Raw genomic sequence first — 144,179 nt, 5'->3', positions numbered from 1 at the left:
GAAATTAGACATTCTGGCAAACTTGGACCAGACATCCATAGAAAAGTCATCCCAAGTGGACTTCAGACAAGGACAGAGGAAAGGCAAGTGAAAGTACAGGGTCCTTTCAGTTCCCAGTCACAGTATGGACAGAAAAGCCCAGGTTCCCCCAATGAGCTAGGGTCACAGTAGGCAGAAATAGGAGACAAGCTCTCTTCGCTTCTGGCCTTGCAGTCGACAGAGACACACCCAGAAGATGACCTTTTAAAGGCGCAGGGGGACCTCAAGGATAACTTCTAGTTCCTAAAGACAACAGGGAAAAGCAACCCCAAAAGGATTCTTATTTCAGAAATACGGAGGCTGGGAACAATGGAAGGCAGTGAGACCCATTTGCTAGAATGTTTCAGTTCAGCTGATCTGGTATTTATTACATACCTAATAGGTGTCAATTTTTCTTTGGGTTCTGCTAAAGTAGAGATAAAACACCATCTTGTCCTGAGAAATTCCTAGTCTAACACAAAAGAAGAATTATAGACAGATAATTACATGCAGTAAGAAACAAAAATAATTTTTTTTTTTAAAAAAAGGCCTTAAGAGGATGTCCTAAGAACACAGAAGTATGGAAGACAGAGAAAATAATATGGCAAATGTGCCAAAATATTGCCACTTGGAGAATACAGGTGAAAGGGACTCTGTGCTCCTTGGGCTATTCTTGCATCTTTTCTGTACGGGCAAATATTTTCCAAAATAAGAAGTTCAAGAAGAGGGAACAAGGGTTTTGTTAGCTGCAGAGCTTACATAAGAAAAAGCTATGCAGAATACTGGCCAATTCTTCACCATGTGGGGCAGCCCCATACTTCCCAGAACATCTAGTACTTTCTGAGCTTCTACCAACTCTGTGCTTACTCACTGGGAGGTCCAAAAGTGCCCATACAATTTCTATAGAGACAGACAGACAGACAGACAGACACAGCAAGTTGTGTTTGGTATCTCCCCCACTCCATCGAGAACCATCACTGGAGGGGACCCCAGGTAGTGATGTGCACCGAGTCAGGGGTCGAAAGCATGTGTTGGCTTTTAGAGCTAAACAGAGCATCTCACTTCTCGAAGTATGGTTCATTGACCAAACATAGCAGCTCACCCTGGGGGACTGACCCAAATACCGATAATCAGCTCCCACCCACCCAACCCTCCACACTCTCCACGCCCCACCCTCCCCCCTCCGGAACTTGTGAATCAGAATCCGTTTTAACAAGATCCAGGTGATGCTAATGCACATGAAAATGTGAGAAGCACTGCCTTATTATTATTTTTTTAAAGATTTTATTTATTTATTTGACAGAGAGATCACAAGTAGGCAGAGAGAAGGCGGGCGTGGGGAGGAAGCAGGCTCCCTGCTGAGCAGATAGCCCGATGCGGGACTCGATCCCAGGACCCAGAGATCATGACCTGAGCCAAAAGGCAGAGGCTTAATCCATTGAGCCACCCAGGTGCCCCAAGAAGCACTGCTTTAAACTGTGGCATTTAAGCTGTGCTCTCTGAAGAGGTCCCTCAGGTCGGACAGGCCTTCAGCTTGGGGCTGAACAAAGAGGTAGACAGCTACAAACAGCTGGGAAGCCCTCTCCGGTTCTCAGTCTCCCAGGGAAGAAACAGAGGTCATGGAGGTGACGTGACTTGCCACACACGCAGGATATGTGGAAGGCGGTCAGAACTCAAATCCACACTCCCGACCCTGAGCACAGTGCTCCCCGCCAGGCACTTCGAGCCTGTTTTCCTCAGCGACCAGTCTGAGGCTGGACGAGCTGGTTGCCGCTGTCCCCGAGCCGACAGACCCCAGCCAGCCCCCGGTCCCCGCTGGGAGCCAGGCAGCAGACCCCTGCTGCTGAACCTACCCCCAGCCAAACCTACTTTGCTTTCTGCAGTGCTCGTCACGGACTCTGGCCACCTGTGCGTGCCTGGTATGTTGGCCTTGACCACTACGGATTTTGTTGGATTTTGTCGGAAGCATGACACTGTCCCCACAGCCCAAACTCCGCGTGGGTCAAAGGGAACAGTCCCTCTAATCTAATCTGGAGTCAGCTCTGAGATCAGAGATTGACTTTTTTCTATTTCTCCCAGTAATAAGGACTTGGTCCCTTTTTGCCAACAGCCCAGTTTTCTCCCCCCAGGGCAGGATGTGAGCAATGATATTGAGACAGTGACTTCAGCACTGAGGTGCTTAGCCAGTACTAACACAGCCCCCTCCCCCGCCCCCAATTTACTGGCTGGGCTTATTGACTAAGTCACTTCACCAGTGTAAAGCTTCCATCTCCTCAGCGGGAGAACGGGGTTAGAACACACGACCTCAGTCTTGTTGAGCAGCGGAGGAAGAGTGGGTGCCGAGCATCTCTGGTCCCCACCTTCCTTTCGGTCCTCTCCCTGGCCCACCTTCCCTAATTCACCAGGTTACAAGGCCCTTTGCATACCATTATGAAGATGCAGGTGGAAGGGGGTGGAGGGCCGGAGTGGAGGAGTGATAAGAAAAGGGGCAGGGAGGCTCTGACTCAGCCTCCTGATGGGTGTGTCCCATTTGTCCCCCTCCTGACATTTCTGCCACACCCTCTGTCTGGCTTTCAAAAGCCCTGTGGTCGCTCCTTACAGGGTCCTCCAAATGGGCCTGGAAGAAGTAGGTCAGGTGTGGTCTGGGTCCTCCCAGAAACTCTGGTCCAGCCACTCCCCCAACTCCCCAAGCTTCCGTGCATGCCCCTCCCCAAAGAAAGGCCTGACTATGGGGATTCAAGAGAGATGTGTCCCAGGGCTAATGCTGTCCAGAACAGAAAGAACAGATCTTGAATGGCCTCCATCCAGGACTTGTGAGGGCCTTGAGTGAGCTCACTCCATAGCACTACCGGCAGATTTTTTTTTTTTTTTTTAAGTGAAGTAGATTTTTTTTTTTAAGATTTTATTTATTTATTTGACAGAGAGAGATTACAAGTAGACAGAGAGAGGGAAGCAGGCTCCCCGCTGAGCAGAGAGCCCGATGCAGGACTCGATCCCAGGACCCTGAGATCATGACCTGAGCCGAAGGCAGCAGCTTAACCCACTGAGCCACCCAGGCGCCCTACCGGCAGATTTTATCAGTCTCTGACTTCTTTAAGAAAATCCTCTATAGCCCTTACCATGTGCCAGGCATGTGCTATGCATTTTATAAATATTACCTCATTAAACCTTATAACAAGCAGATGAGTGACAGGGCGCAGAAAGGTTAAGAGTTTGTGAGGAGCACAAATCAACCTCAGGCAGTGAGCGGCAGTAAGAAAGGGATGGCATCTGGGCTCCCCCCCCCCATCAGAACAGGATTTTTTTTTCCTTTGGTGCCAAATGCAGGTGCATTCAGGGAAAGGGGCAGATTTAATGATTGAACCTGGTCTCCTCTGGGTTGGCCGCAGGCTCTCCGCAGCCTTGCTGACCCAGCCACCTGTCTCAGAGAGGGGCCTCTTGGACCAGGGCTGGACGCCTGGGAGGGGGGCAGGATGCACAGAATGGATGCTCCGGGGCAGGGGGGATGGGGGGGTGGGGAGGAGTCAGCGAGATGGAGCCTGGAGATGGCCCCCCTCTCCCACTGGAAGGACAGCCACTGACCTCTTTGCCATAACCGACTTCCTAGCCTGACAGACTCCTACCTGTTTTATTTCCCATGATGCTCATTTGCAGACTTCTGGGACATCAGTGAACATTTGGTATGTTAGCCCAGATCGTGAAGGTTTTTGTTGGAACTCTTCCCCACCATCTCCCCAACATCACCACGAACTAGCCCCTCCACCCCCGGCATCCCTGCCCAAAGTCTCTGCAGGTCAAAAGAAATAGTCTTCTTTATCAACAAACTGAAATTAGCTCTGGGATCTGAGATTGATTTGTTAAATTTCTTACAGTAATACGCGGGGGCTGTCATGGTGAATGTTATTCGCAATTGTTTTATCTCCTAAGGGCTGTCTGAAACATTTTGCCTGCACAGGACTTTACAAACTCTCATCTGCCTTTTAGGCAAGCCATCTTCATTAACTCATGATCTGAGACATTATTAATTTATTACTCGACTTGGTGTAGTGGCTTGCCTTAAGAAGGCCAGTAATTAATCACGTCTCCCTGCTCAAATAGTCTCGATTGAACTTCCTTTTATGTTTTTACACTTATGCATGAGTTTGAAACAGTGGAACGACCCTAAAGTACATATGAAACCCCAAATCAGTCTTTTACATGTTCAAAAATTACAGCAAAACCAATTTAAGAGGAAATGTTTTCATCTAATTAGAAAAGATGATGGCCCAAGCCTTATTTATTTGCAGGACTGGCCATGGGCCCCAGAGTAAGGCATGCTAACCTGCCTTTCCACTCACACTAACTCAGTAAATTGGCGGATCCAGCTTTCCAGTTCCAGCCGACTGATAAACACAAACTAAACAAAGTCAAAAAAGCTAAAGAACAAATTGGAAAGTGAATATCCTCTTGCTTTTGTTCTTCCAGTATTGTTGGTTAACTTGGGGAAGAGAAACCATTGAAAAGCTCCCCTCATGTTTCTATCTTTTTTTAAAAAGATTTTATGTATTTATCTGAGAGAGATATTTATTTATATTTATGTATATATATCTGCATAGATATAAATATTTATTTATCTGAGAGAGAGAGAATAAGAGAGAGAGACAGCATGAGAGGGAGAAGGTCAAAGGGAGAAGCAGATGCCCTGCTGAGCAGGGAGCCTGATGTGGACTCAATCCCCCGACTCCAGGATCATGACCCAAGCTGAAGACAGTTGCTCAACCAACTGAGCCACCCAGGCACACTCATGTTTCTATCTTACGTAATATTTTACCCAATATATTCTTTGAGCTGGCTCTAGATAGATCAACGATCAATGCTGAGATCATTCAAAGTGGCTACATGAAGAAGCATGTAGATTGACCGCTACTGCCTTGAGCTTGGTCCCAGTAATCTTGCCACACTGTGGCCCACCACATACTCTTCAAAGCCCTTTGTCTCAGAGGCATGCAGTGAGGCCAGAAGTCAAGGGACTCCAGTGTACTGGCTTCTTCTCTTATTGATATCTTGGTTGCCCAGTGTGATGGGCTGAATTATGTTCCCCCCCAAATTAATATGTTGCAGTCCTAACCCCTAGTACCCCAAAATGTGACTGTATTTCAAGAGAGGGTCTCTAAAGAGGTAATTAATTAAAATAAAGTCATTAGAATGATCCCTAATCCAACATGATTAGTGTTAAAAGAAGAGGAATTTCGGACACAGACACATACAGAGGGACGGCCATGTAAAGACCCAAGGAGAAAGTGGCCAAATTTGCGCCATTGCCCAAATATTTTAAAAATGTTATTCATCTGTAAAATCTAGCAACACTGGGCTCATGGTCTTTAGAGACCTTCCTTTTGAAGCCGAGGATAGAGGCCTCAGGAGAAACCAACCCTACGACACCTTGATCTTGGACTTCCAGCCTCCACAACTGTGAGAAAACAAATTTTTGTTAAGTCACCCAGTCTGTGGTACTTTGTTATAACAGGTATAGGAAACTCATATCCCAGTTTTCATTCAGGTTTTAAACTTATTATTTAAGCTAAAAATAATAATAATAATACATGTGACCATGGAAAATTATATATGCTTATAGTGAGTAGAAATATTCTGAGCAAAGAAGTTGGAAATCCCGGCAGGCCACAGAGCAAACTCACAGCCTTCAGGTAAGCAGATTCTCCCAGTGACTTGAAACTGGATGGTTGGAAGTCATATCTCCAAATGAGCTTCTCCTCCTTGGAGTCAGGAGAAAAATTATTCATGAGCTAGAAAGGCGTCCCTGAATTTCCTACAAAAAGGAACTGAGGTAGCTCCATGAACATGGTCTCCCAGTAGAAGTAAGGAGGTTTGATGATTTGAATGAAAGTGCATTTGTATCTCAGTAACTAGCTGTGTTCTGCTAATTAACATAAGCTACCACACAGACAATCCTTAAAACCTCAGGGCATTTGTAGGAAAAAGTTTGATGTGTCTTTACAAGAAAATTTGATGTGGCTCAGCAGAAGTTCTCCTCCAGGAGACACAGGATCCAGGATCCCTCTGTCCTGTGACACTACCATCTCAACATAGAATGTTCACGATCACTATGGTGGGGGGAGACACAGAGAGGATGCACATCAGCTTTTCACGACCTCAACCCAATAGGACACAAATGTTCAAGGTCCATTTGTTCCAACTAATAAGTGAGGAAAGTTGGGAGATATAGGGGAGCAGATAGAGTATTTGGTGAGCTCAGATGGTCTCTATCACATTTTTCTGAACTTTTATCATGCATGAGCCATAGTGCTAGGAGCTCTACATATAGTGTTTTGCTGCATTCCTTTTTTTATCCAAGTGGAAACTGAGACTTATAGAGGTTAAGTTGTCCAAGTGTGGCAGAACCCACATGGGGATTCAGGAATGTCTATCACCAGAAGTCCATAGCCACTAGGCTATACTAATGGAATATTTTTTACTAAAAATCTCAAAGCCCTATCTTTCTTTTTATTTGTCTTCTCAATCACTGTGAAAACTGAGAGGGAAATGAAAGGTCAAAATCCAGAAATATTTGAATAACTGTCTATACCATTTGAACTATATGAGTGACTTGAGGGTGTGGAGACTTGGTTTAAGACTGATGATATTCTCACTGATCTTATGAGTATTGGGTACAGTATTTTATTTTTAACATTAATTAACTCACTGAGTAGTCTTTCCTCACAGTGAGCTTTACTTTATTTAAAAAAGAAGATGTTAAGATGTTTCACACACTTTTGACAGATTGTCCCTGAAGTGTCAAAGAAGGGAATAGAAAGATGATGGCGCTCAGCTTACATGGTTGGATTTTCATACAGACCCCCAGGAAAAGGAGACGTTGCCCTCAAGATGACCTGGGACTCATAAACTAAGAACTGTGATTGTTGAATGGTCAAAAAAAAGTCTGAAAAAATGCCAGAGCAGGACAAGGTCACTGGCCCCAAACAAATCAGACCCACCCAAACACTGATTAGAGCCTTGCCTTCCTTAAGTTGCAGTGAATTCTTTGTCCATTTGTACAATGATGGATTATCATTTTAAAATCATTCATCATCTTTCAAATAATGGTCTTTGGTTGGAACCCATGGCTCACTCACCTATTTGGTTTGAAAACCAAATAACTTCAGTAACACAGTGATTTCAAAGAATTATTTAAAGACACATTTATATGGCTCCAAACAGGATACTTTGACCTGTGAGTCTTACCCTTAATTTGACCTTGTCTCTAAGAACCTTACTGGAGACAATAAGGAAACCTCAAATATTCAGACTAATTGTGTGGTGGAAAAGGATAGAAGCCAGATAAAGTTAGTGGGAAGTCTGAGTTCCAAAAGATTGTAAGAAACACCATCCTATTTTTTATCCAAGCTAGATTCAAATTTAATGTGTTGTTAATAAAGTGCTAGTATCTAGATAGCTACTCGCAGTATCTGTTCTCACACTGGTGCCAGTCAGCTGGGTGGGGGTCCCTGTTCTCACTGATTTGGAACAAAATGGAATAAGCGAGAACCATGCAGTGATTTGTTCGTGGGATTAAATTTACTTAGCCTCTAAATTCTGAGATTAGTTAATTCTTAATTTTTTTGATTTTTATATTATTCTTTCTCTAATGAAACAATGAAAGAGGCTTTAAAAAAAGAAATCACTTATATAGCAAAGCAAATATTTGACATCCCTTTGTCAAATGCCCAAATATTTTGAAAATGTTATTCAATTGTAAAATCTAGCAACACTGGGCTTATGGTCTTTAGAGACCTGCCTTTCTTAATGAAGAAGTAAGAGGTTCGTAAATATTTGGATATCAGGAGGGAATAGAGAGAAGTGTTTAAGAGCATGGGCTTTGTGATGAGCAGACCTCAATTTCAACCTTGGCTGTACCACTGACAGTGGTGAGATCTGGAGCAAGTCCCATAACATCTCCAGACCTCTGTTTCCTCATCTGTAAAATGGGGATAATAGTGCCGTATCTCTTTCTCAGAATTAATGTGAGAAGTAAATGAGAAAATAAACGTGAAGCATTTAGCACATAGTAAATGCTCTATGAATGTTACCTGTTGTTATTATTAGTAACAGTAGTAGCAGATAAATGACTGCTTGAAACATGTGCTCTTAGAAGTAGCTTGAATGGCACTCTTTATTTTATGAATTTGCCAAGCAAATCCTGTCTAGCGGGATGTTTCCAAAATGAGTTGATTCGATCCCCGTGAAATGAGCCCAGCTTTCAGACTGTAGTGTACAAAGTGTTGAGACTTTTCTGTCTGATTCTCCTCCCTCCAAGAACAGAGCGAAGGAAACCCTCTCTGCTCTCCCTTTCCCTCGTCGTGGACTCCGGGGGCCTAACTGCCTTTGCTGCCATGTTGCCTTCCAGATTCCTCCCATGTCACTCACGTTCCACAGAGACTCCAAGAAAGTGGAAGACAGACAGAGGAGGCATCCCTCTGGGCTCCTGCCATCGCCACACAGACTCTCCAGAGAGATTAGAGACAGTGTTTGGCCTTATCATTTTCTCTATGACGCAACTAAAGTTAATGTTATTAAAGTGCCTCAGCAATCAAGTTAGAGAGAAGAGAGTCAAGGCTGATTGCATGCTTGGTCATTATTTCTTTTCCTCTGAATGACAGCACACTGTATGACGATAATAACTTCCTCACAGAGCTAGAGCTGTTTGCACACGTATGTACTTGTCCATCACCAAATGTCAAGGGGGCATTAACTTGGAGATCACGCTGAATATTGCCACGCTGAGCCCCTTCCCTGCCTCTTTTGGCGTCTCTTCCCCCTCCCCTCCAAACACACAGTGCCCTCAGATCATTCTAGTCCAGCCTTATGTTATCTGTTCTCATAGTATTTTGTCCTCTCTCCCAGATCTCATCACAGTTCAAATTTTGCTTTGCCCCTTCTAGACTCCACTCTCAGAACAGCTTGGTCTATTTCTGCTCCAGCTCAACATTGTATTCCAGCTTTTGGCGTGATGTGTAGACTATCACAGTCCTTCAAAAAATATCTGTTAAAGATGGATGTTAAAGAAAAATGGATGGGAGTTTGGGTGGTTGGATGGATGGAAGGATGGTTGGATAGGACCCCCAGACTACTCTCATCCCATAGAATTCTAGGATTAGGTTCTCTTACTACTTCTCGCTTTGTCAAAATGTGCTGTCCTGCCTTCCCTCTCTCTGCTGAGTCTTTTTAACTTATTAAACACAACTGAATGTTCTGCATAGCAACACACATGCATTTTAACAGGAACCTTTGGGAAAACAAAATGCCTAAGAAACAACTATAATGGTCAGACAACAGGCCTCGTGGACCTAGGAGAAAATAAGAGACGGAGACTGTAAGTCCCTATGGCACCTCTCAGTTCAGCAGTTTCTAGGCCACCCAAGTCAATCAGGGAGCCAGAGTAGTGAATGGTTCAGAGCAACGCTTCTGGAATCAGACTTCACGGAGCTGGACTCCAACTCTCCCCTCAGCAGCTCTGTAATATTGGCCACATTACTTTGCATCTGCGTACCTCAGTTTCCTGCTCTATAAAACTGAGATGAACTCTCCAAACCATGAGTTTATTGTGACAATTAAATAAGGTATGGGGGGGCGCCTGGGTGGCTCAGTGGGTTAAAGCCTCTGCCTTCAGCTCAGGTCGTGATCCCAGGGTCCTGGGATCGAGCCCTGCATCGGGCTCTCTGCTCAGCCGGGAGCCTGCTTCCTCCTCTCTCTCTGCCTGCCTCTCTGCCTGCTTGTGACTTCTGTCTGTCAAATAAAAAAATAAATAAATAAATAAGGTATGGTAGGGGCACCTGGGTGGCTCAGTGGGTTAAATCCTCTGCCTTCAGCTCAGGTCATGATCTCAGGGTCCTGGGATCGAGCCCCACATCGAGCTCTCTGTTCAACAGGGAGCCCGCTTCCCCCCCACCCCGCCTTCCTCTTTGCCTACTTGTGATCTCTGTCTGTCAAATAAATAAATAAAATCTTAAAAAAAAAAAAAAAGAGTCAGCTGTACAAAGGAGGTGGGCTTTGCTTAGCTGAGAGTACAGGTAGGGAATCCAGATGTAGCTCATGAGGTCACACAGACCCCATGTTCTTCCTAGGTTTGGGGAGCGGAGGTCTGTTCCTAAGGCAACGGGCAACACACCTCTGTCAGTTGGCCCCGAGATTCTGTACCTCCCTGCACCGGTACACCTCTCTCAGGGCCCTCCTTGTAATGTTTCCGTTTCAGAGTTTGTTTATTTTACAACAAACGCACATCTCATTATTAATGGAGGCTCGGAGGGGATGAGCAGCCGCTGTTTCTCATACTTCTTTGCAGACTTCAGAAGCTTCCATTAAACCCCTTGGACTCAAGTGTCCAAGGGGCCACACGGCTCACACACCGCCCACCCCCACCCCCCTGAAGGCCTTGTTTATGTGAAGAGTAGAGGGAAATGGAGAACATCCCCCAAAAAGGTGAAATTCAAGGAACCAGACACCGTTGCTTTGATTAGAAGCCATAAGAAACAGAGTGGCACCTTCTGGCATTTTACTGAGGCCTGGGTGCATTAAAATCTAGAAGAAGAGAAGCCGGCACAAATTAGGGGCATGGGACATGTTTAAAAAGGAGGGGGGGGGAGGCAAATCCCAAATTTCTAGGGACAACGATTTTAGATCTTTAAAAAAAAAAAAAAAAAAAAAAGCTGTGTGAGGAATAAGCCAGTCACAAAAAGACAACTATGTGATTATCTCTGTGTGAAGAACTTAGAGTAGTCAAAATCCTAGAGCTCACGAGGAGAATGCCTGTGGCCAGGGTTGCGAGAGGGGAACCGGGAGTGAGTGTTTTTGGCGGGCACAGAGTCTCAGTTCTACACGATGGAAAGAGTTCTGGAGCTAGAAGGTGGTGATGCTAGTACAGCGTAATGAATGTGCTTAACACCACCAAACTGTACATTTAAAAGTGATTAAGATGGTAAATTTATGTCACATGTATTTTGCCGTAATTAAATATATGTACGTCCTGCTCCTCGGGGAGTGACTTGCATTAATTCCAAGCCATGGGCACGACGTGTGGAAATGGCCTCTCTCCCCACCTGTTTAGAAACTCGTGCCCAACTTACCTTCCGTGGGGACTGCCTTGAAGACTAGAGTGCTTTCTGGCAGACTCTGGGTTGGCCACCCTGAGAAAAGGTCCAGAAAATAATGTGTGGAATTAGCCTGTTGCAAAAACGCCAAGAAGGTGAGGTTGGTCTTACCCTCATCTGCCATTTCTAATTTTTCCCCTAATTTTATCTGGCTTCCGTGCCCTCTTCTGAATTCCTTCCCTCACAAAGTAGGATTCCCCACCTCCTTGAACATAGAACTGAAGTTTGGTCCTTGCATGCAGTAAATGTTTGGTAAAAAGCAGTTGAATGAAGGAACTCCCTTCCCATACTAGTGCTGATTATTTGTCAAGTCCACGGACTCGTTCCAAGCCTCTTTTTTGTCGCTATCAGCTCATCTGATCCTCACCACACTCATCTCGGGCTTGGCACCACTGGGAACTTGGCATGGCGGGCACGAGTGCTGCCCTTTGTCAGGTGAGGAAATCAAATCACTCTTAGTCAATGCCCCTCACATGGCGTTCGGAGAAGCAGCCTCAGTGTCAGGACTCCGGGCTGGTTTCTCAGTGCTCTTCGCACAAAACCAGGATTCCGCCCTCTCGGGATAACAGCTGACATTTACTGCGCACATCCTATGTGCCAGGCACCATGTGAAGAGCCCTCTGAGTGTTATCTTCTTTAATCCCACGACAAACTTCCCGGGTTGGTATTACCATTATCCCCATTTACATGGGGTGCACGGGGTAATGAAGTACAGAAAGAGAGAAGTCCAGTAAACAGAGATAAAGGCACACAGCTTCTGAATGGTAAAGCCAAACCAGAGAAAGACAGAATGCTTAATCCAAAAGTTTGACTCTCCAGAGGTGTACTGTCAGGTATTAGGGAGCCAAAGAAAACATATGGGGGTGAACAGAACTCTATGGGAACTTCCCTGCCCCAGAGCCCTTAGTCTTTAAAATCTATTTGATAGGATAGATTTTATAAGAAAACACTCAAATGCATTCTGATTTAAAGGGAAATTCTAGAATGCTGACCACGTTTTTACCAATCCTGCTTAATGTTTTGGGTTGCCCAAGGGAGCCATCTTTAATAAGGGGTGTATTTTTATCCTCAGACCTAGTGGATTTCACTAGTCATGTGCAAGTTACCTCTCTGTTCTTCTGGTTCTGTTTTGATTACAATAGGGACTATAACGCTGATTTTTTTTAATTCCTACTTTCCTCTCTACTGACACCATATTCCACAGTACGGCTTATTTAAAAATACATAGAACAGAGATAGCTGGGTGGCTCGGTCAGTTAAACGTCTGCCTATGGCTCATGGTCATGATCTCAGGGTTCTGGGATGGAGTCTCCTATCAGGCTACTTGCTCAGCAGGGAACCTGCTTCTCCCTCTCCCTCTGCCTACTACTCCCTCTGCTTGTACTCTTTATCTCTCTCTCTCTCTGACAAATAAATAAATAAATAAAATCTTTAAAAAATACATAGAATAATATTCTCACTATGAGTATATAATCACAATTATTTTCACTCATAAGTATGATGCATACTATTATTAAAAGTAAATTTTAGTGGATATAATTTTATCATTTTAAGAAAAAGGAAAAGGACTATTTCATGTATGTGCCAGTATTTTTTTTTTAATTTTATGTATTTATTTTTGTGGAAGAGGGATCCCGCATTCTCCCGTGCTTGTGAGTTGGGGGGAGGGGCAGAAGGTGAAGAAGATTCCTGTATATGTCAGTATTTGTAAGCTGACAAATGCAAAAAACTTGAATAAAACCACCCTACATAATAGAGGAAATTTATTTGTTCACATAACTAGGAAAGGCAGAAGTCAAGAGGGCCTGAAAACCTAAGACTCAGATGATGTCATTTGCCCCCGCTTTCTTCCTCTGTCCTTTTCTGTCCCCATGGCCAATCTCTGCTTTTGCTGTATTTGGGCCTCAGTTCCTCTCATTATGGTTGAACCTCCACCTTGGGCAGGGATGGTGTGAAGAGAAACATGGCCTTGCACAGCTTCAAGCATAACCACTTCTCGTGAAAATTTCCAGAGGAAAGCAGAGATTTGTTCTCTAAGCATATAAACATACAATCCCCAGGAAGGACCCTCAGTAGTTCTTGTTCAGTGAGATGTTTAATGCTGGACCCACTGTCACTGTAGCCCCTGGAGAGGTTTCAGACTGGCCAGGCATAGAACACATGCTCACTTCTGTGGTCAAAGCGTGAGCGCTGTGATTAGCAACCCTCCTAGAACCACCAGGAGTGGGAGTAGGCACGTTCCCCAAAGGGAGTTGGAAACTATCAGTGGAAACTGGCTACAGTGTCCTATGTGTCATTCTCTGTCTCCAGCAGGACATAAATCTAGAGCAGAGTTAAAACCTATCCAGCCTTAATCATTTGAGCTAAAAAGGAGAGTCAGGTTAGAAATAGAATAACTTTATTATATTGCCAGAACCTACTGTCCCAATGACATCTACAAAAACTCACGGATACACACACACACACACTTCATTGAGTGCCTATAACACACTAGAAAGATGCACAATGTTGTATTCAATAAAACACAGTGCCCCTTATCAATTGTGTAACTTTGGACACATTTCTCTTGCTCTTCTTACTTCAGTTTCCTTATCTTTAGTGGACATAGCAATATTCAATAGCTCCTAAGGTCATTGGGAGGATAAATATGATAATATATGTAAAACAACCAGTCGTCCCTGGCTCATAATAAATGCTATACAGGCACTTGTTGGGTTTAGTAATAACATTCACATTGCTATTAGAATTACGTGACGCAGCTTGCTTCACATATCTGTGCTTTAGGATACCCTTCTATCAAGTGGAAACGATACACCTATTTCAAAGTGTGAGGTTTAGGTAAAAATGTCATGTATAAAGCATTGATTTTTGCTCATTTACGTATATATGTATTGCAATTGACACATTGTTTGCAACAATGTATTACAAACAAATACATTGTTTGCAATGTATAAACCATTGCAAACAAACAAACCTGGCCATCATCAGATGGAAAATGGACTTGCTTTACAACCCATGACCCCTCTCGTGCACCCTCACCATGGAAAGAGAAAACCATCACGGGGTGGTAGAGCCAAGCACTGCTGTTGATCACCCTCCCAGTGAGTATTAGCCAGTGTCACTCTTGAAAAGTCACTCTGAGTGCCTTGCTGGTCTGTGCCCCCTTGGTCTGCTCCCTGTCTACAAACAAGGTTTGTTTGTTTGTTTTTCCTCTGCTGAAGAACAGTTTTAACATTTGATCCAAGTAAATGAGCAAAATCAATGTACTTTTGACAGTGAAAGAGAAAAGGCAATTTCTCACCATTTAGATGACAGTTGATTCTTTTCTTTTCCTGCCTCATGCTTCCTGTTCTGATCCACAGAGCCTTGCTTGAAACATTAGCCTTAAAAATGACCAATAAATACTGCCGAAATCACAGTCGACGAGAAGGGTGAGAAGTTAGCCATATGATAACAATTAAGATCACCTTAGCTACGGCTAGAAATGTTAAAGGTTGTTTAAGAGTGGATTCCCAGCTGTCTCCTGTATCCAGCTTTGTCCTAAATAATTTCTGGTAGAACTTCACCGCTTTTTCTTCCTTCCGATGGCATCTTACCCTTCAAACTCTTTCCAGAAATAGAATCTTGGTTTTGGTTTTGGTTTTTTTTTTTTTTTTTTTTTCCTCCTAGGTTCTGAAAGCAGGCAAGATAGTTGGATGAAGTGAGGCACTGGGCCACTTTAAAGGGTTTTGCCTGTGCTCACCTTATTTCCTCGTGGAGTTTGTTCTTAACAGACACCTCTTTACCAGTAACTGTGCAAGGCAATGTAGCAGACTCGGCCCCAGAAATGGGGAATGTTGGATGCATAATTGACACATGATGAACTACACACATTTGAACTGTGAACTTTGATGGGGTGTTTGGTAACTCAGGTCGTGAAGCATCGGACTCTAGATTTCAGTTCAGATCATGACCTCAGGGTTTAAGATCGAGCCCCACGTCAGGCTCCATGCCGAGCAGGGAGCCTGCTTAAGAGTCTCTCTCAAAAAAAAAAAAAAAAAAAAAAAATCTCTCCCTCTGTCCTCCACCCCTTGCACACACCCTTTCTCTCTTTCTCTAAAAATAAAATTTTTTTTAAAAAAGGGTCAGCTTTGATAAATACATATACATATACATATACATATATATATGTTTGGGAAGCCATCACCACAATCAAGAAAAATACCATCAGAGATCACCCCCAGAGATTCCCTATGGAGTTTGGATGTCTCTTCCTTACTTCTAAAGTGTGTCCCTGTTTTTCCCAAGGTAAAGAAAAACATTTACTTACCATTAGAAGCAAAGATTTTAATGCATGTGGGAACTTAGAAGCTGGAGTTGGGACAACTCCATTACAAACTGACTTTTAGAGCCAGGAAAGGAACAGGTTACCCCATTATGTGGAGTATCTGCTTCCTAGCTATAGGTCTGCTAACTATGAAAAGACTTTGGGGGAGAATGGGTTATCCTTGGGGGATTTCTAAGCACTCCATGAACTAGGCTTATCCAGCCTGATGGGGCTTTCTGAGGTCTTATTATAAACAGATGGGAAAGAAAGTACATTGCCTCCCCCTGGCCTTTTTGGAGTCACTGAAAAAGTCACCAGTGAGGTGGATGGCCATGAAGATGTCGTCCCCCGAGTTCTGAAGCAGGACTCAACCCACAAGACCCAACAGTCCCAGGTAGAACTCAAGACATGTACTAAGAAACTTAAAAAAAAAAAAAAAAAAAGATAAGACGAGAGGAAACATTCATCCTCTCTGAGTCACTGCAGCTTTGGAGCTAGATCCTCTTGGGAAAGACTGAAGAATTATGAAACATTTTGGCTCAGCAGGAGGAAGGAGTGTTCACCAGATTGTCCTGCAAAGTGCACGCAGGAAATTATCCATCAGGTGGGAGAGAACACTGCAATTCCATCCAGATGAGACGGGATCAGAACAATGAGGGGTCTACGCTGAAAAATGAAACAAAACCAAATGAAATCAAATGAGATGAGATGGCGTGGGGGAGGAGCCGGGAAGAGCATCAACATTTGAAAATACTGCACGCCGATTCATTACACTTCTGGACCTTAGAAATTCTTTTCCTACCATTCCATCCCAGAGCTCTGATTCTCTTCTCTTACATTCCTTGGAAGTCCAGGAGTGGGCCTAAGAGGAGGGGGAAAGAGAGCATCCATTGTTCAGGGTCAGGGGGTGGTAATATGTAATTGTTGAAATGGATTCAATATGGCTGGATCTAAATAAACATAGAGCTTTATCAGCCAGAGATGAAAGGGTCTGACCAGCTCTGAGCCTCTTTCCCTGAAAAGCATAGAGATACCAAAGGGGAATCTTATCAAGGGGTTTTAGAATCCAGAAGGAGATAGGAAGCAGCAGACTTAAAATATACACAAGATAGGATCTGGAGACAAGTTGAACCAACTGAATTCCCTTTGTCTCTCCTTCCATTTTTCTTCTTTGGGAAAAGCTGATAGATATGTGTGTGCAAAGGCAGTGGGGAATTCAAGAGACATTATATTTCCAAAATAAAAGAAAAAGTCACCCGAGTATATGTGAAAAGGCCCCTCTCCTTCACATTGGCATGGTGAACAAGTCTTAGCTAAGCCTTGGACTTGCTTGTCTAGGCGTAAAGTTCAAAAGCCTTCTGTGTTGGCCAGACTTGTTTATTACTGATCTAGGGGCTCCCTCAAGTCCAGGGGGACCCAGGCATGAATATCCCACCATGAACACCCAAATCAGAAGCCTCTCTGGGCAGAGTAAATAGGCATTTTCTTCTATCTTCCTAAGGGATTTGTAGGGCCACCCCAGGAAGGAAGCAGAAGTTTCTGTGCCTCTCCCAGCAGCGAGGAGGGTGCCTAAGGAAAGGTCCCTATTTTTTTAAAAAAGATTTTATTTATTTATTTGACAGACAGAGATCACAAGTAGGCAGAGAGGCCGACAGAGAGAGAGAGGAGGAAGCAGGCTCCCTGCTGAGCAGAGAGCCCGATGTGGGACTCGATCCCAGGACCCTGAGATCATGACCTGAGCCGAAGGCAGCGGCTTAACCCACTGAGCCACCCAGGCGCCCCATGGTCCCTATTAAACAAGCAGTTTAGAGAAAGAAATAATAATTTGAAATGTAATATAAACAGAAATCAGTTGCATTTCTCTACACCAACAGCAAGACAGAAGAAAGAGATATTAAGGAGTCAATCCCATTTACAATTGCATCCCAAACCATAAGATACCTAGGAATAAACCTAACCAAAGAGACACAGAATCTATACTCAGAAATTAGAATTTTCATTTGTGTTCATTTAAGACTAAAGTACAGATGAGCAAAAAAGAAAACTGCTGTTAACATTTTCTCAAGTATTCTTCAGAACCTTGATGGAACCAAGGGAAAGATTACACTACCTCGCTTTTTATAACTTGCTCACTCCTCCCACTTAGCAATACCTACAATTATTGTGTCCTCATACGTTTACTGAATTCCCCAGTATTCCACAGCTTGGTTGTTTCCAGTATTTTGTTATTATAAATGACCTGAAGCTAAATCTTTGTGCAGATTCCTGATTTATTTCCTTAGGATAAATTCCTAGACATGTCAATTCAATGCTGTGTCTGTTCTGTGCCTTCTAAGAATAGTTGTTGTCAAATTGCAACCTTCCCAGAACCTACCCTGTGCCACGTTTTATCAATCTTCTTGCCCATCTGTTACACCTGTGGCTACCTCTGAGTAGTGTCAATATTCAGCTACTCTGGTAATGTAAAAAAGATGGTACTCTTGTTTTATGTTTTCAGTAGACTTGAAATGATGGTTTATTGAAGGCATCTACCCTCTGTTGCCTCCTATGAGCTTCTGGGCTTGGCCGGCCTCAGGTTCAGAGAGACACTAACCTCTAGGACCAGGGCAACTGTGTCCAGCTGTTTCGTCTCTTTCATTAATAGTAAGATGAATTATTTTTCATTTAGGTATTTTCCATTTGTTTTTCTTTTACGAACTTGCTATTCATCCCCTTAGCCCATTTTTCTATTGTGATATTCATCTTGTTATCATAAGAACCTTTTATATGTAAAAAATATTCTTTTTTTAAAGATTTTATTTATTTATTTGACAGAGAGAGATCACAAGTAGGCAGAGAGGTAGGCAGAGAGAGAGGAGGAGGCAGACTCCCCACTGAGTAGAGAGCCCAATGCGGGGCTCAATCCCAGGACCCTGGGATCATGACCTGAGCTGAAGGCAGAGGCTTCAGCCACTGAGCCACCCAGGTACCCCTGTAAAAGATATTCTTTATCACATTTTAATACAAGTTATATATTTCCTCAAAGTTTGTCATTTGCACTTTAACTTTTTAATAGTGTTTTCCATATACCCAAAGAAGGTTTTGTTCAGATTTAAAAAGAAAAAAAAGATTTCTGCCTGGGGATCATGCTGACAAAGTTCTCCATTGATCTCTGCTCTCTGAGGAAAGATGGTGCCTTTTAGATGAGTTTCATCAAACCCCAAGGCTATGCTTTATGCATTTTTTATGAAAAAGAACAGAGGCAGTGAATAGATTGATAAGATTTATATATTAGTGGAATAAAATCTTATATATTTTTGTTTACTGGCATTGGCTTGGTTTTGCTCATTTATCATAGAGGATGAAAAGTCCATTGAAGCCCTCAATACACAAGGATACCCAAAGGCATGCTGCTTCTTTGTTTGAGTTCTCAGGTTCATTTGGAATCCTGTTTCTTTGGGGGGAGTTCTGAGCAGATACATTCACCTTACCTCAAGCTCCTTCCTCACCCCTGAGCGTCTTACTTGTTAAATACTCAGTTTGCTCAACTAGTTGGAACAATTGCCTCTTATGCAGAGCCAAGAAGAGATCCTCCTTGTTAAGAGAGTGTTTCCCAGAGAATGGCCCAGAAAGAAAAGTTATCAGTCCCTCGGGGTGGGACGCGATGGGGTGGCATGGTCCTGTACTCAGAGTGACCTTAAATATTCTTCAAAACCCTTATAAAACCACAGACTCAAAGCCGGCGAAGTAATTGGCTTCTCTGAATTTCATGGTGGTCACATGTACTTTTGCACATGAGAAATTCATTTTACGGTGAGGGGTAATATCCAACAGGCCGGCAGGAAAATCTAACCCATATTATCTAGAAATCCACTCTGTTGTTTGACCTAGTCCCAGTGTCTAGAGTATAGCCCAGTTTTGTGCCTACCCAGCCGTACCCGTTTTCTCCTTTTCGGTTGATGGAACTTTGTTTTTCCTTTGAGGAATCTCACTGCTTTCACTCTCCAAATATGTAATTGGACAGTGGGAGAGCTGAGTCCATTCCCTGATGATATGTGGGCATCGGAGTCAGACCTAGCCAATCATAGTGTCCCATTTCCTTCGGTTGCGATGTTTGGTTCAAGGACAGGCACATGACTCAAGCTGACCAGTAAAATTCAATGCCTAGACTGCTTTGATATTAATGAGAAAGAGCTGCGTTCTTTCTACTCGTGATGCTGAGCAGACGTGAGCCTGAACCTTGGTCGCCACCTTGTCCTATCACGGGAGAAGCCTGTCTGAATGAAACCTTGCCTGCTCAGAGGAAAGCAGACCCAAGAAACAGAAGGGGACTGAGTCCTAACTACTGCAGTGAGTCCCTAGACGGACCCTGAAGGCCTGAAGTTGGAATCCCCCCTAAATTGTTTCCTGAACCAACGAACCCCCCTTTTCTGCTTACGTCTGTGTGAAATGACATTTTTGTCACCTGAGCACTTTTCTCAATAATCAAAAACAAAACAAAACCAAAAACCAAAAACCACGGCATCTTCTTAATTAGCTCTACACCCCGTGGCAATGAAGTCCAGTGTGAAAGGATTATTGGTCTGGGAGTCTGGGTTGTAGCCCTACCTCCTCTAAAGACTTTCACATCCTTGGGCTAGTTCTTTTGTTTGTGTGGGCTCGCTTTTCTCATCTGTGAAAGAGGTTGTTGGAAGAGAGAAGCTCTGAATGTATCTTCTGAGGCTGTAAGGCTTAGCTCTGTGGTAACATTATGTCAACACTTCAAGTTACTCTGAGTTTCTGTCTCTAAATGCCACCTCCACACCCAATGACAGAGGACACTGATTTATTTAGAAGTTGAAAACCAAATCAGAAGGACCACGTATTCTCTAAGGGACTAGGAAGTAGAGCAAGACTATCTCTAAACCATTGCTAGGATCTAGATTCCTCTGGAAGTGTGTTAATGAGGTGAGTAATATGTTAATACATTAACTATTGTAACTATTGTATAGATTAGCAATAAATATTTTGCTTTAAAAAGGTTTTACTGCTCCAGTGTTGCTGAGCTAAAGTAAACGAAAATCCTAGTATGTCAACAGATGACACAAGTGTTCAGAAGTGATGCTGTCTGCTCCAAGCAGAGGCACAGAGAAGACGGGACAAGAAGCTGGTCCCAAGCAGCCTGGGTCAAATCTCCATTATTTACGTTGGTGAATTAGCAATGCTCAGAACTTCAGACAGAGTCATAGAATGATCTTTGAGAAATACAAGGCAAGTTATATAATTTCTCTGCTTCCAGTCTCTCATTGTTTCCCCAGTGCTTTCAGAAGTAAGTCGAAAACTCTGGGAGTGGCATAAATACTCTTTGGGAGGTAAGCCTTGCTTGAAATTCCATCTTGCAGCCCCATGTCCTGCCATTCCTCTTTCTGTCCCTGATCTACTTCAACAGGGCAATGCATGTAGAACATCAGCACACTGTCCAGCATCTCACAAATGCTTATAAATGTTGGCGGTCATTACTGCCCATGAGTGATACTCGCAGTTACCCGAAAAGGCATTACTGGTCCGGAATCCAGCCTCGTCCCTTCCCTGCTCTGTTTTTACCCATCCTGAGTGACCCTTGCAGGCTGCGGCCTTGTTTCAGAGGCCCAGCTCATTGGGTTGAGTCCCTGAGAGGCACTGGTAAAATCATGGAGGCTAGGAAGAGGGGAGAAGGCCGGGTGTTTCCTTCCTTGCTGCCTTGGTGGCTTGCTTCTAAAGCAGGAAGCATGTGTCTTCTGCAGAAGTTCTAGCTCTCAGGGTTCCAACCCTTCTTTATCCCTCTAGCAGTGGCGACACTGGCTTTCTGTTGACGGCACTTTCTGCATTGCCTCATCAGCCCATGTTCGACTCTCAGCATCTCTCTCTGTCATAGAGCCATCCCCTGCTTTCGATTCCTTCTGTCGTATAAACCCAAAGACGTGTCTGTTTTCTGGGGAAGACACAGACTGATTCACAGCACCTGCTCGCCTGCCGCAGGCCTTGGCTTCTGCTGTCCCTCTCCCTGCCCGTCCCCAAGGTCAACTCTTCATCATCCTTTAAGCCTTTGCCCTACCATCACCCTCTCTTTGAAGCTGTCCCAATGCTTCCTCCCACTTCTTCCTGAATAGTGAATTAGGTATCCCTCTCCCACACATCTCTCTCATAAAAAGTGGTTTATTTCTGGAAACTGGCACAGACTTTTCTTAAAAGCAAGTACACTGTTGTATTCAACAGGGCGTCTCAAATCTACCATAAAGAAGATGTGTTTATTGAATGAATGACTAAATGCATAACTAAAGAAACACTTCTCAAATCCAGATAAAAATCACTAGAGATTGTCAGGTCTTCTCTTTTTTTCTTGCTAACAAAATCCTAGTTCTATTTGGAATGGCAATGTGTCCAGCCCTAGGAAGGACTTGCTTTTCCAGCCTCTCTTGCCCTTCGAGGGGTCGGTCTGTTGAAACAAGTGGAAGGCTGCTGAGGAAGTTTCTGGAAAAGTTCTGCTTTTGTAACAAAGGGGAAAGCCACAGCCCATACCACCCCTCCTCCCCTCTGCCCCACTTTTCCTGTGCCCTGAATGCTTGTGTGCTATCTGAGCTAACGTGAAACAATGCACATGAGGGGGAAGATTCCAACACATTTAAGGTAGCAAAACAAAGGTCAGAAAGAATATGTGTTCCTTATGGCACCGCTGGGTTTCTGGATATGACAGAAAAATAAACTCTTCTTCTGAGCTATTATCTGTCCAATTTTGCATCGCTTACAGCCAAAGGCATCCAATGGATAGAATCTGCCATTTGGGGATAATATCTATTCTTGTCCCTTTTCTCAGCCCACATAACAACAGACGACACGGTCCCAATTGGATTATCCCGTACCTGTGGCTAATCTGGTGAGTCCAAAGAGAAAAGTAGGACGGCTAATTTTACGTGTCAGTGTGGCTAGGCTACTGTACTCAGCCCTTTGGTCAAACGCCAGTCTATATATATGCTGCTGTGAAGATATTTTTAGAAGAGATTAACATTTAAATCAGTGAAAAGTAAAGTAAAACGGATCACCCTCCATCGTGCCTGTAGGCCTCATCCCGATGGCTAACATGGAGCACTGGGTGTGGTGAAAAAATAATGAATACTGTTTTTCTGAAAATAAATAAATTAGTTAAAAAAAAAAAAGAAAAAGAAAGACTGAAGTTTCCCAAGGAAGGGGGAATTCTGCCTGCAGACTGTCTGTGGACTTGAACTACAAATTGAACACTTCCCTGGGTTTCTAGCCTGCGTGCTACCTTACAGATTTTGGATTTGCCAGCCCCTACAATTCTGTGTGCCAATTCCTTAAAATAAATCTATTTCTCTCCCTCTCTCTCTCTCTCTCTCTCTCTCTCTCTCACACACACACACACACACACACACACACACACACACACCATATTCTCTTGGCTCTCTTGCTCTGGAGAAACGTGACAAATACATTGGGAATACATTGGGAATAAAGAAACCCAGGGAACGAGGGAATACTGATTGGGAAACAAAGACTCCTTTGAAATATACACCTGAGTGGGAACCATTAAGAATTATCATTCCAGGGGTGCCTGGGTGGCCCATTGGGTTAAGCCTCTGCCTTTAGCTCAGATCATGACCTCAGGGTCCTGGGACTGAGCCCCGAGTCAGGCTCTCTGCTCAGTGAGGAGTCTGCTTCCCCCCCACACACACTCTCTGCCTGCCTCTCTGCCTGCTTGTGATCTCTGCCTGTCAAATAAATACATAAAATCTTTTTAAAAACTATCATTCCAAATTCTGTGGACCGTGTTTATAATTTTTTTTCTTTTCAAAATTTTGGATAAAGAAAATTTGATCTAGCACCATTTCTCTTGATCAGAGAATAGCTTACACTCCTTCCAGGCTCAATTTCATCAATGTCTAGCATTCTTCTTTTCTGTGAACCTGTATCTGTTCAAACCTGTCTCAGTAGCCAGTACCTTCACCAGCCCGTTTTCTACCAAATGCAGATGGAAGTCTGCTGTCCCTGGGGTTCACGTTTATGAGCTCATTTTATCATCCAGACAGTTTCTTTGTTGCTGTCAGAGTCCAAAGTATAGGCCCGTCTTCTGCTGCTTGGAATGAAAACTTCCGAGATGAGGAGAACATATCAACAGGAGTGAATTATTAATGAAATTGGGCTTTAAGCATTTTAACTTCTGAGTGTCTTCCTGGGTTGGCCTTCTGAAAAATGACAGCATTTCTGAGGAATGGGATGAAAGCCATATTGAAGCACAGATGTTAGTCTGGTTCTCACCTGTTCGTCACTGATGGCCGAATAGTCAGAAACAGTCTGGCGCTGGGCAGGATCAGGCAGTGTAGACGTGACCCCATCCTCCTGTCTGCATTACGTCCATCAGCCAGCTAGTCTCTGGGATGGGTCCCTTCCCTCTGTGGCCACCATTGTCCTCTCCTCCTCTCCTGACACACACACACAGAGAGGGCAATGGGCCCCTTTCCCTATTTGATACCTCCCAAAGCCCCATTTATGCAGATCGGCGATCTAACCAGACGAACTCCAGGTTTCTTTATGCCATCATCTGACAGCAGTTGGCAAACCCTGGTCCTGGGCCAAATCCTGCCTCCAGAGTCCTCTCAAGTTAAAAAATTTTTAAAAGACGGATACAGGACAGAGACCACGTGTCACCTATGATATTTACTCTCTGGTTCTCACCAGGTAGATTTCTGACCCCTCTGGATTCTGGAGGAGTAAAGCTCTTACAGTGGAACTGTAGGCCAGAGGAAGGGAAGGGAGGAATTTTATGGTATGAGGCTTGGGCCAGCTCTGTCTAAAAGCAAACAAACAAACAAAAAAGATACAAACAGAAGTCTTGAAAGTTTGGGATTGAACAACTTTTCCAAAGGAAACGGATGTATTGTTGATGGGTTTGTTTGTTTGTTTTTTAAGAATTTTTATTTACTCATGAAAGAGAGAGAGCATGAGCAGCCAAGAAGGGAAGAGGGAAAGGTAGAAGCAGGCTCCCCGCTGAGCAGAGAGCCTGATGTGGGGCTCTATCCCAGGACCCTGAGATCATGACCTGAGCCGAAGGTAGACACTTAACTGACTGAGCCACTCAGGCGTCCCTACTGATGGGTTTCTAAGACTGAAAGGCCTCGTGCTTATATAGTCAAGGATTCTGTAGAAAAGTAAGCCTTGTTTCTATGAACACCATGCTCTTCCCATGCACCAGATCCTTCCAAAATATTTTTCATACATTTATTCTACGTAATCCCCCTAGAAACTCAAAGAAGTAGGCGTAGTTACCTCCCACTTTTGTGGATAAGTAAAACAAATCTTGAACAGATTGAACTGGTCCAGGATACACAGCTGGCTAGGGGAAGAACCTGGACTCAGATTCATGGCTGACCGCAACATGCAACCACCACCGTGCGTTGCTTTCCAGTTCTGAGAAAGCTAGCGCGACCGCTTTTCTTTCCAGAGCCCCTTGGAAGGTTCTTCAGTCTTGGGCGCGCTTCCCCGTGTTTCTCTGCCCTTCTGTTTCCCATCCTCCAGCCCAGTCTTCTCCAGCCTGCTTCCTTCCTCTCCTAACACGGGTCCGGGGGTGGAGGTGGAAGTAGACACAGGCCGTATAGTCATTTAGCTGCGTTTTGCAACCATGTAATACATCCCAGTCCTTCAGGAAGTTTGACAAGCTAGAATATGTGTTTAGATTTCTAAACTCAGAGACATTTCAGAGCAAAGAGGGTCTGGCTATGTCCTCCAGATGGCTCCAAGTGGCTTTAGTCTTCTGTGTATGGTCGGATTGCTGCTGCCACTGGGATACAGCTGTTTATAGAGTCCGTGAAAGGGAATATGCAGGGAATGTCAATGGGGTAGGCCTGCTTTTTTCTCCCTTAGGACGGGCGAATAGCCTGGCCTGCGAGTGTCTGTTGACAACATAGTATTTGGGTCAAGGAGAATTGAAGGGTTGCAAAGGATTCATGGCCCCAACCCCACACCGCACAAACAATCCTGGGATGCCGTGTGCCGGTGGGTCTGTATGAGTTTCCTGTGGCTTCTATGACAATTCACCACAAGCTGGGAGGCTCACAACCGCAAACATGTCTTCTCTCACAGCCTTGAAGCCCAAAGTCAAGGTGGCAGCAGGGCCACACTCTCTCTCTGGAGGCTCTAGGGAACAACTGGTCTTTGCCTCCTCCAGCTTCTGCTGGCTGTGGGCTTAGCTTGACTCATGGCCGCATCGCTGTGTCTCGGACTCTGTGGTCACATCCCCTCTTCCTCTCTTGTCTGTTTTCTCCTCTATGTGTCTCTCAGAGGGACACCTGGCACTAGATTTAGAACTCACCCAGAGAATCCAGGATGATCTCCTCTCAAGATCCTTAACTTAATTACATCACTAAGGTGACCTTCTCAGATTCTAGAGAGGAGGGCATGAACATATTTTTTTTTTCTTTGAGCACATTATTCAGCCCATTGCAGGAACTAGCATGAGAGAGAGAAAAAGGAAGAAGCCAGGGCATGGAAGGAACCGGTTGCCTACCTAAGAATTCTGGCATCAGCCCAGCTGGCTCTAGCCCAATCACATTTTTTGGTCAAAGGGAAATGCACCATTTCCAATTTGCAATCAGTGGTGAGTATCACAGACACAGTGACTTAAACAGTGTAGGGGTTTATGTTTATCATGTAATGAAAAGCTAAGAGATAGTTTAAGACTATCGTGCTGTTACATCATCTTCTGGGCCCAAGCACCACCTATCCTTCTGTTCCTTATCTCTCCATCCAGCTTTAGTCCAAAGTTTCCATACTTAAGAGTGACACGTGGTTCAACCAGGCTGCTGAAGCTTCGGCCATCACATCTGTATCTCAGGCAGGAAGGAGGAAGAATATGAAGGACAGAGTGGTGTGAGCTTGTTGAGTCAGCTCCCGTAGAGAGCTTCATAGAAGGTACACTCGATGCTGACATCTCATTGGCCGGAAGCTGGTAACTCGTAGCTTCAAGGGAAGGTAGGAAATGCAGGTGTGTGTGTGTTTAATCTGGGCACACTGCTACACTGAATAAAATGAAAGGTTAGTCAGTAAGGAGGAGGGAGAGAAGAGCTATTGGGCGGGCAACCAGAGCTCTCTGCCATGGGGTCTTTGTGAATCACGCAAGTCTTAGCACTCGTGTGGCAAGTGCAGAGAACCTTGTCAGCTCCTCTAATAGGAAAAGGAACTATAGTAATAGGAAAAGAAACTAACATTTGCTGAGTGCCCACCATGTGCCAGACTCTGAACTTGGTTCTTTCCAGGTTCATTACACCTTACAACAATCTTCTGAGGTTCACACTATTGTGGGATTCTTATTTATGGATGAGAAAACTAAGGCCCAGGGAGGTCAAGTAATTTGCTAAGCTTCCTGTGGCTGGAAAGTGGCAGAGCCAGGATTTGAACCAGATGTGCCTGTCTGTAGGCCAGGCTCCAGGACGGCTAGCTCGCATGGCCAGGCTGCTGGGAGGCATTGAAGACGCTCAAGTGGAGCGTCACACAGTGACTACGAGAGCATGGCAGCAGGCTGCCTTGTCTTTCTTTCTGCTATGTTCACCAACCATGCAGTACTAAGTTAGCAAATCTTTTATAGTCTACTACTCCTTCCAGAACATTTTCTTAATCTTCCCACCTTCTACTTAGCTTACAGCTTCATATATGTGGCAGGTAGACTCACTCAGGCACGGTTGCCACCCAATGGCTCTTCTCTGTTCCTTCCCTGTGCCTGAACATTGTGTCCACTTCCCCAACTCCATGCCTTTGTGCCCACCAGTTCTTTCTTCTGGAACGTTCTCCCTTCTCTCAGCTGATCCTAAATTTAAGCTGTGTCCCTAAGACCCAGATTAAGCTCTCATCATGATGCCTTCCCTCTCAGGCTGCCCCTGCTGGCCACTCTCTCCCCTCCCTTTTCCTGTCCCTTTCTCTCCCTGCCCCTCAGTTCTCGGTACCTCTTTTCTGTATCACCCACTAGGCCTTGAGTTATCTCATGTTTGTGTCTTTTGGGCCCACCTTAAGCTGTCTGTATTTTAGGCTATACATATTTTGAAGCCCAGTGGTGCATCTCATCTTTGCGGTGTTCCCTGAGACACCCCACCCCGGCACCCCAATCCCCTCATGCCTCACCCATCCCCTTAGTCCATAATGCAGTCCCAGTGCCTTACAGCACTGGCTCAGTGAGTTAGGTCTCAGTGAAGGGCTCTCATCTACAGGCTGCGTGGGTATGTTCATGCTACCGCCCTGTTTATTTAGCCAAGAGACGGAGCATAAGGGAAGGGGAGTGGTCACACCGAGCAGAAGCAGGTGCAATGTATCTTGATGGGGTTCCTCCTCTGCTCCTGGGTTCCATTACAATGCACAGCTGCCGGCTGCACTCTGCAGAGGGGACTCTGCCAGAACTGAGAAAGCATCCCAGGCCTCATTCAAGCACTGTCCTTTTAGCCTCAGGCTCATCCCACCCCAGGAAGAACTTAGGCTAACAATCTGTGTACTTGCATTTATGGAACTGTTTACAAGCATCAGGCTCTCCAGGATCTGACCTGTACTCAGCAGCAGTGAGATCACATCCTCATCTGCAGGGACAAGACAGGATCAGTGCCCAGTGGACCCTGGGCAATGTCTCTGCCTCCAGCCCCCCAGCATCCCTGAGAGCCCGTTTCCTGAACTTGCCTAGATGGTCAAGACTTCCGCAGCTCATTATCTATCACGTAGGAAAAGAACTCCCACGGGGGCTCAGAGTGCCTCAGGAAGGACATGAGGCCAGTGGGAGAGCACGGCCATGTACATGTGCTCCTCTAGCTCTTCTGACGCTGCTTGGGAGAGGCGAAGCTGATGCCCATGGTGGGCTTCCTGCATCTCCCTCCCTTTGCTTTCTGCCCTGGGCCGCTGCAACCAGTACGGGGAGGTACAGGCCTTCGTTGTGTGGACTTTGTGAACTCCTAGGATTGGCACCCGTAATTCACAATATCGCTAGCTCCCTCATGAGTGACTGCCTTGAACAGACTGTAAACCCCAAACCTTGTTTCATTCAGTCTTACCATGGATAAGATGGAGAGCCGATGGGAACTGAAATAGTCCCCAAGATACCTGCTATTTGCTTATATGCCAGATGTTCTTGGCGAGTCAGCTAGAACCAGCAGCTAAAAAATACTGCCACAAGACCGAGCGCCACAAATTAGACGTGTACTCACGTTCTGGAAATGGGATGAGCCCCTGGTAGGCTAGTCAATGACCGTCTCCTAGACACAACGGTGTCTCGGGCACGCATCTAGGTTCTGGGCCCCAGAAGCGTCTTAGCTTACCCCTTCACACGTGGATGGCCCCTCTGCTCCACACTCCGTTACCAGCTCCTGTAGATTGTTCCTTGGCAGAATCCATCCCTGTCTTCCCATCCGCATCTTGCCCACCGTTCCAGGCGAACTTTCTTCTGCTCATGACCGGACGGGGGAGGGTCAGAGCAATACTGACGTTCGTCTTCACTCTACCCTAAAGGCCTCGCCTCCTGACACCTCCCCCTGCTCCGCTCCCGTCTTCTTCTCATCTACCTCTTTGCTCCGTCCAACTTCTCCTCTCTCTCTCTCTGTCTCTCTAAAGGAATAAATTACATAAAACGCACAGCTCTTACATGTAGGGTGCAGTAAGTTTTTGCATAGGCATACACCTGCGCTATCAATCCCCGCCTCAGTCAGGATGTGGAACATTTCCAGCCACCCCCCACCCCCCAACGGGCTGCTTTGTGGTCCTTGCCCGCCGGTGCCCTCCTCACCGGTAACCGCTCTTCCGACCGCTTTCACCACAGAGGAGCGATGCCTAATGCTGAACTTCCCATAAATGCTGTCATACGCTAGGAGCTCTTTGGGGTCTGCACTGGTGCAGTTTCCCTCAGCGTTGTGTCTGGGAGACTCATCCATGCTGTTCCTAAAATACGAGCTTCCCACTTTTGCCTTGCTGGGTAGCATTCGGTTGTGAGAACGCATCTGCCACAGTGTGTGGAAGCACTCCCGGGGCTGGACAGCTCAATCAAGCTGCTCTAGACGCTCCTGGCGGCGTCTTCCAGGGCTCTTCCTGCCACCTACCCCCTCCCCCGGTTCTCTACTCAGGGCTTCCTCCTCCCTCTGCCCTTGCTTCTCTCCCTTGGCCTCCACACAGGGCCAAAACTCTCCTGACAGAAATGAAAAGAAACAGATCATTCTAAGAAACCTTCCCACCAAGTCTGCCTCTTCACCACTTTCCTCTCCTTTCTCTGCTCCTCAGGTCTCCAGGAAGCAAGAAGTGTTGGCATCTCCACTCCCGGCAACCCCTGCTCTAGGCCTGACCTTGCTGGGGCGGTCCTGGCTGCCTTCTCTCCCTCAGACCCTCCCCAGGCCCCCTTCCCTCACACTCACAAGGCAGGCATGTCTCCTCCACCATAACTGGTGTTCAAGTGGCCCCTAGGATGCTCTGCCCTCCCATCTGTCTGTCTGCATACCCAACCTCGCCTCCCCAATGGACTGCTTATAGCACTGATATTACTTCCTCCACTGCCTCAGCTGGAAGGAATCCCCCACTCCTCCCTCTGGGCCCCTGCTGCTTGTCATTGGCGCTGTTCTCGGGCATTAAACACTGTCTGCCTCCTCACGTTATTGTTCTTAGAACTTCATCCCATCAGGTGCCTGGGAGTGTCTGGGTGTAGGATCATCTCTGATTTGTCCCACCGCCCCTGCCCCCAGCACTGTGGCTGGTACTGATAAGGCTTATAAGTAAATGAACAATATTATCCACTTATTACTTATGATGAATAAACTATTAAGTGATTTATTATTTAATCATTTTCTAACTCTACCTATATTGTGAAGATTCTATGATTCTATCTCTGAAACACATCTGAAAAGTTTTAAGCATTAAAGAACAAGATGAGGAAGTCTATTTTACGTGTGTGTGTGTATGCGCAAGCACGCGCGTGTGTGTGTGTTCATCAGAATTGTTAGGTTAGGGTGGCCTTGAATTGGCAGGTACATCAGTCCCTGACAGCACAGAGGCCATTTGAGGCCACTCAGGCTATGAGAGGTCAGGCTATCATCAAGCACCCAGATGTTCTCAAAGACTCTTTAGTCCTGAGTCTACCTCACTGAGGACTGGAATACTTAGCAGAGAACAGAGAAAGGAGGTGCTCAGTAGTCATTCAGCAGACTTGGTGGCTGACTGTAGCTAACTCAGCCTTGCAGAATTTCCTTGTGATGCCTCACTGTTTACTGTCTATTGCTTGTCCCAATATTTTCACTACTTGATGACAGCTGGCTTTTCTATTTGATTTCTGTCTGTGTGTGCCAGGGTGTGATAAAAAGGAACCAACTTATTCTCTTAATTTTCCTCTTAGTCTTGAAATTCAACCAATGTAACCAAACCCATGATTTACCGAAGGTTAGGTGGGTATGACATCATTTTTGGATACAAAACACTCAAGTTTTGTCACCATAGAATAAGCTGTAGGACTTTGCTCTACAGCCCGGGGAATGAAGCCCTGCTGGAGAACACGGCCTTCTTTGTAAACCCTGTGGCTAAGCATTTCCCTCCCTCTGTGGGGTCTCCTTGAGAGATGGCCATGAAATTACCCTCTCCCATCCAACAAACACTCCCAAATGAGCAGCATTCTCAGTTGTCCAGAACTACCATTTCAGAAGAAATGCTGGTTCCATGGCTTCTTAGTCTTAAATTTGTATCCAAAAATATTATTTATCTAATGGTCTGAATATCAAACTTGGGTTTTATCCTCAAGGGGGGGAAAGATAAGATAGCAGAAATCTGCTTGAGAGAAAGTTTCCAAAATGAGACTTGTACTTATGAATCACCAACCTTTCTAGAATGGAAAAACAAGATGGCTGATTTAAAAAAAAAAATGAAGCTCTTACATTTTTTTTTTTTTTTAAGCTCTTACATTTTTTAAAAAAATGTATGAGCTTCATTTTTTGGAGCAGTTTAAGTCTCATGGCAAAGTTGAGGGGGAAGTATAAAGTTCCCATTTACCCCATTTACTCCTCATACATCCCCATTATCAATATCCCTCGAGCCAACATGACATATGTGTTGGTCACCAAAATCCATATTGTACATTAGAGCTCATTGTTGGAGTTAAACGTTCCATGGATTTGAACACATGTATAATGACATATTCACCATAATAATAGCTGTACTGCCCTAAAAATTCCATGCATCTACCTAGTTACCCCTCCCTCCCCACCATCTGGCAACCCCTGATCTTTTTGCTCTCTCCATAGTTTTATCTTTTCCAGAATGTCATATAGTTGGAATCACACAATATTTAGCCTTTTCAAACTAGCTTCTTTCCTACTAATATGCATTTACGATTCCTCCATGTCTTTTTGTGGGTTGATAGCTCATTTCTTTCAGGACTGGATAATAATATTCCATCATCTGGTTGTAGGACTGTTTGTGTATCCATTTACCTGCTGCAGGAGGGACAGACATCTTGACTCCTTCCAAATGCAGGTATTGGGGTGCCTGGGTGGCTCAGTGAGTTAAAGCCTCTGCCTTCGGCTCAGGTCATGATCTCAGTGTTCCAGGATCGAGCCCCACATCGGGCTCTCTGCTCCGCAGGGAGCCTGCTTCCTCTCCTCTCTCTACCTGCCTCTCTGCCTACTTGTGATCTCTGCCTGTCAAATAACCAAATGCAGGTATCCTCTGCTTTCCCAAAGACCTACATTAGTATCTGTTTTCACTAACTGAAAGAAATCTGGGGAGAATTTTTACTTTTACCAAAAAAAAAAAAAAAAGACCAAAAGTAAAAGTAGTGTTCAGCATTTGTTTTACAGCGAGAGACCATCTAGGGATAACTGCACCCTGAGCCATGAATGGGGTTCCACCAAGATCCCCAAGACCACACTCTGCATCCTAGTACTGGGACCATACTCAGCATCTCAGTGTCAAGCTGCAAGAGCCTTGAACTCTGTCTGTGAGCTTTATCTCCATTTATTCTGAGCATCCATTAGCAAGATGTGCCCTAAGGTATCAGAAGAGACCAAGAGAGGTTATTTTTGTGTGTCTGGGAATGATGAAAAATTTTCCATGAAAATTAATGATACTTGATTTTCACTTTATGCCATTTGAGCTTCTGAAAGCATTCATAAGAGCACTGCCTTCGGAGAGTGGGGGAAACCTGTATTGGCAATTATGGAAAAAACTGCTGTAAATATCTGTGTGCAGGGTTTCTGTGGATTTGTTTTCAACTGAATTGGGTAAACAAAGTTGTTGGAAACAACCTGGCAGATACCATCTCTGAGTCCCACCCATAAACAAAGCTTCACCACAATTTGAGGAATTCTATACCATGTAGAGGATTGTTCCAGGTGCTATAGAGGAGGAGACAGAAAAGAATAAGTTGTTTTTGCCCTTATTTCATGATATGGAAGTGAAGGTCAACATGCAAACTCACTGAGAAACATGATAGCATGTAATATGGGCTAAAAGGGAAACTCTAAAATGAACAAGTTAGAGTTAAAAGGCTGTAACTGAGCACATCCTTAACAATAGGGAAAGAAAGAAGTGGTACCAAATTGTTTCCATAGTATTGAGATTTATACTTTAAGAGAGGTCAGTGTCCTTGCATCCTCCCACCCCTAAAGGCGTCTTTCCCTCTGCATCAGCCTTCTCAGTCCAGTGGGGACACACCGTCAGTCCCCAAACAACACCAACAAAGAGTGGAAATGGGCTGCTGTCCCAACTCACGTGGAGGAGGGAATGAACCGATGTCTTCTGCACTGGGTTAAACCAGGGCCCCCAAAAGATCTACCTACACTGGGTTAAATCATGGCCCCCAAAAGATGTACGTACATCCTAATTGCTAGAAGCTGTGAATATTGCTATTTGGAAAAGGATCTTAAAGATGTAATTAAGGCTTTTAAGAGGAGAACATCTTGAATGATGGGTCTTAAGTCCAGTGACAAATGTCCCTATAAGAGACACACAGAGGAGAAGACAGAAAAGAGAGGAAGAGGCGATGTGACCACAAAGGCAGAGACACAGCGATGCAGACATGAGTCAAGGTAAGCCCACAGCCAGCAGAAGCTGGAGGAGGCAAAGACCAGACTGCTCCCTAGAGTCTCAGAGAGAGTGAGGCCCTGTGGGCACCTTGACTTGGGTTCTGTGTTTCTTTCCAAAACTGAGAGAGAATACATTTCTGCTATTTTAGGCCATGCACTTTGAGGTATTTGTTATAGCAGCCACAGGAAACGAATCCTCTGAAAGATCTTTTTACTTTAAGAACTATAACACGGTGATTGATAATAATTGTATTGGACACAGGGAGTCTTTTGGGCCATCCAGCATCTAACTGTCTCCCCTATGTTTAGGAATGTATCAGACAGGTCACGTATGACATGGTTTCATCAAGATACAATTATTCAGTCTGTCAAGACCTAGTCTTTCACCTTTGGATAAAGACCTTGGTGAGCTCTGGAAGTCACTTGCACTATGTCCTCCCATGAAGAAAACTCCTTAAACTCATTCCCCATAATGTTTAAGAGCACAAAGATATTAGGTTTGCATTTAGGATTGTTTGATCATAAAAAAGAAAGTCTGAATGGCCTTCATGAATTAAGGAGACCAATGATATTTAAGAATATAAAGTCCTTGGGTGACTGGGTGGTTTAGCCAGCTAACTGTCCAATTCTTGATCTCACCTCGGGTCTTGAACTCAGGGTCGTGAGTTCAAGCCCCATGTTGGGCTCCATGAATGAGAGAGAGAGAGAGAAAGAAAGAAAAGGGAAAGAGAGGGAGAGAGAAAAATAAATAAATAAATACATACATAAATAAATACAAATTCCTAACAAATCTTTTTTCTAGCTTCTCCCTCTCATAACTCTACTCCACACTGTAGACAGACTAACCTTTCTAATATGTAACTATAATGATTCTTAAGTATGTTCATGAGTTATCCAGTGTATAAAGGCCAGAGTTGAAAACCACTTGGAAGAGACAAAACATAGAAGGACTTCACAATCTGGTTTCAAATTTCCTTTTAGGCTCACCTGTCTTGTCAACTTTCCATTCTCAACCCGCATCTCTGACCAGACTCCCCCTATACCACAGCCACCTCAAATCTTGCATGCTTCAAAGGCACTATGTTCTTTCAGATTTCAACTCGAGTCCAACTGGAAAACTCAATAATTCCCAACATATAAATCTGCTCACTTTGTGACCCCAAGAGTCTACTGCCCTGTCAGTGGATGCTTCTCACTGCACGTAGCCCATCTGACTAACATAATCATTGAATCTTCTGTGAAGCCTTTTCCAGTTCTCCCAGCAATAAAGGAAACCCACTAAGAAAGTTCAGTTAACATCTACCATTCCCAAAGATGAGAGAAAATGTTGTGACCTGCATGGCAGTCACTGGCCAGCACTTTTCTTACTAGAGTTCCTTGTGGCAGGCTAGCATTAACTGGTGGCAGGGCAGAAGTAGATGAGTTCCTGCAGGCTGGCAGCAGAAGCAAGACCAGCAGCCTCGTCACTCCCAGGAGGCTGATCTCACATTAGCCACTGCCAGAGAGGAAATGACGGCTTTCTGGAAGGACCCACTTCACTTCATGCAAAATGGTTTAAAATGGGGTCTATTTTAAATGGACCATCTGGTATAAATTCACATACTAAAAAGGAATAAATACCAAATAATCTCCCGTCCTCCTCAGAACATCAAAGTCGTCCTGTAGTCTTTCCTTCTAGCCCTAGATAATGTAAAAACACCAAAGCAAAGTTCTTTTGTTCTCCTTCCTCTAGAATGTTCAGACCAGGAGGACTCATTAGAAGTCTAGAAAAAAAAGCCAATTTCACATGATACTTTGAAATGTTATTCTTATAAATTAATTCCTCTTTTTTCTTGTAAAGTGTGACCATGTGCTTATTGGCAGTCACCGGAAATTAAACGTGATAACATAGTGCAATATACAAGTATCAAATACTTAAGGATTCTTTGGTGTTTGTGCTTAGGATGAGTTTTCTACAGCTTGTTTCTCTGCCACTCAGTAAACAGGAAATACCACTTAGAGTTTTCGAAAAACTCAACCATGAAAAAAACAGTACAGGGATACATTGGGCAATCAAGAGGTTATTGTGTTGTTTGATCTTCATAAGAAGATGTCAGCCACTGTTGGTGTCTTTCCCCTTGGGGAATCATCTCTTGAAATTCAGGGGAAAACTCAGCTCCTGAAGAGAGCCAGAGAGAAGTCAAATGGCCCCTCATTCTCTTTCCTGAATGATAGACTGCAGTTTGTACAACAGCCTTGCTCAAAACACAACAACAGATGTCAGCGAGGATGTAGAGAAAGGGAAAACCTCCTGCCCTTTTGGTAGGGATGCAAGCTGGTGCAGCCACTCTGGAGAACAGTATGGAGGTTCCTCAAAAAGTTGAAAATAGAGCTACCCTATGACCCAGCAATCGTACTACTGGCTATTTACCCCAAAGATACAGATGTGGTGATCCAAAGGGGCACGTGCACCTGAATGTTTATAGCAGCAATGTCCACAATAGCCAAATTACGGAAAGAGCCCAGATGTCCATTGACAGATGAGTGGATAAAGAAGAGGTGGTATATATATACAATGGAATACTATACAGCCATCAAAAGAAATGAAATCTTGCCATTTGCAACGACATGGATGGAACTAGAGGGTATTATGCTAAGCAAAATAAGTCAATCAGAGAAAGACAATTATCATATAATCTCTGATATGAGGAATTTGAGAGTCAGGGTCGGGGGTCATAGGAGCAAGGAGGGGGGAAAAATGAAACACAATGGGACCAGGGAAGGAACAAACCATAAGAGACTCTTAATCTCATGAACAAACTGAGGGTTTGGGGGGGTTTAGGGGGAAGGATAGGGTGGCTGGATGATGGACATTGGGGAGGGTATGTGCTACAGTGAATGCTATAAAATGTGTAAGACTGATGATTCACAGATCTGTACACCTGAAGCAAATAATACATTATGTTAATAAAAAAAAATAAACTTAGGTTACCATCTTGATTTCTCCAGGGCAGACGGTACTCTGCTGAGCCACCATTCTTCATAATTTGGTCTCAGGCACTTTCTAGAATCCCTATAACATAGAAGGACAAACAAAGATTGCCTCCTTTAGTTCCTGGTCAGACATGATGAGATTTATTCCCCCAAATATTCATGTTCTGGTTCACAGACTTTAGAGGCACAAGATTCTCCTCTTCCCCTAGCCCGAAGGTATCATGCAGAATGTTAGACCATGGGGAAATTGAAGAACTCCCCCATGATAGCCCAGAATAACTGATGTCTTCCAATACATCTCCAGTAAACGTCAAGCTTTCCAACGGAACTGAGAGACACTTAAAAGGGGCACTGAGGTGGAACATGGTAGGAAGCAGTAAATAGCATCAGCGAAGAGGCAGGGTTATCTTGGATTTACAGGTCTTGCAAATATTTATGCAAGGTGCTCAAAAGTAGCATCTCTCCTTCTTAAAATTATTGGCCAATGTGGGCTTATGCCTTTACTTTGTAAGTAAATATTGCTGCAACATTCTAAACAGATTTATTAGGCCTGTCACCAGCAACCAAATATTTATGTAAGCTCCATGGGTTGAAAAGGTAGTTTAAGGAGACCTTTTTCACCACAGCTTTGTAAATGTTTAAGGTAATATCCTGTCTCTTTGAAACTGTCCCACCTAACCATATCACCATATTTATAATAAAAAGACAACATGTTCAAAGTGATGCATTATTTCCTGCTGTCCAGAGTTAGGCTTCTGCCTTCTCATCACAGCCAAACGGACAAAAAGAAATGACTTCAGGGAGATGCTTCTACCCAATCCCTGGGAAGAAGCTACTGAAAATGTTACTAGTGGGAATAGGGAGAGAGAAAACCGTAGCCATTGTGGCAGTCCTCGATACGAGCAATTTTAAATAATGCAATTAGGACTCTCTTGGCATACACAGGTATACTGAATAGCTGTATTCATTTGTCAAGCTTCTTTGCTTTAGAAGTGCCTCAATAACTACTAATGAAGTCTGGTCCCCAGGTCTAGAATACTGTGTGTGTGTGCGCGCGCGCACCTAGCTGGGTGAATCCTGAGCTTTGCTCAACTCTGATCAATCTCACTTGCTTGTGATGCTGTGGGTCACACTTCCAAGACTGTATTCTATCCCTCAGGACTCTATCAGTTGCAAGTGAAAGACACCAAGCTCAAACTAGTTGAAACAACACCAGCCATGTGTTGGTTTGTGCAGTGGAAAGGTCCAGAAGATACATCTTCAGGCACCTGTTTGATTCAGGTGCTCAGAGTTGTTCCTAAAATCCTTTGCTTGCTTTCCTTTGTACTGACTTCACTCTCTAGCAGGCTTATCCATTGTGGCGGACAAGATAAGAACCAGCAGCTCCAGACTTTTTACTGCCAACCCAGCAAACAACTGACAGAGACTTGGTACATACTGGGATATGTGGCTCTTCACAAGAATCATTATGACGTCATGTGTCTTCCTTTGGAACCAGAGGTAGCCAGATGTAACTCCATTGATGAACTAGGGGAAGGTGTGATTTACTGCAAAATAATCAGAGTGAAGTAGCAAAAGAGAAAAGAATGACTGCTGAATGAGTAAAAATATTTGATCCCTTATTGATATCTTTGGGGGACTGGTTTGTTTTACTTAGGGTTGACTTCCTGTCTGTATTGAAGAAAGCAATTTGGAGAGTAAGCAGTTGCAGTTTCACTAGGAGGGATCCTTCCAGGTGATAGGTGGCCCTAGCTTTGTGGGAATCCAGAGGAGGCAAAGATGAAACTTGCATTCACCATCAGTACTATTGCCATCAATAATAATTATGAGGGCGCCTACCATAGGCCAAGAGCTGGGTGGGGATGAGGTATGAGGGAGGGTCAGTGCTCTAGAAAAGCAATGATCTCCCACCAACAGTGTAGGAGGGTTCCCCTTTCTCTGCATCCCACTCTGGAAAACAGCATGGAGGTTCCTCAAAATGTTGAAAATAGAACTGCCCTATGACCCAGCAATTGCACTATTGGGTATTTACCCTAAAGATACAAACGTAGTGATCCAAAGGGGCACATGCACCCGAATGTTTATAGCAGCAATGTCCACAATAGCCAAACTATGGAAAGAACCTAGATGAATGGATCAAGAAGATGTGGTATATATACACAATGGAATACTATGCAGCCATCAAAAGAAATGAAATCTTGCCATTTGCGACAACATGGATGGAACTAGAGCATATCATGCTTAGCGAAATAAGTCAAGCAGAGAAAGACAACTATCATATGATCTCCCTGATATGAGGAAGTGGTGATGCAACATGGGGGCTTAAGTGGGTAGGAGAAGAATCAATGAAACAAGATGGGATTGGGAGGGAGACAAACCATAAGTGACTCTTAATCTCACAAAACAAACTGAGGGTTGCTGGGGGGAGGGGGTTTGGGAGAAGGGGGTGGGATTATGGACATTGGGGAGGGTATGTGCTTTGGTGAGTGCTGTGAAGTGTGTAAACCTGGTGATTCACAAACCTGTACCCCTGGGGATAAAAATATATGTTTATAAAAAATAAAAAATTATAAAAAAAAAAAAAAAGAAGAAAAGCAATGATCTCGCCACAGGATGATACCTCATGAGAAATTCCATCTGAATGTAATGAGTGGCCGGATTTCTTTCATCACATGCTGGTTGAGAAATGAGTTCCCTATAGGAGAAAAAATTTTCCCTGCTTCTACCCACCATCCTAATCTTTACAGTCAGTAAGACTTCATCAAAGAAGTTTCCAGGAAGACGGGAGTTGAGTGGATTGACTTATCAGTAGTGAACCTGAGCAGTACTTCCTGCCAGCAGTTCCCAGGGTTTCAGGAGAACAAAACTGAAGGCTCACTTGATGTAGTTGCTGTCAACGAAATTCGTCCCACCCCCTCCCCCATGCCTCTTTTCTTGCTTTCTGGTTGAGACGGCTCCCCAAAATCAGCTTCATAATTTGCAGGGTTGTGTGCAAAATGAAAATTGAGGACCCATTCAAAAATTGCTCAGAATTTCAAGATGGTGATCAGAGAACATACAATCAGGTACGGACATTTCTGAGTGTGCAGCCCATGGTGACGGCACAGGTCTCACACCTGTGAGCGAGGAAGCTAGTCCTGCTGTCCCCTGAAGGGGAGCTCAGAGAGCCAGCGTCTACATGTGTGTTAAAGGAAGCACCAGCAAAGGGTTCAGTCCCAGATGCAATCAGAAGCGGACCCCATAGATTTCCATTCCACCTACGCTCATGGTGCCAACCACCTTCGGACTGCCCATTGGGCAAAGTGGTTAAATCGAGTGAAGGCCAGCCCCACATAAAACTCGGCTACCTCCTCCTGCCCAGCCCCCACCCCCGGGGCTGAACAATGACAGTGGGCACAATAATGACCAGGAACTACTCTGCAATCCCAGCACCACTCCAGCTGGGCTTTTCCCCACAATCATTCCAAAAATATGTGTCTGTGAGCCCCCCAAAGTGCTTCAAATGCAATTCAGCCTTGCTGTGCCCCTGAGTCATCGCAGCTGTACTGCAAAGTTGCACAAGAGGAGCACAGCACTTGCTCTGTTTGGTGCAGTGTCCCGCCGGGGACTCAGGAGAGCAGAGAAACACTAGTGCCCCACACTGCCAAGGTAAGACAATTGTCCCCAGGACACAGCAACTCCAGGGACCCCTGATGCTCTGTGACTGCTCAGCACGTGCAGACATTTGGCAAACAGAACTTCCTTTGAAGTTCCAGCACAACTGTGCAAGCTTTCCTGATTGGGAACATATGGCTGTCAGTGGGAGGAAGGGTAGAGTGGAGGCCCCTGCTCTTCTCCTCCAAAGTTTAGGAGTTGGCATTTCTTTTTCTCCAATGTTAGAGCTTCTGCTCTTCATGCAGACGTCTACAGGTGGATATACTCCTTGTCTTTGAAAAACTCAGAGCAATGCCTAAGGTCAAGGTTATGGTGCCCACTCTGTGTGCTCCTGACTTCACTTGCAAGAAATAAGAAAGAGGTTGATCTGGCTAGGGTGGATATTATCTAATAAATGGTTCTCAAATTGAGGTCCCCGGCAGCACACTTAACCTGGCAATCCATTAACAATGCAAATTTCAGGGCCCCACACCAGATCTACTCAATCAGAAACTCCCAAGACAAGAAGCAGTACTCTTAGCCAGCCCTTCAGGTGATTCTAACGCACTGCTGGTCTAAATCATGGACTCGTTACCTGAAACCATTATACCACTAATTTCAATGGTAGGCATCTTAGTGACTTTCACCATGCTAATATCCAACACAAATTCAGGTTTCTGTTTGGTGGGTACTGTGCTAAGTGCCTTTACATGCATGATTACCTTTATAAGCCACCCAGGTTTGGGTACCTTGTTGTAGCAGCCTGAGCTGAGACAGCTGAGGATGCCTAAAATAATGCTTCTGGATCTTTGTAGGACACAATTGGGATGTAGTATGTTCACAGTCAGTGTCTATAGCCAGTTTAACACGTAACACACACACAGCTGTGCTGGGCTCTTGGCATCTTTGCCAACACAGGACCACAGTACCATGGCGTAACTGAGATACTCAACACTCCCCTGCTTAATTAGCACAGCGGACAAGTGCCAGGCCCTGTTCTGAACACTTTGTGGATTATTCTCCTAACTGAGCAGAAAGGCAATGGGAATGTGTATTGGTTAATGCATATCGTGTTTGTTCCAGGTTATACAATGAGTGACTGATGGAGCCAGAACTCAGACTCTGGCTCCAGAGACTGGGCCCTTAACCACGAGTCTCTCCCCTCTCAAATGCAACCTAAATTGGACTTTGGCTAAAGAGACAAATGTGCCCTGAGTCCAGCCCCCACCCCTGGCCCCATGCAGCTAGGTACAAGACTGCTGTCAACTGCCTGTCTGACAGCCCATCACCAGAAAGAAGGGCTTTAGGGAAATGACTCTAATGAACATGTCTCGGCTAGGTCAAAAGTGAACCAAGGGACCAGCCTCAGCCAGACTTTGTGGTTAGTGGATCTAAGCCAGATCTTTCTCTTGTTCAACATGAAGAGAAAAGGCATATGAGGACTCCACTGTGGGGTACTTAAAGCAACCCACTAGAGAAAATGACGTGTGTCCCCTGGAATTGGGAGAGACTGATAGTTCCACCTAAGATGTGTGCAAGTGAGTGCAGCATGGAATAGAGCCTTGCCTGAGAAAGGCTAGAGCTCACTGAGTTTGGGATGGGGAGGGCAACTTTGCATACATGTTTTCCAAGGCAAATGTGGACCCCTTAAGAAAGAAGCTGGGGGATAGGTCATCTCTGAAGGGATTTGCACAAGAAGTCCTCCCCTCTCTGATGGGATGAACCCATCAGAGAACCAACCAGAAGCCAGAGAATGGGGTAGAGAGTGATTGCAGCCAAAGGAGATACTGCCCCAAAGGAACCTCAGATATGAGATCTTCACTGCCAAGGGCCCCAAGGAACCCAGAGGAAGATGAGACTATGGGGCATGCAGCCCACAGAGGGCTTTAATGCTCACCCACAATGACAACTTTGCAGTCACCCCATAATTCACCCAACACACATAGCCCATCTGTCCTGAATCTGAGCACAAAGCAACACGTAGAAGAGAAGGAGGAAGAAGTGCAGTGAGGAAGGGAGAAAAAAATGACCACGTCTTTTCCACTGCAGGTCCCTGGCCCAAGGCAGGTTGGAGATGGAAGAGGGGAAAAGTTCTCATTGGGTACGACCTCAGAGTTTCCACGCTGGGTGGGACTGGACTTTAAGATCTGAAATGAACCAAAATGGCTACTGGATCCACCTGAAATTTTACCCAATGGGAAAGGAAGAACAATTCAAGCCTCAGAGAATCTGATAGAGAATAGGAAGAAAGGGTTGACATAGTTAGAATTTTTGATGTTCAGTTCATTCAATTATGCATACTTCTATGCAACACACACACAACACTGTTTGCATATTGTTCATAAGCATAAGGCAGAGAGGTGCTACACCATTCCAAGATGGCACATTATAATGGTTGTAGGAACCAGTCAGGTCTGCAAAGGATGAAGCAAATGCCAAGGATCTTTCTTGGATCCTCAGAGAGAAAGCAAGACTATATGTCAAGAATTTGTCATTAAAAGTCAACACAGTGATATTGTAATAGCAATGTATGCTGACAGAGGGTAACAGACACTTGTGGTGAGCACAGGAAAATGTAGAGAAGTGGAATCACTATGTTGTACACCTGAAACTAATGTAACATTGGGCCTCAACTACACTTAAATTTAAAAAAAAAAAAAAAAGCTTTTTAAAAAGTCAACACATGACAAATACACAGAAAATGGTGGGGAGAGCATTGTATTTGGGAATAGATGCCAGACTGAAAACTCAGGATAGTCAGTTGGGGCAAGTGTCCATTTTTACATTATTTCCTTACTTTTAGTGGACATTTCATGAGGGTTCATGATGTCCTTAGGGATGTACATTTTGTTCTTTTCAAATAATAACTATTTCCATCACCTCAGTGGAATTTCTTACACTCTAAACTCCATAAAATATAATCATCGTGCCTTCTTTTTTAAAAGACCTACTCTTCACAGAACACATTGAGTAGTCATAGAACCCTAATTTTTTTAACATCTTAATTTTATTTTTTTCAGTGTTTCGAGATTTGTTGTTTATGCACCACACCCAGGGCTCCATGCAGTGTGTGCCCTCCTTCATACCCACCACCAGGCTCACCCATCCCCCTACACTCCTCCCCTCCAAAACCTTCAGTTTGTTTCTCAGAGTCCATAGTCTCTCATACTTCGTCACCCCCCTCCAATTTCCCCCAATTCACTTTTCCTTTTCTTCTCCTAATGTACTCCACATTATTCCTTATGCTCCACAAGTAAGCTTAATTTTCTGATAAAGTCTCTATGTGGCAAAGTGGAAATGTATCTTAATGGAGGAAAATCAATGTCATTATTTACGGAAGGAGAAGCAGAATAGCAGATCTGTACTGAGTGGTCAGTGGTCCTTTACTCTAATTGGGGACGACCTTGGAGAGATTTTAACCACCAAGTCTTAAAATGCTTTATACACTTGAGGCTAAACATTTTTAAAGTGTACATGCATTTTTAGAAGAAAGGAAAAGCCATTGGTTAAACAATGTCTCAGTCTTAGTAATGATACACTTCCTTATGTATTATTTAAGCTAAAAACTAAGAGACTCCAAGTAAGAAGTTTTAAATAAGATGGAAATTTATTTCTCTCTAATATAAATGTCCCAAGTGAAGCAGGTGGTCTTGGGTGGAGAGGGTTCTAGTCCATGAGCTCATGCATGCACTTGGAGTCTCTTCCCTTCTCAATACGTGGCTTGCATTTCCAGATCTAAACATGCTGCTGCAAAGGCCACTGCCACCATTCCCCATGGTCAGCACATCTCAGATATCTTGCACCTCCCTTCCTTCCTCATGTCATTGACCCAAATGTGGTCACCAAGCCACAAGTGATGCTAGATAATACAGTCTGCTGACAGGCACCAACGTGCCCAGTGAGACCCAGGGGTTCTGTTTATAAACGAAAAATGAGGAAACAAATATAGGGAGGGGCAGGAGGTAACAGAAGTCTTCTATGCATCAGTAATTACTAGAAAGAAATTGAGCCTATGATTTCATGGAACAAACCTTTATTGGATGCTTTCTGTGTGCCATATTCTATTTTACTGTGGAGATAATCTTCCAAGAAAAAAGGGTTTCATTAGCATGATACTTTTAAAAGGAAAATCCTACCATTTTTAAATTAAAGTCACAAGACCATCCCTTATATGGTCACTTCTTTGTGGGAAATCATAGCAGAGATGAACCTTTTCTCCTCTCACCTGGATTCAATTGATTGAAAATGTTTTGCACATCCATGGAGAGATGAGATCATGGTGATAGAAAGAGCTGGCATCATATTCACTAGGTACTAGAAATTAAACTATTTGGGTTTGACAGAGGAGTAAAAAAATGCCAGATCTGCAAGTGATGATCATGAGCCTTTTGCTGTGTGTCATTCTCTCCTCATTTTCATACCACACATTTAATCCTACCCAAAATAAGTACTTTAAGGTTGCCATTTAGAAGCAGAAGGAGCTCTGAATGGAGAGGCAGAAGCCCTTGGGTTGATAATGGATCTGCTGCTCAATTGCAGTGAGACCCTGAAGAAATAACAGACAAGGCCTAGGTTTCTAGTTCGTAAATCCCTTCAGCAAACTCTCCTGTGCACCTGTCACCCTCCATGCAGGCAACGTGTCAGGTCTATGGGGGTTAGCTTCCATCTCTCACCTTTTTTGGGTTCATCATGATATATATCCCAGCCTCTACGGACCATAGAGATGTAGCTATAACCCCATCATACACTCAAAGCCAATAAAGACTTGTGGCATTGGTGTCTGTGGTAGACTGCTAATTATCGCCCAGTCCATTCTCCTGTTCTTCCAGTGTGATAGAATCCCTGATTTTCCCTTCCATCCTGCTTGGTAGCTAAGCCATGCAGCTAAGTTCTGGCCAATGAGATGTGAGTGCAAGCAATTGGGGTCACTTCTGAATTAGGTCCTGAAAAATCAGAAGCATGCCTTCCATTCCCTTTCCCCTTCCTACCAGCTGAGATATGAGCATGCTGTTGAGTCACCTTGGACTGTATGAATGAGGGTGACACCCCCAAATGACAGAGAAACAAGACGGAAGAAACCTCTGTTAGCTGCTTGTCTATAGGAATTCATCCCAAAATATAGTGACTTAAATGACACACTCTGGGTCAGAAATCTGGGCATGGCTTTATAGCATCCTCTGGCTCAGGGGCTCTCACAAGGCTGCAGTCAAGGTGTTGGGCAGGGCTGCTGAATCTGAGCTCGACTGTGGTGGAACCCACGTCCAGGTTTATTCATGTGCTTATTGGCAGCCATCAGGCCTCAACTGGATTGATCTAAGACATCACTTAGTCTGGGCCTCTCCATAGGGCAGCTCACAACATGGAAGCTGGCCTCTCCCAGAGTCAGCAAAAGAGGGAGAGCCAGCAAAATGGAAAGTGGTTCTTTTTTATCCCAGTCTCATAACTGAGAGCCCACTCCTTCTGCCATGTATTGTTTGTCACTGGACTGCACTGGGAGTCACTGGATCTAGCCCACACTCAAGGGGATGTGATTACACAAGGGCATACCAACCAGGAGGAAAGGATCAGTAGGAACCATTTGAGAGGCTGCCTTCTCTAGATCCTGACACCATGGAGTTGCCTCTCATGGTCGGTCTATTTATGCTACAATCACTATGGGCAAGTGGAATAAACACCATCTTCTTTAAAGTAGGGTCCTCCTTAGAGTAGCCACACTTGTAATTTAATCAATAACATCTAATTTTTTTCATCCTATGAGACATTTCTCCAATTAGAGAGGACCCTGCGGTACACATATTCTGAAATAACTGCCTAACTAAACCCCTTTCTCAGGAAATTGTCCTTCTTCTACCTCTACTTCCACCTCTCCTTTCTAAGAACTTCTGTGCCATTTTTGTAATAAATAATACTGGTCCTCCCTGGCTCTGTCTAATTAAGGGAAGTATAAACAGTTGACCCAAGGTGGGCCAAACCTGCCCCATAAGCATTTAGAATTGGGATCCAGAGACTCTGGTCAGCGCTTCACAAGAACTGGATGCCATGTGATATTAGGAGTACGCCCGCAGGTACCCAGGAAGCAAGAAAGCCAGTGGGCAGAGAAAGAAGGGAGACACGTGTGTGCAAAGAGAGGTCTTCAGAATGGGCTCAGCTTGTGGCTTCCTGTTCCAGGCCCTCCTGAAGACTGGCTCCCCCACACCTGAGTGTATGCGATGCTTCTGTAGCCTTCCAGCAATAAGTCCTCACCTTCCTCTCTACCCTTATTAATTTCTTCATTGAAACCAGTTGGAATGGTCTTCAGGTCTTTGAAATTAAATATCTGACTGGGAAAGGCCCTCAGCTTTTTGTGAGTTTACAATACCTAACCTTAACCTAGTCTCAACCAGCTCATGACATCATTGCGTACTCTCCTAATCCCCGAAAAAATAATGAATGCTTGCTGGCGATCCCTGGGGTGGGGTCAACAGGACTCCCCAAGAGAGAACCATGCAAGGACCACACCATATTGATATACATCTGTGATTTGATTCATTCCTTAGTTGGAGGTCAAGAGAAGATATTTTAGTGTGTGGAGTGATACACCAATGTGGTGGCATGCTCTCTAAGTGACAAAGGGTTAAAGAGGTCCTCCTGTCTCACCTTACCCCCCAGGCACTCACATGCTGCTTGACTAGACCAGAAACAAGTTGCTCTGCATCTTTGTTACTGAGTTGTTAGGAAGAGCATTGGTTCATTTTCAGTTCCCTAATGGCACTCTGCTCTAAGGCAGTGTCTCCGCTCTGAGACGGCGTCTGTCTCCACATATCCCTCAATGTGCTACTCTCTGCCTGAGTTGTTTACTGCAGAATCCAGGCCAGGGTGCTGGGGATGGGTTGTAGTTCTTCAGTGGAATTCCACACTCCCCTTCCTGAGTCACACTCTGCATTCCTTTGATGCCTTCTCTGAGCTGGAGGGTCATTTTGGAACAAAGCTATTGGCTGCACAGCCCGTAGAGGGCTTGTACCCAACCTTGCCCTAGTAGTTGACCCTCTTGTGTGGATGGGAGCAAAGTGGGATGTGGTAAACAGGAAGGCAGCAAGCCCTGCTTGGCTTGGAGAGCAGGAAACATCAGCGACTGTGCTCAGCCCTGTGCCCAGATCACAACCTTCTGAGGCTGCAGCACTTCCCAGGCTGGTTCAAAGATAGTTCCAGCAGCTTGAGATTGTCAGTGCAGCAGGAAGAATTTGTCCTAAGACACTACCTCAAGAATTTCATGGTTTCTGAGTCTGGTGTGAGAGATGGATAAACAAATGGATGAAAGGAGAAGGGAGAGTTGGAGCAGTGAGTGATGAGCCTACCCCTCAGCACCTTATGCTACCTGCCACCCATCTCCGTCCTACTCCTCACTCCCAGGCCTTCCTTACCAGGCTGTGTTTCTCTATTGCTGTAACTTAGAACATACTACACTTTTATCATCTGTCTCCCCATGCTAGACTAGGAGCTCCATGGATGTAGGGATCTTTGTTTGCACCCTGATGAATCCTAAGAGGCTGCCCGATGCCTGGTACACAGTGTGCAACAAATAGTTGTGGAAGGAAGGAAGGAAGGAATTTCCCTAGGGATGTTTTTGATGATTTTCTTACTACATTTCTTTTACTGCTTTCCTCCTGTTCTCCCAACTAGGATGCTTGTTCCCAGCTCCACCAGTCATGATCCCATTCATCTTCCAGGGGCCAGCTTCAGTACCACTTCAACAGTGTGACATTGTAGTTAAGGGCCAAGCTTCCAGAGTCCAAATCCCTACTCTAATGCTTACATTCTGTGGAAGCCTGATTAAGTTACTCCCTCTCTCCAAGCCCTGATTTCCTTACCTTACTGAGGATAAACAGCTGAGACACGGTGAATTCACACATCCCCGCTGCTGCTCCATAACAGGGTGCCTTCTCATCCTCCTTTGAGCTCCCATATTTTGTTGAGTCTCTTTTGAGAACTCTCCCTGTTTTCTCTTATATTTTAGTTATTCTTGCACATAGGGTATTTTCCTTGACAGAAGGGTGCTTCTGACATGGTACCTTGCAAATACATACTCTTCAACACCCTCTTTGAGTACTTACATTTGCAGATCTCTGCATTTCTTGTTAACAAAGAAATAGAGGTGCACAGGAGTGAGCTTTGCTGGGAAGGAGGAGTGGGGTGAGATTAGTATTCAGAGGATGCATGAAGCATTGTCTGGAAGGGCTTGAGGATGTGTTATTGTGATGCAAAAACACACAATCAAAAAACCATTCACCCAGCACAGGCATTTCACATCATGAGCTGCAGCTTCATACAAGTTTGGAGGCTAGAACTTATGAGGAGGAATCAGCCATCTCCTACAAATCAGAGGCCCCCAGTTCAAAGGGAGCTGGTGAAGGAGCAAGACTCAGGCCTGGACTTGAAGCAGTAAAGCTTTGGCTTCTGAAGAAAAGGACCTGCCCCTTTCTGTTATAGGGATCCCCTGGAAAGTCCCTCACGATAAACACTGGTGTGTTTCTGCAATCTGGCTTTCATCCCTTCAAAGGTTCCTGAACTGAGGGCAATTAACAGAGCTGGGGAAGCCAAGAAAATGCACTGTGAGTATAAACAGCTTGACAGGACATTTATACAGCAGCGATTGGAGCAGAGCCCTCCTTCCCGGGTGTGGTGGAGGCCAGGAGGGGAGACTGGGAAAGGAAGATGCCCAGCTTTTCTTCTTTCTGGCTTCTTCTGTTGGTTATGAAAGATCCTCCCCGAGTTTCAGAATAGTAGCATTGCAGGGACAGCAATGCTGCCCCTCGGAACCACAAAGCTCTTTCTTAGGAAGCAGAAGGGAAGAAGTTACGCTCTTTCTTCCCCCAGTTTTATGGAGGTATAATTGACAGTCCCCAGTCCCTAGTAACCACCGCTGTACTCTCTGCGTCTATGAATTTGACTTTCAGATTCCACATGTAAGTGAGATCATACAGTATTTGTCTTTCTGAGTCTGGTTTATGTCACTTAGCATAATGCCCTCCAGGTTCATCCACGTCGTCACAAATGGAAGGATTTCCTTCTTTTTTAAAGCTGAAAAATATTCCATTGTGTATGTGTGTATACACTTCTCACATTTTAATTTATTTATTCATCCACTGAAAGACATTTATGTTGTTTCCATATTTCAACATCTTGGCCATTGTGAATAATGCTGAAATGACCATGGGAGTGCAGGTTTATCATCAGGGAAATGCAAATCAAAGCCACAATGAGGTATTATCTCTCCTCTCCCAGGATGGCTGTTACCAGAAAGACAAAGGTAACAAGGATTGGTGGCAATGAGGAGCACAGGAAGTCCTGTGCAGAGACTGTAACTTGATACTGTCCAACTTTCAAAAGCTGAATCAGCCATACTGAGGTTACTGTATCACCCATGGTCGAGATTCAATTATTATAAACTCAATCCTCAATATCCTCCTTCCCTGTGTGCAAGACGGAAGGATCTTTATACCCCCAGAAATGGTTTGCAAATGTCACAGAGTATGTGTACACGTGTATATGCCTGAAAGGTAGACTCCCTTGAGATCCAGTAGTGGCCCTGCCACCCGTCAGCCCTGGGCAAGTGACTGATATCCTAAGGTTTGCTGCCTCAGTCTCCAAAATGGGAATACGGTTCACACCTACCTCATTGGGATTGTCCTTGGGTAATAGAGAAATAAGTACAACCCCAGGCTGCCAAATGTCCCCAATGAAGAGTGGCTCTTTTGATTCTTATTAAAATGTGAAATCCATGTTCTGTGGTGGAGAGGAAGGGGCCCTCATGTCAGAGAAGGAGAAGAATTGGCTTTTAGAATCCAAGTATAATGAAGGTCTTGAAGCCACATTTCTGGCTCCCTATTTGAAGAGAAGATTACTCCTTTTTAGGGGTGATGAATACGCTCGCTCTGCTGACTCTGGAGTTGTGTTTGTCTGTCAAAACATCAAATTATATACTTTCAACATGTACAATTTATTGCATTTCGATTGTAACTCAACAAAGCTGTCTTAAAAATAAAAATCATTAACTTTTAAAGCAGCCACACAAAGAAGATCATAGGAAGAACCATTTGCAGGTAGGTGATTACAAGTGGATGGTATGGGCGTAAAGCCTCCATAGGCTACTTCCCACCCCGCCACCTACAGGTGGGCTGCCATACCCCAGACACACTATCTGCTCAGATAGTGCCCGTGACCTCTCATGTGCTCTTGCGGCATCTGGGTGGCTCAATTGTTAAGCATCTGCCTTTGGCTCAGGTCATGATCCCAGGGTCCTGGGATTGACCCCCGCATTAGGTTCCCTGCTCTGTGTGAAGCTTGCTTCTTCCTCTCCCACTCCCCCTGCTTGTGTTCCCTCTCTCTCTCTCTCTCTCTGTCAAATAAATAAATAAAAACCTTACAAAAATAAATCATTATTTGACTTGATACATGTCTGTGGTGATGCTAAGGTTTTAAGTAATATAAAGTAGGTTTTGAAGAAGACACAACTTTTGTGTCTTTGAGCACAGACCATTCTTATTGAATGATAACGTTCAGAGTTCTAACTGCCAGGCCTGATTCTCATTGCCATGAATTCTAATGCATGATCCTCAGGCTTCCACTGGATGGGAATGTTATGTTATCAAATACTGATGGACTAACTAGGCTATCTGCCAGGCCTTGACTATCATTCGGTTTCATGTGAGCAATCTGTTTTAACTCTCCTGGTTGTATTCTTCCTAATAGCTTATCACATAAAACTAAAGGCTCTCAGCTTTGAGAAGCCCAAAGCCTGGTCTGATCACAGCTGTGCCACACAGATTTATCGCAGCCCCTTCCATGATGCAGCAGCATAGTTCTGAATCCCAGCCACGCTTGGGGCCGGGAATGCAGGGTGCATGGGTCCCAGCTAAAGTGGCAACCCTGATCCCGCTCCATTATCCTAAGCCCTTTCATTTTCTGTTTGTTTGTTTTTAGCCCTCCTGGAAGTCTAATGGCGTCAGATACCACATCTCCCAGAAAAGGAATGACATTTATAACCCCCCTCTGTGCCTGCAAGTGGAGAGGTTATCTTGAGATTTCCCCCATCGGCATGCCTGGGTATCTCCGGCAGCTTCTCAGCCCGGTGCCCTTGGAGGCAGCTCCAAGGCTGGTGGTTTCAGCAGACCTGAGCCTCAGACCTGAGCAGAAGGCTCACGGTTGAGAATTAGCAGGACAGCTCTAAGTATCCTCTTCCTGTTGCTGAGGGTCGCTGGCAAGTTTCTGAAAACCTGCAGCTTATTAATGTCTTTACTGCTGGGCTCCTTGCCACTGTTTATTTCAGGACGAGATGCAGCTCTGTTTAATATTAGGCCCACCCTCCCACCCTCACCACCGTTCTGATGAGAGAAGATGGGCTCCGTCGTGTTTCATGCCTACCGAGGAAGCCAAGTCGCCTGGGGACGGTCACAGGGATGTGCCCTGGAGAAGCAGCAAGGAGGGTTTTGTTTCTCTGGTATCTAAGGGGAGATAGAGAGGAGCTTTTCTGGTAGGAATGAAAAATGTGGAAATACTTAGGACGGGCTGCTCTTTCCCCGAGATGGTCTTTGTTGTTTTGTTTCTCCTTCAGATTATATTTTGGAGGGCTGACATTAGCATTTCCTAAACCAAATTCTATGGTGTCAGGAGATACTTGTTTTAAAAATGTAGGTGGAAAGTTCTGGTATCAAAAAAAAAAAAAATCAGAAAATAAAGAGCTTCAGAATAAGAGCTCTAGAATCAACCATAGGAAGTAGTGAGAGACAGTTCAGTGGTCTGGAAGATGGTCAACTGAGCCAGGCCTGATTTAGGCCAGGTGGTCACGGGCCGTGTTCCAGGTAAAAGGGATCAACAAAAAAATAAGAATGCTTAGGGAGAAAAGAGAGATCTCTGGCTTGGAGGTTTGGGTGCAAACTAATTTTTATGGGTATAATTCCAGAAAAGTTCTCTCCCTTCTCATTGCTTTCCAGAGAAACATTGCAAACTGCCTGCTTGTGGCTGACCCTGTCATTTGCTCTCCAAAAGCTCACACTTGCACGTGTATGCATGTGCACATGCACAGCACCCCCCCCCACACACACACGTACTCTTCCTTGCTGGTAGAGACTTGATTTTGTGTAGGTGCCCTCACCCCTCATGTGGTCAGGGAAAGAAAACCTTCATCCTGGTCCTGGTCCCACAATGTATTGAATATTGGTTAATTTAAACAAAGCATGGTTATTTCTTTCCTTTTCCAAGGGCTGGTTTGGACATGATCAGATAACCCGTCTGACAAACGGAATCTGAGAAGCATTCTTCTCATGACTTCTGGGAAGGTTTTTCTTCATAATAAGAAAAGACAGGCTTATAGAAGGAAACACCCCTCTTCTTTGATGGATACAGAGTTTCTCTAAGACATGTCAGGGACTTTTGCAACCAGCACACAAAACCTGGCAGGAGTGAGGGGGAGGGGCTATGACGTTCTGCCAATGGAAGAGCAGCATGATGTCATCAAATGGCTGAATTAACATCGGAAGCATTTTCTCTCTGGACTGTGTATTCAGTGAGACAATAAAGCCCATTCTGTCTAGGCTACTTTGAGTTGAGTCTTCAGTTAATTGCACTAGACATCTCATGATGTTCTTCTCCTCAACAGAACACCCCTGGTGAAAGCACTCATTACACTCCCACCAACTCATGGGCCAAACTCTTCATTTATCCCCATCAGAGGACAAAGTTTGGTCTCCCAGGCTTCCCCTGGTTGATGCCTTTCTCCAGCCACTCAACTTCATCCTCCTTGGGGGTGCCCCAGCTCCCCCACTCCACTGACCCCAATCACTATGGTTTACTAAGTATTAATTGACAGTTCCCAAGACAGGTTTTAGATCAGACAGAACTGAGTGTTAGTCCTGGCTTCCCCAAATGGTCATTGTGTTCTTCATACAGGCAATTTTAAGTTCTCTGAGTCCTAGTTTCCTTACCTGTAGAATAGGAATAATATCCCATGTGATGCACCTATTTTAAGAATTCAATGAGATGATAAGGAAAAGCACACAATAGTACCTGACATGCAGTAAGTTTCCATAAGTCATGGTCTTAACAGTAGTAATTATTAATATTTTTTAATTAAAACTGATCCCTGTTGGAGCGTCTAGGTGGTTCAAGTTGGTTAAGCATCTGTCTCTTGATCTCTGCTCAGGTCTTGATCTTGGGTCATAAGTTTGAGCCCTATAGTGGGCTCCCCACTGGGCATGGAGCCTACTTTAAACAACAACAACAACTAATCACTGTTTTGTATTGACTAAGGTTACCCAATTCAGGCTGGGTTGCTCATAACAGTAGGGCACAGTTTTGTTGTTACTTAATACAGTCTGGCCACAAGAAGAGGCAATAATAACTATCATTGGTACACTGCCTTCTTACCTGATGTTTTACTAAACATACTCAAGTGTTCGTTTGCTCTCAAAAAGAATCTTTTAAATGTCTGTATTATTTCCATTTTACTGAAGCAACAAAGGTTAAGAGAGATTGGGTAATTGTCCTAGGCTCACATAACTTGGGATTGAAGTCTACATCTTAACAAATCCCCAAATACATGTTCTTCCCTTCACTCTACCGACATTCACACTCACACCGCCACTGCAGTGTGTCCCCAGCTTCTGAAATCTTGTCACTGGCCTCAAGGACTTCCTAGATTGGTTGATTCCTTTCTGTCTAGTAACTTGCATGTCAGTATTCCTTCGGTTCTGAAAGTGTTGCTGTGTTGGGGGAGGAGAGGAGGAGAAGACTGGCAAACAGCCCAGCGTTCTAGCATCCTCCCTGGAAGACGGGGTTTGCTGCTGCACTTGGCATAAGCAGCTCCTGTTTTTGGCACTAAGTTGTGTATCCACACTACTTCTTAGCCTTTCTTTGTTGATCCAGGGGGTGTGACTCTGTGATAAGGAGTCTCTAATGAGGTTTATGTGACCAGGAGAGGACATGTGCTGTGAAAACTGTTTACCATCTACTGAGTGTCAAGAGGGTCCACAGTGTGGCTGTCAAGATATGTTCATTCAAACAGAGAATGGGAGGGAGGGACAGAGAAGGAAAATTTCTATTTAGGGAAAAGCAGGATGGCTTAGACACTGAAAAAGAAAATCTTTTGGAAATTCAGAGCCAAAGAAACAGTGCGGTTTAATGTTTGGCTTATTGGCTTGAACATGTTGATCCAAGGTGGGTTTTACTGGTATTTTTGTAGATGATAGTCTAAATTGCTCTCTCCCAATAACTACCCATGCTTTTTGGATATCTCTTGTTACCTTCCTTCTTTTCTAGAGTCTACCACAGTCAACCCAAGGAAGGTACTTAAACATGAAGGGTTGGGTTTCTTTATATGGTCTGTTGTGTTTTGCAGTATTTGAATAGTCACTGGCCAGAGACCTTTAGAATGAGAGGTTCCAGTTATAAGTGGGAAGTTGAACTAAATTACCATATGAACCCTTTCCAGCTTCGATATATGGAACTGTGTAAGCCGTTGGCTCTTGAATTATTCTAATGTTCTGTGTGCCTGGGGTTACATTCTCCTTGTATATCTCTTGAGTTAATTCTGCTTGCATAAAGTTCAGAGTAAGAATATGACCTCTCTCTGAGATATATTATTCTTTAGGGAATATCTGGTCTGGGTTTCAACAGGGGCAAAAACTCGAGTGCAAATATTTGATTTATGGGGTGACCATAGGAAGCACTTGTAGGGAAGTGGAGAAGTAGAACAAGACAGGGAATGAAGAAATGAAGGATGCATATCTGAGCCAGTTACCAGGGTGGACAACTAGAATTGAATCCTGCTGGGGCGTTCTGCAAGATAATGTAGAATATGCCTCAGCATTACCCCAACTAACTAGAAGGGACTAGAAAGCTGGGAAATCTGCCTCTCCACAGTCTGCCACTGATTCAAGGGTGATTCTCAAGGGTATTAACTCTGGTATTTCTGGCCTGTGCACAAGCTGAGCTTGATCCTACAATCAGGTAAAAACTCTATAGGAATAGAGTTCCAGATGTTCACAGCAAACATCTTTGGGTGAATAGAAGTGAGTGCCAAGGCAGTGTGAGTAGAGCACCAACAGTGTATGCTAAGAGATTATTTCTCTGTGGTTCTCAAATTTAGAAGTTTCTTTCTCCTAATTATAAGCACTGGCCTTTTCATGATCTTCAGGAGTGGGGAATGAGGAGATGAAGAAGGGGAAGTAGCTTTGCATTTCACCACGACTGTTTCTGATGCTGACCTTAGGAGCATATGGTCAAAACACCATCTCTCACAAAGTGTTTGTAGCTTGAGGGAACTTAAATTAAGCATGTGAATTAGTGAAATGTTAATTTGGAGTTCTGAATATGCCCTTTCAAAAATATTTTGTTGCAGAATGTCAGAATGGATTATTGCTTCTTTAACATGTTAGAACAACCCTCTGTTGTACTATGAATGTGTTTTTTCCCCATTGAGTATCTAGCATAATGTTGGACATACAATGTGGCATAAATATTTAGCAAAAAGTAAATTATTATTATGCTCCTGACATGAAGTACATACTAGAAAGAGGGTTTGTGTTATGAGGACAATCACTCCTGATGAAGAAGACAAGCTCAATGTGATTAAGATAAATAATATGGAGTGAAGAGAAATTCCCTGGGAAATTTCTTTCCCTTGACAGAAAGATTATAAAATCCTGTTGGGGATTTCAATTAGTGATGTTGAATATAAAGTATCCCTTAATGTCTACTCCCTCCTGACATTCCACTTAAATAACAGTAAAAGGATGAAAAAAGTATAAGTACATAAAGACAAAGAATTCCAGAGAGGATACAGTAGAAACGAAATTTTGGAAGTTAAAAAGCAGATGCATGAGTAGTTTCTGATTAGTACACTCAAGAATGATAAATCCTGAATGAAAGAACTCTATGGTCAAATAATCTTTGACAAAACGGGAAAAAATATACAGTAAAAAAAAGTCTCTTCAATAAATGGTTCTGGGAAAACTGGAGAGCTATATGTAGAAGAATGAAACTAGACCATTCTCTTACACCATACACAAAGATAAACTCCAAATGGAATAAAGACCTCAACGTGAGACAGGAATCCATCAGAATCCTAGAGGAGAACATAGGCAGTAAACTCTTCGATATCGGCCACAGCAACTTCTTTCAAGATATGTCTCCAAAAGGAAAAGGAAACAAAAGCCAAAATAAACTTTTGGGACTTCGTCAAAATCAAAAGCTTCTGTACAGCAAAGGAAACAGTCAAGAAAACAAAGAGGCAACCCACAGAATGGGAGAAGATATTTGCAAATGACAGTACAGACAAAAGATTGATATCCAGGATCTATAAAGAACTCCTCAAACTCAACACATACAAAACAAACAATCATATCAAAAAATGGGCAGAAGATATGAACAGACACTTCTCCAATGAAGACATACAAATGGCTATCAGACACATGAAATGTTCATCATCACTAGCCATCAGGGAGATTCAAATTAAAACCACAGTGAGATATCACCTTACACCAGCTAGAATGGCCAAAATTAACAATACAGGAAACAACATGTGTTGGAGAGGATGTGGAGAAAGGGGAGCCCTCTTCCACTGTTGGTGAGAATGCAAGTTGGTGCAGCCTCTTTGGAGAACAGTGTGGAGATTCCTCAAGAAATTAAAAATAGAACTTCCCTATGACCCTGCCATTGCACTCCTGGGTATTTACCCCAAAGATACAGATGTCGTGAAAAGAAGGGTCATCTGTACCCCAACGTTTATAGCAGCAATGGCCACAGTCGCCAAACTGTGGAAAGAACCAAGATGCCCTTTAACAGACGAATAGATAAGGAAGATGTGGTCCATATACACTATGAACTATTATGCCTCCATCAGAAAGGATGAATACCCAACTTTTGTAGCAACATGGACGGGACTGGAAGCGATGATGCTGAGTGAAATAAGTCAAGCAGACTGAGAGAGTCAATTAACATATGGTTTCACTTATTTGTGGAGCATAACAAATAGCATGGAGGACAAGGGGAGTTAGAGAGGAGAAGGGAGTTTGGGGAAATTGGAAAGGGGGGGTGAACCATGAGAGACTATGGACTCTGAAAAACAATCTGAGGGGTTTGAAGGGGCGGGGGGTGGGAGGTTGGGGTACAAGGTGGTGGGTATTATAGAGGGCACGGGTTGCATGGAGCACTGGGTGTGGTGCAAAAATAATGAATACTGTTATGCTGAAAATAAATTAAAAATAAATTTTAAAAAAAGAAAGAAGCAGAGACACAATTTATAATGAAGAATCCACAAAAGTCTTAGGAATTAAAGGCATCAGTCACTTCTAGAAGTTGGAGGATAGTTGAGGCTAAAACAAGTGGTATTAAAGGAAAGGCTGTTTAAGAGGCAATTAGACACTCTGTATACGTTCCCCTATCCCATGGAGCCAGATGACCAGCTATCCCCAACCCTGAAAGAAGATTGAGAGTTGGTATTTGGAAAAGGTATGTCATAGTCTCTGGACAGAAAGATACGAACCACAGTTGAGGGTGGAGAGGATGTAAAAGAAAAAAAAAAAAAAATATATATATATATATATATATATATATATATATATATATATACCACATGAACATGTCCTGAATGTTGAAACTCAATAATTTGTCTCCCCCTACTTGGCTCATAGAACACTGGAAATCAGGTTTACATCCTTCATGCAGAAGATTAGCAGAGCCTTCTCTATGGAATCTGATCAACTCCCTTAAAGATCTTTCGGTTCCTCAGAAAATGGCTAATCCAGTTGACAGCTGATAACCCCAATGACCCAGAATTTCCAGCCAGCTTTTGAGGGTCCTACTTTTAAGTATGAACATACAGCTAAACAGATATAGTATTGGGAACACCTCAATTATAAAAGATTGGCAGTGGGGAGGAATGATAAGGAAAACAACTTGGAGACAGAGACTACAAATGCAAAGAAAAAAAACTGAGGAAAAAAAATGATTATTAATATCTTTGGAAAAAGAAGATATTACAACAAAACAAGAATATGAAACAGAATCAAGAGATGATTTAAAGATGAGCTCTCAGGGGCACCTGGGGGTCTCAGTAGTTAAGCATCTGCTTTGGGCTCAGGTCATAATCCTGGGGTCTTGGGATTGAATCCCACATCAGGCTCTCTGTTCAACAGGAAGCCTGCTTCTCCTACTCCCATTCCCTCTGCTTGTGTTCCCTCTCTTGCTGTCTATCTCTCTCTCTGCCAAATAAATGAAATCTTAAATAAAATTAAGATGAGATCTCAGAAATTAGTAAGATAATGGAAAGAAAGAAAGAAGAAAGAAAAGAAAAGAAGATAAATGAAGAACAAATTGAAGAAAACAAAGGAAATAGGAGAGGACAGGTAAGAAGATATCAAAGAACAATTTCAGAAACTCCAACATCTTAATAAAAAGAGTTCCAGAAAAGATGATGTTATGGGCAAAATAATTGAAGAAAATTCCCCAGAACTGAAGTATGTGTTTCTAGAGTGAAAGACAGTCATTGAGACCTTCAGGACATATGTCTAGAATATATTGTTCATCCCTTGTTCAATACCTGTACCAGGCTAGCACATCTAAGAGCTTTGAGTATTGGTTCCTCAGGGCTCCTAGCCTCCTCCTCTGAGGAACTGCCCTCAGCCAAATGGCAGCTCTATCTCCTGGGACCTTCACCAACCTCTCCAGCTTCTGCATAGGAGAGCTCACAATTAGTGATTGACTAGAAGGTTTGAAAGGTCAATAACCTTGTCTCAAAAGGAAGACTGAGTCTGTGGTATAACTTGTGCTCCACGTATCAGGCCAAAGCTAGACTCCAGGAGAGACCATGTCCTTAGCTCTTTCCCCATTTCCTTCCCTCATTTACCTTCTCATGAGATTAATCCCCCAATTAATCACATGTACTCAAAACCCTGCCTCACATGTACTCAAAACCCTGCCTCAATCTCTCTTTCTAGGAAACCCAATCTTAAGTGATAGGAGACAAAGAAAGGATCCCAAAAGCAGAGACAGAAAGCAGTCTTCATATAAAGGATCAAGAACCAGAATGGCATCCGTTTTCTCAACACTGAAAGCAAGAAGACAGTAGAGCAGTTCCTTAAAGATGCTGAAGGAAAATATTTTCCAACATAGGACTTGATGTTGAGTATCCAAGATAAATGGAAGGAAAGAAATCCAAGACATTTTCAGAATTCAAGGTCTTAAAAATGCTATATCCTTCACATCTTTCTTAGAAATGTTTCACCAAAATAAAGAAGGCAGTCAAGGAAGAGGCAGACATAGAATGCAGGACATAGGAGGCCAAAAAAAAAGGAGAGGTAAAGAGAATATGCAGGGAAATGATGAAGGCAGATCTAAGATGACAGTCGTGAACAGGCCTACCAGTCAGGCTCCAAGAGAAATCCCTTTACAGCATACAAAATTGATAGACTATCTAAGGGGTATGAAGATACTGAGTTACACAATGTGGGGAGAGTTGAGGAATATAGTGGTGACGATGGCACAGGAAACCAAGCAAATGTAAACACAAAACCATTATTAACTTTAAGGACCACAAAAATTTGTGCTAGGAAAATAACCATTCACAACATGCATGTGAATAGGATTTACACAGTCATCAAATGTGCTACAATCAATCTTATCAAAATTATATACTGGGAAGGCAGGGGACAAAAAAAGCATATGTGTGGCACAGTACAGGGGGATTGGAAAGAGGGGCAAATGAGCAAATGAAGCGCTCTGGTCATCTTCCACAGTGAAAGTCAATAGATTGGGTGCCTGGGTGGCTCAGTGGGTTAAGCCTCTGCCTTCGGCTCAGGTCATGATCTCAGGCTCCTGGGATCAAGTCCCGCATTGGGCTCTCTGCTCAGCTCTCTCTCTCTGCCTGCTTCTCTACGTACTTGTGATTTCTCTGTGTGTGTCAAATAAATAAATAAAATCTTAAGAAAAAAGAAAGAAAGAAAGAAAGTCAATAAATCATGCTTAACACTGAAAATTCCAGAAGTAGCAGGACCATGTTAAGGACACGAAGGTAAAGTTCATCAGAAAGACAAAGGGCATTGGAAGTGGGAGATTTAGAGGAGGGATAAACAGGTGGGGAGAGTCTGCTATATATTCTGAATGCCTTATAGATGCATGCGATTTTAAAAGATGGGCAGTATAATTTTGATTTTCAAAACTGCATTTAAAATGTAAATGCCTCCAGGGACAGGTATCAGAGGACACTGACTAGATTTTGGAATAAAATGCTGTGAGGAGGGCAAGTTTTGATCAGGTACTGGCTGGGAGCCCAGGCTGAGGAAAACATTTTTCTCAAGGGAGCTTAGCTGCTGAGAGAAAAAGCTGACTATGGGCCAAACGGTGCAAGTAGAGTGATGAAGCATAAGGACGAAAAACACCCTGGCTGCAGGGTCAGACCTGGAGCTTGCTAGTTGGGAGGAAATTGAGAAGAGCCTGGACTATCTGGGGCTTCAGCAACTTGTGAACTCACATGTGGTCACACAGATATTAATGCCAAAGTAAGAATTCCCATTTGCTTGTTTTCAGAACAAGAGTCCTTACCCTCTCCACCCACTGTGCGAGTCTCCAAAGTAGTTTTTCACACAGGCTCACAAATCTCACAACTGCAGACAACACACCAAGGCAGCCATGTTCTCTCTTTCCAATATCCTCACTCTCTTGCCCAGGTTTTCTGGAGGCTCATCCTGTTACTGATCCTTACTAAGTACTGAACATGGAGGCTGTGGGTCTAGTCTACATCTCTCTCATACTGGGTTAGATGGTCTACACACCTTGAGCCATGCTGATTGTCATGACAATAGCTCCAAAGGGAGCTATACATAAAGAATGGATGCTGGGGCACCTGGGTGGCTCAGTGCATTAAAGCCTCTGCCTTCGGCTCGGGTCATGATCCCAGGGTCCTGGGATTGAGCCCCACGTTGGGTTCTTTGCTCAGCAGGGAGCCTGCTTCCTCCTCTCTCTCTCTGCCTACTTGTGATCTCTATCTGCCAAGTAAATAAATAAAATCTTTAAAACAAACAAACAAACAAGAATGGATGCTAACCTCAACCTTGGTTTTTGGAGGTACCTTTTTTTGTTTTCCCAGGTGGTGGCCAAGGAAGTTACCCCAAAGGTGATAAATGAGGTACTACCACTGGGGGATGTTCATGTCCAACTGTGCATCACTAGAGAATACTCAGGGGAGAAGAAAACTGCCTAGCTGACCAAGTTTTTCAATTTAAATAAGACCACTGGCTTAAAATTCATATATACACATATAGACATACACATACACAAGTGTGTATATATGAATTTAGATATATAACTATACATATTGGTTTTGTATAGAAGAATTTATATATCTAACCAAAAGAAAATCCACTGGATGAACTGGAGAAGTACTAGAAGATTCACTGACATGGTGAACTCCCCTACTTTCTACACTTTGAGTCTAGATTTCTTTTGGCTTAAATTATCTGTACCTTTAAGGGAGGCAACCACAGCAAAGATGGAAAGATAGGCATAGTCCCACGGATTTCTAAATCTATTATACTTCTCATGAGAGGCGGTAACCATGGATTACTCAATGCAGACATCAGATGCTGATATAAACCAGTAGCCCCAGACCTCTGCTTGCCTTGGAATCTTTCTACTCCCCAAGTAGAAGGGAGTCGTTGGTCAAGCAAGAGCAGAAATAAGAGAAAACCAGTGAAGCCAACAGACTGCCAGCCTTCACACACAGAGAACAAATGAAGAGCTCTGGTCAAGGAGCTTATACATGACCTCTGTGACCAGGGCAGCTCATTAAGATTGATGGCCAGTGGATTCCACAACCAACAGTAAATTACCAAATGACACCTGAGGGGTCCAGTCTCCTCCTTCCCCTCAAGTAACCCCACCAACCTCCATGCAAACTCCCTAATCTCCTCCATCCACCCACATTTAAGTTTCTACCCTCTGATGGTGGTCATCCCACTGCCCTAATCTGACAAGAGATCAAAGGTGTCAAATACCTTCCATCTCTTTCACTCCAGGCTACTTTTGGAGCATCCCACTTAAATACCCCTCCCATGTCAAGCCAGCCTGGGCAAGAGAAAGTTGTTAGATTTCCTAGAGAAAGGAATATGCCCTTCACTTTGTGCAAACACTAAATGGGGTCAAGAAAGTTTCTTAGCGTGGGATTCAAGGTCGCAGGGGAGACACCAACCTATCTATGATAGTGGTACCTTGGAAGCACCTCTGGGACCTGCCTTGCAAAACCATGTAAGGGTTAGTCCTGCAAAAGCCCTTTCCTCTCTGCCCCTGGACTGGTTTCCTTTATAAAGAGTAAGTGCAAATAATACATCACATGATTGAGAAAATGGGAGGGAAATAAGTGTTTCGGGACCTGTACAGAGAACATGCATATTCATGGAGATTTGGGGGCTGTTAGGGAAATGACCACCCTACTAAAACAAAACACATACCCTCCAAGGGTTAGCATTGGAAGCAAAAGTACCAGGAAAGAGAGGTAAAATAACTAGTAGCCCCCACTAGTGTTATGAAGTGCAAGTGTCAAGGTTAGAATTTATGTTCTAGAATCTGAGGGATTAGATTCAAATCCCAACTCCTTTATTACAGACCTATGTAGGATTATTAGGGAAATTATCTACGTTCCTTGAACCTCAACTTAGTTATTAGTAAAATTAGTAATTGTGTCCCTTACAGAGCTGTAACGAAGAGGTCGTGACCCGTTCTCACAGTATCAGCATACGATAGCGAGCCACTGGATGTCAGCTGGCATTATGAGGATGGGATCTTCTTCTCCTCAGGGTTTGATCACTATTGATGAGGTCACTTCCACATTAATTCTAAGGAGAACAGCAATTCTCCCTCTTTCAGTGATTCATAGTGTTTCTTTTTATCAGTCAACAATATATATATACACAGAAATATATTTGCAAACTTAACAATCTTAATAATAAGTGGTAGATCTAGGAATTGAACCTGTCTGACTCCTGAGCCCTAACGAAGAAGTGTCTTAGAAGAGAGTACCAGACCATGGGGATCCTATGTTGAGAATACCCAAGTGCCAACCACGCAAAAGGAGAGATCTTCATTCCCTTCTCCCCATCTCTCTGTTCACTTCTTTCCCATCCTCCCTCCAAACAAGGGCTTTTTGCTAACAGGATTGGAGACAGACCAAGACACTGAATAGGACATGCTAACTAGCAGACACTGCTGGTTCACCATTTTTCACTCCTTCTCTTGCTCCCGCTTTTTCCCCCCTCAAGCAGCTAAGTGGGCAAGTCAAGCTACAGCCTACTCTGCCTCCTCAACTTCCTTTCTCTGGGAGTCTGGACAAAGAGCAGAAAGAATGCCAGTGGCTGAAGATGTAAGCTGAGACAGTGAATTTTTCTAAATTGACTTTTTGGTTGACTGTGATCATGTTCAGAAGATTGGGCAAAGGCTATCCATGGCAGATTTGGCCTGGTTATTTCTGATATGGGCTGATGGGCATTAGCCCAGTTAGTACATGATTTTGATAAGTCCTAAAATTCCAAATCAACATTCCAGCCCTCCTGGTGCTGCCATTAATTCTGGGACCACAGAAACTATAACTACTGATAACAAACAAATACTTACTCTGAATTATCCTTCTACCTTAAGTACCTGTCTGTGATGGTTCATTTTGTGCTAACCACCCTGGGGTCACAGGGGCCCAGTGATTTGGTTAAACATCATTTCTGGGTGATTCTGTGAGGGTGTTCCCTTTTGAGACTAATATTTGAATCAGCAGACTGAGTAAAGTGGATTGCCCTCCCCAGTGTGGGTGGGCATCATCTATTTTTGGAGGGCCTGAATAGAAGGAAAAAGTGGAGGAGGGAGGATATGCTCTCTGCCTGACTCCTTGAGCTGGGGATCTGGTCTCCTACTCTTCTAGACTGGGACCTACACCTGGTTTTCAAACACAGATTGGAGCTACACGACCAGCTTTCCTGCGTTTCAGCTTCCTGAAAGCAGAAGGTAGATCTTCCCAGCCTTCATAATCATGTGAGCCAATTCTTTATAATAAATCATATATACCCAGTATATATTGATACGTCCCATTGGTTCTCTTTCTCTGGAGAACCCTAATACCTCATCTTATCTTTAACTCCCCTGAAACTGCATCCTATCCTAATTCTATCTCAAAGCTTCCAAGAACACAGTGGGTGTTGACTAATGTCTTCTGCACAGACCAATCTTACTTACTGCCCTTTATAGGATTCTGTGAAAGGACCATATTTACAAATAGTATCACACAGTAGCTAAACATGAAGGATTTTACCTTGTGAATCAAAATCAACTCCAAGTGGCTTAGAAATTCAGTGTAAAAATTCAAACCATCTAGGGGTGCCTGGGTGGCTTAGTGGGTTAAAGCCTCTCTGCCTTTGGCTCAGGTCATGATCTCGGGGTCCTGGGATCGAGCCCGGCATCAGGCTCTCTGCTCAGTGGGGAACATTCTTCCTCTCTCTCTCTCTCTCTCTCTCTGCCTGTCTCCCTGCCTACTTGTGATCTCTGTCAAATAAATAAATAAAATCTTTTAAAAAACTCAAACCATCTATCAATGAAGAAAATGTAATATCACAATTCTGACATAAGTGTCATTTTCTAAGCATAGAAGGATAATAGAATAAATAACAAGGGAAGAGGTTGACAGGTTTCTTTGCATTTTAGAATTTACATCTATAGTTAAAAAAAAAAACAATTCTAAAGACTAGGATAGACCAGTGTGGAAAGCATGTTTGAGAAAGAGTTAAAACATTTTTTTCAATGTGGAGCTGATAAAAAAAAAGATACCAAAAGCCTAAAATACCAGTAAAGACAATTAGATGGACAAAATTGCTCAAAAGAAGGTGAGAGTTCACATAAAAACCTGTTTGCAAATATTTATAACCACTTTATTCATAATTGTCCAAAAAGGAAACAACTCAAATGTCAAATGTCAAATGTCAAAACCCAAATGTCAAACTGGCAAATGGATAAACAAATTATAACACATTTGTACAATAGAGTAGCACTCTGCAAGAAGGAACAAACCACTGACACAAGCAACAACACAGCAACATCTTCCTAGGAACAACGCAAAAGGCAAGGGAAGCAAGGGAAAAAATGAACTATTGGGATTTCATCAAGATCAAAAGCTTTTGCACAGCAAAGGAAACAGTTAACAAAATCAAAAGACAACTGACAGAATGGGAGAAGATATTTGCAAACGACATATCAGATAAAGGACTAGTGTCCAGAATCTATAAAGAACTTAGCAAACTCAACACCCAAAGAACAAATAATCCAATCAAGAAATGGGCAGAGGACATGAACAGACATTTCTGCAAAGAAGACATCCAGATGGCCAACAGACACATGAAAAAGTGCTCCATATCACTCGGCATCAGGGAAATACAAATCAAAACCACAATGAGATATCACCTCACACCAGTCAGAATGGCTAAAATCAACAAGTCAGGAAATGACAGATGCTGGCGAGGATGTGGAGAAAGGGGAACCCTCCTACACTGTTGGTGGGAATGCAAGCTGGTGCAGCCACTCTGGAAAACAGCATGGAGGTTCCTCAGAATGTTGAAAATAGAACTGCCCTATGACCCAGCAATTGCACTATTGGGTATTTACCCTAAAGATACAAATGTAGTGATCCAAAGGGGCACATGCACCCGAATGTTTATAGCAGCAATGTCCACAATAGCCAAACTATGGAAAGAACCTAGATGTCCATCCACAGATGAATGGATCAAGAAGATGTGGTATATATACACAATGGAATACTATGCAGCCATCAAAAGAAATGAAATCTTGCCATTTGCGACAACATGGATGGAACTAGAGCGTATCATGCTTAGCGAAATAAGTCAAGCAGAGAAAGACAACTATCATATGATCTCCCTGATATGAGGAAGTGGTGATGCAACATGGAGGCTTAAGTGGGTAGGAGAAGAATCAATGAAACAAGATGGGATTGGGAGGGAGACAAACCATAAGTGACTCTTAATCTCACAAAACAAACTGAGGGTTGCTGGGGGGAGGGGGTTTGGGAGAAGGGGGTGGGATTATGGACATTGGGGAGGGTATGTGCTTTGGTGAGTGCTGTGAAGTGTGTAAACCTGGTGATTCACAGACCTGTACCCCTGGGGATAAAAATATATGTTTATAAAAAAAAAAAAAAAAAAAAAAAAAGAAAGGACCAATACCCAACTTTTGTAGCAACATGGACGGGACTGGAAGAGATTATTATGCTGAGTGAAATAAGTCAAGCAGAGAGAGTCAATTATCATATGGTTTCACTTATTTGTGGAGCATAACAAATAGCATGGAGGACATGGGGAGTTAGAGAGGAGAAGGGAGTTGGGGGAAATTGGAAGGGGAGGTGAACCATGAGAGACTATGGACTCTGAAAAACAATCTGAGGGTTTTGAAGGGGTGGGGGGTGGGAGGTTGGGGTACTAGGTGGTGGGTATTATAAAGGGCATGAATTGCATGGAGCACTGGGTGTGGTGAAAAATAATGAATACTGTTATGCTGAAAATAAAAAATAAATTAAAAAAAATAAAATAAAAAAATAAATATATAAACAAACAAACAAAAAAAAACAAGCAACAACACAGCTAAATCTCAAGATAATTATGCTAAGTGATATAAGTCAGACACAAGTGAATCATACATATTATGTGATTCCATTTATATGACATTCTGGAAAAAGAAAAACTGTAGGAACAGAAAACATATTTGAGGATGCAGGGATTGGGGAAATTGGGAGGAGATTGACTACAAAGAGAACTTTGTAGGGTGAAGCTAATATTTTATATCTTGACTAAGGTGATGGTTACAGGACCATAAGCATTTGCCAAAACCATATACTTAAAAGTGATGAATGTTACTGTATATAAATTATACCTCAATAAACTTGGTTTTAAAAAGCCAAATAGACCATGTTTCATACTACTGGTAATCAAATAAATGAAAGTTAACATTAAAAGGGGTCATTTTTAACCTAATTAATTTATAAATACAATTGAATAACCAATTCTGGCTGAGTTTCAAAGAATTTGGTATTCTCATATAGTCATGTTGGTGGTGTGAATTGGAAAGACTCTTTTGGAAATCATTTTTTTTTAAGATTTTCTTTTTTTTAAATTAATTTATTTATTTTCAGCATAACAGTATTCATTATTTTTGCACCACACCCAGTGCTCCATGCAATCCGTGCCCTCTATAATACCCACCACCTGGTACCCCAATCTCCCACCCCCCCGCCACTTCAAACCCCTCAGATTGTTTTTCAGAGTCCATAGTCTCTCATGATTCACCTCCCCTTCTAATTTTCCCCAACTCCCTTCTCCTCTCTGACTCCCCATGTCCTCCATGCTATTTGTTATGCTCCACAAATAAGTGAAACCATATGATAATTGACTCTCTCTGCTTGACTTATTTCACTCAGCATTATCTCTTGCAGTCCCGTCCATGTTGCTACAAAAGTTGGGTATTCATCCTTTCTGATGGAGGCATAATACTTCATAGTGTATATGGACCACATCTTCCTTATCTATTCGTCTGTTGAAGGGCATCTTGGTTCTTTCCATAGTTTGGTGACTGTGGCCATTGCTGCTATAAACATTGAGGTACAGATGGCCCTTCTTTTCACGACATCTGTATCTTTGGGGTAAATACCCAGGAGTGCAATGGCAGGGTCATAGGGAAGTTCTATTTTTAATTTCTTGAGGAATCTCCACACTGTTCTCCAAAGAGGCTGCACCAACTTGCATTCCCACCAACAGTGGAAGAGGGCTCCCCTTCTCCACATCCCCTCCAACACATGTTGTTTCCTGTATTGTTAATTTTGACCATTCTAACTGGTGTAAGGTGATATCTCAATGTGGTTTTAATTTGAATCTCCCTGATGGTGAGTGATGATGAACATTTTTTCATGTTTCTGATAGCCATTTGTATGTCTTCATTGGAGAAGTGTCTGTTCATATCTTCTGCCCATTTTTTGATATGATTGCCTCTTTTGTGTGTGTTGAGTTTGAGGAGTTCATTATAGATCCTGGATATCAACCTTTTGTCTGTACTGTCATTTGCAAATATCTTCTCCCATTCCGTGGGTTGCCTCTTTGTTTTTTTGACTGTTTCCTTTGCTGTGAAGAAGCTTTTGATTTTGATGAAGTCCCAAAAGTTTATTTTGTCTTTTGTTTCCTTTGCTTTTGGAGACATATCTTGCAAACAGGATCCAACAGCACATTAAAAAGATTATCCACCATGACCAGGTGGGATTCATCCCTGGGCTACAAGGATGGTTCAACATTCGCAAATCAATCAATGTGATACAACAAATTAATAAGAGAAGAGAGAAGAACCACATGGTCCTCTCAATTGATGCAGAAAAAGCATTCGACAAAATCCAGCATCCGTTCCTGATTAAAACGCTTCAAACTTTAGGGACAGAGGGAACATTCCTGAACTTCATCAAATCTATCTATGAAAGACCCACAGAAAATATCATCCTCAATGGGAAAAAGCTTGCAGCCTTCCCATTGAGATCAGGAACAAGACAAGGATGCCCACTTTCACCACTCTTGTTTAACATAGTATTAGAAGTCCTAGCAACAGCAACCAGACAACAAAGAGAAATAAAAGGTATCCAAATTGGCAATGAAGAAGTCAAACTCTCTCTCTCTTTGCAGACGACATGATTCTTTATATGGAAAACCCAAAAGACTCCACCCCCAAACTACTAGAACTCATACAGCAATTGAGCAACATGGCAGGATACAAAGTCAAAGTGCAGAAATCAGTGGCTTTCTTATACACTAACAATGAAAATACAGAAAGGGAAGTTAGAGAATCGATTCCATTTACTATAGCACCAAGAACTATAAGATACCTAGGAATAAACCTAACCAAAGAGGTAAAGGATCTGTACTTGAGGAACTACAGAACACTCATGAAAGAAATTGAAGAAGACACAAAAAGATGGAAGACCATTCCATGCTCTTGGATCGGAAGAATAAACATTGTTAAAATGTCTATACTGTCTAGAGCAATCTATACTTTTAATGCCATTCCGATCAAAATTCCACCAGTATTCTTCAAAGAGCTGGAACAAATAATCCAAAAATTTGTATGGAATCAGAAGAGACCCCAAATCGCTAAGGAAATGTTGAAAAACAAAAGTAAAACTGGGGGCATCACATTACCTTATTTCAAGCTTTATTACAAAGCTGTGATTGCCAAGACAGCATGGTACTGGCATAAAAACGGACACATAGATCAATGGAACAGAGTAGAGAGCCCAAATATGGACCCTCAACTCTATGGTCAATTAATCTTTGACAAAACAGGAAAAAATATACAGTGGAAAAAAGACAGTCTCTTCAATAAATGGTGCTGGGAAAACTGGACAGGTATATGTCGAAGAATGAAAGACCATTCTCTTACACCATACACAAAGATAAACTCAAAATGGATAAAAGACCTCAACAGGAATCCATCAGAATCCTAGAGGAGAACATAGGCAGTAAACTCTTCGATATCAGCCACAGCAACTTCTTTCAAGATATGTCTCCAAAGGCAAAGGAAACAAAAGCGAAAATAAGATTTTCTTTTTAAGTAATTTCTACACCCAACACAGGGCTCAAATTTATAACTTCGAGATCAAAAGTCACATGCTCTACTGACTGAGCCAGCCAGGTGCCCCTGGAAATCATTCTTGAAATATGTATCGGGAATCACAAAAATGGGTTTCGGGGGGGCGGGGGGGCAACTGGGTGAGGGGTGTTGAGGACACGTGATGTCATGAGTACCAGATCTTATATACAACTGGTAAATCACTGAAACTAAAATACACTATATGTTAATTAATTGAATTTAAATTTTTTAAAAAGAGTCACAAAAATGTTTACCCTTTGACTTGGAAATGCCATTTATGGGACTCTATACCAAGGAAATTCATAAAATAACTTATTACAGATTATAAATAATTTTAAACAATTAGAGGATTTCGATTTCTAAGAGTGGAGGAATGGTTAGTTGAATTATTATGGAAAATAATTAGGAAATATTATGCAATAATTCAAATGGTTGTTATAAAGTCTATAACCACATATAAATGGGAAGTATGTATGTGATATAATGTTACTGAAAAAAGCCAAATACAGACAACTTGTGTGTGCTTTCTAGAACAGGAGGAAGCAGAGTGGTTAAGAGCATAAATTCCAGAGCCCAATGGCCTGGACTCATATTCCAGTACCATCACCTGGAGCTGTGATCCTGGGAAGCTTATTTAACCTCTCAGATGCTCAATTCCCTCACTTGCAAAGTAGGAAAATAATAGTGGCTTTCTCATAGCTTTCTTTCAAGGGTTCAGTGAGTTATTATGTCACTCTTATTAAAATAACTTGGTACTAAGTAAGCACTTTTAAGTTTTGCTCTGCTGTTTTACCCCTACAAATGCAGAAGGGTTAGGCAAAAATAACACAAGAGTATTGTTCTGGTATATGTGGCTGTGGAATGATTATATTAGTATGGTTGTGATTGTGGTCATTTTTGCCTATTTTTCCACTTTTGCATTTTAAAAAGTTACTTTGATTTTTAAAGGTTTGCATAGATCTCACTACAGATTTGTATTCAGATTTCATTGAATGGACATTTTCTTAGTTGGGTTTTTTGTTTTTTGGGTTTTTTTTTTTTTTTTTTTTGGCTTGCTTGTTAATGGATTTCCAAGTGATGGTGTGACTAAAGAGTTTACGGGGTTTGCATACCAATGATGCATGTAGATCCCAGTAAAAGAGACACTCTGGAAAAAAGAAAACACCATAAAATGGCCTGAAGTCAACCATATCCACGGAAATGCAAATTACAGGTCATTAATTGTGTTAAATAATTAGAAGGTGCTCTATTTCCAATAGCAGGGGAATGATGAATTAAGTAATAAGATACCTCTGAGAGGGAATATTATCAACAATTTAAATTGTGATTATAAGGATTATATGACCACGTATACACACGAAAATGTGTAAAGTAACGCACTAGTGAAGAAAGCAAATCAAAGAAACAAAGTGTCTTGAAACAAAGATTAGGCTTCATGAGTGAGGGATGGATCCCTCTCTCTTGGGTGTCCCTTCTCAGTTTCTTGGTATTTCTCATTCTGGGACTGGGAGTGGTTATGATCTTTCACAGCAATCAACACCATGGGTTGGTTTCGTCTCTTCAGAGCTGGCTTTCACAGAAGATATATGCTGGGTGGCACTCAGATAAAGCCCTTTCCCACGAAAGGTCAATCACTACCTCTGCGCCCTCTCCATGTGTGTTCCGGGCAACACAGCTAGCCAAGCCCAGACTCGAAACACATCTGGGGAAATTTATGCTGACACTTGGTTCCACATCTGGAAATGCTGAGGGTCAGTTATGATTCTTAGCATTGTGGTCATTCTCTTCTTGAGCAAAACTTCAACATACCTCGCAGGCAAGCACTCTTGTTTGCAGATGCCCAGGACATTCCAGAAACTGACTTTCCAAAAACAGAATGGGTTTCAATGCTCAGACCACAGGATTAAGCTTTCTAGTGTTTCGGTTGGAAAAATCCGGACTTATGTCGATCTAATAATACCTGTTAGGTTTGGACCATAAGGAGGCATATTTTAAATGATACTCCCTAGATTAAATATTCCATTTGAAAATATTTTTTCCCCAAAGACTTCACGTGTCTTTTAAGAACCGATTGAACTGGGCAAGTTAGATCCTGTGCCTTAGACCTTTCTGAGGGGAAAATGATTAAAAGAAACAAATGGAAAAATTTTTTTTAATATTTTATTTATTTATTCGACAGAGAGATCACAAGTAGGCAGAGAGGCAGGCAGAGAGAGAGGAAGAGAAGCAGGCCCCCTGCCAAGCAGAGAGCCCGATGCGGGGCTTGATCCCAAGACCCTGGGATCATGACCTGAGCTGAAGGCAGAGGCTTTAACCCACTGAGCCACTCAGGCGCCCCACAAATGGAAATTTTTATAAAGTTGGTAGACCAATTGAAAATAGACGCAAGTGAAAGGAAGTTTTTATCATGTTTTTTTACATAAAAGAAAATGGTCAGCCAAAGAAAACAGAAGCATCTACTTCATGATTTAAAGAGAACTGCATCTATATTTTTCCCTATCTTTTCCTTCATAGTTTGTATAACTTATCTTTCAAAGTAAAGAGGAAAAAATTCTTTATGCTTTGGCCTAGACAGAGGAAAAGGAATTCAGTGGGAATACACTAACATGAAGTACTTTGTCCATCGGTAGACTGCTAGTCAAAAGCACTGTGCTGTATTCTACCATCACCCTCCTTATTTCCCAAGGCCATAATTATTTGTAGGGCCAGTTGCAGCCTTGCAACTAAAACCATTTCTGGGAGGGTTCTCAGTCCTTATCCCCAGCACAGCACCTCATCAGGGCCTCTGCACGGATGTTTATTCATATGGATCCTGACTCAGCTGTGTGCATGTGCACATGTGTGTGTGTGTGTGTTAGTGATGAGGCTTACTCTTAATCTGGGTTGGGGGGCACATCTTAGTGCATAATATGGCTAAGCACTATAAATGATGGAGTAGCGCAAAGTGTGGTCATTGTTACTCAGCCAATAAGACGGTCCTGATGCTGGAGGCGACACAGACCCTCCATCTACTGTCTACCAAAATGGGAAGTGGGAGAGATTTGATTCACCATGGCCAGTGAAATTAGACCGCCCCTGAGAAGAGGACATTCAGGTTGTGCGGGGTCAAGAGATCCACATAAGATTCAGACACCCAGGCCTCATATTCTGTGACCTGGGAGTATTCAAGAAAGCTTTGAAAATTTGCTTTGGCCTCAAGTGCATCTCACAGTAGGCAAGTAAAGGCATTGTAAACCTGCACATCTGCCCCAGCATCCAAGGTGGCATTTCCTTACACCTCAAGTACTCCAAAGAAACAATCTACCAGTGAAATTCAAAACATGGACTCTGGAGCCTGACAGCCTGGATTTGGACTCCGCACTGCCATTTGTCCACCCAGTAACCCTGAGCAAGTTACTTACCTTGTTCATTTTTCTGTAAAAAGGAGATTGTACCTATTTTGTAGGGTTATTAGGAGGTACACATTTGGAAAGTGCTTAAACCAGAGCCAGGTAAAAGCTGTGTTAAGTGTGTGCCAAATAAAATGAATAGATATACAGAAATTATTTCATTCCTAGTTTCACTGCTTTCACCCTTGGATTCGGCATAGTTTAAAAATAACAGAATGGGTTGGTGGGTTGGGGTGACTGGGAGATGGGCATTAAGGAGCGCACATGATATAATGAGCACGGGCTGTTATATAAGACCGACGAATCACTGACCTCTACCTCTGAAACCAGTAATACTTTATATGTTAGTTAATTGAATTTAAATATTTTAAAAATGAAAAAAATTAAAATTAAAAAAATAAAAGCAGAACTTTCCTTGATTGTCCAAGACCATTAACTTCCAAATTAAAATTTTTTAGGTAGGAATAACTTTGCCATTGGAAGTGGGAACCCTGGGTAAAGGCCAGGCATTCATTGCCTGATGTATCGGGGATAAAATATGAATTCAAGGGGCATTTGGGTGGCTCAGTGGATTAAAGCCTCTGCCTTCGGCTCAGGTCATGATCCCAGAGTCCTGGGATTGAGCCCCACATCGGGCTCCCTGCTGAGCAGAGAAACTGCTTCCTCCTCTCTCTTTGCCTGCTTCTCTGCCTACTTGTGATCTCTGTCTCTGTCAAATAAATAAATAAAATCTTTTTAAAATATATGAATTTAATACTACAGTAACTATATAATAAGACTTGGGAAAGTTTCTTAACTTCTCTGAACTCAATTTAGTTGTTAGTGAATTGGCAATAATGTGAACCTTTCAGAGCTGTTGTGAGATTAATAAAAGTTATTGTGGAAATCACTTGGCGTATAGCCTACTGGGGAAAAAAATAAAAGTCCTCTTCTGGTTAAGATCCAGGCTTTATCTTTTTGCTTTACCCTCCCTGCATTCAACTTGTTCTCTTACAATTTTTGAAAGGCTGGATCAATGGTTCAAAGTAGATTTGGGGGTGGTCTTCGGATGTAAACAGTTGAAACTTTTCTGTTGGTGGGTGTTGCTGCTATTAATATGATTCTTAAGTCATGTTTACCTGTTCACTCTATCTGAGTCACCTTTCCAATGATACAAAGAACTGGTGAAAATTACGTGGATGGGCAAGAATAGTCTGAGAACGAACGTACTGTTCAGGAAAATCCTACAGATCTGGTTTATTTCTATTTAGGATCTATCAACAAATGTGTCTCAGGAATTCTCTCACACTTTTCTTGTTTTGAAAACTTCACGCCATTAGGCAGATGTCACAGAGAGCTGCTTGTCTTTTTCAACAGGTTTTTTTTGTTTGTTTGGTTGGTTGGTTTTTTTTGGTGGCAGGGGAGGGGAGCTTTTGAAAAGACAGTTTTCTAAATCATTTTTCAATTGAAATTAAAATTTAAATGTGTCAAAATTATCTGTGATTTTCAGCTGCTCAACATTTGTCTCACATATGTTCTTTCTTAACACAGATTATTTTTTTTCTTCCCAATGTCAAGTTTAAGACCCCAAATCCTCCTTTAAAATCTATTTAAAATATTGAGCAAGTTGCTCTCCGTGGGGTTTGCTGACGCAGGGGCGCCTGTGTTTGTTTTTACAAAGGAATGGCTGTTCCTCGGGTCCTGTTACTTCACTCTGTGAATGTTCCCCTGGAGAATTCAGCAAACCGACAAACTGTCTCTCCTGGAAAGAAGAAACCAATGGCTGCTAGTGTGTTGGCCACATTATGTTTCTGTCACAGATGCACGGGCAAATCACAAGCTCCTGGGCCCCTGGGACCACCCTGTCCCCAAGTCACTTCTGGCCTTGGAGATACAAAGTCCCCTCCCTTAACCACTTGCAATCAGCCCCATGCTGCAGGAAACTCCACAAAGAAATAAAAAGATTTCGGTGGACAAGTAGGCTGGGAGAACCTCCAGAGAACAGTTTCAAACATGTTGCAAATTGTGGTCTTTTCTTTGAGTCATAATGCACGTTAGTGTATTCAATGTGCCTTAAATTTCTTTGTAAAGAAAGGACTTAACTATTTATTAAAAAGAAATAACTTCACCTTATGCTACCTAGCATGGCTTAACATGGGATCCCCTTTTTCGACATTGTCTCCTGAAAGCCTGAGAACTTAGGGTTCCACGTAAGGTAGTCCGGGAAACACCGTTTGACATTAAAGAATGCTATGACTCCCGAAGTTCATGGGTACCAAGTGAATGTGCCAGGAAAGAGTTGGCAACACCCATTTTCCCATTTCGTCACAACCCCTCTCCCTTTCCCTGGTGCTGGCATGGAAAACCCTACTCCTAAGCCTTGTCCCATGATGGTTTTGGAGTGATTACACAATAATAGAAAAGTAAATGCAGGCTTAAACATAAGGAAATAGTCTTCTTGTGAGAACACAGATGAACCTCAAGGCCAATGTGCTAATAGAACTAAGCCAGACACAGGAGGACAGATACAGCATGATTCCACTTCTATGCATCTAGAACAATAGGACTCCCAGAGACAGAGAGGAGAATGGTGGTCGCCAGGGCCCGGGAGGGGAGATGAAGGGCTGCTGTTCAAAGCATGTAAAGTTTCCGTTACACGAGGCGATAGCGTTCTAGGTGTGTGCTGTCCAGCACCGTGCCTGCATTTACCAATATTGCATTGTGCACCTCAACATAGGTTAAGAGAGTAGATCTCGTGTTAAGTGTTTTACCACAACAACAAAGCAGGTAAACAAACAAAACCAAAGAAGCACCAAGAAAACGTGCAGAGGTGATAGATGTCTATTACCTGACTGTGGTAACAATTTCACGTGGATATGCATATGTCCAAACTCATCAGATGGTTATGTGGACTATGTGCAGTTCCTCAGATAGCGATTGGGCTCAGAGAGCTGTTCTTAAAAAAGTGCACATGTCGATGTGGAGGAGTGTGCGTGTGTGCACACTCACGCGTGTGCCTGTTCACGTTCCCAAACCAAGTGAAGGATCTAGGATTGTCTATCACTCTGTGGTACCTACTTCTCATCTCCACCTTGTTAGCGCAGACCCTTGAGAGAAGTGAGATTTCTGGAGACTGTCAGAAGTGGGACAAAACTGGCACGTGGCAGAGGTGAGAAGAAAGCCACGCTGACAAACAGGTCCTGAGAATCTGTAAGCCCAGAGGCTCTTCCATTGGAAGTGCTACCACCAATCTCACTACTGTGTGGATTTCGTGAGGCTCCCTGGTTTATCCTTACCTCCCTCTTTCTCTTTACTCAGCAAAAACAGGACTAATTAAGAATGCAAACTAATGTAGCCTTGTTCAACAGCTCCCATCTCTCTCTTGAAATAAAGTCCAACCTCTTCTAGAATGTTCCAGGAGGCTCAGTGAGACCTGACTTTCGTCTTCACTCAGATTTTAATTTTCCTTCCTCACATGTTAGAGTCCAGTCACTTGTCACTGTCTCCCACTACCCACTCTATATACTTCCTGTGAGCCCCTCTGCCTAAAACTCTCTAGACTCCCCTTTCCCTCACCAAATTCTCCCTGACCCTGACCACTGCCCCACACCCAGCTGATTCTCTCTCATTGCTCATGTCACAGTCTAGACATCATTTCTTCCAAGAACACTTCCCTGACCCTTTCACAAAGCTGGGTTGGCTGACCCTGCTCTGGCCTCCCTGAGCCATGCTATTACCCACTTCAGAACATTCCCTATACTCCACTATAACCAAGTCTGTCTATTGATCTGTATCCCCCACTGGACAGTAACCTCCACAGAGACAGAAACTCTCTATAGTTCTCATTCCCAGGGCCTAGCTCAGAATCTCTACCATGGCAGCTGTTCAATAAGTACATGTTGAGTGAATGAATTAGTCAGCCAGTGGCTCAGTCTCAGCCTCATTGCAAAACAGAACAGTAAGATTCTAGCACTAGATCCCCAAATCTCAAGTTCTTGATTCTGGATCATTGGGGTGAATGGCACACTACAAATCCAACTACACAGTTGTTTGAAGTTATCTTCCCCAAACATGGGTCCCCAGGGGGTAGGGGGTTCCCTCTAATTGACAAAAAGTAAAGTACAACCTCCTGTGGCCTGCTCTTCTATGTTTGAAAAAGACAACTAGTTAGCTTATGATTCCTCCTCATCACAGTTTAATTGGGCCTATACTCAGCCTTGCCAGAAAACCGGCTTCCTGTTTTCATGACAAAGCATGCATGTTCTACAGCTCTGAGAATCTCACTGAGATTTTTGAGTCTCATTGCATAATAAAAGACAGACACACATGGTCACACGCAGCCCCAACAACATCCTTATTCTCCAGTATTCTTTTTGTAAACTGCAGTCTTCCCCGGCTGCCAAATTCATATTCTACTAGGATGACAAGAAGCTGTTTCCCTAATGCAATCATGAATCAGTCTGTGTCACACAGGACCGTTCACCGCAACGCCCTTCCTGGTTGGAAAGCAAACCTTGTAAGCTGGATGGTTTCAGAGATACAAATTGCTTCTGGCTGCAGAATGAGATGACTGTATAGTTGACCAAGAAAAACACAAAGACACACAAAAACACCCCTAGGAGATAAATTACTTGAAATTAGGAGGCCCGCATTCCTGGGGCCAGATAGTAAAACTATTTTACCCCCTTAAAGACATGATGCTAGAGTTAGTCAGACATTTCCAGGATTTGTGCTTTTGGAAAAATATGTTGACCCTGTTTCAGAAAACTGCCCTAAGAGGGACATGTTGTAAGCATATCCATTGCAGAATAAAGCTTTTGAATATTAAGGGGATATTCTCTCCACAACACTTGCCACCACTTCAATAACTGGGATTATGAAAAGTGTATTAAGGCAGTAGGGGGTTATAAAATGACTCTCCACCCAATGGCTCTAGAGTAATCCATGACCATATGCTTTACCCTTTTCAGTTCTCTGGGTTGGTCAAATTCCAGCAAGGTAATGTACTTTGTTCTCTACTATCAGTTGCCCACCTGTCAAAGCTCACTCTGTTCTTTGTACCACTGGTGTGTATTTCAAGTTAAAGGATGTTAAAAAAAAAAAACACACACACACACACACACACAGTAGATGAGTTGTAGAGAAAACTGATTTAGAGATGATATATATGTATATATAATGCTACTGAAACTGATAAAACTTGAAAATCTTGTGACTTAATACAGTGGAAGTTTATAAAGGCCAATCATCTGAGAATGGGGCTATGAGGGGGCTCCATGAAGTCATTCAGAGACCTTGGTTGTTGGAGGCCCTACCTTTAACCAATGTTTTCCAAAGTTACCTTGGACATTGACATCCAGTTGGTCTATGGATGAAGAGAAAACATGGAAGACCATATAGGAGGTTTCCATGGACCAGGACTAGAAGTGGCACAAGGCCCTTTACCCACAGAACTCAGACATTTGACCTCAAGTTACTGCAAGGGAAACTGAGCAAAGGGTCTGGGTGTGGGCTCAGGTTTTGGTGATCACATACTATTCTTGGCCACTGTCTAACACTTTGGTGACCAAATATCCATTTTTCTTGTCTTTCCACATCAACCACATTTTGGCTTCCCAAGGGAGAAAACCTGGAGTCCCATCCAATCACTTCAGAGTCTAGGACCTCCAAGAGATGCAGATTCTTTCCTATTGGTCATACCCACATGTGACTTCTTGTGATCCAATCACCTGGACACACACACACACACACCCTATGCAGTGAGGAGGAAAGAAAAACCACAATAAAAACTCCCATTCTCAAGTAAGAAGCATGGAGGATACTCAGCATAATTATAACCTAGCAGTGATAGAATTTTGCTGGACAAGTACTATGAAAATCTCTAGTCTAGAAATAGGAAAGTTTTCTTGATTAGATTCTGATTTTGCTGTTTTAGATGAACATTAGAGGTCTATTATTCTCCATGACTCATGGATCTACCTTCTGGGACATACTTCCTTGTCCATCGTGACCTCCTGGGCTATATCTGAAGTAGGTATTGGAAAGTATGCCCTTCTAGGAGGTTCCCAGCTATCAAATTTGTTCCTGAAGTTTCAAGTTAGCAGTCATAAATATTGTTTCAAGCTTCAAACAAGAAAAGGCTTTTACAAGATAGTTTCATGATTTTTTTCTCCATATTTCTTTGATAATAAAATTTCCTCTAAACTATAGTATATTTCCCACCTATCTGCTTCCAGTCAGTTGCATGTGAGTTTTTAGATATAATTCTCAAGCCTGATATATTTCTTTGCTCTCTTGTCCTCATAACTTTCTCCTAATTCAATGGCAATCAACATTGGGCCATCCAGATTGTATAGAAAAGCCATACACCTAATTTGATCCTTGCTATAAATCTGAATCTTAATGAACCATTGCTTCTGGAAAGGCTTTCTCCATCTTACTTCCTACTGTTTGGCATCTAAAAACAGATGGCTTTTTCAATCTTTCAATACACAAACACTGGACTCCTTAGATTACTTTTTATTTATGCTTTCAAATCAAGAAATCCTTATCTGAACTCATCTCTTCCTTCTGGTAATTTGATAAACGCAGCCAGTCAAAACCAACACACACTATTAACATTCTATCTTCCAAACTTTTTTCTAAATTTACAGGGCTGACAGCTTTTTGGTCTTCTTGCTGCATGAGCTCAGACACAGTAGTAACAAATGTGTTTCCCACTGCAATACATGGATCACTATCTTCCAACCTGCAATATCACTATCTGCCATCTGACTACTAAAATGATATCATTTCAAACCATGAGAGACTCTGGACTCTGGGAACAAAACTGAGTGTTACAAAAACAAACAAACAAAAAAAAAAAAAAACAAAAAAAACAAAAAAAAAACTGAGTGTTACAGAAGGGAGGAGGATTTGGGTATGGGGTAACTGAGAGATGGGTATTAAGGAGGGTACCTGTGGTGATGAGTACTGCGTGTTAAACACAACTGAAGAATCATTGAAAGCTACCTCAACAACTAATGATGTGCTCTATTCTGGTTAACTGAACATAATAATAATAAAAAATAATAAAACAAAATGCTGTCATTTAATTGAGTCCATTTATATTTAGTGTAGTTAATGCTATAGTGAGGGTTTTACTACCATCTTACCATTTAGTTCATATGTAACCCACAGTCCCTTTTTCTCTCTTTTTCTGCCTTCTTTTGATTAATCAATTATTTATTATTTCGTTTTTCTTTTACACATGTTTTACTACTAATTTAGTGTTTACCTACAGGTTAAAAGTGCTTCCTAAAGGGCATCTGGGTGGCTCAGTGGATTAGAGCCTTTGCCTTCGGCTTGGGTCACAATCCCAGGGTCCTGGGATCAAGCCCCACATCAGGCTTTCTGCTCCGCAGGGAGCCTGCTTCCTCCTCTCTTTCTGCCTGCCTCTCTGCCTCCTTGTTATCTCTGTCTGTCAAATAAATAAATAAAATCTTTTTTTTTAAATAGTGCTTTATTAACTTATTATAACAAATTACTGTTTTTATCATTTCCCATATATCACTAAAACTTTAGAAAACTTTTTTTTTAATATAATTTTTTATTTTTTATAAACATATATTTTTATCCCCAGGGGTACAGGTCTGTGAAGCACCAGGTTTACACACTTCACAGCACTCACCAAAACACATACCCTCCCCAATGTCCATAATACCACCCCCTTCTCCCAAACCCCCTCCTCCCAGCAACCCTCAGTTTGTTTTGTGAGATTAAGAGTCACTTATGGTTTGTCTCCCTCCCAATCCCATCTTGTTTCATTTATTCTTCTCCTACCCACTTAAGCCCCCATGTTGCATCACCACTTCCTCATATCAGGGAGATCATATGATAGTTGTCTTTCTCTGCTTGACTTATTTCGCTAAGCATGGTATGCTCTAGTTCCATCCATGTTGTCGCAAATGGCAAGATTTCATTTCTTTTGATGGCTGCATAGTATTCCATTGTGTATATATACCACATCTTCTTGATCCATTCATCTGTTGATGGACATCTAGGTTCTTTCCATAGTTTGACTATTGTGGACATTGCTGCTATAAACATTCGAGCACACGTGCCCCTTTGGATCACTACGTTTGTATCTTTAAGGTAAATACCCAATAGTGCAATTGCTGGGTCATAGGGCAGTTCTATTTTCAACATTTTGAGGAACCTCCATGCTGTTTTCCAGAGAGGTTGCACCAGCTTGCATTCCCACCAACAGTGTAGGAGGGTTCCCCTTTCTCCACATCCTCGCCAGCATCTGTCATTTCCTGACTTGTTTATTTTAGCCATTCTGACTGGTGTGAGGTGATATCGCATTGTGGTTTTGATTTGTATTTCCCTGATGCTGAGTGATATGGAGCACTTTTTCATGTGCCTGTTGGCCATCTGGATGTCTTCTTTGCAGAAATGTCTGTTCATGTCCTCTGCCCATTTCTTGATTGGATTATTTGTTCTTTGGGTGTTGAGTTTGCTAAGTTCTTTATAGATTCTGGACACTAGTCCTTTATCTGATATGTCATTTGCAAATATCTTCTCCCATTCTGTCAGTTGTCTTTTGATTTTGTTAACTGTTTCCTTTGCTGTGCAAAAGCTTTTGATCTTGATGAAATCCCAATAGTTCATTTTTTCCCTTGCTTCCCTTGCCTTTTGTGTCGTTCCTAGGAAGATGTTGCTGCGGCTGAGGTCGAAGAGGTTGCTGCCTGTGTTCTCCTCAAGGATTTTGATGGATTCCTTTCGCACATTGAGGTCCTTCATCCATTTTGAGTCTATTTTTGTGTGTGGTGTAAGGAAATGGTCCAATTTCATTTTTCTGCATGTGGCTGTCCAATTTTCCCAGCACCATTTATTGAAGAGGCTGTCTTTTTTCCATTGGACATTCTTTCCTGCTTTGTCGAAGATTAGTTTACCATAGAGTTGAGGGTCTATTTCTGGGCTCTCTATTCTGTTCCATTGATCTATGTGTCTGTTTTTGTGCCAGTACCATGCTGTCTTGATGATGACAGCTTTGTAATAGAGCTTGAAGTCCGGAATTGTGATGCCACCAATGTTGGCTTTCTTTTTTCAATATCCCTTTGGCTATTCGAGGTCTTTTCTGGTTCCATATAAATTTTAGCATTATTTGTTCCATTTCTTTGAAAAAGATGGATGGTACTTTGATAGGAATTGCATTAAATGTGTAGATTGCTTTAGGTAGCATAGACATTTTCACAATATTTATTCTTCCAATCCAGGAGCATGGAACATTTTTCCATTTCTTTGTGTCTTCCTCAATTTCTTTCATGAGTACTTTATAGTTTTCTGAGTATAGATTCTGTGTCTCTTTGGTTAGGTTTATTCCTAGGTATCTTATGGTTTTGGATGCAATTGTAAATGGGATTGACTCCTTAATATCTCTTTCTTCTGTCTTGCTGTTGGTGTAGAGAAATGCAACTGATTTCTGTGCATTGATTTTATATCCTGACACTTTACTGAATTCCTGTATAAGTTCTAGCAGTTTTGGAGTGGAGTCTTTTGGGTTTTCCACATATAGTATCATATCATCTGCGAAGAGTGATAATTTGACTTCTTCTTTGCCGATTTGGATGCCTTTAATTTCCTTTTGTTGTCTGATTGCTGAGGCTAGGACCTCTAGTACTATGTTGAATAGTAGTGGTGATAATGGACATCCCTGCCGTGTTCCTGACCTTAGCGGAAAAGCTTTCAGTTTTTCTCCATTGAGAATGATATTTGCGGTGGGTTTTTCATAGATGGCTTTGATGATATTGAGGTATGTGCCCTCTATCCCTACACTTTGAAGAGTTTTGATCAGGAAGGGATGCTGTACTTTGTCAAATGCTTTTTCAGCATCTATTGAGAGTATCATATGGTTCTTGTTCTTTCTTTTATTGATCTGTTGTATCACATTGACTGATTTGCGGATGTTGAACCAACCTTGCAGCCCTGGAATAAATCCCACTTGGTCGTGGTGAATAATCTTTTTAATGTACTGTTGAATCCTATTGGCTAGTATTTTGTTGAGTATTTTCGCATCTGTGTTCATCAAGGATATCGGTCTATAGCTCTCTTTTTTGGTGGGATCCTTGCCTGGTTTTGGGATCAAGGTGATGCTGGCCTCATAAAATGAGTTTGGAAGCTTTCCTTCCATTTCTATTTTTTGGAACAGTTTCAGGAGAATAGGAATTAGTTCTTCTTTAAATGTTTGGTAGAATTCCCCCGGGAAGCCGTCTGGCCCTGGGCTTTTGTTTGTTTGGAGATTTTTAATGACTGTTTCAATCTCCTTACTGGTTATGGGTCTGTTCAGGCTTTCTATTTCTTCCTGGTTCAGTTGTGGTAGTTTATATGTTTCTAGGAATGCATCCATTTCTTCCAGATTGTCAAATTTATTGCCGTAGAGTTGCTCATAGTATGTTCTTATAATAGTTTGTATTTCTTTGGTGTTAGTTGTGATCTCTCCTCTTTCATTCATGATTTTATTTATTTGGGTCCTTTCTCTTTTCTTTTTGATAAGTTGGGCCAGGGGTTTATCAATTTTATTAATTCTTTCAAAGAACCAGCTCCTACTTTCGTTGATTTGTTCTATTGTTTTTTTGGTTTCTATTTCATTGATTTCTGCTCTGATCTTTATGATTTCTCTTCTCCTGCTAGGCTTAGGGTTTCTTTCTTGTTCTTTTTCCAGCTCCTTTAGGTGTAGGGTTAGATTGTGTACCTGAGACCTTTCTTGTTTCTTGAGAAAGGCTTGTACCGCTATATATTTTCCTCTCAGGACTGCCTTTGTTGTGTCCCACAGATTTTGAACCGTTGTATTTTCATTATCATTTGTTTCCATGATTTTTTTCAATTCTTCTTTAATTTCCCGGTTGACCCATTCATTCTTTAGAAGGATGCTGTTTAGTCTCCATGTATTTTGGTTCTTTTCAAACTTCCTTTTGTGGTTGAGTTCTAGCTTTAGAGCATTGTGGTCTGAAAATATGCAGGGAATGATCCCAATCTTTTGATACCGGTTGAGTCCTGATTTAGGACCGAGGATGTGATCTATTCTGGAGAATGTCCCATGTGCACTAGAGAAGAATGTGTATTCTGTTGCTTTGGGATGAAATGTTCTGAATATATCTGTGATGTCCATCTGGTCCACTGTGTCGTTTAAGGCCTTTATTTCCTTGCTGATCTTTTGCTTGGATGATCTGTCCATTTCAGTGAGGGGAGTGTTAAAGTCCCCTACTATTATTGTATTATTGTTGATGTGTTTCTTTGATTTTGTTATTAATTGGTTTATATAGTTGGCTGCTCCCACGTTGGGGGCATAGATATTTAAAATTGTTAAATCTTCTTGTTGGACAGACCCTTTGAGTATGATATAGTGTCCTTCCTCATCTCTTATTATAGTCTTTGGCTTAAAATCTAATTGATCTGATATAAGGATTGCCACTCCTGCTTTCTTCTGATGTCCATTAGCATGGTAAATTCTTTTCCACCCCCTCACTTTAAATCTGGAGGTGTCTTCGGGCTTAAAATGTGTTTCTTGGAGGCAACATATAGATGGGTTTTGTTTTTTTATCCATTCTGATACCCTGTGTCTTTTCACAGGGGCATTTAGCCCATTAACATTCAGGGTAACTATTGAGAGATATGAATTTAGGGCCATTGTATTGCCTGTTAGGTGGCTGTTACTGTATATGGTCTCTGTTCCTTTCTGATCTACCACTTGTAGGATCTCTCTTTGCTTAGAGGACCCCTTTCAAGATTTCCTGTAGAGCTGGTTTGGTGTTTGCAAATTCTTTCAGTTGTTGTTTGTCCTGGAAGCTTTTAATCTCTCCTTCTATTTTCAATGATAGCCTAGCTGGATATAGTATTCTGGGCTGCATGTTTTTCTCATTTAGTGCTCTGAAAATATCATGCCAGCTCTTTCTGGCCTGCCAGGTCTCTGTGGATAAGTCAGCTGCCAATCTAATATTTTTACCATTGTATGTTACAGACTTCTTTTCCCGGGCTGTTTTCAGGATTTTCTCTTTGTCACTGAGACTTGTAAATTTTACTATTAGGTGACGGGGTGTGGGCCTATTCTTATTGATTTTGAGGGGCGTTCTCTGAACCTCCTGAATTTTGATGCTCATTCCCTTTGCCATATTGGGGAAATTCTCCCCAATAATTCTCTCTAGTATACTTTCTGCTCCCCTCTCTCTTTCTTCTTCTTCTGGAATCCCAATTATTCTAATGTTGTTTCGTCTTATGGTGTCACTTATCTCTCGAATTCTCCCCTCATGGTCCAGTAGCTGTTTGTCCCTCTTTTGCTCAGCTTCTTTATTCTCTGTCATTTGGTCTTCTATATCACTAATTCTTTCTTCTGCCTCATTTATCCTAGCAGTGAGAGCCTCCATTTTTGATTGCACCTCATTAATAGCTTTTTTGATTTCAACTTGGTTAGATTTTAGTTCTTTTATTTCTCCAGAAAGGGATTTTATATCTCTCGAGAGGGTTTCTCTAATATCTTCCATGCCTTTTTCGAGCCCGGCTAGAACCTTGAGAATTGTCATTCTGAACTCTAGATCTGACATATTACCAATGTCTGTATTGATTAGGTCCCTAGCCTTCGGTACTGCCTCTTGTTCTTTTTTTTGTGTTGAATTTTTCCGTCTTGTCATTTTGTCCAGATAAGAGTATATGAAGGGGCAAGTAAAATACTAAAAGGGTGGCAACAACCCCAGGAAAATATGCTTTAACCAAATTAGAAGAGATCCAAAATCGTGAGGGGGGATAAAGGGGATAAAAAGGGGTTCAAAAAGGAAGAAATAAAAAAAAAAAAGAAAAAAGAGAAAAAAAAAAAGAAAAGAATTTTAAAAAAAAAGAAAAGAAAACACCTAAGAAAAATATAAAAAAGAAAAAAATATATGTATTAGATAAACTAGTAAAAAATCGTTAAAAAAGAAAAAGGTAACAGTTAAAAAAAAAAAATTTTACCCGAAGGCAAAAAAAAAAAAAAAAAAAAAAAAAATGAAAAAAAAAAATTAAATTAACCGCAAGACTAAAAAAAAATCACAGGGAAAAAGCCATGAGTTCCGTGCTTTGCTTTCTCCTCCTCTAGAATTCTGCTGCTCTCCTTGGTATTGAAACCGCACTCTTTGGTAGGTGAACTTGGTCTCGGCTGGATTTGTTGTTGATCTTCTGGGGGAGGGGCCTGTTGTAGTGATTCTCAAGTGTCTTTGCCCCAGGCGGAATTGCACCGCTTTTACCCGGGGCCAGGGTGAGTAATCCGCTTGGGTTTGCTTTCAGGAGCTTTTGTTCCCTGAGCGCTTTCCGTAGAGTTCCGGAGGACGGGAATACAAATGGCGGCCTCCTGGTCTCTGGCCCGGAGGAGCCGAGAGCCCAGGGCGGCACTCCTCAGTGCACGCTCAGAGAACCGTGCTCAGTTACTCCCATCTGCCTGACCTCCGGCCGCGCTCCGAGCTCACCGAGCCTGCGACCGGTTCAAGGTCACCCCGAGCTGCAAGCTCACTGTCGGCTCTGTCTCTGCAGCCAGCTTTCCCGTTCCAATACCCGCAAGCTCTGCGACACTCAGACACCCCCGATCCTTCTGTGACCCTGCGGGACCTGAGGCCACGCTGACCCCGTGTGGGCTTTGCCCCGGGTAGCCTCTGGAGCGATGTCCCTCAGCGGAACAGACTTTTAAAAGTCCTGATTTTGTGCGCGGTTGCTCCGCCGCTTGCCGGGAGCCGGCCCCTCCCCCAGGGTCTATCTTCCCGTCGCTTTGGATTCACTTCTCCGCCGGTCCTACCTTTCAGAAAGTGGTTGTTTTTCTGTTTCCAGAATTGCTGTTCTTCTTCTCTTCTATCTGCTGATGGATTTGCAGGTGTTTGCAATCTTTAGATAAGCTATCTAGCTGATCTCCGGCTAACTGAAGTAGTCTCGGCCTGCTACTTCTCCGCCATCTTGACTCCTCCTCCAACTTTAGAAAACTTTTAACTCCATTTACATCCTTCCCAAATTTTACATTAACATTGTCCTGCATTTTAATTCTATACATATGTTACATGATTAATATTCAGTCAATATTCATTTATATTTATCCACATTTGTATAGCAACATTTTGGTTGTTCTTTATTTTTACAGTTCTGGGTTTTCCTCTGCAATCACTTTCCAACTGTCTCAAAAATTCTTTTCAGAATCTTACTGAGGGTTTTCTGGCAATAAATCCTTTATTTTCTGTTTTAATCTAAAGTATCTTTTTTTCCTGTGATTTTTGAAGAATATTTTCACCAAGTATAGAATTCCAGGTTGACAGTATTTTCTTCCAGCGCTTTAAAGATGTTTTTTCATCAACTTAAAGTCAGTTATCGGGCTAATATTTGCTCCTTTGCAGATAGTATGTGGTTTTTTCCAAGCTCCTTTTGATATTTTTCTTTTTGTTTTTAATTTTCAACAGTCTTACTATGATCAATCTAGATGGGTTTTCTTTGTATTAATTTTGCTTAGGGTTTGCAAAAACTTCTTGAATCTGTAGGTAAATATCTTTTCTCAATTTTGGAAATATTCTAAGCCATTATCTCTTCAAATATTCTTTTGTCCTATTATTTCTCTCTCCTCTTCTACTAGGACTCCAATCACAATATGCCCCATATATCTCAATGATCTTTATGTCAGTCTCGTTCTTTTTTCCTCTCTGTGCCTCAGTTTGGTTAATTTCAGTCAATATGTTTTCTAGTTCATTAATCCTATATCCTACAGTACCTAATCTGCTGTTGCATTTAGCTAATGAGCTCTTAATTTCAGGTATTCTGATTTGGTACTAGACTTGGATTTGATTCTTTCCTGTAATTCCTATTAGTTAGTGAAATTTTCTTTCATCATGTAGTTTCTCTACCTTTTCCTTTATTTTCTTAAATATAGTAGTTATAGTTTTTTAGAAGTAATACATTTTTTATTATGTTATGTTAGTCATAGTTATGTTAAAGTTCTTGTTAGCTAACTCCAATGTTGGCCCATTTCTATGATCTGTCTTATCACTTGGTTTTTATTCTTGTTATCCTGTCTTTAGCATGACTAGTGATTTTTTTTAATGAAGGACATTGCATATAAAAAACTGCAGAGGCTCCAGATGATGACTGGACTTCATTTAGAGAGGGTATTCCCTACTATATCTACTTGAGCCAATAGATGTGATGTTATAGCACAGTTCTGTTTCAGCCCTCATGATCTTAATATGCTATTTGTTTTCCCCTGATCTTAAAGATTTTCTGTTGCAGACCAGATGTATTATACATAGGCCCTCTCCCTGATAGGTCCTCAACACTAACTTTTGCCTTGCATGATAGACAAATTCTCTGATTTTCAAAGGCTTGCTGTCTATATCTATGGTCTCTTCAGTTCAATCCTCAAATGATACAAAAGTCCCAAGGGAAAAGTTGGTCATGTGCTTGAGGCCTTCAATTCTCTTCTAAATCTTTTTTTTTTAATTTTTAAAAAAGATTTTATTTATTTATTTGTCAGAAAGACAGAGAGAGAACAGGCAGGCAGAGTGGCAGACAGAGGCAGAGGGAGAAGCAGGCTCCCCACGGAACATGGAGCCAGATCCCAAGACACTGGGATCATGACCTGAGCCAAAGGCAGCGGCTTTTCCAACTGAGCCACCCAGGCATCCCTTCAGTTCTCTTCTAAAGGAAGCAGCCCTCTGAAGGTACAAACCTGAGATCTTCACCTTCAGCCTGAGCCCAGACATGCCACATCCTCCTAGGGTTAAATCTAATGAATAATCAGTTCACTTCTCTGAATTTACCAACCTCTGGAGTCTTAGCTGTACAGTTCATATTGCCTTTTCAGTTCTAGGCCTTCAAATTCCCTAGAAGATCTTGATTAAAATGCATATTCTCAGACCATGCACCTTAAAATGTAAGGCTGATGACCAGCGTTCAGAAATTTGCCCAGGGGACTTGATACAGCTATACAGAGTGAGAAATTCCGGCCTATATCCTTACCTACTATTCCCCCATAGTACCATCTCTATCTGGGAATTTGCTTTGTATCTTCTCCAATTGCTGCTCGGAATGCAAGTGCTATACTAGCTGCTAAGGAGCTTCTGACACACCCCCAGGAGCCCTTCTCAGGAAGGTGTCTGGCACCATGTGCCAGCTACTGTTCCAGCTAAAACAGCCTGAAATCACCCAACAGAAACATGTTATTGCATTCCTTGCTTATCCAGTTGCCATCCCACTACCATTGCAGCCAAAAATCTCAGATGATGTCTGCCATAACATGCAAGCTCATGGATAGTCCCTTCCTTAGACTGATGGATATCAATAAATTCTCAACATGTTTTTTCTTCTCCCACCTGTGGCAAGAAAAAACAAAAACAAACAAACAAAGAAAAATCACCAACAAACAACACTTAAATAAGACCCCAGTGGAGTTCATCCATAGAATACCAGCTACTTCTCAACATGGGACTTTATCTATAACATAAAATAGAGTTTTAGTGTTAGAGTATTCTTTTTCTATTTCTGAAGTCCTATTCTAGGTTTCTCTTATGAGTGCCACTGGGAAATGTAGCTTGACCATCAGCAAAAACTTGAGCCCCTGTTGATAGGAAAGAACTAAACCCATACCAGACATATTGATGAGGGAGATAACAAAATACCTCCATCTCTCTGTTACTTGTAGCCAAAAGCATGCAAATTAACCATGATGGAAAATAACTTGGACAAACTTATCCAGAAATATAGATCTTTCTATTCATAAAATAATGTAGGAACAATAACTAAGAGTTGGTAATCATGAGAGACTATGGACTCTGAAAAACAATCTGAGGGGCTTGAAGTGGTGGGGGGGTGGGAGGTTGGGGTACCAGGTGGTGGGTATTATAGAGGGCACGGATTGCATGGAGCACTGGGTGTGGTGAAAAAATAATGAATACTGTTATGCTGAAAATAAATAAATTTAATTAAAATAAAATAAAAGCATTATTTGGCACCATCATAGAGTAGTTAAATGCTATTAATATGCAAATAAAAGTGTACACATTTTAATAAATTTCTTTAAATTAAAAAAAAAAAGAGTTGGTAATCTCCTTAGTGTACCTAATTTCAAATGAACAAACCTGTCCCCTACATCTAAGTATGATGGTTTCATGGCCATAGACAGGATTACTTGTAACTATACATCAAACCAAGCACCATTGCTCCAGATTCCCATGCTGTAGGTAATAGCCTGAGAAGAATCATAGGAAGAATTACAAAATAAGGAAGGCAACCAGAAAGTCACTAGAAGTCAAGTATTTGAAGCCACATGTGTCGTGTTATGGGTGACACATATGACTCATGTGTCACATGACTCACTAGACCAACTGCTGCTCTCCTTTACCTCACTTTTTCCACAGGAGAATATAGAAATGGCAGGCAGAGAGCTGCTGTAGAATATCCTCATATCCTTTTTTTGTGGGATATTTCTTTCTTCTCTTGTATCTTTTCATTGCTGGCCAGATGAATTTCTGGTTAACTTAATACCAGTTTACCTTGAAGTGATAATTCTCTCCTCAAAAAGTGGATTGTTTGCAGGCAGTGTTCTCAAATAATTCTTTAAAACTCCAAATCTAGACTGCTTTAAAATACTTTTGACCTCAGAGAGGTCTTCATAGATAAAGTAAGACAAAACATTTTTTAAAGCATTGATTTGAATAATTTAGCTTCAAAACCAATAAAGGACCGCCAGAGGGATTTTATTGAGTGGAAAACCTAAAGTCATGTCTACAGTAAGATAATCAGCACCACTTGCTGAACTGTTTTATTTTATTTGAGGCCAAATTTATTCAAATTATAAATGGCTGGGCTTATTACCAGCCCCAGTTATTTATTTTTAATTGAGGTATAGTTGACATACAATATTCTACTAGTTTTAAGTCAACAACATAGTGATTTGGCAATTATATACATTGTGAAATGCTTACCACTGTAAATGTAGTTATTATCTGTCATCATATAAAGCTTAACATATTGACTATATTCCCTACACTGTACTTTTCATCCCCATGACTTATTTATTTTATAACTAGAAACGGTACCTCTTTCACCTATTTTGCTCATCCCCCCATCTCCCTTCCCTCTAGCAACTACCAATTTGTTCTCCACATTTATGAATCTATGTCTCTCTGTTTGTTTGTTCAGAGTCCACATATAAATGAAATCATACAATATTTTTCTTTCTCTGTCTGACTTATTTCACTTAGCATAATACCTTCTGGGTCCATTCCTGTTGTCGTGAATGACAAGATCTCATTCTTTTTTTATGTTTGAACAATGCTGAACATGTTTTATATGCCAGACACTATGCTAAACTCTTTATTTGCACTCTCTCTTGTAAATATTGCAATACCTTATTAGGGTATTTCTGGTGTCTATACCTACTGATAAAAACAATGGAAATCAAAAAATTTGGACTAAATAACTCACTCAAAACATGCATAAAGTGGGCTAGGAATAAATGAAACAGAACTTCAAGCATAATGATAAATGACAATGGACACACAGTACATTTGAGAAGACAATGAAAGGAGAGCTTGCCTTAATTCAGGGGAGCTACCTCTCTTCACCTTTAGCCCCTTTTGCTGTGAGGGAATACAAACCCAGTGTTTCCAGACCTCCAGTCTTTCAGGAGAATGCAAAAATCCAAATTTTCATGTGAAATTGAAATCTTATTGTTAAATGCTGGCAGCTATTTAAAAAGTTTTTCAGCTCTTTGCAGCCAAACAAAATACAGCTGTGGGCTGGATTCAGCTTGTAGGCTTTGCAAACTCTGTCCTCTACCCTGGGCAACTGGGAATCATCTTGGGATCTTTTGTTCTCTTAAAGAAACATGGCTTCTTCAACCAGAGGCCAAAGAGCTTTAAATGATCATTAATGGTTTCATACTGAGGCATAGCCATTGCCCACCCACCCACCCTTAGAAATACAAACATTCATGACATGACTCCTGGGAACATTCATGCGTAATTTGTGAAATCATTATCTTGTGTGACTTGAGGGATCTGAGTTGACATGGGGATGCCCAAGGAAGAAGAAGATACCAGAAAGAAAAGGAAAAATGAGCGCCTGGAGAAAGACACCGGAGCATCCTGCTGAGTGCTGCCCACCCCCATTCCTGGCCCCTGTCTGTTTTCACCATTCAGACCCCTGAAGCCCAGCATTCAGAGACTTTGCCCACCATTCTTCATTTCTGATTTCTCTCCTCTGAGGAGATAAGGACGACCCAAGGCCTCTCGGTATGTTTTACATCAAAGACCACTGAAGGGTCCTGACAGGCTGGATGTCAGTGCTGTAAATAAACCATTAATCACCCTGCCATTTCATGGACATACTTTTCCCAGAGGGCATGAACTTTCTCCAGGTCACTAATATAAACCACATCTTCCCTGAGCCAATGGGGGAGGCAGAGTGGGGTGTCAGAGCTCAGGGAACAGACTCCCTCATCGACACACCATTATTTTCCTCTTAAACCCCCAGGTCATTGCTATTGTCCCAGGAGTTTGTAAATGGTCAATTAAAGGAGAGTTGGTTGAAATGAATTAAACAAACGAAGTCACAACTTCAGGGAACATGTATAACATAGGGCAGCTGCTTCTACTCCTCTAAAACTTCCCACCTCTAGATTGAGTATCAAGAGAAAAACTACAGGGACACAACAGAACACTAATGATTTTGCCATTGACCCAACGCAACATGCCTTTGACAGAACATCCCCACCCACCCCGCCACCATAGTCTTGAGTTCCAAGAATTAGAGCCCAGGGAAAAGCATAAAATAACTTTCCAGAGCAGAGTTTCTTCCCTGCATAATGAAGTTAGGCTCACCTGACCAATGGTTCTAACTTAGCTAATGTTATCCACTGGAGACCAAGTCTTGGGTGCAGATTCATTCATTCATTGAGCTGTTCCTCTGGACAGGCAACTGCTCTAGTCTCAGTGAAAAGATGGGTGAGGTCCTTGTTCTCTTGACACTTATATTCTTGTTGGGGCAGACAGTCAATAAATAAACCAGACAAATATAGGTAGTGATAAAGCTCTAAAGAACATAAAACAGGAAGGTGGTATCAACATTGAGGTAGGAGTGGTTATTTTAGCTTGAGTGGAAAGATGAGATCTTTCATCCGCTCAGCAACTAAACATGATAGTAGGCAATGGAGGGTTATCAAAGAAATAAAAGGAGTAATATTTCTGTTTGAAAGGCCTTACATTTAGCTGGAGAGATGAAGTCAGTATGTAAGGGCTCAGAGAACATCATAAATATGCAAAACCTACATGAGAATCTGGAAGTCCAAAGACAAGGTACAGGAAATAAGGTAGTGATCAGGACAAGTTCAAGTGAGGCAGATGGGTTTCTCAGAGAAAATGAGTCTCAACAGTTAGGAATAAAATGCATCTGGGCTGTATCAGGGAAAGATCCTTAGGCCCTTCCCACTGAGACAGAGGAAACTAGAATCAGGATTTTGTCTGGGGCTGACACCCCCAGCTGATGTTGCATTCAGAAGGAAGGGCAGAAAGAAAAAATAATACCATGCTTCAAATAAATTCTGAACACCTTACTCTGGCCTGCAAAACACACTGTCTGCTTCCCTACCTCATCTCCCTTGTCTCCCCCTCACAGCAGTCACACTGGCCTCTTACCCACACCCAGCTGGGCTCACATGTGTCCATAGGGACTTTGTATTTGCTGACTCCTCTGCTCAGAAAGTTCCTCTTTCACATCCCCACATGTCTGGCTCCTTCTTGTTAACTAGGTCTTGGCCAATGATCTCCTCCTCTGTGAGAACTTTGCTGAGTATCCTTCCTGGAGCCCCCCCCCATCATCTCAATCTCTTTCTCTCATCTCCCCTGATATATTCGCTTGAGAGTACTTCAAATCTGACATCTTTTGTTCATTTACCTGCCTGCTGTCTAGACAGTGAGCACCACTTAGTTATAAATACTTGCTATAGAAAATAACTTTGATGTAAATAGGAAGATGTGTTTTATTCCCTGCCTCATCCCCATTGCTAGAATGCTACCTAGAGGGTAGCAAAAGTTGAATAGTGAATAGATACTTGTTGGACTCATTAAGTGCCTACTCCAAATCAAGCACTGTGCCAGGCTCTTTCCATAATAACATAATTCAGTTAGTTCTAGAGTTTTATACTTCTACATACTTTAATTATTCTACCACACTAAAGTTCATGTTTTAGAGCTATTAACTTTATGTCGAGCTTGAAAGTCCATGAATGTTATCTTCAGAAAGTATTGTTTGACCTACAGTATGTGTAAATCAATTTAACAAAATCACTTTATAACAGGAAAAAAATGACATCACATTTAATCTTCATGACAATGCTATGTGACAGGCATTGTCACACCCATTGTACAAATGAGGAAACCAAAGTCCAGAAAAACTAATCAATTCTGTCAATGGCACAGAGCTAGTAAGCAGCAACTGAGCCCAAGTTTATCTAACCCTGTCTCACATTGAGGTCTTTCATCCATTTAGAGTTTCTCTTTGTGTATGGTGTAAGAGAATTGTCAACTTTCATTCTTAGCATATAGCTGTTCAGTTTTCCCAGCACCATTTATTGAAGAGACTTTCTTTTTTCCAGTTGATATTTTTTCCTGCTTTGTTGAAGATTACTTGACCATAGAGCTGTGGGTCCATATCTGGGTTCTCCATTCTGTTCCATTGATCTATGTGTCTGTTTCTGTGCCAGTACCATGCTATCTTGGTGATCACAGTTTTGTAATAAAGATTGAAATCAGGCATCATGATGTCCCCAATTTTGTTTTTCTTTTTCAACATTTCCTTGATGATTCAGGGTCTTTTCTGGTTCCATACAAATTTTTGGATTGTTTGTTCCAGCACTTTTAAAAATGCCATCGGTATTTTGATCAGGATGGCATTGAAAGTATAGATTGCTCTCGGCAGGATAGACATTTTAACAATGTTTTCCTTCCAATCCATGAACTTGGAATGTCTTTCCACCTTTTTGTGTCTTCCATTTCTTTCATGAGTGTTCAACATTGGCCACAGCAATTTCTTTCAAGACACATATCCAAAGGCAAGGGAAACAAAAAGTGAAAACAAGCTTTTGGGACTTCATCAGGATAAAAAGCTCCTGCACAGCAAAGGAAACAATCAACAAAACAAAGAGGCAACCCACAGAATGGGAAAAGATATTTGCAAATGACACTACAGACAAAGGGCTGATATCCACGATCTATAAAGAACTTCTCAAACTCAACACCCAATAAATAAATAATCAAGTTAAAAAATGGGCAGAAGACATGAACAGACACTTCTCCAAAGAAGACATACAAATGGCTAGCAGACACCTGAAAAAAATGTTCATTATCATTAGCCATCAGAGAAATTCAAATCAAAACCACAATAAGTGAAGTGTGTAAACCTGGTGATTCACAGACCTGTACCCCTGGGGATAAAAATATATGTTTATAAAAAATAAAAAGTTAAAAAAAAAAAAACCACAATAAGATACCACCTTATACTAGTTAGAATGGCAAAAATGGACAAGACAAGAAACAACAAACGTTTGAGAAGTTGTGGAGAAAGGGGAACCCTCTTACACTGTTGGTGGAAATGCAACAAAGTGGCTGTTGGTGCAGCCACTTTGGAAAAGAGTATGGAGGTTCCTCAAAAAAATCAAAAATAGAGCTACCCTATGACCCAGCAATTGCACTACTGGGTATTGACCCCAAAGATACAGATGTAGTGAAAAGAAGGGCCATATGCACCCCAGTGGTCATAAAAGCAATGTCCACAATAGTCAAACAGTGGAAGGAACCAAGATGCCCTTCAACAGATCAATGGATAAAGATATACACAATAGAATATTACGTAGCCATCAGAAAGGATGAATATGCAACTTTTACATCAACATGGATGGGACTGGAGGAGATTATGCTGAGTGAAATAAGTCAAGCAGAGAAAGTTAATTATCATATGGCTTCATTTATTGGTGGAACATAGGAAATAGCATGGAGGACATTAGGAGAAGGAAGGGAAAAATGAACGGGGGGACATAGGAATGGGAGATGAACTATGAGAGACTATGGACTCCAGGAAACAAATGGGGTTTAAGAAGGAAGGTGGGTGGGGCAATGGATGAGCCTGGTGATGGTATTAAAGAAGGCATGTATTGCATGGAGCAATGGGTGTTACATGCAAACAATAAATCTTGGAACACTACATCAAAAACTAATGATGTCCTCTTCATCAAAATCAAAAGCTTCTGCACAGCAAAGAAAACAGTCAAAAAAACAAAGAGGCAACCCACAGAATGGGAGAAGATACTTGCAAATGACAGTACAGACAAAAGAATGATATCCAGGATCTATAAAGAACTCCTCAAACTCAACACACACAAAAGAGGCAATCATATCAAAAAATGGGCAGAAGATATGAACAGACACTTCTCCAATGAAGACATACAAATGGCTATCAGACACATGAAAAAATGTTCATCATCACTCACCATCAGGGAGATTCAAATTAAAACCACATTGAGATATCACCTTACACCAGTTAGAATGTCCAAAATTAGCAAGACAGGAAATAACATGTGTTGGAGGGGATGTGGAGAAAAGGGAACCCTCTTCCACTGTTGGTGGGAATGCAAGTTGGTGCAGCCTCTTTGGAGAACAGTGTGGAGATTCCTCAAGAAATTAAAAATAGAACTTCCCTATGACCCTGCCATTGCACTCCTGGGTATTTACCCCAAAGATACAGATGTCGTGAAAAGAAGGGCCATCTGTACCTCAATGTTTATAGCAGCAATGGCCATGGTCACCAAACTATGGAAAGAACCAAGATGCCCTTCAACAGATGAATGGATAAAGAAAATGTAGTCCATATACACTATGGAGTATTATGCCTCCATCAGAAAGGATAAATACCCAACTTGTAGCAACATGGACGGGACTGGAAGCGATGATGCTGAGTGAAATAAGTCAAGCAGCGAGAGTTAGTTATCATATGGTTTCACTTATTTGTGGAGCATAACAAATAGCATGGAAGACATGGGGAGTCAGAGAGGAGAAGGGAGTTGGGGTAAACTGAAAGGGGAGGTGAATCATGAGAGACTGTGGACTCTGAAAAACAATCTGAGGGGTTTGAAGTGGCGGGGGGGTGGAAGGTTGGGGTACCAGGTGGTGGGTATTATAGAGGGCACGGATTGCATGGAGCACTGGGTGTGGTGAAAAAATAATGAATACTGTTATGCTGAAAATAAGTAAATTAATTTAAAAAAAAAACTAATGATGTCTGTATGGTGACTACCCTAACATAAAAATAAAAGGTTTATCTAACCCTAAAGTCTTTGTACTACTTTTCTCCCTTCTTTCTATGGGGAACAGAGGAAGCAAAATCAGGAGCATGAAGGATCCAAATCAGATTAAGGTTCTCGTGCCACAGTTTAGGAATCAAGGGAAGTCAATCCAATTGTTAAGTGAGGACCAGGAACATCAGTGTTCAAGGTGAGCACAGGTAAGGAAAGCATCCAGTCACCTGCTGGAACAGGGCAAGACTGTATAAGGAGGTCACCAACAGAAAGAAGAGTGGTAGCCCTTTTAATACCTAGCTGCACCAAGAGCTATACATTTAAATATGCCTCTGACTATATCTGGGTTTGGTGCCACTCCAATGCTGCTTACTCCCATAGAAGTCCGACAAAATAAGGAGTAAGTGCAGAGTAGGGGACAGGTATGCTTAACACAGAGTTTGGATCACCGTGGGCATGAAGCCTTGTCTCAAAGTTAGAGAAAGAAAATTTCAATTGTATATGATTAATAGCCATGTAAAACAAGGCAGACTGCACTGGCCTAGCCTGACATATTTGAAAGAGGAATAGCAAATAAGACTCACCACCACCAGAACTCCATGGAAAATGATCTTGAGAAAGACTCTGAAAGTCAGCGAGTCCTGGCAAACTTGATTTCAAGTTTGTTCATAGATGATAAAGATGTGGTTAGAATGGAAGAAATAAAGAGAATGTGTTGGTGTAGAATTCTGTCATAACTGAAAAGCTGTGCATTTATTCTGAGTTCATGTTAACTACTTCTGGGTGTTTAATTCTTTTAGAGAATGACAGATGATAGTAGCTTTAAAAAAAAAATCCTTAGTTGGCAGAAATAAAAACTGATTGTCTTCTCTGAACTCTTTGTAGTTTTTTCCCTTTTACTCTTTGAAAACTCCAAATGTTTGAGAACCAATGCACCTTCCAACATGGTTTCCCCTTCTTACTGACAGAGGTCACAGACTGGAGGCTTAATGAGTCAAATTCAGCCCACAGAGGATTGTAAAAGATTGTAGAGGATTGTGGTTTGGCCACAAAGGATGGTAAAATTCTAACTGAAAATTAACTGACAATATTTTAAATAGAAGAATGTAGATACAACTCTGGATTTGTGGCTTCTCCTTAAAGTCCAGATGATCTAAAAATGAAATCCTGTCCTTTGAGACAACATGGATGGCACTTGAGGACATGATGCTAAATGAAATAGTCGGAGAAGGACAAATATTGCATGATTTCACTTTTATGTGGAATCTAACAACAACAACAAAAAGCCAAACAAAGAAACAGATGGAATGGTGGTAGCCGGGGGCAGGGGGAAATGGGAAAATGTTTGTCAAAGGATATATGAATGCCCAGTTATGAGTTATATTCTGGGGTTCTAACATTCAGCATAATGACTATAATTAACAATATTGTATTATGTACTTGAAAAGTGCTAGGAGAATAAATCCTCAATATTCTTTTTTTTTTTTTTTAAAGATCCTCAATATTCTTACCACAAATAATAATAATAAGTATGTGAGGAAATGAATGTGTTAACAAACCTTATTTGGGGGATCATTTTGTAATATATATGTATATTAAATGATCACACTGTATACCTTAAACTTACACACTGTCAATCATCTCCCAGTCAAGCTAAGATAATAAGAATGGATTTCCAGAGACCTGGCTATCCCAGACCTACATTCCCTGTGGGAGAGCGGAGCGGGCAGTGGTTGCTCCCTGTGGGAGAGGCAGGTGTCTAGGTGAAGGCACAGCAGGCCCTTCCTACCCTGTGATACCTCGTAGGTCTCTGCAGTAATGGCCCCAGGGTATCTGTGCCTCTTGGCATCCATGCCCTGTCACCATTTTCTTCTGCACTCCCAGGACTCTAGTCTTGCATGGGTAACTCACTTCAGTCAATGGGACAGTGGCAAATGGAAACACCAGCTGAAGCTTGAAAAGTGCTTGCACAGGGAAGACTATTGTCTCTGGCTGCTGAGAACCACAAGGCCGTCCTGAGAACAAACCAGTCTGGGCCACTGGGAAGGCCCAGAGGAGGACAACCGAAGCAACCCACAATCTCCCCAGACAGGGAGGGCCTTCCAGACTGGGCAAACCCAGCTGAACCAGGAACTGAGGCTAGCCACATGAATGAGCCCAGGTGAGGCCAGAGGAGAAAGTGAGCCACCAAGTCCAACCAGATTCTACTATTAAGCACTTGCTTGAAGCCACTCAGTTTTGAGGTGTCTTGTTCTGCTGATAGCACACCCTTGACATTACTCATCTATCTTGGCTTCTGGATGATGAAAGCAGGTGGGCCTGTAACTTCTACCTGGAGACCCAGCAGCCCCTCTGCATATCCTTAGGCACAGGCACGCACATCCCACACATGCACATCCATCAGGAGACACTTGATATTAAATGAGATCTGGACATTTGAATTGTCCGCTCTGTCCCCCAGAACAGCACCTGGCACACAGTTGGCCCTTAATAAATATCTTGTGAATGAATAAGTGAATTCACAGATGTGTCCCTAAGTAATTTAATTCAGAGGGAGGCTGGAGGCGGTCACCACCCCCAGGACTTCGGCACCAGAGGACTCTCTGGGATAATCTCTGGGTAGCATGAAGGATGTCTGAACACCCATTCCAGCCAGACCACCAGCCTCCCAGACACCCTGCTGCATCTGCTAAGCGAGTCTTGGAAAACCAGCACATGTGAGTCTACTCAACAGGGACTGAGGTTTGACAAGACTGATAGTAGCAACCTATTTGTCATGTGTGTTAGTTTTCCATGAGCGTTGACAGGGATCTAAACGGCAAGGGGACTTTCCTACCAAGGTTGAAGGAAATACGATGTAGCCAGGGATGTCAGCTGAGGGAAAGCCAAAATGAGAGCTGGATCTTATTCACCTTCCGAAGGAATTGTGACTGGTTTTTCAAGGGATTAAAAAAAAAAAAATGAATGTGGCATGTGGAAGAAAAACCTGGTTACCCTGATCACATAAATGTGAATGTGTAACATTCTTGTTTCATCAGCAGAAATGTTCAGCAGGGGAAACAGTCTCCTGCTCTTTGCCATTTCTTTTTCTTGCTCATTCTCTTTCCTTACTCAAAAATAAGAGGATGTTCATTAAATTAATCACAGACACCCTTCTGGGGAGATGAATAGCAACATGGAAACCATAACAGTTGGAGAAGTGGGAAGCCATTCAGAATCACAGAATTGGAAATCCTAGATATTAGTAGAGTAGCCTGCTCCTTAATTGCTTTGTGACAGAGCCAGCCAGTCTGTCTAGGCCCTAGTTTGTTCATCTATGAGATGGTGAGAATAGTATCTACTGGGCCAACTTCATTGGGGTTTTGAGATGAGATGAGAAAACATGGGTGAAATTGTCAACCAGTGTTAATGATAATAGAATAAAAATGGTAATGATCAGGGTGCCTGGGTGGCTCAGTGGGTTAAGCCTCTGCCTTCAGCTCGGGTCATGATCTCAGGGTCCTGGGATTGAGCCCCGCATCGGGATCTCTGCTCAGAGTGGAGCCTGCTTCCCCCTCTCTCTCTGCCCGCCCCTCTGCCTACTTGTGATCTCTCTCTGTCAAATAAATACATAAAATCTTTGGGGAAAAAATTGGAAATGATCCCTAGGCACAAACACAAGAAGAGAAATGAAATCTGGGCACAGCCCTCCTACCATGGCACTATGGCTGAGGTGATGGTACGCAGTGAGCAGTGGGAGGGACAGGAGCACCAACACAAACCATCAAGGTAGGTTGACAGAGAGGAATTGGGATGAGATAAACACGGTGAAATCAGAAACAGACATATGTGGGAAATCGTAGGATAGGGATTAGAGGTGTCCAACCATAGGGACAGCGGGGCTCAACCATGGAGGATATGGGGCACTCAGTGGACTGCTGCTAGTTTTGCCTGCCCAGCATTTGTTCCTCCTTCCTGACTGCCCTCTGGGGAGCTCTCCATTCCTTCACTCGTGTACTGTACCCACAGCCCGAACAACAGCCTTCCGTGGGAATGACCCTATTCCATTCAGCTTCTCTTTGCTAGGAATGAAATCTTTACTGGAGTGGCACATGGATAGGAAAAGTCTAAAGAGACTATATTTCTTAGAAGGACCTTTAAAAAAAATTCATGAATCCTGCTACTGAAATCTTCCAAACTACCCTCATTCCAGTCCTTCCTGAGACCTAATTCGCCAAATCAGTCAACCTTTCTTGATTCTTTGAACCACCTAGAATCCTTCTGATATCTTCCCTTTTTCTTTTCCTTTTTTCTTTTTCTTTTGTCTTAACCAGAGTCCATTTTCACTGCTTATAAATAAACAAAAAACAAATGCAAATACCAAGGCATCTCCCTAAGTTCTGGGCTCATAGACAGGGATGGGTTTCTCCCACATCTTGCTATTCTTGGTGGTGTCAACCTTCTCCTCATGCCGCCCCAACCCTCTTTGCTCCTCCAGGTTTTCTGACACAGCCTGAGGAAACTGTGGGGCCTCTGGACAGGGAAATATGGGAAAGAAAGGAGTTTAAGTCAAATCCAAGATTTAAATCAAAGCTGCTACTAGAATATGAGAACAAACTGGGGTCAGTGATGACTCTCCCCCATATCTAGTATAGGCAAAATCATCGTTGGAGTGTCATGAGTAATTTTAAATTCCACAATGTTAGGAGAATTGAGGAAAGCCACAGTGATAGAAATGGACCAGCGAGAGCACATGGCTAAGGGACTGCTGGGCTCAGAGCTTTGCTCTGCCTCTTGTAAGCAGGGTGACCTTGGAAAATTTACCTAACCTCTCTGTCCTGCTTTTACCTCTCTGTAAAATGAAGACCATAACAGTATAGGTGCCTGTCTCACAGAGTAGGATAAAATAGTTTGATACTTGTACCTAGAACCATGTTTGGCATCTTTTAAGCTTATATATAAGCTATATATAACCCTATATACAAGGGTTTATTAAATAAAATCATAAATGTTTCCCTTAAGAAAATGCTGGGAGCCTGAGGTGGTCTAGCCTGGAGAGGAAATCCTCCAAAAAAAACCCAAACTCTCAATAACAAGTATGGGCTCACCACACACCATTTGACACTGAAGAAAGGATCAAAGGAAATCAGCAAACAGGGCCCTTGTGTCATGGTTGTTTGGGGTCAGTTATATCAATTGACCCTTATTTATTTTGTCTGAAAAGAGGAGGATAAGGCTCACCCATTGAGCCCACTGCTCAAAGAAGATGGATTGTAGCATAAGAGCCTAGAGAAAGGGAACACAAAAAGGAACCATCAGTGGTGGTCTGAGAGGACAAGTGATGACTAACACTAGAATTGCTCGTGGCAATTCAGCTCCAATGGAATTGCTCCTTCCTAGTTAAACACATTGGGGTTCGAGCTGCCAGCAGTTACTTTTTGCTTCTCCATCGGATGGTTTTCCCTGCCCCACTTGCTAAATTCTTCTCAGGCAGAGAATCTTTCTCTCCAATAACTTCAATGCTGAAGTGGGGGGCTCTGACAGTGATAGGACCACCAGAGGGCCTCCCTGACTCCCCCTTTATCCAATGGTCCATTGGACCATTCAATTTCCAGGCTCTCCGCAGCTTCACAGGCTATGCCACGCACACCTGATCAGCGTCCAGTTCTTCCCATATTCCTCTCCTAAAGCCTCTTCCATTTGCTCTCCCCTTCACATTCCAACCCACATTCCCCAGTCTTTTGTAGGATTATTTTAAGACCTTCACAGACCCTAAGCATTCTTACTCTTGAAGGTCCCACCCCATAAACAAAACGACATCCTAAACTGTCTCCACATCCACAATCAAAGAGAATTTCCACATAATAATAGATGGATTGAGTTGCTGTTGACAAGTTGACATGCGATTATTTTTTTTTTTAAGACTTATGTATTTATTTTAGAGAGAGACAGAGAGAGAGCAAGTGAATGAGTTCAGCAGGGAAGGGCCAAGGGAGAAGGAGAAGAAGTCCTAAGCAGACTCCACACTGAGCATGGAGCTCAAGTCAGGGCTTGATCTCATGACCTTGAGATCTTGACCTGAGCTGAAACCACAAATCAGACGCTTAATGGACTGCACCACCCAGGCGCCCCACAATTACTTTTAATAGATACTTAATTAAACATTTTAATTAAAATTTTGTAGCTTTCTTTTTATATTTTGGAAAGGGAATTCTCAAAACAAAATTTTTACTGGCCTTTGAAAATCTCATAAGCCCTACATATTGTGCCTGTAGTGGATTAAATGTCCCTGTCTTTCAACCAAGGACAGTAGCTAGAAAGAGATCCAATCTCCTGCACTTTGAGAAACTAAGCAGTGTATTTGGAAATGGAAAGTTGGGCTTGCTATTAGATTGTGCTGATAGAAAGCCAAAGAAAACTGCATAAGGGAGAAAGCACAACTGATAAGCTAAAGATCACATATCTGATGTTATTACTATCATCACACATTATTATTATTAATTATTATTAATTAATTATTATTAATCATAATAGCCACCCCTTGTTAAGCATTTCCTGTTTATTTACTGGAGGCTTTACATATATCATCTCAGCTAAACTTAGAACCTAACAGAACACATATGATCCGCATTTTATTAGTGAGACATCAAAGACTGATCGGGTAACGAGAGGCACAGCTGAATTTGACTGGAAATCCAACTGACTTCAAAGGATGTATTTTCTGCTCACCATTTGCCTGGCACTTTCTTGTATTAACTAAAATTATCAGACCAGGTAGTACCATACATATCTGTGACGGTTAATTTTAAGTCCCAATTTGCCTTGGTCATGAGATGCCCAGGTATTTGGTTAAACATTGTTATGGGTGTTTCTGTGAAGGTGTTTTTTCTGAAGTTGTTTCTGGTTTTTAAATTCAATTTATTTAAACAAAAACAATCCACCCATTTTCCCGCCCCCGCCCCCCTCTAATGACCACCCATCTATTCCCTGTATCTATGAGCTCAGTTTGTGTGTGTGTGAAATTATATGGTATTTGTTTTTCTCTGATTTATTTCACTTAGCATAATGCCCTCAAGACCCATCTATGTTGTCAACAAATAGCAAGGCTGAGATTTTGTAAGGCTGAATAATATTACACTGAACGTGTGTGTGCGTGTACATATACCAAATCTTCTTTATCCATTCGTTCACCCAGGGACACTTAGGTTGTTTCCATGTCTTGCCTCTGTAAATAATGCTGCTATGATAGTAAGAGTGTGCGTATCTTTTCAAATAAGCGTTTTCATTTTCTTCAGATAAATCGCTAAAAGTGGAACTGCGGGATCATATGGTAGTTCTATTTTTAATTTTGAAGAACCTCCATACTGTTTTCCACGGTGGCTTCACCAATTCACATTCCCATCAAAAATGAGCAAGGCTTCACTTTTCTCCACATCTGTGCCAACACTTATTATTACTACTTTTCTTGATAGTAGCCATTTTCACATGTATGAAATGATACTTCATTGTAGTTTCGATTAGAACTCTCAGATAGTTAATGGTATTGAGAATCTTTTCATGTTGCAGTTAGCCGTCTGTATATCTTCTTCCAAAAATGTCTATTCTGACCTTCTGCCTATTTTTTAATCTGATTGGTTTTTGTTTGTTTGTTGTTTGCCATAGATTTGTATGAATTCTTTCAATATTTTGGATATTTTTCCTTTATCATATATATGATTTGCAATTATATTCTTCCATTCAGTAGATTGCCTTTTCATTTTGCTGATGATTTCCTTTGCTGTGCAGATTTTTAGTTTCATGTAGTCCCACTTGCTTATTTTTGCTTCTACTGCCCTTGCCTTTGGAGTCAGGTTCAAAAAGCCATGCCAAGGCCATTGTCAAAGAGCTTACAGCCTATGTTTTTCTCTAGGAGTTTTATGGTTTCAGGTCTTATGTTCAAGTCTTCAATGCATTTTGAGTTAATCTCAGGGCATGGCGTAAGACAATGAGCCGGTTTCATTATTTTGCATGCAGCGATCCAATTTTTCCAACACCATTTATTGAGGAGACTATCTTTTCTTCATTGTATACCCCTGGCTCTATTCCCCTAAATAAATTATATATGCGGGTTCATTTCTAGGTTCTCCTTTCTGTTCCACTGATCTATGTATCTGTTTTTATGCCAATACCATACTGTTTAAATCCCTAAAGCTTTATAATCTAGCTTGAAATCAGGGTGCATGATGTCTCTAGCTTTGTCCTTTGACTATTCAAGGTCTTTTATGGTTCTGTATAAATTTTAGGATGTTTTATTTTTATTTCCATGAAAAATGCTATAGAAATTTTGATGGGGATTACATTGAATCTGTAGATTGCTTTGGGTAGAATATTCTTCCAATCCATGAGCATGATATATCTCTGCATTTATTTGTGTCTTCTTCAATTTCTTTCATTAATGTTTTATAGAGTTTAATATACAGGGTTTTTTTTACCTCCTTGGTTAAATTTATTCTTAGGTAGTTTAGTCTTTTTTATTTAATTGTAAATAGAATTGTTTTCTTAATTCATCCTTCTGATAATTAATTTGTATAAAGGCATAAACTTTTGTGTATTGATTTTGTATCCTGTAACTTAACTGATTTCATTTATTAGTTCTAACAGGGTTTGTTTGTTTGTTTGTTTGTTTGTTTTTTGTAGTCTTTATGGTTTTCTATTTATACTATGTCATTATAAGTAGTGACAATTTTACTTCTTCCTTTCCAATTGGGATGTCTGGAGGTTTTGTTTTGTTTTTGTTTTTTGTTTTGTTATTTGCCTAATTGCCATAGCTATCAATATTACGTTGAATAAAAGTGTGAGACTGGACATCCTTGTGTTTTTCTGATCTTAGAGAGAAAGCTTTCAGCTTTTCACCATTCAGTATGAGGCTAGCTGTGGGCTTATCATACATGACTTTTATTATATTGAGATATGTGCCCTTATATATGTTTTTAGTTTTTATCATAAACGGATGTTGAATTTTGTCAGATGCTTTTTCTGCATCTACTGAGATGACCATATGATGTTTATCTTTCATTTTGTAAATGCGGAGTATCACATTGACTGACTTGTGAATGTTGAATCATTCTTGCATCCCTGGAATAAATCCCACTTGGTCATGGTTTGTAATCTTTTCAATGCATTTTGATTTCAATTTGCTATATTTTGTATTTTTGCATCTATGTTCATCAGGGATATTGGCCAGTAATTTTCTTTTTTGTGGTGTCTCTGTCTGGTTTTGTCATCAGAGTTATGCTGACTTCATAAAACAAGTTTGGAAGAGTTTCTTCCTCTTCTATTTTTTGTAAGTGTTTGAGAAGGACTTTTTTTTTAATTTTTCAAAAAATTTTTAAAGAGGTGAGGAAGGGACAGAAGGAGAGGGGGAGAGAGAGAGAATATTGAGCAGAGCTCAGTCTCATGACCCTGAGATCATGATCTGAGCTGAAATCAAGAGTCAGACTAAGCCAGTTAAGCCACCCAGACCCCAAGAAGGATGGGTTTAATTCTTCTTTGAATGTTTGGTAGAATTCACCAGTGAAGCCATCTAGGCCCAGACTTATTTTGGAGGAGATTTATGATCACTGATTCAATCTCCTTACCAGTAATCAGTCTTTGGTTTTCCTATTGCATCACAATTCAGTCTTGGTAGACTGTATGTTTCTAGGAATTCCATTTCTTCTAGGTTTTTCAGTTTTTAGCATATAATTGTTTAAAATGGTCTCTTTTGATCCTTTGTATTTCCGTGGTATCAGCTGTAACATTTTCTCTTTCATTTCTGATTTTGAGTCCTCTCTTTTTTTCTTGCTGAGTCTGGTAAAAGCTTATCAATTATGTTTATCTTTTCAAATAATTAGGTCTTAGTTTCATTGTTTTCATTCTTCTGTCTTTTTGGTATCTATTTCTTTTGTGTGTTTTTTCTTTACTTTTTATTCTAATCTTTGTTATTTCCTTCCTTCTTTCTAACTTTGTTCTTTTTCTAGTTCCTTGAGATATAAAGTTAGGTTGTTTAAGACTTTTCTTATTTCTTAATATAGGCATTTATCACTATAAACTTTCCTCTTAGAACTGCTTTTGTTGCATCCCATAAATGTTGGAATGTTGCATTTCTATTTTTATTTGTCTCAAGGTATTTTTTAAATTTCTCTTTTGATCTCTTCTTTAGACACTTGGTTATTTAGTAACATGTTGTTTAGTCTCCACATATTTGTGAGTTTTCCAATTTTCTTTGTGTAATTATTTCTAGTTTCATACCACTGTGGTCCAAAAAGATGCTTGAGATTATTTCAAGTATCAAGACTTGTTTTGTGGTTTAACATATGATCTGTCCTGGAGAATGTTCCATATGCACTTGAAAAGAAAATGTATTCTGTTGCTTTTGGATGAAATGACTATAAATATCTGTTAAGTCCATCTGTGTTAACATATCATTTAAGTCCAATGTTTTCCTTATTTACTTTCTGTAAATCTACCCATGGATGTAAGTGAGGTCTTCTATTACTATATTTCTATATATACACTATATATACTTCTACTAAAGTCCTTTATTACTGTATTTCTCCCCTTAGATCTGTTAATATTTGCTTTACATATTTAGGTACTCCTATGTTGAGTGCATAAATGTTTACACATGTTACATAATTTGATTATCCTTTTATCATTATATAACACCCTACTTTGTCTCTTATTATCGTCTTTGTTTAAAGTCTGTTTTGTCTGGTATAAGCAGAATTATTGCAGCTTTTTGTTGTTGTTGTTGTTTTCATTTGCTTGAAATAGCTTCCTCCATCCCTTCACTGAAGTCTGAATGTGTCTTTACATTCAAAGTGAGTCTCTTGTAGGTAGCAAATAGATGGGCTTTGTTTTTATTTGTTTGTTTGGTTTTTAATCCAATCAGCCACTCTATGTGTTTAAATTACATGTAAATAATTATTGAGAGCTATGTGCTTATTGCCCTTTTTAAATTGTTTTCTGAGAGTTTTGTAGTTCCTCTCTGGTCCTTTCTTCTCTGGCTCTCTTCCTTTGTGGTTTGATGACTTTCTTTAGTGATCTGCTTAGATTCCTTTCTCTTTATCTTTTATGTATTTACTATAACTTTTTTGTTTCATAGTTACCATGAGGCTTGAATATAACAACTTGTATCTGTGATAATCTATTTTAACTTGGTAACAACTTGAGTTTAATCCTATTGTATAACTCAGCATTATTATTCTTATCTTCCCACTGTATGTTGTATTTTTTTTTTTTTAATGTCAAGGTTGGGGACACGTGGGTGGCTCAGTGGGTTAAGCCTCTGCCTTTGGCTCAGGTCATGATCTCAGGGTCCTGGGATCGAGTCCCGCATTGGGCTCTCTGCTCAGCAGGGAGCCTGCTTCCTCTTCTCTCTCTCTCTCCCCGCCTGCCTCGCTACCTACTTGTGATCTCTCTGTCAAATAAATAAATAAATCTTTAAAAAAAAATACAACAAATAAAATAAATGTCAAGGTCGTTTTTCTTTCAAGATTTTATTTATTTATTTGAGAGAGATAGCATGCTCACATGAGCACGGGGAAGGAAAGGGAGAGAGAATGTCAAGCAGACTCCCCACTGAGCGTGGAGCCAACATGGGGCTCAATCTCACAACCCTGAGATCATGACCTGAGCTGAAACCAAGATTCCTACGCTTAACTGACTGAGCCACCCAGGAACCCCAGCATGTTTCATGTTTTTGATGTTATATTCTATATCTTTTTTATCTTGTGTATCCCTTAACTAATTATTCAAATCAATTATTTTTACTATTTTTATCTTTTAAACTTCATACTAGCTTTATAAGTGATTAATTCACTGCCTTTACCATTTATTTATTTTTTCTATGAGATTTATTCTTTCATATGTGTTCTTATTACTAATTAGCACCTTTTCTTTATAGCTTAAAGAAGTCCTTTCACATTTATTATAAGGCTGGTTTAGTGGTGATGAACTCCTTTAGCTTTCACTTGTCTGGAAAACTTTTTACCTTGTCTTCACTTCTGAGTAGTAACTTTGCCAGGTGGAATATTCTTGGTTGAAAGGGTTTTTTTTTTCTTTCAGCACTTTGAAGATATCATGCTACTCTCTTCTGGTCTGCAAAGTTCCTGCTGAAAAGTCCACTGGTAGTCTTATGGGAGTTCCCTTGTATGTAACAAATTGTTTTTGCTGATTTTTATATTCTTTCCTTATCTTTAACTTTTGATGTTTTAATTATACGGTGTCTTGGTGTGAGTCTCTTTGCATTCCTCTTATTTGGAACTCTCTGGGATTCCTGGATCTGGATGTCTGCTTCCTTCCTTAGGCTAAGGAATGTTTTTAGCCATTACTTCTTCAAGTAAGATTTCTTCCTCTTTTCTCTCTCCTCTCCTTTTGGGAGCCCTATGATGTAAATGTTAGTCCATTTCATGTTGTCCTATAGCGCTCTTCACTTTTCTTCATCTTTTTTTTCTTTTTGCCTATCTAATTGATTGAATTCCACTGCCTTGTCTTCAAGTTGACTGATCCTTTCTTCTGCTCATCTAGTCTGCTGCTGAAATTCTGTAGTGTGCATTTTTAGTTCAACTACTGTATTCTTCAGCTTTGTGACTTCTACTTGGTACTTTCTTGTATTTTCTATTTCTTTTTTGAAATCCTCTCTATAATCATCCACTCTTCTTCTGAGATCAGTGAGCATCTTTACAACAATTACTTTGAACTCTTTATCTGGTAAATTATCTATCTCTGTTTCATCAAGTTTTGTTTTTTTTTTTTTTTTTCCCTGAGGTTTTATCATATTCTTTCATTTGGAACATCTTTGTTCTTCATTTTGCTTGCCTCTGTGTTGGCTTCTATACCGTAGATGAAACAATGAATTCTCCCAGGGTGGAAGGTGTGGCCTCATGTAGGAGATGACCCTTATTCAACTCTGCCTCAGTTCTTGGCTGTCTCTCAAACCTCTGTGCTTATCCAGCAGCCTATTATAGTTTAAATGGCTCCCAGTGGTTGAGGATGTGCCAAGACCTGTCAGTGTCCCAAAAGGGAGGATCTCAGCATTTGGATTCAGACTGACTGAAAGCCAGACCCTCAGGCATCAGCTTTTTAAAGTATGCAAATAAATACAGTCCTATAGGACTGTAGGAATAAGCCTACCGGCTACCAGAGCTAACCATCTGGACATGTCTTCTGAGTGGCAGCTGCAGAAATTGGGGCTCCAGATAGTGTATAAGCTCTCTTCTGGATGATACCAGCAAGTTACAACAAAACAGAGGGAGTTGCCAAGATGGCATCCACAGCCTACGTTCCTTGAGAGAAGCTTCACAGGCCACTAAATGTATGCCAAACCCAAAGCCTGCTCCTCAGGCTGATGCTCCAGAAGAAACAAAGAGGGCTTCTTCACAGAAAGACTGACTGCAAAGGGTCCCGACGCTAGTTACCTGCCAAGAACCATCTCTTTGATTGCCACAGGCCTGTGGGGCCCAGAAATGCAAGCTCCAGCCCACCCCCCGAACACTAGAGGCAGGTGATCAGGGGCATCCCCTGGGCAAATGATTAGCTAATAAGTTCCCTTCATAGAAAGGCTGAGTGCCTGAGCCTGTTGTTTCTTGCTGTGCCCTAAGTGTTATAGCTATTTAAGAACTCTTCCAGGGAACCCTCTTATACTGTTGGTGGTGGTAATGCCACTGGTGCAGCCACTCTGGAAAACAGTATGGAGGTTCCTCAAAAAGTTGAAAATAGAGCTACCCTACAACCCAGTAATTGCACTACTAGGTATCTACCCCAAAGATACAAATGTAGTGAACGAAAGGGGCACCTGCACCCCATGTTTATGGCAGCAATGTCCACAATAGCCAATCTATGGAAAGAGACCAGCTTTCTATCAACAGATGAATGGACAAAGAAGATGTGGCATGCATATACAATGGAATACTACTCAGCCATCAAGAAAAAATCTTGTGGGGCACCTGGGTGGCTCAGTCGTTAAGTGTCTGCCTTCAGCTCAGGTCATGATCCCAGGGCCCTGGGATCGAACTCCGCATCAGGCTCCCTGATCAGCAGGAAGCCTGCTTCTTGCTCTCCCACTTCCCCTGCTATGTTCCGTCTCTCACTGTCACTCTCTCTCTGTGTCAAAAAAATACATATTTTTTTTAAAAATCTTGCCATTTGCAATGATGTGGATGGGACTTAAATATATCAGGCTAAGCAAAATAAGTCAATCAGAGAAAGACAATTATCATGTGATCTCACTCACATGTGGAATTTAAGAAACAAAACAGGATCATAGGTGAAAGGAGGGAAAAATAAAACAAGACCAAAGCAGAGAGGGAGACAAACCATAAGAGACTCTTAATCATAGGAAACAAACTAGGGTTTCTGGAGAGGAGGAGGGTGGAAGGATGGAGTAACTGGGTGATGGGCATTAAGGAGGGCATGTGATGTAATGAACACAATGTTATATAAGACTGATGAATCACTGAACACTACCTCTGAAACTACTAATACACTATATGTTAATTAATTGAATTTAAATTTTTTAAAAAATTTTTATTAAAAAAAAAAAGAACTCTTTCTTCATTCATTACAATCCTTGGACCCACAAGCATAAACCCCACTTGCCAACAGAGCCAGGTGATATAGCGATGTCCCTTGACACCGGGTGCAAAAAATCCCATAAGCTCCTTCCTGGGTAACACTGATTATTACAATCCCATGTAACCAGGAGCACAAGCTCTTCTGCTCCCTAGGACCAGATGATCAAGAGGTGTCTCCTCACCAGCAGCCACAAGAATTAGGACACCAGATACATACAAACTCTCCCTGCCAAGAAACACCAGTGCTCTGGAGCATGGCAAAGAAAGTGAAAAGACAGAATCTCACCCCTAAGTCTCTATCCCTGGAGAGTGATCAGGCAGATTCCTAGATGTGTGTGTTAAGTTAAATGCCTATCCCTCAAACTGATGCTTTAAGAAGGTTAGTCTCCTTCTCTTTAAGTCTGGGCATGATTGCTGCCTCTAAGCTTGGTCTGGGGTGGGCAACTCTGACTTCATAAGCCCTTCAAGATCAACTTCTCGGATTTCTAGAGTCTTGTGGGCTTCAGGATATGAGTCCTAAAGGTTTTCTAAAAGCCAGATGTTTCAGAAGCTTATCTAAGTGTACATTCTAAAAGTTGGGATGCTCAATGTGGGGTCTGAACCCCTCACTTCTCAGAGAGGCTACAGGACCAAATTCCTTCTCAGTTATGAGATACTACCCCAGGTGTAGAGTTTACAGTGAAAGTATGTCCCAGCCTTTCCTACCCACCTCAGTATGGTTTTCTTCTTGTTCACCTAATGTATAGTCGTCACTCAGCCGGTCTTTAGGGTTTTGTTTTTTGTTTTTTTAAAGAGAAAATTGTTCCACAGGTAACCATGGACTCAGCATATATGTGGGGAAAGGATCTTCCTGTGTTGCCATCTTAAACTAGACTCCAATGAGGGTGTTTTTGGAGGAGTTTAACATTTAAATCCAGAATCTGAAAAAAGCAGACTGCCCTCCCTAACTGTACAGTACATGCGAGGTAGCTAGTTTGTGCAAGCACACCCTGAATGTGCTGTTAATTGCTATCTTGAGAATGTAGAGATCCCATCCCCCCCCCATATTCCTACTAAATAGAATATGTAGAAGACTGTGTTGTTTAGTGTTCAAAGTTGGGTACTCTAGGAGCAGCCAACTTGGAATGTTTCCCTGGTAATGAAGAATGTCCAAAGGGCAGGCCTTGATTCCTTGAAATGCTGGGTGCGTAAGGAAGGGAAGTGCTACAGATAGTTGCCAGGCTAAGTTGCTACACTATAAGAGTTTGCTGCATGTAGATCCCAGGAGCAGATGCTTTGTCCAGTTGGCTGTTCCTGGATTCCCTTTTTGTAAGTTCTCCCAATCAAACTATATCTTGACTGATATCTCTGGTTTTTTCTCTAGTCTTGCTGGACCATCATCCACCCTTGGCTTAGAGTCTGCTGGTGTGCAGCTACATGCTAATATGGGTGGGTTTCATCTAATCGGTTGAAGGTTTTAAAAAGACTGACCATCTCCTGAATAAGAGGGAATTCCTCTTGCCTGACAGACTTAGAGCTGACATCTTGGGTTTTCTTCTGCCTTCATGCTTGTACCAGAAGTTTAGCTCTTCTTGAGCAGTCGGGGGGACAGGAGTGCCAACTGCAAACCATCAAGGTAGGTGACAGAGAGGAATTGGGATGAGGTAAACATGGTGAAATCAGAAACAAACATATGTCGGAAGGCATAGGGCAGGGATTAGAGGTGTTCAACCATAGGAACAGCAGGGCTCAGCCATGGAGGGGTAGTAAAGGGTGGAGAAGGGGTGATTTTATCTCTTACTCTGGAGTATGGGTTTGCCTTGAGAGTTGTTTTTATGTTTGTTGTTTGGGAAATAATATTCAATGGGGTCCTATGGGATTATAAGCAGGGTAATTACCATGGTTCCACAGAATTCCTTTGTAAACATCTTTAACTGCTCCTACACCAACTACCAAAATCAAATATAATGTATGTGCATTGATTGTGAAATCAATCAGTTGAGTTGCAATTGCCTCATTGACCTATTATTGCTTTTTATAGATATTAAATGAAATGTATTTAGTTGTGGCCACTTAAGTTTCTTCTAATCAAACAGAGGATAGGTACATAGTTTAGGGAGGAACTAGCTAGGCATGTGTATAATGCAGAAACCTGGCCTTGGCAACTTCACACTTAATCTCATAAACAGCAAGAACTGAAGCCACTTTTACCATCTCAGTGGAGGGAAAGGCAACATTATATACTCCATAGTGGAAAGAGGATTCTGGTCTAGTAACCAGGATTATGATCCTAGTTTTTCCACCCTGAGACAAAACTAAACTAAACTAAACTAAAGGCAAAGGAAAAAGAAGACAGCTTGCCCAAAATCATCTGTGTGGTAATGAGAAGGGGGAAGACCATTTTACCAACTCCTGCTACATATGAAGGACCTTATATACATGCACATAGTATTCCTAGGCCTTACAACAATCCTATGAGGTATATATAATCATCCTCCTCTGACAGTTGAGGAAATTGAGGCTCAGAAAAATTGGTTAATTTGATCTAGTCACATAGTTTCTAGTGGTTGAAAAGGGATTTGAACTCAGATCTGTTTAACTCCAAAGTCTATATGCCTTCTTTCTGGCATACTGTTGTTAGATTTTTTTTTCTTTTTATCCTCCCTTTATAATAATAAATGAGGTAGATAAGCCAATCTGATGGACTGTCTGGCTGACAACCTCTTTTCCATGAAGCCCTGGATTATAGTGCCCCAGAGTTACTGTTCAGTGGAGAAGCATTTTTAGAAGCTTCTGTTTTTTATTCTGCCTGTCTTGGCAGTTACCCTAAGCTGACATAATGCAGCTCTCATTGGTTTAATTGCCCGGGAACCTTGAAATTACCCTCTACTCCTTTCCAAACCCATGTTCCATGGTCTTCAAATTGGAGACGTCTGCTCTAACTCCTACTCATGCCTTTACAGTGCTGACTCCACCATTTCTGGCTGGGAGAGGTTATGTTTTCAAATATACTTTTGCATTCTAACTGCCTCTGCCTTGCCCTGTCTGAGCAACCCAAGCTATGGTCACAGTTGTGTATAATTAGTTAGCTTCACTCACTGTCTCTTGTGTTTATGGTTCTCTGCCCAATTCTACATGACAAATGACTATCCAAAGCCATGGGCTTGACCTCAGATGACCCTGTATTTAATTGCCTTCATCCCAGTGCATGGGTCAGCACTCAACATCTCCCATAGCTCTTGCTCAGCTAGTAATTGATTTCCATGTGAATTCCTGGGCCTGTTGGCAGAACAGGGCCATTGGACATGTTGACAGCACAGGCAGGAGGCAGCCTATGGCAACCACTAGAATATTCATGTCAAAAAAGTCCTGTACTTAAGTGGTCTTACCCACCTAGTGCCAGAAAGATATGATGACTGCTAAAAAGGATTCCTATCCCAGGGTTCCCAGTCTTCTCCTAAAAGCAGGAATTCAATGAACAATTCTCAATCCACAAGACAGGAGTTTCTCCAATTTTCTTTTCAACCTTTTGTTTGGCTTCTCTGCTGGCTGATGCCAGTCAACCAGCAAAAAATGAGGAACAGTGGCTGGGTCACAATTCTGTTTTGTATCTAGTGGTCTGATTATTTATGAACCATTAATACCTTCAGTTTAAGGGTTGTATACTCTTCTGTATACTTCTCTTTCAAGAACAATGTTTGTTCAACCTCAGTAAAGTGCAGTGAAGAAGGAAAGGTCCTAGATAAGAAGTGTGACAATTTGAGTCTTAAACCCAGCTCTGCTTCCCACTGGATGTGTACCTCTGCAATTACTTTACCTCTGGACATGGTTTCTTTATTTGTGAAATAAGGAGGAGGAGGAGAAGAAGGAAGATGAGAAATAAAGAAGAAGGAAAGAAGGGAGGGAGGGGAGAATTATAGAGAGAGAAAGCAGTTGGACAAGATTAATTATTTCAAAATTCCACTCTGGCTTCCTGCATCATGTATTTCAAAGCTATGTTATTAGGTGAATAAACATTTAGAATTGTTATGTCCTATTGATGAATTGAATCCTTTATCAGTTTATCAATAGACTTATCACTGGAAATATTCTTTGTTCTGAAATCTGTTATCTATTAATAAAACTATCCTAGCTTTCTTTTAATTAGTGTTAATAAGGTATGTCTTTTTCTTTTTTTTTTTTTTTACTTTTAATCTAATTTTTTTTTCATATTTAAAAGGCCTTTTTTGTAGTCAGCATATAGTTGGGTCCTGTTTATTTTTTCTCTTGCCTTCTAATTATAATATTTAAATCATTTACATTTAATGTGATTACTGATATGGCTGGATTTAAATATATCTGTTTTTTTCTGATATTGAACTTATAGTTTAATTGCACTGCACAAAGAGAATGTACTCTATAGGATTTCTATTCTTTAAAATTGAGACCTGTCTTACTGGCCTAGATATGGTCAATTTTGGTAAAGGTTCATTGTATATTTGAAAACAAAGAACCATCCATATAGCTCAGCAATGAATCCCACCTGATCATGGTGGGATTTTAATGTGCTGTTGGATCCTGTTGGCTAGGATCTTGTTGAGAAAACAAAGAATTTTGAAGTTGTATTTTGTGTTCTATATATGTGTTCTATAAGGTAAATTAGTTAAAATGTTTAAAAAATAAATATCTCTGTTGTTTGTTTCATTTTTCTACATTCTTATTTAAATTCTAGTTAGTTAACACATATGGTGAAATTGGTTTCAGGTATAGCATTCAGTGATTCGTCACTTACATATAACATCCAGTGCTGATCACAACTAGTTCCCTCTTTAACACCCATCACTCATTTAGCCCATTCCCCACTCACCTCCCTCCATCAACCCTCAATTTGTTCTCTATAGTTAAGAGATGTTTACAGTTTGTTTTTTCCTTTCCCCTATGTTCATCTGTTTTGTTTCTTAAATTCCACATATGAGTGAAATCATACAATATTTGTCTCTCTCTGCCTTATTTAACTTAGCATAATACATTCTAGCTCCATCCATGTTTGTTGCAAATGGCAATATTTCATTCTTTTTGATAACTGAGTAATAGTCCATTGTTATATATACCAACTCTTCTTTATCTATTCATCCGTCAATGGAGGTTTGGGCTCTTTTCATAATTTGGTTACGTTGATAATGCTGCTATAAACATTAGGGTGCATGTGCCACTTCAAATCAGTATTTTTGTATCCTAAGGATCAATACCTAGTAGTGTAATTGCTGGATTGTAGGGTAGCACTATTTTTATTTGACAGGGTTTTCTTTTCTTCTTTTCAGTAATTTAAAGATATTGTTTCATTGTTTTCTCTGTAGTATTGTTTCCAATAAGATATTTGCTGTCCCACATGCAGAAAAATGAAATTGGACCATTTCCTTACACCACACACAAAAATAGACTCAAAATGGATGAAGGACCTCAATGTGCGAAAGGAATCTATCAAAATCCTTGAGGAGAACACAGGCAGCAACCTCTTAGACCTCTGCCGCAGCAACATCTTCCTAGGAACAACGCAAAAGGCAAGGGAAGCAAGGGAAAAAATGAACTATTGGGATTTCATCAAGATCAAAAGCTTTTGCACAGCAAAGGAAACAGTTAACAAAATCAAAAGACAACTGACAGAATGGGAGAAGATATTTGCAAACGACATATCAGATAAAGGACTAGTGTCCAGAATCTATGAAGAACTTAGCAAACTCAACACCCAAAGAACAAATAATCCAATCAAGAAATGGGCAGAGGATATGAACAGACATTTCTGCAAAGAAGACATCCAGATGGCCAACAGACACATGAAAAAGTGCTCCATATCACTCGGCATCAGGGAAATACAAATCAAAACCACAATGAGATATCACCTCACACCAGTCAGAATGGCTAAAATAAACAAGTCAGGAAATGACAGATGCTGGCGAGGATGTGGAGAAAGGGGAACCCTCCTACACTGTTGGTGGGAATGCAAGCTGGTGCAGCCACTCTGGAAAACAGCATGGAGGTTCCTCAGAATGTTGAAAATAGAACTGCCCTATGTCCCAGCAATTGCACTATTGGGTATTTACCCTAAAGATACAAACGTAGTGATCCAAAGGGGCACATGCACCCGAATGTTTATAGCAGCAATGTCCACAATAGCCAAACTATGGAAAGAACCTAGATGTCCATCAACAGATGAATGGATCAAGAAGATGTGGTATATATACACAATGGAATACTATGCAGCCATCAAAAGAAATGAAATCTTGCCATTTGCGACAACATGGATGGAACTAGAGCGAATCATGCTTAGCGAAATAAGTCAAGCAGAGAAAGACAACTATCATATGATCTCCCTGATATGAGGAAGTGGTGATGCAACATGGAGGCTTAAGTGGGTAGGAGAAGAATAAAAGAAACAAGATGGGATTGGGAGGGAGACAAACCATAAGTGACTCTTAATCTCACAAAACAAACTGAGGGTTGCTGGGGGGAGGGGGTTTGGGAGAAGAGGGTGGGATTATAGACATTGGGGAGGGTATGTGCTTTGGTGAGTGCTGTGAAGTGTGTAAACCTGGTGATTCACAGACCTGTACCCCTGGGGATAAAAATATATGTTTATAAAAAATAAAAAATTAAAAAAAAAAAAAGATATTTGCTGTCATTTTTACCTTTGCTCCTTAGTACATTTCTTTTTTTTTTCCCCCTCTGGCTATTTTTAATACATTTTTTATGGCTGTTTTTAACTAATTAGATTCTGATGTCCTTTGATGTAGTTTTCATCATGTTTCATATGTTTGAGGTTTATTGAGTTTCTTGGCTCTGTGGGTTCATTGCTGTCATCAAATCTGGAAATCCTTCAGCCATTATTTCTTCAAATACCTTTTTTCTCCCCTCCCTGTATCATCTGGGGACTCCAATTACATATATATTAAGCCACTTAAATCTTTCCCACAGCTCACTGATGTTTCTTTTATTTTTTTAATTTTTTTTATCTTTTAGTATTTCACTGTCAGTAGTTTCTATTACTGTGTCTTCAAGTTCACAAATATTTTTTTCAGCAATATCAAATCTGCTGTTTACCCCAGTGAATTTTATCATACGTTGTAGCTTTCATTTCTAAATATTCTATAGGGATTTTTCCTATTCACGTCTCTTCTTAACTTTTGAACATATGTTTTTTTTTAATTTTTTATTTTATATAAACATATATTTTTATCCCCAGGGGTACAGGTCTGTGAATCACCAAATACACAATGAACATATGTTTAAGGTTATAATTACTATTTTAGTATTGTGATCTGTTCATTCTAACATCTGTGTTAGTTCTGGATCAATTGCAATTGACTAACTTTTTTCTCTCCATTATGGGTGATATTTTTCTCCTTCTTTGCATGCTGGTAATTTTATGGAATGACTCCAGACATTGCAAATTTTACCTTGTTGGTTGCTGAATTCTCTTATATTCCTATGTATATCTTAAGCTTTGTTCTGGAGCACAGTTACATCACTTCGAAAGAGTTCGATCTTTGGGGCTCTTGCTTTTTAGATTAGTTAATTGGTGGCAGAAAGTACTCATTCTAGGACTAATTATTTCCTATTGTGAAGGCAAGACTTTTCTTATACGAAAAAACATACAAAAATCAATAATAAGAAACAATTCAACTTTTTTTTTTGCATTCAATGAAGCTTTAATTGCTATTTTTGCTTTACATTTTTAAGCTTAGGGCAGTCATTTGTCCTCAAAGCAAAACAAAGAAAATACAACTTACTTTCAATACCTTAATCAGGAATTAGTTCTTTTCATAAATGTATAGATTTCAAGAGAAGTTGCAGAGAGATAATTGTATTATAATTGAGCCAACATACTTTTCTTTTTTTTTTAAGATTTTATTTATTTATTTATTTGACAGAGAGAGAAACCACAAGTAGGTAGAGAGAGAGGAGGAAGCATGCTCCCTGCTGAGCAGAGAGCCTGATGCGGGTCTTGATCCCAGGACACTAAGATCATGACCTGAGCCGAAGGCAGCGGCTTAATCCACTGAGCCACCCAGGCACCCCCAACATACTTTTCATACCCATGCATTTTCAACTTTCTATTGAAAATCACTTTAAAGATTTTATCTATTTTATTTTAGAGAGTGAGATTGTGTGAGCAGGGGAGGGGGGAGGAAGAAAGAGAATCTTAAGCAGACTCCATGTTGAGCCCGATGCAGGGCTCAGTCTCACAACTCCGAGATCATAACCTGACCCAAAACCAAGAGTCAAAGGCTTAACTGACTGAGCCACCCAGGCACCCTGAAAGTCAAAGTCACTTCAAACAGAATTCCATGTTCAGAAATGTATTGTCAATTGAACCACCCAGGTGCCTCTGTATTGCCTGTTCTTTTTTTTTTTTTTTTAAAGATTTTATTTATTTATTTGACAGAGAGAAATCACAAGTAGATGGAGAGGCAGGCAGAGAGAGAGAGAGGAAAGCAGGCTCTCTGCTGAGCAGAGAGCCCGATGCGGGACTCGATCCCAGGACTCTGAGATCATGACCTGAGCCGAAGGCAGCGGCTTAACCCACTGAGCCACCCAGGCGCCCCTGTATTGCCTGTTCTTGAACTTAGATACTTCTGTGATGAAATGACTTGTGGATCGGGACCATTGTTTATATACCTAGTCCTTATAGATGGCTACACTCTGTCTCAGGTCCGTGTTTTATCTGGGCTCTAGGGTGATTGGTTCCTGCTGCCGCTACCTATCTGTCTACCACCAATAAAGCCACTGATCTCTCTTTTCTCTACATGCTGATATATGAAAACTATTCTTAGTTCAACTAAGATAAGTAGGACTTTATCAAGGGAAACTTGACTAAAAAGCTAATGAATATATGACTAAACAGAAAGAAAAAAAGGACAAGAGCAGTTTTCTTACATAATTTCAGTCAAATGTTGTCTGGTGTTATCTCAAAGGCTGGGTGATATAGGGTGTTGCCCAGAACACCAACTGTAGCATCTCCATGTACTTTAACTTCCTCATACGTTGAAGGCTGGTTTCCAAGAGTGTCCAAAAATATTAGGTGAAAGCTATATTGCCTTTAAACCTATAGTGTCATTTTCCCTATGGTCACAGACCTGCCTAGACCCAGGGGAAGGGAACATAGACACTGTTGATGGAAGGAGGAATGTCAGCATTACACAGTAAGAAGGACAACAGATCTTGTTGTGTGGCCATTTTGGAACACAACAGTTTATATCCCTTCAACTAGCCAAATATACTCATTCCCTCTTCTCAAGACCACCATGTTTTATCCCATTATGAAATTAGCTTAAAATCTAGGATCTTATTATTTAAATCACATTCAGGTTAGTGGAGCCAAGGCTTCTTTGGTGTGACTCCTTGGGTACCATTCTTTTCTATCTGTACTGTGAACTAAAGAGACAAGTTAGTTGCCACCATCCCCCAACATATAACATCAAAACAGGCAAGGATATGTGCTATATACCTTCATATTCAAAATGGGGCTGGGGGAACAAGAGGCACACAGAATTCTTAGCAATTCTAAAATCGAGCTATGCACAATCCAACTTTAAAAAGAGAAAAACATTTGAACAGATACTTCTCTCTATCTCCATATATATATAGATGTGTGTGTGTGTGTGTGTGTATGTATACACACACACACACACACACATCTACATATATAAGAATGTCAAATAGATAAAAATCCACACAACATCATTAGTTATTAGGGAAGTGCAAATTAAAATCATTATGAGATGCAACGGCAAATCTATTAGAATGACTAAAATTTTAAAAACTGGCTGTATCAAGTGTTCATAAGGATGTGGAGGAATAGGAATTCTCATATGCCATTGGAAGATGTGAAATGGTATAACCACTTTGCAAAATAGTTGGCAGTTTCTTAAAATGTTAACCATATACTTAGCATAAGCTACAGCCATTCCACGCCTACATAATTACCAAGAGAAAGGAAGGAGTGCATATGTCCCACAAAGACAAACACATGACCATTCATAGCAGTTTCATTTTTAAAAGTCCAAAATTGAAAACAAATGTCCATCCATAGGTGAATAACTTGTGGTGAGCCATTGAAAAACTATTGCTGAAATACTGTCCAACAATAAAAAGGAATAAGCTATAAACATACTCTACAATTTAAGAAGACTTGAAAATAATTATGCTGAGTGGAAAAAAAAAAGACAAAATAAGAGTGCATACTATATGATTCCATTTAGATCACGTTCAAGAATATGCAACCTACTTTATTGTAAAAGAAAACAGATCTATATTTCCCTGAGGGTCTGGGGAAAGAAGGAAATCTGCAAGAGTGGGGAGGAATTGCAAAGGAACACAAGGGAACTTTAGGGAGTGATGGATATGTTTATCATCTTGATTGTGATGATAATTTTATAGGTATATACATACGTCAGAACTTATCAAATTGTACACTTTGAATATGTGCAATTTACTGTATTTCAGTTATACCATAATAAAACTATTTCTTTTTAAAAAAGAATACAAGAATTGATTTAAAATAGGTTCTCCCTGGCCAAATTCAGGACAAGTTGTGCATGAAAAGAAATAATAATGGCAATGGATAGAATAAGGAAAATAATCCATGAATCCACAGTAACACTAAAAAAGAGAGGTAAACAAAGAGAATATAAGGAGAGAGGAGCATATATGATGGGACTCTTCTTTATAAAAGAATGGCAGCCAGCAAATATAGAAAGAATAATAAAATTAGAAAATCACTTTTTAGCAACTCCCAAATCAATAATCAACTCAGGTAAAGACAATTGGTACTAAAATATTGGATAGAAGCCATTCCATTAATATTAGCCTACTCACTGAGCTATGATTAAATTACACTCAACATATATTGTTCTTAAAAGCAGAAAAGTATATATTACTTCAGGAAGTTTCTATCAAAATAGTCAACAAAAGAGGGAAAGCTATGAACCTTTGGCATGGAGGAGTTGGGACTAGGTAACTGGGAAAGTCACTAATTCCCTAACCCTACAAGTTAAGTAATAGTAATTTTTCTGTGCCCAACAAACCCAGAAAGTCTTTGGATAAAGTTTGCTGGGGACGTGAAGGGAAGAGGTGCCGATGCTGGTGGTTGGAATTCAGCTGAGTGCGCGGAACCAGTAAGTTCCTGGAAGTGCATCAGGCAAGGACAGTTCTGTTTTAGGTGTATTTCAAATAATTTTCTCAGTTTGTAATTACAGGCTTGTTATGATAATTACTCGATTCATGGTGAATTCCCCCACTAGATTGTAAGTACCAAGTGAGAAAGGACCTGGTCTTTCTTGACTCCACAGAAGTCCACAGGGGGACTGGTGTACAGTAGGAGTTTGGTAACTACTTCCAAAATGGTTAAGTGAATGAGTGAGTGAATGGAGAATGAGGACAGCAGATCCTTCTTTAACTGAGCCACCCTATGTTAAAGCTAGCTCTTGGCGGTACATGTAAGCATGATGAGGGCAGAAGCCTGGCCTGTTCTTGTCGCTGCTTTAGCCACAACACCTAGAACAGTGCCTGATGCTCAGTAAACCTTTGCTGGACTAATGAATTAGAATAGCTCTCTCCATCAGACTACAAATGTTGTGAGGGCAAAGACAGTATTTGTAATCCCTCCAGTGACAAGCGCAGAGACCTGTACATAGTAGGGGCTCAATAAATATGTAAGAAGGAGCAAATGCATGACTGATGAATACATGAATCCCATTCACACTTCTTTACTAAACAGTGAACATCACACACATTCCAAGAAGAAGTAGTTCAGAGAAGGCTAAATGGAGAGGGTTGTTGAGAAATGGCTCAGGACAATGGACAGAAGGCCAGGTTGGTGGGGCAGGGGAAGAGACCTTGTGATATTTTCCACCCCCTAGGGCTGGACTCATTCTGACTTTGCCAGGAAAATATTACCCACTAACTCCTCTGCTCACCCAGAGTGTCCACAGCCAACATTTCCTGTCCAGTGGCCAGGCTGGCTGAGCCCTTAGCCAATGACCTCCTTGAGTATGGCTTTCTGGAGTATGTGCAAGCAGTGGGGATCACCTTCACTTAATCTATGAAAGGAAATGGTCGAGAGGAAGAAAGACCATTGTTCAGGAAAAAAAAAGACATCGATAACCCAGAATAATTTTTGAAGCTCTGGATCTGAAAGTGGTGGTTTGGTTAAACCATCAACCAAATGTAAAGAACAAACACACACAAAAAAACAAAGGAGAGGAGACCAGACTAAACTTTCTGCTAATAAACCTATCATTAGAGGGAGTATTTTATTCTGAAACCGAGCTTGCGGGGAGAATCACACAACTATATTGTTCATATGCTCTGTGATTTGTTTGGAAGTGCTGCCTACCATTTAGGTCTCAAATCTCATTACAGCCAAAGCTTCTAGGACAGAAGTTTCTCTTTGCTCAGCGCTACAAACAAAGGCTCACTCATTTAAGCTACACTTTCAACAACTAAATTCCAGCACAGCAAAAGCATTGTTTACCTAGAGTTTACAGAACTGGATTTTAACTGATCCATATTCTTGAGTTCAGAACTTTCAACTAAAAGAGAAGGCAGCCCACTGCCATGATTCCAGCCCCACCTGGAGCCCTGTGGGAGAGCCCTGATAGATTAAGAAAAACTCCAGTTTGATTCAGGCTGGATCAGAGTTGATCCCCTAAGCCATCCAAAAGAGAGCAGTGGCTTCAATTCCATCAGGTCTTTGGAAAGAAAAAGAAATGCTTTAGCTTCTTGTTACCCAAACTATTTTGAACAAGCAGCATTGGAATTACTGTGATTTTTTTAAGATTTTATTTATTTATTTATTTATTTATTTATTTATTTATTTGAGAGAGAGAGAGAGAGCATGAACAGGGAGGTGTGGAACAGAAGCAGAAACCCCACTGAGCAAGGAGCCCAATGCAGTACTCAATCTCAGGACCCTGGAATCTGAGCTGAAGGTAGTCACTTAACCAGCTGAGCCAGTCAGGTGCCTCCAGTCTGAGGATTTTTAAAAATGAAAAATTTTTGTGACCTAGGCAATGGTTTTTTAGATATTACACCACAAGCATGAAATACAAAACGAAAAACAGATAAATTGGTCATCATCAAGTTTAGACATCAAAGAGTATGATCAAAAAAAGTGAAAAGACAGCCTCTAAAATGAGAGGAAATATTTGTAAATCATATATCTGATAAAAAAAAAAATCTAGTATCCAGAATATATAAACAGAGCTCAACAATAAAAAGAGCACCCATTTTAAAAGGAGGGGTGCCTGGCTGGCTCAGTTGGGAAAACATGCAATCCTTGATCTAGGGGTCATGAGTTTGAACTCCAATTGAGTACAGAAGTTACTTTTTAAAAATGCATTTAAAACGTGTCAAGGATTGGGGCGCCTGGGGGCTCAGTCAGTTAAGTGTCTGCCTTCTGCTCAGGTCATGATCTCAGAGTCCTGGGATCTATCCCTACATCAGGCTCCCTGCTCAGTGGGGAGACTGCTTCTCCCCCCTTACCTCTCCCCACACTCATGCTCTCGCTCTCTCTCTCTCAAATAAATAAATAAAATCTTTAAAAATAAAATAAAATGTGCCAAGGATTTGAATAGACAATTCCCTAAAGAACATATATTAATGACCAAATTAATACATGAAAAGATTCTCAACATCATTAGTCATTAGGGAAATGCAAGTAAAAAACACAATGAAATACCATTTCACACCCACTAGGATGGTTATAATAAAAAAATCAGACAATAACAAAAGTTGACAAGAATGCAGAGAAACTGGAACTCTCATACATTTGGTGGGAATGTAAAATAGTGCAGCAATTTTGAAAACCAGTTTGGTAATTCCTCAAAAAAGTCTAACATAGAATTACCATATGGTTCAGCAATTCTACTCCTAGGTATGTACCAGAATCAGAAACGCATGTCCACACAAAAACTCATACACAATGGTTCATATCAACATTATTTATAACAGTCAAAAAGTGGAAGTAACCCATTTGTTCACCAACGTGGCATATTCATACAGTGGAATCAGATATCAAAAGAAATGCCGTGCTTCAGGAAAATACAAATCAAAACTACGAGATGTCACCTTATACTGATCAGAATGGCTAACCTCCACAATGCAAGATATCTGCAACAACAGATATCCGTGATGATGTGGAGAACAAGGAACCCTTGTGCACTGCTGGTGGGAATGAAGACTGGTATAGACATGATGGAAAACATCAGGGAGATTCCTCAAAAATTTAAAAATAGAACTACTGGTGTGCCTGGGTGTCTCAGTCAGTTAAGCATCTGACTCTTGGTTTCAGCTCAGGTCATGATCTCAGATTTGTGGAATCCAGCCCTGCACCGGACACGACACTGGGCTCAGCAGGGTGTCTGCTTCTCCCTCTCCCTCGGCTCCTCACCCTAAGCTCTTCTGCTCTCTCTCTTGCTCTCTCTCAAATAAATAAATGAATCTTTAAAAAGAAATAGAACTACCTACAATCCAATGATCACATTACTGGGTATTGACCCCAAAAATACCAAAACACTAATTTGAAAGGATATATGTCCCCTATGTTTATAGCAGCATTATTTACAACAGCCAAATTATGGAAGCAGCCTAAGTGCCCATCAATAGATGAATGGATAATAAAGATGTGATGTATGGAGAGTGGAATATTATTCAGTCATAAAAAGGAATAAAATCTTGTCATTTGCAACAACATGGATGGAGCTTGAGAGTAAAATCTAAGCAAAATAAGTCATTCAAAGAAAGGCAAATACCACAGGATTTCATGTGTGGAATTTAAGGAAAAAAATAAATGAACAAAGAAAAAAAAACGACAAACCAAGAAACAGACTCTTAACTATAGAGAACAAGCTGCTGGTTCCCAGAGGAGAGGTGGGTGAGGGGACGGGTGATACAGGTGATGGGGACTAAGGAGGGCTTGTCACAACGAGCACAGGGTGATGTATGGAAGTGCTGAGATACTATATTGTACACTTGAAAGTAATATAGCACTATGCTAATGACACTGGAATTAAAATTTTAAAAAATTCAAAAAGGGAGGGAAAGGGGAAATGGTGTATTGATAAATGCCAAAATATTCATGAGCCTGGAGAACATCATGCCTAGTGAAAGAAAGCTGTCACAAAAGGTCATGTATTGGACTATCCAGTTTATATGAAATGCCCAACATAGACAAATCCATAGAGACAGAAAGTACACTCGAGTTTGTTCGATCAGGGGGAGGGAAATCAAGGAATGACTGCCACTGGTCACGGTGTTTCTTTTTGGGGTGATGAAGATGTCCTGAAATTAGATGGTGATGACGGTTGCACAACCTTATGAATTTATTAAAAATCACTGAATTGTACACGTTAAAATGGTGAATTTTATGGTAGGTTAATTATATCACAATTTAAAAAAAAACTTGGGTTTCAATCCAGACTCACTATCTCACATCTGCATTTTAACAAGACCCTCGGTTATCATGAATGCACATGAAGATTTGAGAACCATTAATAACACGCTCTTTCTTATACAATCACATATGTGGCTGAACTTGGAATCCGTGGGGGAGCATCTGAAACTGCTCCCTAAATCAAGTTGTCTTTCTGTGTCTTGTCTGCCCAACTCACCTATGAGTCCCTGGGATGTCTCGACAGTTAGATCTTCGTGCCAGCCACCCCTCGCTTCTGGAAATCACAGCCTGCCTGACAGAAGAGTGGAGCCTCTGGCCCAGACGGCCTCGTTCAAATCACACCTGTGCCACTGACCAACTGTGAGACCTCGGACAACTCACTGAACCTCTCGTGCCTCAGTTTTCTTATTCGTAAAATAGGGATGATAATAGCACCTACTTCGTGTTGTTGAAAGGAATAAATTACCTAATAAAGCACTTGGAATAGGATCTGTTATGCAGTAAGACCGTATATACATGTATTAAATCTTACTATTATTATATAAGCAAATATTATTCTTTTATAACCTGTATTACATGGTTATCATACATTGCATATTATGTGACAGTAGCAACTATTGGACTGGGACCACATGCCTGGTATTGTGCTGTGTTACATTCTTTAATACAGTTCTGCCAGCGATTCTAAGAGACAGCAATTCACCTGACAAATATTTATTAAGCATTTGTCAATGATGTGCCTGACCCAGATGAGAAATTGAAGTCCAGGTATCTTAGTTCCAGCTGCAATTAACAGACTATCATAGACTGGGTGGCTCATAATCAACAGAAATGTATTTCTCCCAGTTCTGGAGGCAGGGAAGTCTGAGATCAAGTTGCCAGCAGGTTTGGTGTCTAGTGAGGGCCACTTCCTGCTGCATAGAAAGCCATCTTCTCGCTGTGTCCTCATAGGGTGGAAGAGGTGGAGAGGGCCCCATTGGGTGTCTTTAATAAGGGCACTAATCTCATCACGAGGACTCTCCCCCCATGACCTCATCACCTCCCAAAGGCCCCACCTCCCGATACTATCACATTGAAGATTGGGTTTCAACATAAGAATGGTAGGGGACACAACCATTCAGTCCACGGCACCAAGGAAGTTAGATGACCTGCCCGTAGTCCCAGAGCTAATGAGCGGAGAACCGCAATCTGACTCCAAAATCTGGCTCTGGTCAACCACCTTCTGTGGCCTACCTTCAAAACGATACAAACAAGTAGGAGCAACACAAAAACAAGTGGCCAGTTGGGTGCAGGTATGGGTGGGAAGAAAGTCTGGGGATTCCCAGTATGAGTATTTGGGGTGGCCCTTTGGACCAAGGCCGCTAGTGACCTGAAAGGGGGACATGGGTGCAGCCCAACCTAGTGAGGGGTTGGTGCTCTGGGGGAGGGAGAGAAGAAGGTCTGTTATGGTCACACAGCGGCTTTCAAAGCCTGTAACCCTGGCAAAAGATGGGGAGAATGAGGGACGCCTGGGTGGCTCAGTTGGTTGAGCAGCTGCCTTCGGCTCAGGTCATGGTCCCGGCATCCTGGGATCGAGTCCCGCATCGGGCTCCTTGCTCGGCGGGGAGCCTGCTTCTCCCTCTGCCTCTGCCTGCCATTCTGTCTGCCTGTGCTTGCTCTCTTGCCCTCTCTCTCTGATAAATAAATAAAATCTTAAAAAAAAAGATGGGGAGAATGCTAGAACACGAAGCAAGCTAAAGGATTCCGTGTGGGCCCCACAGACTCCCAGGCTCTGGAAGGCCTCACCTCATCAACGCCCATGGTCAGTGCCGGCCACAGAGCCCATCTCCAGCCTTCTCAGCCCCTCGGCCACCAAAGCCACAAATCCTCACCTACACATACTTCTCCATGGGTTCCTCTGCCTCTTTTTTTTTTTTTTTAAGGGATTTTATGCTTTAAAGCTGCTGAATACAGAAGAAAAGAGAAACTTCACCAAAATCCAACATGACTATAAATGAGTTGCTCGAACCCACTGTGTCTCATGTCCCCCTGCAAAGCCCCCACACTCGACTCCAGATGCCTTCACCCTGTCAGACATTCTCTATGCCCACGTCCAAACGCCTGAAAAATAAAGTCCCTCGCGGGCTCTAACTCTTGCCATTATTCAAACACAAACAATGTTTAAATAAGCGCTGTTATTGTATGTTCGGGTTTCAAAGTGGGCTTGACCCCATCCAGATGTTACTGCTCACACGACTGTCTTCGTTTGGGGAAACGGTACAGAGGGCCCAGCGTCTGAGGCACTTCTCTGTAACTCACCACTTGGCTGTTCTCCCTCTAAAAGAAATTAAAGAAAAGAAAAGAAAAGAAAAGAAAGAAAGAAAGAAAGAAAGAAAGAAAGAAAGAAAGAAAGAAAGAAAGGAGATTGTTTCTGATGAGAAATACTAGTGCACTTCAGAATTGTGGCTTTTTGTCTTGCTAAACTTTCTCCTTGCTTCCTCCACCCACACAGTAGTCTCTCCCCTAATGGAAGTGCTGGAACCACTTATCTCCGGTCAGATGCTAACCTGTTTCAGACGCGGAGGGAATAAAGAGATATCTGAGAAATGGACTCAGAAAGAACAAAACATTATGAAGATATCTGTGTGTGTGTGTGCGCGTGCGCACACGCGTGTGTTGGGGGTGGTGGACAGAGCGGAGGTCGGAAGATCACTCCCAGTTTACGACAGTGTTTTCACAAAGCAAAGAATCACCAGTCCAGCTCCTTAATTAGATCAAAATCACATTTGGTTTTCATTTATTCTTGACTTTAAGAGTCTTAGATGGGCACCAGGATTGGAAGTTACTGTGACATGGGTCTCTGCATAGACCTCTTTTTTTTTTTTTTTAAAGTCTGTTACGACTTTTTCAAAAATAAAAATTTCCAAATAAACACAGATCATCTCAAGGTAACGACTGTCTTTTGATGTCCTCGTGCCCTTTCCATATTGTCAAACTTATTACCTAAATATGCTTTATCTGGTCTGATTCCAGAACATCGTCAAGCCTGGTTAACCCGGGGGGAAGGGGGGTGTGAGAGGGGCGCAGGCAGGGGATAGGCAGCCATCTGCTGGAAAGTTCGTGGAGTCAAAATACCTGGGTTCATAGCCCAGATCCATCACTCACCAGAACATTCCACTGGGCCAAGTCATCCAACTGCTGAGAATGTCGGCTTCCTCATCTCCAAAGGGAGCATAACACGCCTCACTGGCAGGGATGATTACTGGCCATATGTAAAAAGTATTGTTATTACTGGTCATATGTAAAAAGTATTGTTATTTTGATAACATACCGTTTTCCCCCGTTAGTGTTTGATTGAGACATGTAGCCAATTTTCTCTCTTTTCTCATTTCATCCAGCCGTGTTGTTCAACATGCCATTTTTCCACCCATGTTTGTGCTACTGAGTCGTGTTCTTGCAATACAGATGGAAAGGCTAAAATAAATGCTCTTGCTGAGAGCAATGGAAAGAACGTTCCTAGCTCTGACAGGGGAGCAGCTGCACCAAGAGTAACGACAAGGACGACAACAATGACGTTCCTCACACCTCAAGCTGAGCGCGTTCGTGCCTTCCACCAGGATTCCTCAACCTCAGCTCTACTGAACTGCCCGGCAAGATCACTCTCTGGCCTCTGCCCACGACACACCAGGGGCAACCTCTCCACCCCACTCATGCTGTCCCCCCAAAAATGTCTCTAGAGGTTGCCATATGTCCCCTGGGACACAGAATCATCCCTCTTAGAGAACCATGGCCTTGGAGGGTTTAGTATACCCCACAGGCCAGTGAGGCTGGCACAAGTGTCATGGCCGCCCTACAGGTGAGGTGGCTGAGGAAGCCAGTAAGGGAACGGATTCATGGAGGTGGAAGCCAGACCCACCTGTAACCACTCTGCCTACAGCGGGCCCTCGGGGCTGGCGAAGAGTTGCTCAGACACTCTCTAGTCTCAGAGCCCTGGGAAGTGGAGGAGAGAGGAGGGTTGGGGGAGGGAAGCACAGAGGGCGGGGAGAGCAAACATGGCTGTTTTATGGGAAGGAGGCACATTTCCCTGGGCCACAGCCTTCCCACACTCCCCTGGGAGAGCAGACTGGGGATCCCCAGCAAGGGCAGCTGGTGAAGTAGGGGGAGAGCTGGTGGACTGGTGGACTGGGAGTCACGAAAAGAAGGTACTTAGGGAGGAAGTCAGCATCTATGTCCACTGCTGCTTATTACATGATTTCAGGAAGCTTAGCCCAGAGAACCGGCCAGTGAGGAGGCCCTGGATGACCCTGGGAAGAGTGAAAAGAGCGGGACAAGCGGCTCAAACTATTTGTATTAATGTATCGTGAAGTCCATACATGTGCTTTATTTTTAGATAAAACATTCTCTATGAAAGCCACAGTTATCATCATTAAAAGCACTTTTTTTATTATATTAGTCACCATACAGTACATCATTTGTTTCCGATATAGTGTTCTATGACTCATTGTTTGCATATAACATCAGTGCCCCATGTAATACATGCCCTCCTTAATACCCATCACCAGGATCACCCATACCCCTCCTTCCTCCCTTCTAAAGCCCTCAGATTGTTTCTCAGAGTCCACAGCCTCTCGGGGTATGTCTCCCTCCCACCCAGTTTTCCCCCCTTCACTTTTCCCTTCCTTCTCCTAATGTCCTCGGTGTTATTCCTTATGCTCCACAAGTAAGTGAAACCATATGACAACTGACTTTCTCTGCTTGGCTTATTTCACTCAGCATAATCTCCTCCAGTCCCATCAATGTCGATATAAAGTTGGGTAGTCGTCCTTTCTGATGGCTGCGTAATATTCCATTGTGTATATGGACCATATCTTCTTTATCCATTTTTCTGTTGAAGAGAATCTTGGCTCTTTCTACAGTTTGGCTATCCTCAAAAAATTAAAAACAGAGCTTCCCTATGACCCGACAATTGCACTACTGGGTATTTACCCCAAAGATATGGATGCAGTGAAAAGAAGGGCCATCTGTACCCCAGTGTTCATAGAAACAATCATCACATTAAAAGCACTTCTAATTCAAACTGTGCCACAAAATGGAGCAGCAGTTCAGGATGAATTTCTGCAAAGAGAATCGTGAGTTCTGGGCTCTCCTCCTTTGTAGCAGGTTTGAGAATCGTGAACAGTGATCTAGATGATGAGACAGACTGTCCCCTCAGGATAGAGACTCAGGTGGACTGGTCTCACTTCCCACACAAATGAGACCCAGCAGTCACTAGCAAATCTCCAGAAACAGTCATCAGAACCAGGAGTGTCCGTGAGAGAGCCTCTGGTAGAGGATTCCAAATCAAGACTACCCTGGAAAATTCCAAATGTGAGGCAGCTGGGACTCCCTTTCCATAAGTGAAAGGGAAGAATGATGAACTCGAGCCGGTTATAAAACACCAGATAATGCTAAAATGCTCGGTTTTGCCTTATTCAATCGGGAGGTAACTTCCTTTCCGATTGCACAATTAAACCTGGAATGGGAAGGACTTGATGGGCTTTGTGATACAAACTGCCCTCTGTAATAAATGATGACCTAAACAGGCTTTAGAAAGAAAGTCACAAGGGAAACCACAGACCTTGAGCCCATTGCAGTGGGCCCCCTGGAACACAGTAACAGGGTTACCCTTACAATGAGCACCTTGATGGGCTCCCTGGAGTAGCATGTAAGTGCCTTTGGGCTTTCTGCTCAAAACCCTGACTCTGAATGTCTCCATTTCCCCTAAAAACTGAGAAGTGTCTGTTTCTCTGAGGAAAGAAAGGCAACATTTAAAATGAGTTTTTCTTCATTGCTCTCACTTCACTGACTCTGTTTCCAGCTGGAGGATTCTTGGGGCAGGTGCTGCCAGGGGCAGCGGGAATGTGGGGGAAGGACCAATTCCCCAGAAACTCCTGTCTGCTCTCCAACTTTCTCTCCTTCATCACTCTCTCCACCAAAGAACAGCCCTGCTCTTTCCCCTTCCAATCTTGTTCCCAACATTCTCAGAGTTGTGTGTAGTTTATGAGGTGACTTGGCATGCAAGGAGGGTTTCCCACAAGTCAGGAGACCTCGGCCACTTCCTTCGACCAAGGTTGCCAGCACACTCAGAGTGGAGAAAAGTCAGACCCAAAGAAAGTTCTAAAAATCACGGGTCAGTGAAAACATGTATACTCAGCAAACTACGACTTTTAACACACATACACAAAAGCCATCAATGCAATGCAATTGTATTTCATTGATATGTGTACAGATACATGGGTGTATCTTTGTGACTGTGAAGCCAAAGGGCCTACCTTCTTACCTCACCCCTTTCCCGTACCCACCCAGCCCTTCTCACGTCTATCACAATAACCCTGTATACAGAGGAAGACTGTGTATTATTTCCATTTTCCCACTTGACGACGAAGGATACCAAAGCTTGGAAGGTTGTGTGAATTTCCCATGATTGCAAAGCTGAGAGGCTGAACAAGGGACCAAACCCAGGTCTATGTATTGCAAATCCAGAGTTCTTTCTACTACAACGTCTTACATCACCTCTTCCAAAGTGCTTACTTTCCCCAAATAATGAGAAATGCAAGTAACACCTAGAGGCCCGCAATTCAAAAATAAATATGAGCTAAACTGCAGGTCCTGGAGAAAACTCTAACGGAGGTAGAAGAGACCAACAGACTTTCATCCCCACCCCAGGACTACAGCTCCCCCAAGGCCAGCAACCTTTCTGTTCTGTATTTCATCAGCTCTGTATGTTGGGTACAGGTCATCTGAGCTCAGTAAGAATTCACTCATCCCGTCCCGATATTTATAGCATTGACCATATGACGGGCGCAAGGCAGCAAGCTGGATGACAAGCTGGCTTGGGGATTCTCTCTGCCATCTAGGCACTCAAGGCTTGTGGAAGAGACAAGGAAGACACAGTGGCTAGCAGCATGAAACATTGGCCCATTGCGCAATAATTTAAAACTAAGTCCAACAATAAGAGTAAATGTTCAATGAGAAGAAAATGTTTGAAAGAAAGAATCATACATAAGTTGGAATTTCGTGCAAACATTCATAGAATCGTACATCTTTCTCTACTGAGATATAACTGATGCATTGTTTCAGGTTTACGACATAATGATTTAAAACTAAGTCCAACAATAAGAGTAAATGTTCAATGAGAAGAAAATGTTTGAAAGAAAGAATCATACATAAGTTGGAATTCCGTGCAAACATTCATAGAATCGTACATCTCTTTCTCTACTGAGATATAACTGATGCATTGTTTCAGGTTTACGACATAATGATCTGATATTTGTGTGTACTGCCAAATGATCACCGCAGTAAGTCTAGTTACCATCCATGACCAGACAGAGTTACAGATTTTTTTCTTATCTTGAGAACTTTTCTTGTCTTGAGAACTTGAATAGAATATTATTAACTATAGTCCCACCCTGTACGTTATAACCCCAGGACTTATTTACTTTGTAATTTGAAGTTTATGCCTTTTGACCACCTTTACCCATTTCACCCAAACCCACAACTGTAAGTCTTAATTTAAGGGGCACCTGGGTGGCTCCGTGGGTTAAAGCCTCTGCCTTCAGCTCAGGTCATGATCTCAGGGTCCTGGGATCGAGTCCTGCATCAGCTCTCTGCTCAAGCAGGGAGCCTGCTTCCTCCTCTCTCTCTCTGCCTGCCTCTCTGCCTACTTGGGATCTCTGTCTGTCAAATAAATAAATAAAAATCTTTAAAAAGATGACTCCCCCACCCAAAAAAAAAAAAAAATGACCCAAAGTCTTTTTGAGTGAATAACCGAGGTTAAAAATGATACATAGAATAAGTTCTCTAGGCAGATCTATAACATGGGTCATCTAAATACAGAGGGAAAGGTACCAAAATATTAGCAGAAATTGTCTCTGAGCAGTGGGATTATGCATGCTCTTAATGGGTTTTTATTTAAGTTTATCTGCACTTTCAGATTTAATAAGTAACATGTTTTTTCTTGTAATATGTAAAAACCCAGTAAAGGTCATTTTGGCTATAACTACAAAGAATGCCACAAATCATGGGGGAATCCTTATTATAATAACCAGCAAAAAAGAATCAATAAGGAAAGTATGTAAACAGTTTGCTCTCTACTCCATATTAAAAAATAATAATAAAGGGGGGAAAAAAGCACCTTGGGGGACTGGAAGACAATACACTGAAATGTGATCGATGTTGTCTTTGGAGAATGATTTCTTTACCTCTGTTTTCCTTGCATTGTTTCGAGTTTCCCACAATCAGCATGAAAAGTTTCCACGCACTGGAGATTAAACAGTCATTGATGAGGCAGAAACAACGGTGGTACAGGAGTGAGGACAAGGTTAGGATGGATGCTTGTGCTTCTGGGAAGTGTCAGAGGCCACCCAAGAGGGACAGTATTTCGACTCCCACAGAAAATGGATTTTTCCACTCAGGAGAGATTGAAATGCCCTTTCCCATACCAGAGCCCACCAAAAATGCAATTCTAAAATTATCTCGGTAGAGGTGAGTGGCCTAAGAATGCGAAGACACAAAACAAGTCAGCGAGGGCAGAGCAACAGCTGTGGTAACAGCAGACATTTCCTTTCAGCTGCTGTGGCCATAAGACAGCCCCGAGTAGAGCAGAGCCAGGGAAACCAAGCCTTCCAAATGAAACATTGATTAAAACTTAGTTCTTAAAGTCTGTCTTCTCAACAAATGTAAAATCAAAGCCTAAGAACTTTCTATCATGAGTACTGAAAGCCCTGATATTAAGAGAGAGCCATCCTTTTTTTTTTTTTTTAAGGTCTTCTTTCTTTCTTTCTTTCTTTTTTTCTTTCTTTCTTTCTTTTTAAGATTTCATTTATCAGAGAGAGCGAGAGAGTGAGCACAAGCACGCAGAGTGGCAGGCAGAGGCAGAGAGAGAAGCAGGCTCCCCGCTGAGCAGAGAGCCCGATGTGGGACTCGATCCCAGGACCCTGACATCATGACCCAAGCAGAAGGCAGAGGCTTAACCGACCGACCACCAGGTGCCCTAGATGGAGCTATCCTAATGTTACCGTCTGGGGTCTACCCATGTGTCCCCAAAGCGGACAGATGAATCCAGGCTGGCCCAGAACTGGATTTTTGGAGGGTCATTTTTTTCCCCTTGTGAGGGGTAAATGGAGAAGGGTGCATCTTCTAAATTTCAGATTTTTAGCGCAACTTTGCCAGCTTTATCAGGTTCTTGAATGGAAGAGCCCCTTCAGGAGGAGTAGGATGTAATCGCCATGCTTCGATGCGCGGTGCTGAACAACTACAGTCAGAATTCTAACACCAAAGCACATAAACCAAATAATGGTAAGAGCTACCGTCTATTAAGTTTTTATTTTGTGCCAAACCCTTTTTCTACATTATCTCATTTTATTCCCAAAACAACTCGATGAGGTAGGTAACAATGCAAACCCTATTTTACAGACAAATGGAGGCTTTAAAAGATCAAGTAATTTGGGCTTCTGGTTTGGCACTGCCTTATTCGAATCCATTTTTGTTCAAATCAACTCTTAACATTATAAACAATGAAGTAGGGGCGCCCGGGTGGCTCAGTCGGTTAAACGTCTGCCTTCCTCTCTGGTCATGATCCCAGGGTCCTGGGATTGAGTCCCGCCTGGGGCTTTCTGCTCAGGAGGAAGTCTGCTTTTCCCTCCCCATCTGCTGCTCCCCCTAATTGTGCTCTCTCTCTCTCAAACAAATTTTTATTTTATTTATTTGAGAGATAGAGGGAGAGAGAGGATGAGAGGGGAGAAGGTCAGAGGGGGAAGCAGACTCCCCACAGAGCTGGGAGCCCAAGGCAGGATTGGATCCCAGGACTCTGGGATCACAACCTGAGCCGAAGGCAGTGGCTTAACCAACTGAGCCACCTAGACGCCCACAAATAAAATCTTTTTTTAAAAAAAATGAAATAATTTGCTCAAGTTCACTTAACTTATAACTGAAAAAAATTGAAACTTGGGTCCAAATCTCTAGGACCCTCTATTTTAACCACCAAACTATGCTATAAGGAATTTTGTAAACTATAACTCCTTACAGAATTTAGTTTTAAGATGATTTCTATCTGGATTTACTACATCATTTAATTTTTATCATTGAAAAAAAGATTCTAACTCAATATCAGAAGTTTCCTATTGTACCATTAGTGTACATTAATTTTTAAGGCACATTCTAAGCACTTTATAAAAACTACCTCATTTAAATCATCAAAACAACCTTGTAAAATCCTACTGTTATCCCATTTACATTTGGGAAAACAGAAGCACACAGAAGTTAAATAACATAAAAATCACACAGGAAAAGGCAGAGCTGGGATTTGAACCCAGTTCTCTCTGTCTAACTCTAGAGGCCACACTCTTAACACATACTTGGCAGCGAGAATATAGCAAAAATGCCCATGAACAGGGATGTAAGCAAAGATAAGACCCATTGAGGGAGTGGTGAAAATAGTTTCCCATCCCATCATCAAACTGAGTGCTTTACAGATTAAAGTGATTGGCTCACTAATATTCATCTGTTTGGGGGCACCTGGGTGTACCTGGGGCTAGTTGTTGGGTGTCTGCCTTCAGATCAGGTCATGGTCCCTGGGTCCTGGGATCGAGCCCCGCATCAGCTCAGTGGGGAGCCTGCTTCCCCCTCTCCCTCTGCCTGCCACTCTGCTTACTTTACACTCTCTCTTTCTGTCTCTGTCAAATAAATAAATGAAATCTTTAAAAAAATATGTGTGTATATATATATCCACCTCTCTTTCCAAAACCTGGTATAGGAAGTCCAATACACAAGATATTGATGTCTGCGTGTATTTCAACAACTTGTCAGATCGAAGGCATAAGCAGTACACTCTTGTGCTCTCTCCAAATCCTGTTTCTTCCTTACTGAATTTTCTTTTAAAGATTTTATTTATTTAGAGAAAGAGAGAGAATAGGCAGGGGCATAGGGAGACAGAGAGAATCTCTAAGCAGACTTTCTGCTGAGCGAGTGGCTGTTTGCAGGGTGGAGGTGCAGGCTCAATCTCAAGACCCTGAGGTCACCACCTGAGCCAAAGCCAAGAGTGGGACACTTAACCGACTGTGCCACCCAGGAGCCCCTAAATTTTCTTTTAAAAACTTCACTTGGGGTGTCTGGGTCAAGCCTTACATTGACACCCGTGATAAAACCAACAGCAAATTAGAAAACTATAGTCTTTAACAGTGAACAAGCAGTTTCCATTTTCTTTTCAACACCATCTAAGCTATTTGAATATCAAAGTGCGTAAACCTGGCGATTCAGAGACCTGTACCCCTGGGGCTAATAATACATTATATGTTGATTAAAAAATTTAAAATTATTAAAAAAAAAAAAACCTGAAGGGAGGCTCTACCCACTGCTCACAACGGTATGAGGAGGCACATGTGATTGGCAGGAACTTGAAGGGTTGCACCACTTAGAAAATTAATCTGGTGGCAACTCATCATTTAAACATATATTTTCTCTCAGATAGCATTTCTACTCCGGAAATCCAGCCTCTAGAAATAAACTTACCTAGTAGATAGGATACATGCACAATACCTATGCTATGGAATATTAGACAGCATTTCAAAAAGAATGAGATAGGTCCACGTCTATTGATGTAGAAAAATGTCCACTGTGTATTTATTAGAGGAGAAAAACAAGCTGTGGAAAAATGGACATAATATGAGGAGAAAAGAAGAAGAGGTTAAAGGGAGAAAATATTAAGTGAAATGAAAGTTTGAGAAAAATATTATAGCCCAAAGCCGAAATATAAACTAGACAATGGAAAATACTCCAGTTTCCTCACGTTAAGTTGATATGGGAATCATATCATCTCAGAGGGCTGCTACAGCAAGAAAGAAATGAATTAGTGTTTGTAAAGGGCTTAGGACAAGGCCTGGCACATAGTAGTACTAAATGAATGTGTTTGTTATTTTAAAATTCTGTCTATAATATTTCTGCAAAGATGGGCCTATTAAGTGTGTATCAAGATGACATGATCGAGATAATACAGTTACATGAAACCATTTTGATGACATGATCATATTGTCAGCAATCCTTGTGTGGGATTTTGTTTTAAAATTGCTTTTTTTAAGATTTTTTTAAATTAAATTTATTTTTTTTAATAAACATATAATGTATTTTTATCCCCAGGTCTTTATATCAGGTCTGTGAATCACCAGGTTTACACACTTCACAGCACTCATCATAGCACATAGCCTCCCCAATGTCCATATCCCCACCTCCCTCTCTCGTCCCCCCTCCCCCCAGCAACCCTCAGTCTGTTTTTTGAGATTGAGTCTTTTATGGTTTGTCTCCCTCCCAATCCCACCTTCTTTCATTTATTCTTTTCCTACCCCCCAAGCCCCCCACATTGCATCACCACTTCCTCATATCAGGGAGATCATATGATAGTTGTCTTTCTCCGACTGACTTATTTCACTAAGCATGATACGCTCTAGTTCCATCCGTGTCGTTGCAAATGGCAAGATTTCATTTCTTTTGATGGCTGCATAGTATTCCATTGTGTATATATACCACATCTTCTTTATCCATTCATTTATTAATGGACATCTAGGTTCTTTCCAAAATTTGGCTATTGTGGACATTGCCGCTATAAACATTCGGGTGCACGTGCCCCTTCGGAGCACCACGTTTGTATCTTTAGGGTATATACCCAGTAGTGCAATTCCTGGGTCATAGGGTAGCTTAAGACTTTTTTTTTAAGACTTTATTTACTTATTTGGGAGAGAGACAGTGAGAGAGAGAATGAGAGAGGAAAAGGTCAGAGGGAGAAGCAGACTCCCTGTGGAGCTGGGAACCCTATGTGGGACTCGATCCTGGGACTTCGGAATTATGACCTGAGCTGAAGGCAGCTGTTTAACCAACTGAGCCACCCAGGCCCCCCTTTTTAAAGACTTTATTTATTCATTTGAGAAAGAGAGAGTGAGCACGAGTTGGGGGAGGAGCAGAGGGAGAGGGAGAAGAGTCTCTACACTGAGGAGGGAGCCCCGTGTGGGACTCAATCCCTGGACCCTGAGACCATGGCCTGAGCCAAAGGCAGATGCTTTTTGGTTTGTTTGTTAGTTTGTTTGTTTGTTTGTTTAATATTTTATTTATTTATTTGACAGAGAAAGAGAGAGAGAGAGACGGAACACAAGCAGGGGGAGTGGGAAAGAGAGAAGCAGACTCCCCGCTGAGCAGGGAGCCTGATGTAGGGTTCAATCCCAGGACCCTGGGATCATGACCTGAGCCAACGGCAGAAGGCTTAACAGCTGAGTCACCAGGTGCCCCCTGAAGGCAGATGCTTAACCGACTAGGTCACCCAGGTGCCCCTTTAATATTGCTTTTGCCATAAATTAATATAAGTGGTGGGGTGTGCGATTTCCTCTCTAACTACATCTCCTTCCTTGAAGGTAGAGCTATATCTGCCCCATTAAGATGAAGAGATATGTTTTCTACCTATTTTTAATAACCATTTCTACTTATCAGTAGAATAACCACCTTAAATATTATATTCCGAAGTTCAATCCACCTTCGAGTGCTTTCAGCTATCGTGGCCATCCATTTAGATTCTAAGATGGAGACACTTTATAAGCAAAGGATTTTTTGAAAACTCCTGCAAAAAGGTATAAAAGTTTAATCACACTTCTTCATACATGGAATAAACAAATGACTTTTGCTGAAAGAAATTAACTTACACGGACTGAGAACTGCCCGGACAGCCAAAATAAAGAATGACCATCTGTCTAGGCAAAAACTCCCTTGGAGTGGACACCCTCTTGTCTCAGGGGAGGCATTCGGGATCAGACTTTTCATAAATCTCAATATATTCGAGGACACCCTTCAACTTTATCTTTACACAGCGCGGACCGCGTTCTGCTGGACGTGGCCCAATCTCTCCAGAGACCAGCCGTGAGCATAACATTTGGAAAAGATCCTGGCAGATGCCAAGTCTGGAGACAGATCGTTTCCTGGGGCTTTCGTGTCCTGTTCCGATTGGTATAAATAGTTATCTCCGTTACGGTAGAGAGCCCAAACCCTTCTGATCCTCTCTGAAAGGAATCTTTACGTTCTAAAGAGCACAAGCACTAAAGAGTTAAAGGGGTTTCCTTGCTAGTGGAAGGACTGGCTCTGGAACTAGAAAGGTTAAATTATAAATCTTGGGCCAAACAGTGTTCTCTACGTCATTTTCCTCTGGGGCTAGATGAGAAACAGCTGGGTGTTTGGACTGAGAAACCACTGGAAAAGCTCACGTTGGCTAACGGCTAAGGACGCTTCTCTCAACCTTCACATGCTGGTTCCTTGTTATTCTCCTCTCCACACCATTATCACCTCCCTGTGGTCTCTTTCTCTGATACTCAACCCCACCCCCTCCTGTTACACGTATCACCCTCTTTCTTTAGGGCACTTATCACTGCCAGGAATTATCTTATTTGTTTATGTCTCTCTTCCCACCAGAATGAAAGCGTCATGAGAGCAGAGGTCTTGTCTGGTTTTCCACTCTCGTGTCCCCTGCACCTGGAACAGCCCCGGTTCACAGGAGGTCCTCGGCAAATATTTGCTGAGTGAATTCAACATGAATGCAAAACCACTGTGCTTTTCTACTCCTATGTTCTTCCTCTTCTCTCTAATGAGCATGGATTTTGTTTATGATAATCACGACAACATTAATTTTTTTTTAAGAGAAAACATTGGTCTACCTGAATTCCAACTCCATTTTAAATATGTAGGATATCTAATCAGCACAGGTTCTTAACAGATTCTGGAAGACAGGGAGTGTGTCTGGCTCATTTAGGTATCCACAGCCCTCAGGGCACAACCTGACAGAGCCGACACCCAGAGAATCAGATACAAACTGATTAGGTGTCTGACACAGTGCTGGTCATTTTCCTATGTGTGATCTTTCCGGTCTCATCCTCACACAGTCCTATGAAGCCGGGTTGTAACCTCTATTTTCAGATGAAGAAGCAGGCTTTGTCAATTCAAGTTCAGAAACTTGCTGGAAAGAGGCAGAGCTGGCTTCGGGTCAGGGCTGAAGTCTCCTAGCTGCTGTGCCTCCTAGTCTCTCAGATCACTGCAATACGAAGTCACTTGGCAAACGTTTTCTTTTTTGGAAGGGGCGGTTGCATCAGTGATGGTCTTTTCCTGTATTCTACATGCTTGAAGTTTAGCCAGATTACCGTTGTATCTAGGACGGGCCAAGCACAGAGCAGGTGTTCAGCAAAGCACTTGTTGGGAGGAGGGAAAAGAATGAGGGAGGGGAGGAGGGCTTCTCTGAAGACCATCAAAGAGAGAGAGGCCAACAGTCCTTTGCTTATGAGACGGATGACTTTAGCACCGTGGAATCGGGAAATCAGCTTCCCGCCTCTGGGACAAATGCTACTGACATCCCAGGAGTCCCACATGCCTTTCCCTGACCAGAAAGTGTTCGACCACACCCCTAACTAGGTTGGCGTTTCTACCTGGCATTCGTGGTCTCTAGAGGAGGTCTAGCCGTCAGAAGGGTTGACACTGTGACCTACTGGGGAGATGGGACAGAGAAACAATGGCATCTGGGGGTAAAACTCCCTCTCCTACCTCTGGTTCCATTATGGCCCTAAGGACTACACTTGAAGATCAGATTCCCAAAGCCCATGACTGATTTTGCTTGGATCTGAGATGTGACCCATGTGCGGGAGAAAGGGAAGGGTTCATGAGCTTCTTCCTCTGATGACTGTGAAAACCAGAGGTTTGCTCTCCCGAGTGGTATGGTGCATGGCTTAACTGCCTGTTTTCCTAGCAGGTCTGAGAAGGACGAGATCCTATCTGTTTCACCCCATTGCTCTAGAGCCGGCCCTGCCACCATGCCTGCACGATCCTATTTGCTAATTTATGCATCCAAAATATACTAATGGAATGCACATCGACAATCCTTTATCTGCAATTCCAAACTCCAAAAACCTCTGAAAACCAAAAGATTTTCTCTATGTGGACAGCAACCTCATTTGACATGGACTTCTGACCTGAACAGATCTGAGGCTCTTTAAAAACCTTTATTCATCTCCCTTAGCATGAATATTTATAGATTCTGCATGTTTCACTGCAGATATGCCAATGTGTCTGATTATACGATGCTCCCCCAGACTCTTGGGGGGTATTGCATAACTTAATGATATGCATCCCGTGACCCTCCTCAAGTCCAAAAATTCTGGATTTCCAAAACACTTGGACCCCGCGGGCTTCAGATGAGGAGTCTGGAACGTGCACCTGAATAAAGGCGTCTCCCAGCCTTGTCTCAGGTGCGGCAAATACCATGGTGGAGGTAACACAGCCAAGGTCCTCACTTTCATGGAACTGACTCTTCAGCTGCCAGGAAATGACAAGGAAGCCAATGTAGAATTTGAGGGTGATAAGTGTTCTGGAGAAACTAATTCAGAAGAATGGGACAGAGTTATGATGGCGCGTCAGAGAGATCGCCATGGAGAGAAGCAGCAGCCATGAGAAGGGCCAATGTCAGGCACCTTGACTGAGTCATCCTTAGAATAGGGCCCCCAGACTGTGCCTGTTCCAACCTCAGGATCTTTTTTTTTTTTTAAAAGATTTTATTCATTTACCTATGTAGAGAGAGAGAGACAGAGCAGGGGGAGAAGCAGAGGGAGAGGAAGAGGGACAAGCAGACTCAGTGCTGAGAGTGAGCCCAACACCAGGCTCAGGGCTCGAGGTAGGGCT

The sequence above is a fragment of the Mustela nivalis genome (genome assembly GCF_964662115.1).
Source record: "Mustela nivalis genome assembly, chromosome: 4".
NCBI classification, from domain to species: domain Eukaryota; kingdom Metazoa; phylum Chordata; class Mammalia; order Carnivora; family Mustelidae; genus Mustela; species Mustela nivalis.
This window is presented reverse-complemented; position numbering follows the sequence as displayed.